At 46.3% G+C, this 129,776-nt stretch overlaps 6 protein-coding genes and 2 pseudogenes across 35 annotated transcripts; 2 read left to right on the top strand and 6 right to left on the bottom strand.

Moving 5' to 3' along the window:
* The first annotated feature begins 26,957 nt into the window (after positions 1 to 26,957).
* Positions 26,958 to 44,733, top strand: NPR2 (natriuretic peptide receptor 2). 4 transcript variants are annotated; one of them, XM_001168194.7, is made up of 22 exons: positions 26,958 to 28,442; positions 29,264 to 29,469; positions 35,016 to 35,129; positions 35,420 to 35,555; positions 35,787 to 35,881; positions 36,107 to 36,239; positions 36,468 to 36,552; positions 37,041 to 37,161; positions 37,324 to 37,398; positions 37,604 to 37,681; positions 37,901 to 38,005; positions 38,130 to 38,201; positions 40,513 to 40,672; positions 40,832 to 40,987; positions 41,067 to 41,235; positions 41,394 to 41,540; positions 42,025 to 42,148; positions 42,332 to 42,400; positions 43,511 to 43,685; positions 43,757 to 43,855; positions 44,158 to 44,249; positions 44,382 to 44,733. In XM_001168194.7, exons 1-22 carry the CDS (start codon positions 27,776 to 27,778, stop codon positions 44,445 to 44,447), a joined length of 3,144 nt encoding a protein of 1,047 aa, XP_001168194.3. In that variant the 5' UTR covers positions 26,958 to 27,775; the 3' UTR covers positions 44,448 to 44,733. The 4 variants fall into 4 exon arrangements, with proteins under 4 accessions (XP_001168194.3, XP_009454864.3, XP_009454866.3 ...); XM_009456589.5 differs by having other exon boundaries at positions 37,032 to 37,161; XM_009456591.4 differs by lacking the exon at positions 37,324 to 37,398 and having other exon boundaries at positions 27,147 to 28,442.
* SPAG8 (sperm associated antigen 8) lies at positions 43,047 to 47,277 on the bottom strand. 4 transcript variants are annotated; one of them, XM_001168220.7, is made up of 8 exons: positions 47,095 to 47,261; positions 46,185 to 46,992; positions 45,886 to 46,060; positions 45,639 to 45,684; positions 45,441 to 45,555; positions 45,249 to 45,311; positions 44,406 to 44,514; positions 43,085 to 43,308 (listed from the first exon to the last, which is right to left on the bottom strand). In XM_001168220.7, exons 1-8 carry the CDS (start codon positions 47,136 to 47,138, stop codon positions 43,175 to 43,177), a joined length of 1,494 nt encoding a protein of 497 aa, XP_001168220.5. In that variant the 5' UTR covers positions 47,139 to 47,261; the 3' UTR covers positions 43,085 to 43,174. The 4 variants fall into 4 exon arrangements, with proteins under 4 accessions (XP_054514002.1, XP_016816328.3, XP_001168220.5 ...); XM_054658027.2 differs by lacking the exon at positions 44,406 to 44,514 and having other exon boundaries at positions 43,047 to 43,308; XM_003312072.6 differs by lacking the exons at positions 43,085 to 43,308; positions 44,406 to 44,514 and adding an exon at positions 44,814 to 45,134 and having other exon boundaries at positions 47,095 to 47,277.
* Positions 47,278 to 47,950: 673 nt separating this feature from the next.
* Positions 47,951 to 50,420, bottom strand: HINT2 (histidine triad nucleotide binding protein 2). Of its 2 annotated transcripts, none has more exons than XM_001158309.6 (5): positions 49,889 to 50,420; positions 48,634 to 48,774; positions 48,435 to 48,539; positions 48,256 to 48,328; positions 47,951 to 48,136 (listed from the first exon to the last, which is right to left on the bottom strand). In XM_001158309.6, exons 1-5 carry the CDS (start codon positions 49,967 to 49,969, stop codon positions 48,045 to 48,047), a joined length of 492 nt encoding a protein of 163 aa, XP_001158309.1. In that variant the 5' UTR covers positions 49,970 to 50,420; the 3' UTR covers positions 47,951 to 48,044. The 2 variants fall into 2 exon arrangements, with proteins under 2 accessions (XP_001158309.1, XP_009454878.1); XM_009456603.3 differs by having other exon boundaries at positions 47,951 to 48,147; positions 49,889 to 50,109.
* A 3,010-nt stretch (positions 50,421 to 53,430) lies between these two features.
* Positions 53,431 to 64,238, bottom strand: FAM221B (family with sequence similarity 221 member B). Of its 4 annotated transcripts, XR_010148943.1 has the most exons (9): positions 63,463 to 64,238; positions 61,809 to 61,954; positions 60,551 to 61,178; positions 60,247 to 60,390; positions 56,451 to 56,641; positions 54,896 to 55,006; positions 54,198 to 54,395; positions 53,891 to 54,010; positions 53,431 to 53,507 (listed from the first exon to the last, which is right to left on the bottom strand). XR_010148943.1 is itself a non-coding variant. In XM_054658030.2 (8 exons), the coding sequence occupies exons 3-8, from the start codon at positions 61,176 to 61,178 to the stop codon at positions 53,470 to 53,472; spliced, it is 1,239 nt and encodes a 412-aa protein (XP_054514005.1). In that variant the 5' UTR covers positions 61,809 to 61,954; positions 63,463 to 64,238; the 3' UTR covers positions 53,431 to 53,469. The 4 variants fall into 4 exon arrangements, 3 of the variants coding, with proteins under 3 accessions (XP_054514005.1, XP_016816344.1, XP_063644690.1); XM_054658030.2 differs by lacking the exon at positions 56,451 to 56,641; XM_016960855.3 differs by lacking the exon at positions 56,451 to 56,641 and having other exon boundaries at positions 60,581 to 61,178; positions 63,463 to 64,131.
* Positions 60,829 to 91,286, top strand: TMEM8B (transmembrane protein 8B). Of its 20 annotated transcripts, none has more exons than XM_063788617.1 (15): positions 64,239 to 64,390; positions 64,876 to 64,954; positions 69,569 to 69,688; positions 70,049 to 70,256; positions 73,216 to 73,270; positions 76,172 to 76,305; positions 76,564 to 76,832; positions 77,430 to 77,755; positions 81,014 to 81,107; positions 81,297 to 81,420; positions 81,508 to 81,650; positions 81,856 to 82,034; positions 87,870 to 88,016; positions 88,184 to 88,300; positions 88,548 to 91,286. In XM_063788617.1, exons 8-15 carry the CDS (start codon positions 77,477 to 77,479, stop codon positions 88,881 to 88,883), a joined length of 1,419 nt encoding a protein of 472 aa, XP_063644687.1. In that variant the 5' UTR covers positions 64,239 to 64,390; positions 64,876 to 64,954; positions 69,569 to 69,688; positions 70,049 to 70,256; positions 73,216 to 73,270; positions 76,172 to 76,305; positions 76,564 to 76,832; positions 77,430 to 77,476; the 3' UTR covers positions 88,884 to 91,286. The 20 variants fall into 20 exon arrangements, with proteins under 20 accessions (XP_063644688.1, XP_063644681.1, XP_054513994.1 ...); XM_063788615.1 differs by having other exon boundaries at positions 64,254 to 64,318; positions 69,499 to 69,688; XM_063788614.1 differs by having other exon boundaries at positions 64,264 to 64,390; positions 69,499 to 69,688.
* A 2,769-nt stretch (positions 91,287 to 94,055) lies between these two features.
* Positions 94,056 to 95,032, bottom strand: LOC104001138 (olfactory receptor 13C7-like; annotated as a pseudogene).
* Positions 95,033 to 104,446: 9,414 nt separating this feature from the next.
* OR13J1 (olfactory receptor family 13 subfamily J member 1) lies at positions 104,447 to 106,300 on the bottom strand. Its single transcript, XM_054658034.2, has 2 exons — positions 106,279 to 106,300; positions 104,447 to 105,480 (listed from the first exon to the last, which is right to left on the bottom strand). Exons 1-2 carry the CDS (start codon positions 106,298 to 106,300, stop codon positions 104,531 to 104,533), a joined length of 972 nt encoding a protein of 323 aa, XP_054514009.2. The 3' UTR covers positions 104,447 to 104,530.
* A 3,668-nt stretch (positions 106,301 to 109,968) lies between these two features.
* Positions 109,969 to 121,079, bottom strand: LOC129135996 (NADH dehydrogenase [ubiquinone] 1 alpha subcomplex subunit 5-like; annotated as a pseudogene).
* Positions 121,080 to 129,776: the final 8,697 nt, after the last annotated feature.

Here is a 129,776-nt window from a genome sequence, read left to right as displayed (position 1 = left end):
CTCTGTCACCACCCCACCACTGCCCCCAAATTTCCTTATTACCCTTTGCATTTACTCCTCACTCATTGCAATCCACACTGATCTGGTTTCTATCACTGTAGATTTGTTTTGTAGAGTTTCATGTAAATGGAGTCACAGAGTATGTATTCTGCATTTGGCTTCTTTAACTCAGCACACTGTTTTTGATATTTATTCGTGTTTTTATGTATATTAATAGTTTGGCCAGGCACGATGGCTCACTCCTATAATCCCAGCACTTTGGGATGCCGAGGTGGGCAGATCATGGGAGGTCAGGAGTTTGAGGCCAGCCTGGCCAACATGGTGAAATCCTGTCTTGACTAAAAATACAAAAACTAGCCAGGCGTGGTGGTGCACACCAGTAGTCCCAGCTACTCAGGAGGCTGAGGCAGGAGGATCTCTTGAACTCAGGAGACAGATTGCAATGAGCCAAGATGGCGCCACTGCACTCCAGCCTGACAACAAAGCAAGACTCTGTCTCAAAAAAAAAAAAAAAAAAAGAAGTCCATTTTTATTGCTGAGCAATAATTCATTGTATGGACATACAGCAGTTTGTTTATTCATTCATCTGATGATGGATATTTGGGCTGTTTTCCACTTTTTTGCAAGCTGCTATGAACACTCACATTGAAGTCTTTGTGGACATATGTTTGCATTTTTTTAAGATAAATGCCTAGAAGTGAAATCTTAGATCCTGTTGTAAGTGAATGTTTTACTTGATAAATAAAAGACTGCCAGTTTGGTGCAGTGGCTCATGCCTGTAATCCCAGCACTTTGGGAGGCCAAAGCAGGCAGATTGCTTGAGTCCAGGAGTTTGAGACCAGCTTGGACAACATGGTGAAACCCCATCTCTACAAAAAATACAAAAATTAGTTGGGTGTGGTGGCCCAGGCCTGTAGTCCCAGCTACTCGGGAAGCTGAGGTGGTAGGATCATCTGAGTCTAGGAGGCGGAGGTTGCAGTGAGCCATGATCTTGCTTCTGCACTCCAGCCTGGGTAACAAAGCATGACCCTGTCTCAAAAAAAAAAAAAAAAAGTTACTGATTTATTCATAAAATAAGATAAATTTTTAAAAAAGAGAAGTGCCATACTGTTTTCCAAAGAGTCTGTACAATTTTCCACTTACCAGCATTATATGAGAGTTCCAGTTGCTTTGCATCCTTGTCAGCACTTAGTATTGTCAGTTTCTTCTTTCTTTTTTTTTTTTTTTTTTGTTTGAGACAGAGTCTCGCTCTGTTGCCCAGGCTGGAGTGCAGTGGCATGATCTCGGCTCACTGCAAACTCCACCTCCTGGGTTCACGCCATTCTCCTGCCTCAGCCTCCTGAGTAGCTGGGACTACAGGCGCCCGTCCCCATACCTGGCTAATTTTTTTATTTTTAGTAGAGACGGGGTTTCACCATGTTAGCCAGGATGATCTCGATCTGACCTCATGATCTGCCCACCTCGGCCTCCCAAAGTGCTGGGATTATAGGCATGAGCCACCGTGCCAGCCTTAGTATTGTCAGTTTCTTAAAAAAAAAAAAAATCACTCTAGTAGGTGTGTAGTGCTGCCTCATTGTGGTTTTAATTTGCATTTTCCTAATGTTTAATGACATTGAGCATCTTTTTATGTGCTTTCTTGTCACCAGTATCTCATATTTGGTGAAATCTATTCAAATTATTTGCCCATTTAAAAAACTGGAATGTTTGGCTTCTTGTTACTGAGTTTTAAGAGTTCTTTATATATTCTGGATACAAGTCCTTTGTGAGTATATGAATTAAAAATATTTTCCCCTAATTGGTGGCTTGCCTTTTTATTTTCTTTATAGTGTCTTTTGAGGAGCAGAAGTTTTAAATTTTGGTGAAGTCTAATGTTTTGCTTTTTTCTTGTATGGCTAGTGTATTTTGTATCCTGCATAAGAAATCTTCCCTTACACCAGGTCACAAAGATATTTTTCCTACATTTTCTCCTATATCTAAAAGTTTTATGATTTCAGCTTTTACATTTAGGTCTTTTATGTCTATGATCCATTTTGATCGCATGCTTAATTTTGTTCTCACTGCACAAAAGACACAGTAGGAAAGGAAGAATCTGGAATAAAGATGATTGCCTCTTTCAAAAGACAGGTTGTAGAATAGAAATATTAAACTTTTGTTCTGTGTATTATATTATCTTCATCTAATATTGATTAAGTAGTAACTGTTCAGTAGTAAAATATATATAGATTACCTACTCTGAGTCAGGCACTGGAGATACAGTAATGAAAACACTAGACAATGTCCTTGCTCCCTTGGAGTTTATATTTGAGTGGGTGAAATTGTGTTTTTATTATAATGAGCATCCATTGTATATACGGTAAAGTCAAGAAAAATGTTGTTGCCTCTCTGTGATTTCTCAAAACCTCAGTTGAAGGAAGCATTTTAGATTGTTGGTAATCTTCTTAATATTATTGTATGATAGAACATGAACCTCTTTCCAAAAAGAGTCACTGATCTGCAGAGAAAAGGGAATCTGGGGCTGCATACGGCCAACTATAATACAATGTGTCATGTGATCGAGCAGTACTGCATGCAGAATCATATCAAATGATCTCATGTTCCTGTTACTGTTGAGGTGTAATGACCAGGCTTAATGCTCTTTTCTTTGGTTTAAGCAAATTGGTTTTTTTTTTTTTTTTTTTTTTTTTGCCAAAAGAGTTCATTAATACTACATTTAGAGAACTCTTAGATCTCTTTTCTGATAGCCAGAGGACCAGATACCTTCTATAATTAGCCATTCATGTGTTCCTTAAAATGAGTCATACTATGTGTTAATGATACCACCATTCTTCAAGCCACTTCAAGTATCAAAAATAAGTTCCATTTACTATTAACATTTATAAACTAATACCAATATTAAATAGCCAAATAATAAATAGGGTTAAATCAGAGCAGGATGAGCTCTATGATCTAGTCTTGGATGATGAGTAGGATTTCAGTAGATACAAATAAAGAGGGCAGATTAATTTATATTGATGGATTTGAGGAAAAAGATTACATCAGCAAATACGTTATTCATGGCTTGATTCCTTTATCATCTATCCATAGCAGACATCATTAAATTCATCATGGCATTCTTTCTTGCTGAGCCTGGACATAGCCTGGTAAGACTAGAACTAGATAATAGGAAAAGAAATGTAGACATTAAGTGGACATTTGTTGTTGTTGTTGTTTTGCACTCTGTCACCCAGGCTGGAGTGCAGTGGCACGATCTCGGCTCACTGCAACCTCCGCCTCCCAGGTTCAAGCGATTCTTGTGCCTCAGCCTGAGTAGCTGGGATTACAGGCGCCCACCATGACACCCAGCTAAGTTTTTGTATTTTTAGTAGAGACAGGGTTTCGCTATGTTGACCAGACTGGTCTCCAACTCCTGATCTCAGGTGATCTGCCCGCCTCAGCCTCCCAAATTGCTGGGGTTATAGGCATGAGCCACTGTGCCTGGCCAGATTTTTTTTTTTTCTTTAAGACAAGGTCTGGCTCTGTCGCTCTGATGCAGTGGCTCACTGCATCCTCCCACCTCACCCTCCCAAGTAGCTGGGACCACAAGCATGTGCCACCACTCTTGGCTAATTTTTGTCTTTTTTGTAGAGATGAGGTTTCACCATGATGCCCAGGCTGGTCTTGAACTCCTGAGCTCAAGCGATCCGCCCACCTTGGCCTCCCAGAGTGCTGGGATTACAGATGTGAGCCACTGTGCCTGGCCGTGGACAGGTTATTTTGAAAGAGACATCAGTGAGACTTTATGGAGATGTCTGACCCTGGAGGTCAAGATGTGGGGCATTCCCTATGTGCAACAGGGAAGCCCTTGGCACAGAGACTATGAAGGGTTTCTGTTGCATGCATCTGAGGGGTGCAATAGGTATCACAACCACACTCAGAAAAAATAGTGCCAGGGGAAGACGGTGCAATTTATTCTGCCAGAGAGTACCACTCAGGCTATCTCCAGGCTGAGAGAGACCCTGGAGTTATACTAGCACAGAGCTGGACCATGGTTGCCAGCAGAGTAAGCAGCAAACAGGGGCAAAGGAACATTGGCCTGGAGATCTTAAGAAGCTAGAGGAGCACTTCCTCAAGGGTTGCAACTTTTTCCTGCTGCTATGAAGTCCCCTTCCCCTGATATATCCAGATCCATCTCAGGTAGATAAGCAGGAGAGGGGTTGCTATCTGAGAGACTGAGCAGTTTTTATTCAGGAGAGTCTGAGCAGTACCTAAAAAGACATTAAATGATCAGATAGGACTACGTTAAACTGGTTTGGGGGCTTAAGAGGGACAATGTAGGCAACTGTGAAGATGCACAAGACCTTCATGTGAGTAGAGGGTGCCCTCAGCTCACCCACCACTTTCGATAAACTGAGGCAGGACTGAATGTGGAATGAGGCAGGCCTGTTTACTGTGTCCAAGAGGGACTGATTGGGCCCATTTGAGATAAGTTAGGTAGCAAGCGGCCTAGCTGAGCAGGGGGCTAGGTGCACTCAGCTGCAGGGGCACTGCGTGCCCATGTGTACCTGCCTCAGCACCACCAGTGTCACAGCCCTGGCTGCACCCATTGCCAAGGAAGAAAGAACCATGTGGTTGAAACACATCTACTGTACCTGGCCCTGTCAGACTTGGGAGGACAGGTTCTCGTCTTGTTGTCCTTGATGCTGTTTCCATCAGCATCCACCTGTTATCTCTCCTCACCCTGAGGAGCTCAACCCACCCTGATTTTGTCATTCATTTTTTTTCTCATTCACTCATTCTTTTATTGAGTCTGTTATGCCATGTACTGTGCTAGGCACTGAGGACACAGTATTTTGTAGAGATAAGGGAATAAACACACATGAATACAATGAAGTTTGAGAAATATTAAGCTTCAGAAATATTACTGAGAAAATACAGAGTCTTATTGGAGTACACATATTTGGGGGAACATAGTTTGTAAAGGAAGTAGGAAGGTTTGTGCTGTGATCTAATAATGATTTTGAGGTAATCAAATGAAAAGTCGGAAGAAAGTTTCAGGCAGAAGGAACAACGTGCAAAGATGAGAGAAATTAAAGGAACAAAAGTTCAGTGTGTCTAGAGTGTAGAGGATGAGGAAGAGGGATGTGACGTGAGATGAGGCTGAAGAGAGGCAGGGACCTGACCATGGGGCACCTTGAAATTCAGGATCAGTTGTTTGTATTTCATCCTAAGCACAATGGGAAGCTATTCAAGAGTTTTACGCAGAGGATTGACTTTGCCAGCACTGCATTAAAAAAATTAACTTAAAAATTTTAATGTAGTTCAAATCTGCATGTCTGGTTCATTTCAGCTCCTTCACTGCCAAACCTGGGGGCAGGGACTGCTTCAGTTTCTCTGCCTAAGATTCTTACCAGTACTGCATTTTGAATGTTTTATAGTGTGGATTGGAGTGGATCAACACTAGATGCTGGGAGACAAGTTAAAGGATTGTTAATTAGTCCAGGTGAAGGATGATGGTGGTTTGAACTGCATAGGGTAGAGGTAGTAGGGAAGATAGATTTGGGGCATATTTTGGAGGTATGTCCAGCAAGGCTTAGATGTGGAGAGTAGTGAGGGAGATGGAGAATTCAAGAATAACTGAGGTTTTTGGCTGAGCACCTATGTGGATGATAGTGTCCTTTGCTGAGTAGGAGAACACTGGGTGGGAAGATATTTTGGAGGAAAATCATGTGTCTTGTTTGGATGTTGAGTTCAAAGTTCTTACAAGACCATCAAGTGAAGATATCCTGTGGGCAATTAGATATATGATTTGAAAGCTGATAGAAATGGACTGGTGATTCATTCTTGGCACATAGAAATTGGTTATTGGAGCAATGGGCATAGGTATTACCATGGAGAGAGAGAGAGAGAGAGTTGAGTGGAAAACGAAATCTAGAATAGATCCCTGAGAATCATCAATCAACCCAGGGGCAGGTAGAGAAGGAAGGGTCAGTAAAAGACTGAGAAAGAGCTGCCAGCTGGTTGGAAGAAACCTGGACAGTGTGGTGTCATGGAGGGTGTACCACTACAGTCAGCTGTAGGGGAGTGTTAAGAGTGTTTGGCTGCACTCCTGGAGATGCTTAGGTTACTTATAATAATTGAATGAGTGAGTAGGCTACAGAGGATCAGAGGAGCACACCTGGAGCTCCCAGCCTCCGCTAAGCATCTCCCTAATAAATAGAGCAGTCTTCTGCCTGTCAAATCTGAAGAAAACCTGAACTCCAGGAAGTAGCAGGGGTTCAGAGGAAAGAGCAGGTACTCACACAGGCGTATTATATCTTCAAGGTAAACTAACCTGGTGAGGTTTGGTAGGATCAGAGTGAATTTCAGTCTCTGGATCTGAAGCATTCCATTAATTTTGTTGCCCTTTTATCATTTCTAGAAGCTGAACTTAATTTTTTTCTCTGTCTTTGCCTCTATCTTTGCCCCTCTGATTCTCTAGCCCAGTTGATTCTCCTTGGTTCTTGATCTTGGTTTAGTTTGGCTAGCACTCCTTTTCTGAGGAGTAACTTCCATAACAAATATTTATAGTAACCCCTCTGCTTGGCTGGCAAGTCCCGGAACCTGTGTCCTTACACACTGTCCTAAAAAGCAGTCAGCCCGGAGCACAGCCAGCTTTATTGGCCTAGATATGATTAGATGCTTCCTTTACCCCTTCTGGAGGTGTTAGTGGTTCTGAGCCTTGGAAGTTCTGTTCTCCTTAACCATCTCCTTCTCTCCCGTTTTGCTTTTCTGAAACATATTTATTAGCTAGATGTCAAGGTTAGTAGTTCTACCCTTCAGTGAAGATTGATGAAAAATTAGCCCAAAATTGCTGTCTTCTAATTCCAAAAATCTATAATCTCTATGTTCTGTGAATTGGGTCTGAGGCTAGCTCTTAGCTTATTTCAGGACCTAAATTTAACATACCCTGGGTTTAAGTGGTGGGTTGTAATTTCCATGTAGGAGAAGCTTAAGGGGAGAAATCTGATTGGAAGAGAAGGGAGGCAGTTAGGTTTGCCTTAAAGCTGAGTACACAAGAGTAATCTGGCTGTAATCCAGCTGGCTGGAACTGACTGCCAGAAAAATTAAAAAACAAAGATGTGATTGATAAAAATGTGTACTTTGTTCATGTAAGTGAGTTTTAAAAATGTAGACTCTAAGACCTTTTTTCTCTATCTTCCGTTTGCCAATTATTGCATTTACATAGTTTCTTCCTTCCTTCCCCAAACAAGGTATAACACCATAAACCTGAGAATTTTAGACACATGCTTTGCTCACTTTTTTTCTATTTATGTATTATTTTTATTTGGTTTGCTTTTGGGGGAGGGGAGGCAGGAGTTGCCATTTGTGCCGACAACTCTTTCTCAAATATTCCAAGCAATCTTTTCCTTGGGGAGTTGTACTACACAATTCTATTAATTACTGTTGTGCAATATTGAGATACCTTACATATGTAGCAACAGTGACACATATGCCCACACCCAGTGAAACAAGGTCATTTTCTACTGTCAGTTATATGCATCAAGGTGACAGGTGATGGCATGGTTATGGATTAACTCACCAAGGAAATGAGTGTGGAAAGAAGAATGCAGAAATCTGAGGACTAGAGCCTGGAGATGGGGAGCTTCGAGCTCAGAGGAAGAAGAGGATCTTCATCACGGGGAGACATCAGCTGGATATTGAGATGGAAGGATGACTATGAGTATGAGCTATTATAGAAACCATGGTAAGAGTTTTAAGTAGATGACAGTAACATCAAATGTGACTGATGTGTAACTGGAGGAACTTACTGTCATATGCAAACTAACAACTCCACTGTATTCTTCATCCAGATCATTTGTAAAAATTTTATACTGGAGGCCGGGCGCGGTGGCTCACGGCTGTAATCCCAGCACTTTGGGAGGCCGAGGCGGGCGGATCATGAGGTCAGGGGATCGAGACCATCCTGGCTAACACGGTGAAACCCCATCTCCTAAAAATACAAAAAATTAGCCGGGCATGGTGGCGGGCGCCTGTAGTTCCAGCTACTCAGGAGGCTGAGGCAGGAGAATGGCGTGAACCTGGGAGGCGGAGCTTGCAGTGAGCCGAGATCGCACCACGGCACTCCAGCCTGGGCAACAGAGCGAGACTCTGTCTCAAAAAAAAAAAAAAGTTTTATACTAGACTATTCAACAAATATTTTTTGAGCTGCATACTAACTGTGGTGGGGTTGTATAAACGAGCTATAAAGTTGTGTTTTAAAGTAATATGTCTTCATAAACAAATATGCTGGTAATTTATACATAAAACTCTCAAACTTTACTGGTGTATTTGTTAAGTGGAGACTACAGACCTATTTCAGTGACATTTACAAAAAGTCCTTTGGTATTCTTTTATCCTTGTGGTACCTTAAAAAAAACCCATATATAGCTTCTTATTGCAAAAGTAATACATAATTATTGAAAAGTACAGCCAGGCATGGTGGCTCACACCTGTTATCCCAGCACTTTGGGAGGCTGAGTCGGGAGGATCACTTGAGCCCAGGAGTTCAAGACCAGCCTGGGCAATATAGTGAGACCTTGTCTCTACGAAAAATAAAAAACAAATAGCCAGGTGTGGTGGTGAATGCCTATAATCCCAGCTACTCAGGAGGCTGAGGCAGGAGGATTGCTTGAGCCCAGGAGGTTGAGCCTGCAGTGAGCTGAGATCGCACTACTCTGTCAGCCTGGGTGACAGAGTGAGACCCTGTCTTAAGTAAAAAGAAAGAAAAGAAAAGAAAAGAAATATATATGTATAAATTCTAACACATACTATTCCTAAAGAGACAGTCACTCTTAACATTTTGATTTATACTGTTCCAGGTTTCCTTTTTCTTTTTTTTTTTTGAGACGGAGGCTGCTTTGTCACCCAGGCTGGAATGCAGTGGTGCTATCTTGGCTCACTGCAACCTCTGCCTCCTGGATTCAAGCGATTCTCCTGCCACAGCCTCCCAAGTAGCTGTGACTACAGGCGCATGCCACTAGGCCTGGCTAATTTTTGTGTTTTTAGTAGAGATGGGGTTTCATCATGTTGGCCAGGCTGGTCTCGAACTCCTGACCTCAGATGATCCACCCACCTTGGCCTCCCAAAATGCTGGGATTACAGGCGTGAGCCACCGAGCCCAGCTCCAGGTTTCTTTTTAAAAATTATTTATTTATTTAATTTTTAAAATAAATAAAAGAGACGGGGTCTTGCTATGTTGCCCAGGCTGGTCTTGAACTCCTGAGCTCAAGCAATCCTCCTGCCTTGGACTCCCAGTGTTGGGGTTGCAGGTGTGAGCCACCACACCTGGCCCGTATTATTATTTCTGAAGATCTTTTTATATGTGAAAAAACAATCCATTGTTATTTCAGTTTTATAGCCACTTTAAAAAATGTGTATTGGTGCACAAACTTTATTCTCTGATGATAAATTTCATTAAAACAGTCAAAAATTATTATAAGTTGGTTGAATGAAGTGAATGGTTAATCTGGGTTATTCCGGTTTTGGTTGAATGTACATGGGACTCTGAAGGGGTCATACCCCAGTTCTACCACTGCTGGGTCCTCAGGCGACTCAGCCTCAGCACCTTGCTCCCCCATGGCAGCAAACGCCTCCCTCCCTGAGAGACTGACTGTGCTCAGCTCTGGTCAGGGCAGGCTGCACAGGCCTTTTGCTGGATGACCCGGTAGGCAGACTAAGTGTGTGCCTTTAGGGTCCCAGCAAAGCAGTGGTACTAAATAGATTTGGAGGAAAGGATGTTGCTGTGTTTTTAAAAACATGGAAGTACTTGGCCGGGCGCGGTGGCTCACGCCTGTAATCCCAGCACTTTGGGAGGCTGAGGCGGGTGGATCACGAGGTCAGGAGATAGAGACCATCCTGGCTAACAAGGTGAAACCCCGTCTCTACTAAAAATACAAAATAGCCGGGCGTGTTGGCGGGCGCCTGTAGTCCCAGCTACTGGGGAGGCTGAGGCAGGAGAGTGGCGTGAACCCGGGAGGCGGAGCTTGCAGTGAGCCGAGATTGTGCCACTGCACTCCATCCTGGGCGACAGAGCAAGACTCTGTCTCAAAAACAAAACAAAACAAAAAAAACATGGAAATAGTTACTATGGGGAAATTTGAATTTATTGATTTTATTTTTATTTCTTTTTTGGAGGAGGGGAGTACTATAATCTTTTCAGTGTTTTTGGTTTTTATACGGGTCAATTCCCCTCTTTGACTCATCCCAAATTTTGGTGGGGGGGGCTTCAGTCACATCCTTGTCTTTTTCAGTAGCCTTCTCCCCATAATTGTCTCGAGGATTGGGAAGCAGGAAATTTATAATACCCTTTTCTCTCTCTTTTCTCCAAATTCATTTTCTCTCCTGTGTTCCTTTGGGAAAAAAGGGAAATCAGTTCTGTCTCTTCACTCCTCTATATTACTCCATCTGGATGGACCCACACTGATAGCAGTGAACCTTGAACTTGGCAGTTTTGGAGCCAGGGTCTTTGCCCTCAGTGCAGTAAATTTTTTTTTTTTTGTTTAGCTGCCAGATTTAGGGTCCAAACAGGAAAAAAGAACTCACTCTAAGCATTTAAACCAGAGGGCATTTAATCCAGAGAATTAGCTGGCTGTGAATATGGTGGAAGAGCTGAGAAGCCTTTCAAGGGAAGGTGAGGCAATGCAGGGGAAGATTAGCAACCGAACCTTCTATTCTCCCTAGGCTGTGGGAAGGAGGGGAAGTGCAAGGGGCAGGGTAACTTAGAAGCCGGAACTTTGGGGGCCTGTTCTAGGGAAGCTGGGGCCAAAGAGTGCCTGTCCAGATGCTGGCCAAGGCTGGGAGAGAAGGGGAAGAGATAGTCTGGCTTCTCTCGTTCAGTTTTCTGCCAGTGCCTCCCTGACTGAGCTCAGCAGGAAGCCATCTGTGGAGGGAATGGGAAGGAGCGCCACCATTTACTACACACGCTTCCACATAAGCTTGCGTTTGTCTCTTCCTAGTTAGTACACTTCTTAAGGATACTGAACTAAGTTGAACAGTTTCTCTTTTTTGGTCATATACTACTGATCAGCCCTTCTTATTAGACTTTTCAATGAAGAGATGAAAAATTTGAAAACCTTTACACAGTGTAAAAACAAGCAAACTCTTTTAAAAAAATTTTTGCTTTACTCTTCCAGAATATGGTCCCAAACTGCTGATGGTGGGATGTAGTTCAATTTTGGATATGACGGACCCCTAATAATTACCATGATAATGGACATTTATATAATGCTTTACAATATACAAGGTGCTTTTACATTTATTGTTACTGCAAATAGGTCTTAATCTGGGGATCTTGGAGCCTGTTTATTTGACCTCTAACAGGTTAGCTTAAGGCCTAGATTTGAAAGAAAAAAACAGTAATGCTCTTTTCTTGTTTTCCTCTGAATCACAGATGATAGGCAAACTTCTTTGACCTTTTTGTTAGACAGTTTAGCTACCCTCAGTAGTGGGAGGTGTTCTTAGCTGTCACTGGTGGGAGAGGCTGGCATCAAATTACTCCTCTGTTTTTCTCTCTTGGTGACCTAGCAGGTGTTTAGGACAATGACGACTACTCATGTGGAACCTTTGCAGTCATATAGATCATGCCTGTTGTTTTTGGCCTATTCTCCTTCTCCTTCTTCTTCTTTTTTTTTTTTTTTTAGATGGAGTCTTGCTGTGTCATCCAGGCTGGGGCGCAGTGGTATGATCTCGGTTCACTGCAACCTTCACCTCCTGGGTTCAATCAATTCTCCTGCCCTCAGCCTCCCGAGTAGCTGGAATTACGGGCGTCTGCCACCATGCCTGGCTAATTTTTGTATTTTCAGTAGAGACAGGGTTTCATTATGTTGGCTAGGCTGGTCTTGAACTCCTAACCTCAGGTGATCTACCTCCCTCGGCCTCCCAAAGTGTTGGGATTACAGGCGTGAGCAACCGCATCTGGCCCCCTATTCTCATCTAAATAAATATTTTATTTCTTTATTTTCAAAGTGTCATCCTTGGCCCTCAAGGAAGAGTCTAAGTCAGCCCTACAGTTCATCTTGTCTAGTGTTTGATCAAGATTTGCTTTGTGGGCCAGGCGCGGTGGTTCACGCCTGTAATCCCAGCACTTTGGGAGGCCAAGGTGAGCAGATCATGAGGTCAGGAGATCGAGACCATCCTGGCTAACACGGTGAAACCCCGTCTCCACTAAAAATACAAAAAATTAGCCGGACGTGGTGGCAGGCGACTGTAGTCCCAGCTACTCAGGAGGCTGAGGCAGGAGAATCGCTTGAACCCGGGAGGTGGAGCTTCCAGTGAGCCGAGCTGGCACTACTGCACTCCAGCCTGGGTGACAGAGTGAGACTCTGTCTCAAAAAAATATATATATATATTTGCTTTGTGGAAAATCAAAATAATTGAATTTATTCTTGGGCCAGAGATACCCCAACCAATCTTAGCTTTGTTTTTATGACATTATACATGAAGTTATCTAAATCAGGTGTTTTTCTTTTTTTTTTTTTTTTGAGACAGAGTCTTGCTCTGTCACCCAGGCTGGAGTGCGGTGGCATGATCTTGGCTCACTGCAAGCTCCGCCTCCCGGGTTCACACCTTTCTCGTGCCTCAGCCTCCCGAGTAGCTGGGACTACAGGTGCCCGCCACCATGCCCGGCTAATTTTTTGTATTTTTAGTAGAGATGGGGTTTCACCATGTTAGCCAGGATGGTCTCGATCTCCTGACCTCGTGATCCACCCTCCTCAGCCTCCCAAAGTGCTGGGATTACAGGCGTGAGCCACTGTGCCAGGCCTAAATCATGTTTTGTGGGTTTTTTTTTTTTGTACTTGTTTCTTTCATTTATTTATTTATATATATATAGAGAGAGAGAGATAGGGTCTTGCTATGTTGACCAGGCTGGTTTCAAACTTTGGCCTCAAACGATCCTTCCATTTTGGCCTCCCAAAGTGCTAGGATTACAGGTGTGAGCCAACGCGCCCAGCCTGGTACTTGTTTCTTGTAAGATGTTCTAGTTCTAACTCTTCTTCTTCAGACCTACTGATCTTGGATTATACTTTTTGTAATACTTTATCTTTTGGTTCCAAATGACTGGTTTTCAGAAAAGCCCTCTTAGCTCTGATGTTACCGTTCTGCCCTTTGATGTTTTTAATCTCCTTGCTACAGCTATGAGGGATTCACCATGTGTGTTTATCTATTAAAAGAAATCCCATCTTTCCCTTTGAGGTCCCATTGCCATCCTTTAAAACATTCAAGATATCAAGCACCCCATATCAATGACATATTTTTATGCTTTCTTGTTTATGATTAAGATTCATTTTTAATTAAAAATTTTGAATAGGTCATACTTGCACACCTGTTACAAAATTAAAGATATACAAAATGGGCCAGGCGCGGTGGCTCATGCCTGTAATCCCAGCGCTTTGGGAAGCCGAGGTGGGCAGATCACCTGAGGTCGGGAGTTTGAGACCAGCCTGATCAACATGGAGAAACCCCGTCTCTACTAAAAATACAAAAAAATTGGCCGGGCGTGGTGGCGCATGCCTGTAATCCCAGCTACTTGGGAGGCTGAGGCAGGAGAATCACCTGAACCCGGGAGACAGAGGTTGCAGTGAGCCAAGATCATGCCATTGTTCTACAGCCTGGGCAACAAGAGCGAAATTCTGTGTCAAAAAAAGGTATACAAAATGATAGATAATGAAAAAACTGTCTCTTTCATCTTGCCCTTTAGATACCTTGTTCCCCTTCAGGGAGGTATTCGCTGTTAACAGTTTTCAGTCCAAAAGCTACGTTTTAAAGCATAATTAAATTTCTGGCCCCTTCTCTAAAGTCCCTCAATTATTAATCATATTAACTCTGTAGAAGGATGTATCACAACATTATACTGAAAAATAAGCTGAATATACAAAAGTGTTCAAGCAGTCAGAATACTTTGGAATATAATATGACATGTCAAACTGGTGTCTGACATGGATGGCTTCTGGGTGGATGCAAGTCCCTAAATGTCCAGCCTTCCTTTTGTGCATTGGCTTTGCCTGCCTACATACCCACTCCCTCCTCTCGAATGCACAAATAATGCACATTCGCCTTCCTGTTTGCTTTCTCTTAAGCCCAAGGCTTGTTAATCTGGGATCCTTTAGCTCCTAGATCCACGTGCACCTGAAATGATATGTAAAATGTTGTGGAATAATATGTATATGTGCTTTTTATATTTTAATGGGGAAAAGAGAGTATACATGGCGTTCATTTGATGTTCTATCTCCAGTCTATCTCTGTCTTCTTTATTCTGCCTGAACTTCCAAACTCCTGGTTCCTTCTGTCACTCAAAAGATGACTTTGCTTCCCCATTGAGGAATGCAGTTGAGCTCCTTATTTTGTATAACCTTCCCTTCATTTCAATATATTATAGAGGATGTTGAGTAAGGTTTTTTTCTATTGCCCTGGAATTGGTGACTAGGGTCCAAAGCTGGGACAAAGAGGACTAAATACTGCACGTTCTAGAGAGAGTTGCTAATAATTGGATCAGAGCTCCTCTCCAGGGCTTACAAAGAGGTAGCAGAAGTGGCCCTGCAACTTCCAGCCAACCCATACCTTACCACCCCACCTCCATTCCCAGGCTATATAAGATAAAAGATGACTGAAGGGAGGCTGTCATGAGCCTAGCAGGGAGTACTTTTCCCTCCTTTCCCCCCTTAAAGTAAGCAAGGGAGTATGAAAGAGATCTACATGAAAGAGAGATTGATTTCTCATTCCTTGGTTAAACTATCTGTTTAGACAGTGGATTTGTTCAGCTCTGCACCTGTCTGAGAAGAGGAAAGGCAATTAGAGAAAGGAGGAAGGGCAGAGTGAGGGGATAGTAGTGGAATAGTCTGCATTCATTCTGTTTGGCTTAGCAAGGGTATGTGAGTTTCTGTGATCAAAGGGACACTGAGGAAGATCGCCGGGCTTGAGCCATCATGCTGGTAACCCATCCAAAAGGCTGCCGCTGAACAGAAGTTAGGAGGGTTAAAGAGATGGCTTGGATCAGGATTCTCTGCATTAGGGCACAACTCAGTGGAGAAGCCCAGTAGGACCTTCTAAAGAACTCACGTAACTGTCTCATAAGAGAGCCAGCATCTTTTTTTTTAAGATGGGGTCTGTTGCCCAGGCTGGAGTATAGTGTTGTGATCATGGCTTATTGCAGCCTGAATCTCTTGGGCACAAGTGATCCTCCTGCCTCAGCCTTCTGAGTATCTGGGACTGCAGGTTATGTGCCACCACACTCGGCTAATTAAAAAAAAAATTTCTTAGAGACAGGGTCTCTCTACGTTGCCCAGGCTGGTCTCAAACTCCTGGGCTCAAGTGATCCTCCTGCCTCAGCCTTCCAATGCCTTGGGCTTACAGGCATGAGCCACCATGTGCAAGAAAGATAGCATTTTGACATCTGCCAAACAACAGGTTGGCATGGTCTGTCAGCAAACAGTGGTTTGTGATAACTACCTTGTTAAATAAAAAGAGAGTTGTTCTTTTCCTCCCTGCCCTCCTCCTAGTTCTCAACCACCAAGGAGCTAAAACCCTTCTAGAGAACCTTCCAGAGAACTAGAAGAGGAGGAGCAGAATCAATAGAAGGGATCATATTCTTCTCTCCACCGCAGGTTCCTTAAGCCATGGCTTAAGATGAGTTCTGCATTGGACCTGAGACTGGAGTTTTAAGCCATATTGGACTGAGTCTTTAAATAACCAAAAGGGAGCAGAGTGTTATGGACTCTGACCATGATGTTGTGAAGAGGTACAAAGGAGACATTTGTCATGGCACAGATGAAGACTGTGATGGGTGGCAGGTTATGTTTATACCTGACCAAGCTCAATGCTCAACAGATAAGTTAAATTTATCCATCACGAAATCTATCCCTGAATCCATTGTTCCACCTTTCCCTGCAGTCTCAGAGGAATTTCTTTTTCTTTTAAAGTGAATCCCTGGCTGGGCACGGTGGCTCACACCTGTGATCCCAGCACTTTGGGAGGATGAGGAGGGTGGATCACTTGAGCTCAGCAGTTCGAGATCAGCCTGGGCAACATGGTGAAACTCCATCTTTACCAAAAATACAAAACAAACAAACAAACAAACAAAAAACAACCAACCAGGCGTGGTGGTGTGCATCTGTGGTCCCAGCTATTTGGGAGGCTGAAGTGGGAGGATTGATTGAGTCTCAGGGGATGGAGGTTGCAGTGAGCCAAGATGGCGCCACTGCACTCCAGCCTGGGTGACAGAGTGAGACTCTGTCTCAAAATATGAACAAATAAATAAAAATAAAGTGAATCCCTTCATCCATACTCATATATCCATTGAGAAAACATTTATTTGAATTCTAAAATGTACTGCCAATGTAAGGTACAAAGATTAAGGACGATAAAATTCCTTCTCATGGAATACACAATCTAATGGGGCAGAAAGTACCTACTTTAAAACCAATGTATTAAATTAAATTGAAAAGTGGCCTGAGTAAGCCTCAAAAAAGACTAATTAGAACTCAAGGGAAGAGAAAACATTTCAGGCTGACAGAAAACCCATGGGCATAGAATAACATGACCCACTTAGAGGACTATAGATAGTTCTATATGTTTAGAAGGCATATGTGGCTGCAGAGGAGGCTGGAGAGGAAGATGGAGCCAGGACCACCTGGTGAGCTGAGATTCTTGTTCTCCATCCTGCAGGCTAGTGGCTCTGAACAGCAGTAGTACTTTTCCTGGAGGGGCATTTTGGCCGGTGGTGGGTGCGCAGGAGATAGTAGGGGCAGGGGGGAGGGGGTGGGGGGCAGGCAGGAGGGGGTGGAGGGGAAGGGGCATTTTCTTGGTTGCTATAGTGATGAGAGTGGGTGCTACTGGCATTGTAGTAGTTGGAGGCCGCAGATGTTAGACTCTGCAATGTGAGGACAGTTCCACATAATTAAGAATGTATTCCATGAGAGAAGGAATTTTACCTTGTTTTGGTTGTTAATCCTTGTACCTTGACACTGGCAATACCTTTTAGGTGTCAAATAAATGTCCTGAATTCGGCATGATTTAGATATCCTGAGTTCTGCACAGTCTTCAAATATTCCACCAAACAGTTGTGTAGGGTGTTATATATAAATATATATATAAATACATCTGTTCTGTTATTGCTTATCCTAACACTGGTGTTTAATCCAGTATCTTTCTTTATGGAGTGGCTTCAGATCTCTTAAATCATAATTTATTCATTCCCTGTAATTAGATGGAAGCATCTAATTACAATTAGCTGAGTGCCTCCTTTGGTGTTCTATCACAGTTATATCCAACCATTTACATATTGAAATACCTGTTTTTAAAATAAGTTATTGTCTTTTATTTCTCTCGTTTTATTTTATTTTTTTTTTGAGATAGAGTCTCACTCTGTTGCCCAGGCTGGAGTGCAGTGGTGTGATCTCAGCTCACTGCAACCTCCCCCTCCCGGGTTCCAGGGATTCTTGTGCCTCAGCCTCCAGAGTAGCTGAGATTACAGGCGCCTGCCACTATGCCCGGCTATTATTTCTCTTCTATATTACAGGTAGGAAATTTTATTGATGTTTTGAAATTATGTGTAGAGATAGGTTGTATTATCTATGCATTTTATTTTAAGTTAGTAAAGGTGCCGTTAGAAAATAATTATTAGAAGGAAGATTTAGGTTTGGTAGCATCAAGAGTCATTGTTTAGTCACTGATTTTCAAAGTGTTATTTTGAGCTGCAGAGCTCAAACATTTTTGGTCATGAGCTCCTTAAAATAAAACACTCACACAATTTTAAATTGAAATCTAACTTTATTATTACAAGGTTTTTTGTTTTTGTTTTTGTTTTTTGAGACGGAGTCTCGCTCTGTTGCCCAGGCTGGAGTGCAGTGGCACGACCTCGGCTCACTGCAATCTCCACCTCCTGGAATCAAATGATTCTCCTGCTCAGTCTCCCAAGTAGCTGGGATCACAGGCGCGTGCCATCACGCCTGGCTAATTTTTGCATTTTTAGTAGAGACGGGGTTTCTCCATGTTGGTCAGGCTGGTCTCAAACTCCTGACCTCAGGTGATCCACCCTCCTTGGCCTCCCAAAGTGCTGGAATTACAGGTGTGAGCCACCACGCCGGGCCAGATAAAGCAGACTTTTAACTATTTTATTGAATAAAGTACACCAACTATGAAATAAGTTACTTAATTTTTTTTTTTTTGAGACTGAGTTTTGCTCTTGTTGCCCAGGCTGGAGTGCAATGGTGTGATCTCGGCTCACTGCAACCTCCCCCTCCCGGGTTCAAGCGATTCTCGTGTCTCAGCCTCCCAAGTAGCTGGGATTACAGGCATGTGCCACCATTCCTGGCTAATTTTTGTATTATTAGTAGAGACGAGGTTTCTCCATGTTGGTCGGGCTGGTCTCTAACTCCCGACCTCAGGTAATCCACCCACCTCGGCCTCCCAAAGTGCTGGGATTACAGGCGTGAGCCACTGCGCCTGGCCCTTAATTTTTTTATTCATTTATTCATTTATTCAACGTAGCTGAAGTATTTTTCTGCTTGTAAAACTTTTCAGTTTAATTTTCTCATTTTATTTTTAATTGACAATAATTATACATACTTATGAAATACAATGTGATGTTTTGATACATGTATAGTGTGTAATTATCAAATTAAGACAATTAGTATCTCAAAAATTTATCATTTCTTTGTGGTAAGAACATTCAAAATCCTCTCTTCTAGCTATTTTGAAAAATACAATAATATTGTTAACCAAAGTCACCCTACTGTGCAAGGGAACACTGGAACTTACTCCTCCTGTCTATCTGTAACTTTGTTGGCCCACCTCACCCCATCTACCCCTCCTGCCTATGCTTCCCAACCTCTGGTAACAATTATTCTATTCTGTACTTCTAAGAGATCAGTTTTTTTTTTTTTTTTTTTTAGATTCCACATATGAGTGAGATCCTGTGGTATAATGTCCTCCAGGCTCATCTATGCTGCTGCAAATGACAGGAATTCATTCTTTTTTATGGCTGAATAGTATTCCACTGTGTAAATATACCACATTATCTTTATCATTCATCTGTTGATGGACACTTGGGTTGATTCCATATCTTGGCTACTGTGAATAGAGCTGCAATAAACATGGAAGTGCAGACATTTCTTCAACATACTGATTTCATTTCCTTTGCATAAATACCCACTAGTGGGATTACTGGATAATATGATAGTTCTATTTTTAATTTTTTGAGAAACCTCTATACTGTTTTTCATTATGGCGATACTAATTTACGTTCCCACTAGTATAAAAGTTCTCCTTTCTCCACATCCTCATGAGCGTTTGTTATTTTTTGTCTTTTTGATAATAGCCATTCCAACTGGGATGAGATGATATCTCATTGAGGTTTTGATTTGCATTTCCCTGATGATTAGTGATATTGAGCATTTTTTCATATACCTGTTGGCCATTTGTATGTCTTCTTTTGAGAAATGTCTATTTTGCCCATTTTAAAAATCATATTATTTGGGATTTTTTTTTGCTATTGAATTGTTGAGTTCCTTATATAGTCTAGGTATTAACCCCTTAGATGCATAGTTTGCAAATATTGTCTTCCATTCTGTAGCTTGCCTCTTCATTTTGTTGACTGTCTCCTTTGCTGTGAAGAAGCTTTTTAATATGATGCAATCCCGTTTGTCTATTTTTGCTTTGGTTGCCTGTGCCCAGTCCAATGTCATGAAGGGTTTTTCCTGAATTTTTTTCTAATGCTTTCATGGTTTTCAGTCCTTACATTTAAGTCTTTAATCCATTTTGAGTTGACTTTCGTAAGTGATGAGAGATAGGGGTGTTTATTTATTTATTTAGAGACAGAGTTTTGCTCTTGTCGCCCAGGCTGGAGTGCAATGGCACTATTTCGGCTCACTGCAACCTCCGCCTCTTGGGTTCAAGTGATTCTCCTCCTCCCTCAGCCTCTCAAGTAGCTGGGATTACAGGCGCCTGACACCACACCTGGGTAATTTTTGTATTTTTAGTAGAGATGGGGTTTCACCATATTGGCCAGGCTGGTCTCTTGGCCAAGCTGGTCTTGAACTCCTGATCTCGTGATCCACCCGCCTCGGCCTCCCAAAGTGCTGGGATTACAGGTGTGAGCCACCATGCCCTGCCCTATCTCTATATATTTTTAAAATAGAAGACAGGGTCTCACTATGTTGCCCAGGCTGAATTTGAACTCCCAGTCTCATCAGATCCTCCTGCCCTAGTCTTCCGAGTAGCTGAAACTACAGTCACACACCACCCCTCTCAGCTGAAAACACCCCATTTCTAATGCCAAGCTTTACTCTTCACAGAATATGGATATGGTGGGGAAAGACAGGAAGCCCCATTCCTTTAAGACACTTTGATTCACCTTCACAAGTTTCCCCAGACCAATACTTGATTTATATATCCTTTTTCTTGGTGCTCCAAAGGTTTTTACACCCTAAAATAATTCATCATAATAAAATTTGGCTTGGGGTAGGGACATGCCTTTCTGTTGTAAACTGGGAGGGTTGTTGTCAGCACAACTGTTGTGAGCACAGGTCATTCTCAGGCAGAACAGTTTTGGGACTGAGTACATAAGGAAGTTCAGGGTCTGGAGATGGATTCCCTTAAAGCCATCTGGGCAAACATAGTCCTTGGAAAGCCTTTTTGTGCTACTACTGTTTGAAGGCTGCTGCGCAGAGGTTCCCTGAAGGTGCCTCAGGGGTTCTGTTTGAGAATGAGGTGAATGCGAGGGGTTTCTGGGCCCACCCCCACTGTTTCATCTGGAGCAGCTGGGCTTTTTTTTTTTTTTTTTCTGTTTTACGTGTACATTTTCATTTGAAGGAATGGTTTTGCTGCTAAAAATAACAGTGTGAAAAACATAGCCTCCAAGGGGGACCATTTAAAGATTTTAAGCAGTGATGTGACATAATTAGGTTTTTGTTTCAAAAGGTCGCTTTGACACCTGAACACATCGTGGAGGCTGGACTGGAGGGAAGTGAGACTGGAGAGACCCAGAGAGAAGGCAGAGTAAGAACTGGCTACTCTGGGCTCCATCCCAGGGTCAGCATCCACTTTAGATGGAGCCAGGGTTCACGGCTTGCCAGTCTCCACCTAGCTGCTTCTCCCATTCATATTTCCTGCCTGGCCCATGACCACCTTTGCCTTTGCAACCCCTGCCTTTGACTGTTTTTCGTCTTGTATATCCAGTCGGCCACCAAATCCTGTTGTTTCTTCCCTCAGATTACCTCAGATTTGTTCCTCTCTCCATTACTATCCCATCATCCTAGATTAGACACTTCAGGCTTGGGTTTCTCCAGGAACCTCTTCACGGTTCTTCTTGCTTTCAGTCTGTCTGCCCACCAATCTTACATCGCCACTGCTTAGCTTCTCTTGGTTCTTCATGACATATTGCAGTACAGTTTTGTACATTTTTGTTTCAGATTTCTCCTCTTCTTCCCAGTCTTTGGCTTCTGTAGAAAATTCTAAGCAGAGCAGAAGATTAAAATAGTGACTAGTGCATTTCCAGTCTCTAGAAGCAGTGATAACCATGTTTCCTTTGCCTCTTTTTATGCCAGATATTTGTAGAGTTAGCAGGACTTAAAAGGCAAGGGGACACCTTTCCCTCTTGCCACTTGCCTCTTGCCACTTTTTCCTCAGTGAAAGATTTTGTGAAGAAGTGGAATTTCAAATTGAGTGGGTAAGATTATTTCAGGGAATATTATATTTGAGACTTCATGCTATCGGATGCTCCCAAGGGGTGGTAAATAACTACTGGGGTTGGTAATAATGATGAAGGGTGGTAATAGGAAAATAGGGAAACAATCTATGTACCTAGGAAGATTCTTGGGCCAAGTGTGAGAGGGCAGAGAAGAACTGGGGCCTTCCTGGGCACTCACAGAGGTGCTGGTCCAGGCCCGGATGGAGCAGACAGGTGAAATATGGTTCACCTGGAGCTTGAATCATCAAGGAAATAAATGTATGTGGTTGCTTCTCCTGACAATTCTTAAATTCCTCTCTTAGGAATCTTTGGCCATCTATGAAACAATTTCCATGGGAAAATGACTTGTTTGGACTGTATTTTCACAAAGCTGATATTTCTGGCCCTTAGAATATGATACCTGTTTGTTTAAAAAACATATATCTATTCAGGTAAGTTGGAAACTGAGATCTGATTTGAAAACATTTTGGGCTGGGCGCGGTGGCTCACGCCTGTAATCCCAGCACTTTGGGAGGCCGAGGTGGGCAGATCACGAGGTCAGGAGATCGAGACCATCCTGGCTAACATGGTGAAACCCCGTCTCTACTAAAAATACAAAAAAAAAATTAGCCGGGCGTGGTGGCGGGCGCCTGTAGTTCCAGCTACTCGGGAGGCTGAGGCAAGAGAATGGTATTAACCCAGGAGGCGGAGCTTGCAGTGAGCCGAGAATGAGCCACTGCACTGTAGCCTGGGCGACAGTGTAAGACTCTGTCAAAAAAAAAAAAAATTTTTTTTTAAAATAATAAATTAAAAAAAAATAAATAAAGAAAATATTTTGAACTTACAAAGATGTGTATGAATTCAAAGTAAAAACCCTTGACCCTTTAAACAATCACAGCAGCGCCCACCCCTGCCCCCTTTTTTTTTGAGACGGAGACTCACTCTTTCCCCCAGGCTGGAGTGCAGAGGTGCAGTCTCGGTTCACTGCAACCTCCACCTCCCAGATTCAAGCGATTCTCCTACCTCAGCCTCCTGAGTAGCTGGGATTACAGGTCCCTGCCACCACGCCCAGGTAATTTTTGTATTTTTAGTAGAGATGGGGTTTTGCCATGTTGGCCAGGCTGATCTTGAACTCCTTACCTCAGGAGATCTGCCTGCCTTGGCCTCCCAAAGTGCTGGGATTACAGGCATGAGTCACCATGCCTGGCCCACAGCAGCCCTTTGAGGCTGTTGAATATCTGTGAGAAGATGAACTGGATCTTAGATCTACAACCATACTGTGCACTGCTGCGTGGCTGGGAGGGAAGTAGGAGTTGGAGGGGAACTGGAGGTTTGACCTAATTTCAGGATTCTGTCTCTCCCTTATGGGGCTAAAATAAAGAATGCAGAATTTGAATAAAGTCTCTATTTGCTTTCTATATACTTTGCTACATTTCTTTTTCTACATTACTTTCTCCTTTTCTATTGAGATGTGTTGTGAAGTGTATCTTTCCTGCCTTATTTGATCTACCTTTCTTTGGCTGTTCTCTGCCCTCTGTTGGCAGGTTCTCTTGGACCTGTCCGTCTGTGTGCAGGGGACAATTGCATGGAGTCAAAGCCCATTTCTGCTAGTCAGGTCAGCAGAGAAGATATTTTGTTTTCTGGAATTCTGTAGGCCTGAGAGGCATGATCTGGTGTAGAACAAACCTGAGGATCCAGATTCAGCTGCACAAATAGGTTTGTTATAAAACGTTTAATGCTGTCAGTTTGGGGCATCAGAGCCTATCACGAAAATTAGCATGAGCCCGAATCCCATGGTGGTTGCAGAGCTCAACTAGGGTCTTGAGGCACCTTTGGCCTGAGTGTAACCAGGATTAGGATTTCTTTTGAAGAAGGGACAGGGCAGCTTGGAAACCATAGGAGATTCTAGCAGCTGGCCAATTTGATGCTCTGCAGTTTAGTTCTGGATCAGAAATAAGGTGTTTGGGGCCGGGCGTGGTGGCTTACGCCTGTAATCCCAGCACTTTGGGAATCTGAGGCAAGTGGATCACTTGAGGTCAGGAGTTCGAGACCAGCTGGCCAACATGGTGAAACGCTGTCCCTACTAAAAACAAAAATTAGCTGGGCATGGTGGCGGGCGCCTGTAATCCCAGCTACTTGGAAGGCTGAGGCAGGAGAATCACTTGAACCTGGGAGATGGAGGTTGCAGTGAGCCGAGATTGCGCCACTACATTCCAGCCTGAGTAACAGAGTGAGACTCTGTCTCAAAAAAAGAAAAAAAAAAAAAAAAAAAAAAAAAGAAAGAGGGTGTTGATTGACCCTATCCAGAAGAAATTATAGCTGGTGTCTGTTTGTGGATTAGAAGAAGGCCATGACAGTGCTACAAAGAGAAAGTTGGACCCTAGCTGGTTGCTGCTTAGGCCAGTAGAATCTAGATTTCCTAGGTTTTCTATGTATTGCAGCATGGTCACCAAATACAGCCAAAATATTATTGCCCATATCAATGACAGCAGTGATAGCTTGGATAGTGGGATATATACATAACCGAAGTTCTCATTTATTTAATATTTTCAGCTTCCCCTCAAACATGAAAAAATAAACACCAAAAGCCTTTCACTGTGTGTTAATAAAAAACCTCATTAGGGGATTTATCTTTTATCTCCCCACTCCTTCCCACTTCCCTTTTGTCTTTTAAATTTTATTTTTAGTTTTTACTTATGTTTTCTTTTCCTTTCTTTCTTTCTTTTTTCTTTTGAGATGGAGTCTTGCTCTGTCGCACAGTGGTGCGATCTCTGCTCACTGCAATGTCCGCCTCCCAGATTCAAGCGGTTTTCCTGCCCCAGCCTCCCAAGTAGCTGGGATTACAGGTGCCCACCACCACGCCCAGCTAATTTTTGTGTTTTTAGTAGAGACGAGATTTCACCTTGTTGGCCAGCCTAGTCTCGAACTCCTGACCTCAAACAATCCTCCTACCTTGGCCTCCTAATGTGCTGGGATTACAGGCGTGAGCCACTGCACCAGGCTCCTTCCACTTCCTTTTTTTTTTTTTTTGAGACAGGGTCTTGCTGTCACCCAGGCTGCCTCTATCCTCTGGGCTCAAGCGATCCCCCCACCTCAGCCCCCCAAGTAGCTGGGACCACAGGTTCGTGCCACCATATCTGATTGATTTGTTTGGTTTTTAATAGAGATTATAGGCATTACAGGCAAGAGCCACCGTGCCTGGCCCCTTCCTACTTTCTAGTTAACTGGCCAACTGGGAGGAAAAGGGAAAGGCAAGATGCTTGAATGTTTAATCCCTAACATAATGAAGAATTGTCCTTAATGTTCAGAATAATGACATATGATGCACTTGTACTTGCGTAGGAGTCTGGGTGACAGTGGTGGCTGATCCTCACTGAGGGCTGCAGGTGTTCCAGAGAGACTCGCCTGGGTTTGGTGGCTATTATATTGTAAGCACAGCTTTCTACAGTAAGTTCCACGAGTCAGCAAAATATCTATAAAGAGCCTCTCCTTGGAGACCATGAAACCTGCATTTTAATCTCTCTTTTGCAACTAAAAAGCCATGTGGGATTGGGGGAGAGGAGCGAGTAAGGACACTGCGACCTTCCTCTCTGGGATTTGGTTTTCAATTATCTTTAAATGAGAGGGCTAAACAATATATTTATATGATCCTCTTAGCCCTGCCATTCTGTAATTCTTTCAGGAATTTTGTCATTTTGGATTTGCTTGTCTCATAAACAATGTGTAGTTGCTTAAAAATCAACTATTCTATTTGGTTGACTTGGTCTAAAGTATTTCTCATGTTGTCTCGTCATTCTTTTGACTGTTCCTTTTTTTTTTTTTTTTTTTTTTTTGCCTTGGCCAGATAGGACAAAATTCCTTTTCACTGCAGTATTGGGAGCCTGGAACTAGAGTTACCAACCCCTCTGCGTTAAAGAAGGAGCTGTCCTGAGGCTTCCATCTCTACTGGGCTTGAGGCAAGAACATTGTTAGGGGCGGCCTGCTCTTGGCCTCTGTGCCCCAGGGATTGCAAATGCATGTTCCTCAAAGGTAAGGGCTGTATCATTCGGCTTTCTTTGTATTCACAGGTACAGCTTGTGCTAGGCAGCCCGTGTTCAATAAATATCGTGCCTAAGGATAAAGTGGCATTGTCCTTAATTTCCCCCACCAAACCACTAGGTGTCGCCTTCATCTCAGGGAAACCATGCCCGTCCTCGCCCTATACACTCCCACCCCACTCCAGGGCTCCAGGAGCGCTCTTAGCTTGTGATTTCTGGAGAAATAGCTTGAAGGGGGAGAGAAACCGTGGCTCTTAGCGCGGGCAGAGAATGGGCTTATGTGCATGTCCTTTATGACAGTTGGAGAAAAATCCCCAAGGTCCCATAGCAGTCCCTCTCAGCCACCATGAGATCATCCCTCACAAGCTGTTCTTGGGGTCAGATTGGCACTCCAGATATGAGGGCCCTAGGGAAAGCTTCCTAAGGGAAGCTAGGAGCAAGGTGGAACCCCAGGAGAGCGTGGATGGGCTTCCACTGCGGGGAGTGTCCCGCCGGTCCGTTACAGGCTTTCCCCAGGCGCCAGCCTGCGCTGTGCAGGAGACAAAAGAAAATCGAGGCCCTGACTGAGCAGATGGTGCTGAGGAAGCCGGGCGGGCTGCGGTGGGCTTCTGAGGACACGAGGAGGGCAGGGGGCATGGAGACAGCGGGGGGCCGAGAGTTGAGTCCCAAGCAAGAAGGAGCCTCGTGGACTTTCTAAGGACTGGTGGGAAGTGTAGAGCAGGGGCCCCTGGCTGCTGGAGGGGCCCGTCCAGGGAGCGGGCATGGTCCCCGGTGGAGTAAGCCGCACTGCCGTCGGGAGGGCGCTATGGTTTGCTAGGTGGGGGGGCTGGTGAGGATACCACACGTCTGGGGATCCTCGACTGCTTCCTGGAGACTGGAACCACTGAGGGACTCAGGGAGTTCAGAGGGGAGACCCAAGAAGAGCGGGCTGAGCGAGGGGGAGAAGACAAACCCTGGGGTCGCTGGCGTGTGTGAGATGGAAATGGAAGGAGGGGCGGCAGGGGGACCAGGGGCGTGGGGGAGACCAGGGTAGGCCCTGAGAGTGAGGGAGCGCCCCGGAACCCTGCTGGCCGGCGAGGCCTTGGTGCGGAGCCCCCAAGTGCTCACCGGGGTGGGTTTGGGACCTGGCGGTCCCGAGCGCCCGGGTGGGGGGTGGGGGAAGGCAGCCGGCGCCGGAGGGTGGGGCCGGGAGGGAGGAGGAGGGGCAGCGGGGGAGGGGCGGGGGCGGGCGGCCTGCCCGGGGGAGTCGCACTCGGCCGCCGGCGCAGCGAGCGGAGACGGGCCGGGCCGAGGCGACCTGACCCGGACGAGCGGCGCGCGCGGGGCCCAGGCGGGGGGCGGGAGGAAGCGCCGGGCAGCGCCGGCCGCCAGGGCCCAGGAGAAGCGGAGCAGAGAGGAGCGGGGACACGGGCGGGGCCGCCGTAGCTCCGGATGGGACCAGCGCCCGGGCCCGTTAGTCCAAGCAGGAGCTCCGGGAGAATCCTTCACAGGGAGATTTACCCCTGCCTTCCCCTGCCCTCCGGCCCAGGCCTCGCTTCGCTCCCCGCCTGCCCATGATCCCAGTCCTTCCGCGGCGCGGGCACCCTCCCACCTTACCCCCTTGGTCCTATGTGGCGCAGCGCCCTCCTGCCCTCCCGGCCCTTTCAGCTGTGAGGTTCCCCCAGGCCGTTTCTTTGTACCACCCGCCCCCCACCCCCACCCCATCCCAGTCCCAGATCCCCTTTTCCTTCTCAGCTTTAGATTCATCAGGCTTCTTCACCTCGCACTGTCCCCATCCTGGCCGCAGGCCCCCTCGGTCCCTCCCTCCCCCTGCCACCCCGCTCTCAGTCCTCAGTCCTTGCCCTAGGCTGGTAGCCCACTCCTTGCCCGTCCCCCGCCTTCCTCCCATCTCCCCCTCCTCTCCCCGGCCCCCAGCACCTTCTGCATCCCAGCCTACCTAGCCTACTCCTCCTCTTCCTGGCCCTCTTCCCCAGGCTCCAGGCTGGGGGGTGCTCGCCTCTCCCCTGTAGGCCAGAGCAGCCCCAAGTTCTGGGGGCGGTGGGGCTGCTGCTTTATCCCCATGGCGCTGCCATCACTCCTGCTGTTGGTGGCAGCCCTGGCAGGTGGGGTGCGTCCTCCCGGGGGGCGGAACCTGACGCTGGCGGTGGTGCTGCCAGAACACAACCTGAGCTATGCCTGGGCCTGGCCACGGGTGGGACCCGCTGTGGCACTAGCTGTGGAGGCTCTGGGCCGGGCACTGCCCGTGGACCTGCGGTTTGTCAGCTCCGAACTGGAAGGCGCCTGCTCTGAGTACCTGGCACCGCTGAGCGCTGTGGACCTCAAGCTGTACCATGACCCCGACCTGCTGTTAGGTCCCGGTTGCGTGTACCCTGCTGCCTCTGTGGCCCGCTTTGCCTCCCACTGGCGCCTTCCCCTGCTGACTGCGGGTGCTGTGGCCTCTGGTTTTTCGGCTAAGAATGACCATTATCGTACCCTGGTTCGCACTGGCCCCTCTGCTCCCAAGCTGGGTGAGTTTGTGGTGACACTACACGGGCACTTCAATTGGACTGCCCGTGCTGCCTTGCTGTACCTGGATGCTCGCACAGATGACCGGCCTCACTACTTCACCATCGAGGGCGTCTTTGAGGCCCTGCAGGGCAGCAACCTCAGTGTGCAGCACCAGGTGTATGCCCGAGAGCCAGGGGGCCCCGAGCAGGCCACCCACTTCATCCGGGCCAACGGGCGCAGTGAGTGTGGCCCGGGCTATTTTAGGGTCAGGGGAGGAGGGTCGCTGTGTCCCTAAAGCTCAGCACTGGGGAACTGTAGATGGAGATAGGCATTGAGCAGCTGTATGTGGTGGTTGGGATCAAGAAGCACACGTGGACAGAGCACCTGTGAGAGGGCCAAGGCTTCGTCATGGGAGCTTGTGAACACCCTAGGCAGATGCAAACAAGGAAGAAGAGAGCATGAGGGGTGAAGCCTTGTATCAAGGTGGAATGTGAAAATGAGGGGATATTAAGTTTCGGGAGCAATGTTTGTGCCCTAGAGTAGTGAATGTGATTGACAGCCACTCTGAAATGTGCCCTGTCTGTGATCAGAGCTACCACCCATACTGGGCGCCAAGACCCGTTGGTGGTGTAAAAATAATGAGGGCTCCTTGAACGGACTCAGGGCTCAGCAGATTTGGGAAAGACAGATAAAGCTCATACTGAGAAATCTGTGCTGTCTGTGCCTTTGAGCCCAGGGAAGGGCAGGGAAGAGTCAGGGAGCAGGCCGGTTGGGTGGGGAGTAGCAAGGGAGGCTCTGGGAAAGGGAGGGGCTTGAGAGTGACAGCTCCCTTCCTCTGGGGTCTGGACAGGCTCTGACTTCTGCCAGATGGTCCATATGGCCCCAGGGTACTTATGGTGGACTCCAAGGGGGGTGGGCTGGGGAGCATCTGCTTTGGGGTTGATAGGTTAGGGCACTCTCTTTCTTGCTGAAGAGGGACATCCCAGTGATTCAGAGAGGGGGCTGTGTGGGGGACCTGGATACCTTCTCAGGTGCTCCTCTGTCATGTACCTGCTCCCAGTTGTGTATATCTGCGGCCCTCTGGAGATGCTGCATGAGATCCTGCTTCAGGCCCAGAGGGAGAATCTGACCAATGGGGATTATGTCTTCTTTTACCTGGATGTCTTTGGGGAGAGTCTCCGTGCAGGCCCCACACGTGCTACAGGCCGGCCCTGGCAGGACAATCGCACCCGGGAACAGGCCCAGGCCCTCAGAGAGGCCTTTCAGGTATCATTTGAGCCAAATCTGAAGGAGGAGGGGGAAGAGGTGCTTCGCTGGAAATTCTCTCTCACAAGACCCTAAAGAAACCCTAGGAACCAGGCAGGAATTGTGAGCCACAGGAGTAAAATGAACAGAGGCATTCTGAGTCTAGTGTCACCCTTTCTTACTTCTCTACTTTTGTGACTCTTGGTGTGCTTGCTGCCAAGACTGACTTTGGCTGCCTCCAAAATCCTAAAACACTGACTTTCCTAAGTGCCAGTAGTAGGCTATATTGTGGGGGAGAAAAGTTCAGGAAAAGATCTGATCCTAGCCCTTGGGTGGGCTTCCACCCTTTATGGAGAGGTGAGGCATCGTTCTGGTACAGTCAGACAAAGTTTGAGGAAGGATATGATTATGTGTCCTGGAACAGACACTAAGAACTTTAGTGGCTCAGAGGAGGAAGAGTCAGTGTGGGCTGTGTTTAGGGAAGGCTTTTACACAGGAAGTGAGACCCTATTGTGACTTTAATGATAGATGTCATATTCATAGTCAGAGTGGGAGAGGAGATCCAAGCATCCTGAGCAAAGAGAAAAAGATAGGAATGGGCGTGTTTGAGAGACCAAGAAGATACTGACCCGACAAGAATGAGGGGTTCACTTAAAGGAGATACAGGAAATAAAGTTGCAAAGGTAGAATCAGATTAAGGAGAGCTCTAAGTCTTAAGGCACCAGGACTTGAATTTGGGGTCCTTGACTTTGTGTGTGTGTGTGTGTGTGTGTGTGTGTGTGTGTGTGTGTGTGTGTGGAGATAATTATACAGTAGTGACAGAATTCAGGATTAGAAGAGGGGGAGACCTGGGGCAGTGAGACCAACTGTAACAGATTAGAAGGGGGTGAGGTGATATGGCTTGAACTAGTGTGATGATAGCAGGAATGGAAAGAAACGCATTTCAGATTTCAGAAAATTTGTGGGGAATGTTGGCATGACTCTGTTCATTTCACTCCTGCTCAAAACTTTCAGTGACTTGTGTTCTAGAGAATAAAATCCTGACTCCTTATTGTGACATTTAAGACCTTCTGCAGTCTGTTCTCAAACCACTTTTTCAGTCTTACCTCCTGGTACCCTCATGCTGAGAACTGCAGCCTACCAGGCCTCTGAGTTCCCCCAACCCCAGGGCCTTCCTGCCCCTGTGCCTTTATGTTCTTTTTCCTTTTGTCTGGAATGCTCTTCCTTCCCTCATCCCAAATATCTGCCTCTCAAAATCATACCCATGAATCTTCCCGATTCCCCCGCCACTTTTTTACTAACCGTGCATATAAGTGTTTCCCGTGTATTTATCCATATCCCTCCTTTTTTCCAAGAAGGATTGGAGGTGGCTTATGGGATAACCTTAAAGTCCTTTAAACTCTGGGATTATTTGGTTCTAAGTAGCTGTGTATAAGGGCTGGACCTGGGTGGCCATTCTTCTCCAGTAAGGTTTTATGTGGCTGTGATTATATATTTGGTTGCGACTGACGAGTGTGTGTCTGACTGAGAATGACATAGCTGTTTGCATGCCTGAGAATGAGTCTGTGACTGTCACACTTGAATATGGGCAGTGGCAGGGCAGGTTTTGTTTATGCCATAATGTTTTCCTAAAACAATCTTCTCACCTTTGTCTGGGTAATGCTTCCATATTCTTTAAGACTCATACCAGTTATTTTCCTTTCTAGGAAATGATCCCAGAATCCCTAAGTGGGACTGAATTTCCTATTCTTTTGCTTAACTCCATCTACCATAGAACTAACCATATTATTCAGTCTGTGTTTGATTTATTTGAAGGCTGACTCATTTCATTAGTATTTACTGAGCACCTATCATGTCCAGTCACTGTGCTAGGTACTGGTATACAAGGGAGAGCATAACAGACTTTGTTCCTGCCTTTTTGGAGTTTACATTTGGTAGGATGGGCAGGCAATAAATAAGTAAGCAAATAAATACAAATGTAGGAACATATTGTGATGTGTTACTAAAACATAAAGAGGAAAGGAATAGAGTGTTATGAAAAGAGAAGAACAAGGGGATTGTACTTCAGCTGGTGTGGACTGCAGAAGATCTGTGACCCTCTCAGATGGGAGCACTCCATAACCTTCCTGGTTATATCCTTTTTCTTTTTGAGACAGCTCTGTTGCCCAAGTTGGAGTGCAGTGGTGTGATCACAGCTGCTCACTGCAGTCTTGACCTCCCAGGCTGAAGCAATCCTCCCACCTCAGCCTCCCGAGTTGCTGGGACTACAGGCATATGACACCATGCCCAGATAATTTTTTATTTTTTATAGAGATGGGGTCTTATCATGTTGCCCAGGCTGGTCTCGAACTCCTGGGCTCAAATGATCTTCTTGCCTTGGCCTCTCAAAGTGCTGGGATTACAGGCATGAGCCACTGCGCCTTGCTGGCTGTATTCTATTTGTGGAAGAAAAGCCTCACTTTCTTCTGTGAGCATTATTGCCCAGCCAAGGGTCCCCAGCATTAAGGGTAGCTAGAGGAGGGATCTAGTCATCCAATAATCAGTTATATCAATTAACTCTCAGTTCTCCCCCTCACTGTGGGCATTATTCAGACAGAGAAATAAAGAGGGAATCTTTGCTGCAACACAAGAGAAGGGAACTAGGCAGCCAGGAATATGCTGATGGGAAGGTCAAGGCTTTGGGTAGGTGGGGCTGAGGGGTGATAAGGTGCCCCGCCCCTCCCACCTTCCAATGGGGAAGCAGGGGAGAGTCTGAGGGATGTTGGGCAGTTAGCTACAGCCAAGCAAGGATGAAAGAGCACAGAGCCTTTCTCCCAGAGACACTGGCCCTCTGAGGTCCCAGACCAGGCCAGCCTGGAAAAGGTGGCAATAGAGGAAAGGAGGCCTTGACACAGATGCCCACAGCTTTTCCAGGAGGGTATCATGCTCAAGGAAAGGCCCTAGCTCATGCCGTATCGATACTGGCTACTAGGGAGAGAGCTCTGAAATCAAGTATGTTGATATGATTTTTCTCTCCCATTTAGCCACTAGCTGCTCCAGGGCAGGGATCATGCTCATCTTCATATTCCATACGTCTAGCATGTAGTAGGTGTTTAACACATATTTGCTGAATTGAATTAGGGGTGTGTTGGGGAGAGGGGGATAGGATGAGGAATTCACCTAGACAGGAGTAGAGCTGGCAAGTAATGTAAACTAGGTGATCAACCAGGATAGGGAAGAAAAGATTGAGTGGAACTAAATAAGCAATGACCAGGCTCTGAGGATCCAGAAGCCCAGGCTGGTCAATGGAGGACTACAGGGTTAGAAACCCAGGCAGAGATCACAACCTACATGACCAGCATGAGATTGGGTTACACACAGGGAGCACCAGCGGCAAGAATGGAAGAAAGCACTAAACCAAGGGCTTGGAGATCACTTGTCTCATTAGGCCACTGTTGACCACTCTCCAGTTGGCCAGGGCAAGTCTCAGTGGGCGGGTCCACAGATAGAGGCAGGTGCCTCCTGAGGGTGCACATTTCCTAGGTGTGCTCCTGGCACCCACCCACCACTGCACCCATTTGTGGCGGACTTTGCTTGTTTTTTCCACCTGGGGTCCACTGTGAAATGGGACACAATTATCCTCCTTCACTTTCTCTCAAACCCCTGAGCAAGCACAGAAACTGTTTGAGGTTGGGTTTTTTTTTTTTGGTTTGGTTTTTCATTTTTGTTTTTTGGTACTACAACTACAACTAGTAACCACAGCAAAAACAGTTCTAGCATAGCAGTTTAGGGGGACCATGGGGTCAAAACTATTTAAAAATAATACAAAGATCTTATCTGCTTTGTCACGCTTGTTCTTTTGTGATTGTGTAGGGAAGTTTTCCAGAGGTTACATGGCATGATGATGTCATCACTTGGACAGCTATGGAAGGTGTGCTTGTGTGTTCTTGCATTTTCAAAATGTATCAGTTTTAATTTCTAAGACGGTCAATATTGATAGATATAGTCCACATAAACAAACTTTATTTGGGGTCCTTAATAATTTTTAAGAGTGTAAAGCGATTGTGAGACCAAAAGTTTGATAACTGCTAGCCTAACAAACTAGCCAAACTTAGTGTTGAGAATTAGTGTTTAAAATGTGTTAAAAACCTATCATCAGCCTTTATTGAAATATAAATTGTGTTGAACCTGATCTTTTCTCGCCCTTTTCCTGACTTTTTACATTGCTTGTCAACAATATTCTACCTCTTTATTTTATTCTTGGAACAGGTGCTACTGAATGAACTATTTCAACCCTTTCCTCAGTTCCCTTCTCTTTTTAAAAAAATTTTACCTGAGACTGGGAGAATGTTAGAAGTGTGTAATCAGGCAGCTAAATGCTCTAGTAAGAATAATGATATCTTGAGGCAAGCTGCAGTCTAATATAATATAATGAATGCATATTAGAAATCGACTTTATTATTTCCTATCTGTAATGAATTGATACATAATAGGCCATATGTGATGTGTCTAGTGCAGCGTATCTCTATGGTCCACATGTACTTTCTATGACAAGAATAAACAAAACTGGGAGAAATGACCGGATTTTAAATTATCATTTCACAAAGTCATGTTTCATAAAATATATTGAACTGAAGTCTTTCCTTGAAGTTGTGATGCCAGTTTCCTGTTGGAGCAGAGGTTGGTCTCAGTGACTATGTGGCCTGAGGCAGGGCCTGAGACTGGGAGGTCCAGCAGCTCAGGAAGGGGAAATGTGTGAGACTAATGGGAGCCAAGCAGGCACTTTGGTGAGAGACAGAGATGCTGACTCATGGGCCAGTGAGATGTGTGCATGTCTGAGATCACATGTGTCATTTGCTTACCTGTGAAATGTGTGTGGGCATGTGACTGTGTGTTTGTCCCTGTGACACATCTATTACTCAGTAAGCAGGACAGTGCTGTTTGTGGTAGGTGTTCCACACATTAAATGGATGAGCACACAGCTTTTCACAGGTGGAATCACTGTCTCAAAGTATTTCCCTCAGTTGTCATAGGGCCTGAAATCTCTCTAATTCACTGGGTGGAGACACTGTGTTCAAGTGGCCGAAATGACAATGTTAGTATTTTACTAATGACATTAACAGTGATTAACATCTCAGAGAGGAGCTGTTAGTGGGTGTTGTCCTTGATCATAAGCAGATACCCAGAAAGCATGGGACAGAGGAGCCGTGTGAGCTGTGGTGGCCTGGCAGGAACCTGGATGCTGGAAGGGAGCTCTGGAAGATGTTGGGCTGGGCTTTGGGGATGGGGTTGACTATTATTTGCCAGTTTCCACCTTCCCAGAACCAGTCCTATCTACCTTTCAGGAGGAGTGCCACTCCCTCTTCCCAGATGTATGCAACACAACACACACACACACACACACACACACACACACACACACACACACGCAGAGAGAGAGCGGTTAGTAGCCCTTTCAAAGCCTTCAGACTCACCTGTGTATATTTTATATCATGTATATTTTACCAAGTTTCCCTGTCCTGCATCTTCTCTTCCCCTAATGCCTATCTTGAATCCTGTTCACTCTTCCCCATATGCTGCTGGTACAGACTGTATTGGTGATCACGTACCGAGAACCCCCAAATCCTGAGTATCAGGAATTCCAGAATCGTCTGCTGATAAGAGCCCGGGAAGACTTTGGTGTGGAGCTGGGCCCTTCCCTGGTAAGTAGATCTCTCCCTTCCTGAGAGTCAGGTCAAGCTTTGGGGAAGGGCTTCTCTCCCAAACTCAGCATCAAGTCTTGGCTGTGGAGCAAGCCCAACTTTGGGGGGTCTCCGCTTCTGTCCAGGATTTTTCCTTCTGCCCTAGGGAGTAGTTAGGAAGGGATGGCACTTTAGGAATAAGAGGGAAGAAAGCAAACCAGAAGAGAGAATAGGTAGAAGGGAGACCCCAGAGAGAGGGGAAGGGGCCTTGCAGGACATTTGGAGAGTACTGCTGAAGTTGCCACCCCCAGATGAACCTCATCGCTGGCTGCTTCTATGATGGGATCCTGCTATATGCTGAAGTCCTGAATGAGACAATACAGGAAGGAGGCACCCGGGAGGATGGACTTCGAATTGTGGAAAAGATGCAGGGACGAAGATATCACGGTAATGAATAGGGGTCAATGGGGATCTGAGGGCTGATGTCAGGAATAGAGTGGGCTGAAGAAGAAACAGATGTCAGGGTCACCACAGCTTTAGTGGGGGTTAGTGAATATGGCAGAGGTGCCCACACCTCAAGATCGGGGAAGGGTAGACTCTGAGGGAGCCGTAGGCATGAGTGAGTGGGAGAGGAGCCCAGGGTAGACCTCAAAGAAAGGACACTCTTTTCTGTCTTAGGTGTAACTGGGCTGGTTGTCATGGACAAGAACAATGACCGGGAGACTGACTTTGTCCTCTGGGCCATGGGAGACCTGGATTCTGGGGACTTTCAGGTGATGGAGGAGGAGGCAGGGAAGAGAGTGTGGCCCTGCAAAATCCAGCTTTCAAGGGTTCAGTGGGGGCAGAACCAAAACTACTAGATGAGGGACTTGTTTTCTCTGCTGGCACTGCATCCTGGCTGGGTGGTAGGCTGGGGAGAAAAGCAGCGAAACAGCTCGGGTCTGGGGAGGAGGCTGGTGGGAGCAGGCCTGTGGGCCCAGCTTTTTGCTTCCTTACAGCCTGCAGCCCACTACTCGGGAGCTGAGAAGCAGATTTGGTGGACGGGACGGCCTATTCCCTGGGTGAAGGGGGCTCCTCCCTCGGACAATCCCCCCTGTGCCTTTGACTTGGACGACCCATCCTGTGATAAAAGTGGGTGTGTGCAGGGACTGGGAGCAGCTTTCCTCCCTTTGCTTTCCATTCATGGCCTCCACCCTCACTGACCCTCCACTCTTAACTGTGCTTCTGCCTTTACGTCTGCATCCCTCCCTCCTCATTTCTTCCTACTCCCAAGGAGTCTGTCTATGCACCTATGCACCCCATTCTCCATTCTGCCAAGTCCGCACACAGTCTTCCTCAGGGTCTCTATTTCCCCTTCAGCTCCACTTTCAACCCTGGCAATTGTGGCTCTGGGCACAGGAATCACCTTCATCATGTTTGGTGTTTCCAGCTTCCTAATTTTCCGGTGAGTTCTGGGTTTCTTGCTGACCTACTCCCTGCCCCCATTGCCACACAACCTCTGGCTGAAGCCAGGTGGTCCCTATAACGTGGGATAGGGTAGTAGGTTTCTTAATTTGCTGGTTGTCTCTTAGACCCAACAGCGTCTTCCTCTCTAGCCTTTCTCTTTAGTTGTCGCTTAGCCTAGGTGTTTGTTCCACTTTTGGTCCTAGACTGGATATACTAACTAGTGTTTTTCAGTGGGGTTAAGATCAAAGGTGAATTTTCCATTGGTCTTCTTTTAGGAAAGAACTTTCACCCCCAATCTCTGTGTTTGTTAGTGAGCATAGGGCATGTGCCAGATATGCCGAGAATGCAGCCTTATCTTCCAGCCCTGTCTCTCAGGTGTAACAGTTGCAGCTTCAGGAGCTGCAGGGAAGCCCCTGCAACCCTGCTGTTGGCTTGGGGGTGGCAGGATTCGGCTTGCCAGTCAACTGAGGTGTGCAGTCCTTACAGAAAGCTGATGCTGGAGAAGGAGCTGGCTAGCATGTTGTGGCGTATTCGCTGGGAAGAACTGCAGTTTGGCAACTCAGAGCGTTATCACAAAGGTGCAGGCAGTCGCCTCACACTGTCGCTGGTGAGCCCTTGTCTCAGCTGTTCCTCTGCCTCCCTCTGAGTTCCTGTCCCTTCTTACCCTGGATCTCTCCCAGCACATTGGCTTGTAATGATAGCCCCTGCACTACCACCATCATCTAATGTTCCTTTCATCCTTCCGCCTCCATGTTGCCCTTGGCCCCAGCGGGGATCCAGTTACGGCTCGCTCATGACAGCCCATGGGAAATACCAGATCTTTGCCAACACCGGTCACTTCAAGGTGAACAGTCATTTGCTTGTTCTGGTCCCCACCATTTCATCCTGTCTCATCCCCATCTGCCACCTCTGCCCCTGAACCTCTGTCCCTCATACCCCCCTCTCTGTGCCCAGCTGAGCTCCTGGGTGCTTCCACTGCTCTCTAGCATTTCCTTGTACCCAGAACTTCTGATATTCACTTTCCTTTCCCCTTTCACTCCCACCATCAGGGAAATGTTGTCGCCATCAAACATGTGAATAAGAAGCGCATTGAGCTGACCCGGCAGGTTCTGTTTGAACTCAAACATGTATGTAACAGAGGATGGACTCAAACATGTATGTAATGGAGGAGTGGGGAAAACTATGAAATAGTAAAATTGGCTAGATGGGCAAGGGGTTGATTTATAAATGATTTTAAAATCGTAGATACAACTAAGAGAAAGGTCCTCTTATGTAGTGGTAAGTTTCTGTATCTAATTTTTAACTCTTTCAATTTTCTCATCCTTCCCATTGTTTTTTTCTGCCAGATGAGAGATGTTCAGTTCAACCATCTCACTCGCTTCATTGGCGCCTGCATAGACCCTCCCAACATTTGCATTGTCACTGAATATTGTCCTCGTGGGAGTTTACAGGTGAGGGATAGGTGTAGGAGATTATGGCAGGGGTGGGAAGGATAGACCCAAAGTTATACTGACTCTATGCCGGGTGATAGCTGGTGGGACCAGGACAGACAATCTATTCCATGTCACTTACCAGGATATTCTAGAAAATGACAGCATCAACTTGGACTGGATGTTTCGTTATTCACTCATTAATGACCTTGTTAAGGTGAGTCTTCCCCACTCCTTAGAAGTTCATCCACTTTAAATCACTTCCACTGTTCTTTGATTGTGGTTTTTCTCCTTCTAGTCCTCTGAAAGTCCTGTTCTCTCATCTCCCCTTATTCCCATGGTCTGGTAATAATGGGTAAACAAGGAGTCTGGGGCTTATAACTGGGACAGTGAGTTTTACCTGCCACAAGGAGTCCTGTGCCTGTAGAGAGTTTCTATCTTTCTGTCTTAAATATCTCAGGTCTCTTTCCATCATCTCTTTTACCTCTAAGAACTCATAAAATGAGTGGAGTCTCTGAACATATTTATCTCTTGTTTTTCCTCTCATTATTTTACTCTCCGAACATATTTATCTCCTGTTTTTCCTCTCATTATTTTACTCTCTGACCAATATTTGGCATGTCTGCCCTTTTGTTCAGAAAACTGAAATTTAAAAAAGGAACATTTACTAGTAGAACTAAGAGAAACCAAGGAAGATTGTACTAAAAACCTTTGGTACTCCTCTGTTATACTAGGTTTTCGCTATGTTCAAATGACTCAGGCCCATGGATTTGTGGAGCATAAAATAGAATCTTGCATGAGTTGGACAGGTTTTCTGAAATAAGTCTCATAGCCAATGAGCATCCCAGTGGATCACCCCACACTGTATTTGAAACTAGCTTTGGTTTTCTGCTGAATTCTCATGAAGTTATTTAAAGAGTATTTTTTTGTGTGTGAAAATATGCTATCAAATGAGAGATAAAAATATTAGTAAAGCCAATGTCATGCTCAACTAGAGGTGTGATGATAAATATAAGACACGACTCTTGAGAGAACAGTGATTTGGTGGAAAAGTGATTTACAACAAAGCCAGAAGCCTAATCCTGTGATTTTTGAAGGCATCCTTTGCACAGTTTCCACACAAGTAAATTCACAACTTCAGAGATTCCCAAAAGTTTTGTTGATACCAAAATAAATAAAAAGGAAGAGTTCATAGAGATTAGAGTTATGAATTAAGTCCAGGGCTAAACATTTAGACAGAAATGTTTTTTGTTAGCATATTGAACCTTGTATCCTCTTTCTGTCTCACCTGAACTGACTTGGGTGGCTCCTAGGGTTTCATTTTTGGGGAGCATCATTAAGACTTTTTTTTTTTTTTCTGAGACAGGGTCTTATTCTGTCACCCAGGCTACAGTGTAGTGGCTAGATCACTGCTCACTGCAGCTTCGACCTCCTGGGCTCAAGTGATTCTCCCATCTTAGCCTCCTGAGTAGCTGGGACCACAGCGTGTGCTGCAGTGCCTGGCTCATTTTTGTATTTTTGGTAGAGATGGGGTTTCGCCATGTTGCTGAGGCTGGTCTTGAACTGCTGGGCACAAGCAATCTGCCAGCCTTGGCCTCCCAAAGTGCTGGGATTACAGGCATGAGCCACTGAGCCCGGCCTTTAAGACTGTCTTTCAGCTCCTCGGAGGCAAAGGTTTTTCCCTCTCTGGACCCACAGAGCCAGCAGTTTTAGGCTTCTGCACTGGCTTAGCAGATTTTGTCCATTTTCCAGGTTTACAATGTTCTGCACTTTCTCTCTGATCCAGCATTCCCTCTAGTAGATCTTGTTCCTCCTCTACCCCGACCTGCCCACCTCCCTCTAGTAGATCTTGTTCCTCCTCTACCCCGACCTGCCCACCTCCCTCTAGTAGATCTTGTTCCTCCTCTACCCCGACCTGCCCACCTCCCTCTAGTAGATCTTGTTCCTCCTCTACCCCGACCTGCCCACCTCCCTCTAGTAGATCTTGTTCCTCCTCTACCCCGACCTGCCCACCTCCCTCTAGTAGATCTTGTTCCTCCTCTACCCTGACTTACCCACCTACGCCTGGTTATGCATTAAAGTTTACAACTGGTCTTCCTTGGTATATCCAGCTACTCTTGATACCTGGGTCTCAAGTCATGTCTTCCTAATTAGTAGCCAGGTATCTGAGGCCACCATGGGTGTTATATCATTTTGGTCTTCACCCAAGTTCTGTTCTCTTCACTAATCAAGAAGATTGACTGCCCTCTCCAGGGTAGTCATTTGTAGCTCCACTTATCCCTCTTTTTAAGCATTTTCCCTGTCCCTGGTGGCTGGGTGCCTGTGTCCTGCTTATGATACCAGGAACAGATGACTCTTCTGTTCTTCCTGCTTCCTTGGGTGGAAACTGCAAAGGATGCCTTCCAAAATCAGCTTATTATTTTTGTGGACCCAAGATCTGTAGACAGCTAGCCAGTGCCCATCTCATGGAGAGAGGGTATTCTAAGCCAGATATGATCCAATCCCATGACTTGATCTGTACCCTGCAGGGCATGGCCTTTCTCCACAACAGCATTATTTCATCGCATGGGAGTCTCAAGTCCTCCAACTGTGTGGTGGATAGTCGCTTTGTGCTCAAAATCACAGACTATGGCCTGGCCAGCTTCCGATCAACTGCTGAACCTGATGACAGCCATGCCCTCTATGCCAGTGAGGCCCACCCCCACAACCCACTTTTTATATTGTTCCTCTTTCCACCTAGGGATGGTGGGAGAGGGAGGTGGAGTGACAGTAATATAGGGATGAGCCCAGGTGGGCTTGGGGGTGCCCCATTTCGGGGGACCTGGCCAGCCAGTTTCCTCTTTTCAGAGAAGCTGTGGACTGCCCCAGAACTGCTCAGTGGGAACCCCTTGCCAACCACAGGCATGCAGAAGGCTGACGTCTATAGCTTTGGGATCATCCTGCAGGAGATAGCACTTCGCAGTGGTCCTTTCTACTTGGAGGGCCTGGACCTCAGCCCCAAAGGTAAGAGTCAATCCACTACCCACAGCCTCTTCTTCCTGGGGGAACTCTGTTCTTCATCCAAACCTTTGATCACCCTCAGAGATTGTCCAGAAGGTACGAAATGGTCAGCGGCCACATTTCCGGCCAAGCATTGACCGGACCCAACTGAATGAAGAGCTAGTTTTGCTGATGGAGCGATGTTGGGCTCAGGACCCAGCTGAGCGGCCAGACTTTGGACAGATTAAGGGCTTCATTCGGCGCTTTAACAAGTGAGAGGGCATTATGGGGCAGGGGCTTCCCAGGGATAGAAGACTTATTAGTCCTGGTGCATGAAGTGGGGCAGGTGGGACCAGAGGGTGGGTTGGATAGGAAGTCCTGGGAATCTTCAGAATCTTAGAGCAAGTGCCTTATCCTGGCCTCCCCCTAGGGAGGGTGGCACCAGCATATTGGACAACCTCCTGCTGCGCATGGAACAGTATGCCAATAACTTGGAGAAGCTGGTGGAGGAACGCACACAGGCCTATCTGGAGGAAAAACGCAAGGCTGAAGCTCTGCTCTACCAAATCCTACCCCAGTGAGACTTTGTCCCCCTTCCTGTATTTTCTTTTGGGATTCTGCTCTGTTGGGCTCTGCCTCATCAGGCACCTGAGAACTCGCCTCCCCACCCTCAGAACCCTGCCGGCCACAGGGAGCACCCCTGCTTATAGATTATTTGCTGTCATTCTGTCTCCACATCAGCTATGCTGCCTTCTTACTGGCTGCCCATCCCTTCTTCTTAAGACCCTGCTCTACCACGCCCTTGCTTCAGCAAGTGTATGTAAAACAGTCCCAACTTGAGAGAGCTCCCATGCACAGGGATTCCCCTCAAAACCCCCCACCACTTGTGTGCCTTACCTTGCATTAGACTGTAATGTCTTCCCAGCCACTTTCCTCCCTCCCACCTGAAAAGCCCAGCTTTCTTGTTACAGCTCATCTCTGCTGCAGCCACATACACTTTCCCTCTCTCTTCCACTCCTGCTCTCTTGGAGTTTGGCTCATATGGCACCCTTGCTTCCTAGTTCAGTGGCAGAGCAGTTAAAACGGGGAGAGACTGTACAGGCTGAGGCCTTTGACAGTGTTACCATCTACTTCAGTGACATTGTTGGCTTCACAGCATTGTCAGCAGAGAGCACCCCCATGCAGGTGAGAGCCATAGGTGAGAGGTGGCGGGTGGGGTTGGGTGGGTAGGGACCTGGGGAAGCCTCATTGATAATAGGAAAGATGAGTTTGTTCTAGAGTTCCCACATCTTTTGATGGCTTGTGGGTTAAGAATTCTTAGAAAATTGGGCACAAGTCTCAGGGCCTCTGCTTTTCTATCCCTTTTAGGTAGTGACACTTCTTAATGACCTGTATACCTGCTTTGATGCCATAATTGACAACTTTGATGTCTACAAGGTGAGAGCTGGGGCCGCTGTTCAATAGAAGACCCTTTAATAGAGACCCGCTTTGAAACTCAGTCTCCCTGAACCCCACACACCTTACCCACCCCATGATCAGTTTTCCCTCCAGGGTACTCAGCATCCTGGTGCTGGAGTGTACTTCGTAGACAGATGTAGCTCCAGCACTATAATTGTACACTCCAGTCGAATTTCTTGTGAATCCTTTGACTTCCCTAATCAGAACCATCATGAGATTTAGCTCCTATCTCCCTGGAGTATAAATACAGCCTATCCAACATTTCTCTCCAGTCCTCTCCAGACATGGAAGAATCATATAGGATGTGGGTCCAGACTGATTTAGTGGGGTGAGGGAAAATATATTTTAAAAAGTAAAACTTTTTGTTGAAGTTATTGAGTTGGATTTATTGTCCTTGGGAGTAAAAATCATCTGGATTTGAATATTGGCTTGTTGCTAACTGTGTGGCCTTAGGTAAGTCACAGAATCTCCCTGAGCCTCAGTTGTTTTATCTGTAAGATGGGAATAATAGATTCGTTGTATGGAAAGTACCTAACATTGTTTGGCATGTGGCAGACTACTATTTAGGGATAACTACTTTATCCCTAAATACTTAGTGTGTATTTCCTAAAAACTTCACTGTGTATTTCCTTAAAACAATGGCATTTATTCTCTTACATAGCTTTGGCACAATTACCAAAATCAAATGCCTGCTTTCCTCCTCTCTGACAGTTTGGGCTGTCTGGTCCATTTCACTGGGCCTGCTTTACCTCCTCACCAGCCTCTGTCCTCTTGAGTTACTGTTTTCTTGCTTCCCATTTCCTGATGGCAGAGCCTATTTGTCCATGTCCTGCTGCAGAGAGGGTGTTCATTCATTCCGCAAATGTTTACTGAGTATTCACCAGGTGCTGGGTGGAGAAAGAAGACTTAAAGATTCCCTAGACATCTCCTCTCCCCTAGACTCAGGACCATGGCACTTATTTTCTAGTCAATATTCTGGTCTCCAGGATGTCAGGATGATTAATGATGGTGTCCAGCTTGTCTCCCTCTACTTTTTCCCATCCCCATGGATATAAATAGAGGTGACCTTTTAATCCTCCTCTCAATCAGGTGGAGACGATTGGGGATGCTTACATGGTGGTATCTGGCCTCCCAGGCCGAAATGGTCAACGCCATGCACCAGAAATTGCTCGTATGGCCCTAGCATTACTAGATGCAGTTTCTTCCTTCCGCATCCGCCACCGACCCCATGACCAGCTGAGGCTACGCATAGGGGTCCATACTGGTAAGGCTGACTCTCACTCCAGCCCTAGTCTCCACCTTTCCCAGACTCTCCCAACCTGTTTCTTCTCATAGGGCCAGTCTGCGCTGGGGTTGTTGGTCTGAAGATGCCCCGTTATTGTCTTTTTGGAGACACAGTGAACACTGCTTCTCGAATGGAGTCTAATGGTCAAGGTAAGACATTAGCCCTCAACCCCACTGTTGGCCTCAATTTATCTTGCGCTTTTCTTCTTTTCATAATTCCTCCAATTTCTTAATCTGAGAGACTACAGTTCCTTAGTGTCGCATCCTCGGGCATATTTTGGTTCTAATAGATATGCATTGGGAGGTTGGGCATATTTTGGTCCTAATAGATATGCATTGGGAGCTTCCCAGGGATGGTTGGTCGGGCACGATGCTATACAGTATCACCAATTATTTGATTGCCTTTTCTTTGATTCCTCATTCCACCATCCTCCCCATTCCACCCACCCCAGCGCTGAAGATCCATGTCTCCTCTACCACCAAGGATGCCCTAGATGAGCTAGGATGCTTCCAGCTAGAGCTTCGGGGGGATGTGGAAATGAAGGTGATGGCAGGCCATGGGGAGGGGGGCATGGAAAGGGAGGGTGAAAGTGATTATGGGAATCATAGGGAAAGAGAGGGAGACAAAGGGACTAACATCAAAGCATCTGAATCATGTCCACTCTCCCACTTCCAGGGAAAAGGAAAGATGCGAACATACTGGCTCTTAGGAGAGCGGAAAGGACCTCCTGGACTCCTGTAAACCCCCATTCTTTCCAAGTCAGACAGTCTTCTGCTGCTGGTACCTGGGTGGGCAATGGCCACCATGTCTGCACACACCAGAAATGGACATTTTCATATGCAATGGAAAACAGCCACAAAAAAACCTACCTTATATGGAAGTTGTAGCCCTCTGCAGCTCAGCCCTGTACATATACCTGTCCCTCTCTGGCTTGGTCCCCTTCCTCCCTACTTTCTGTAAATATCTGTATCTAAACCAGAATATTTTGGTCAAATATAAAACAATAATAAAAAAAGTTCTGATGTCATAGTGTGGGATAGGGGCAATCCCAAGGAAAGGTTATGGGGTATGCACACAGTGACTCACAGAATCACTAAATTAGCAGTCTTGGGATGAGAGAGAACCCTTTATGTAAAGCCTCTTCAAGTACAGTGAGAATTAACTTCCTCCCGACCTCTCTAGTGCAGACAGAAATAGATTCCATATTCCATACCCCACTTCCCTCCTCACCCCTCAGAAAGGAGTCATTCTCCCCCCTCCACCACCCAGCCTTCCTCCGGGACAGGGAAGGGAAGATATTTCTCCCAATTGGTAGGGGTAATTCTCAGGTTCATAGGGCAAAAGTTGCCCCAGAGACAAGGGTACTGGTGTTGAGAAGCTGCAGTTCTTCCGGAATGGTGTGTCCAATGTCCTGATGTTACTGACACCCTGGAGGAGTGCCAGGATGAGGATGGATCCCGCTCTCCCCAAGCCAGAACAAAACAACTCTGCCCTACCTTTCCCACCCCGCTCTGCCCCCAACACCTAGTCACCCTCACACACCGGCAGCTGTGGTGCCCTCTGTATCCAGAAGGTCTCAGGTTGCTCCTGGCGGTAGTCGTGAGGCTGTGAGGGAGGGTACTGAGTAACTCCTGGCCTTCAGCCCTCTCTCTCAACCTCTGGGCTTGGTACTTGGCCACAGCCTGTCAGAGCCCAGCTGGTGCAAGTGGCGGGGGATGGGGGGTGGGTTCTCACCTTTGTTGGGGCAGGAGTCCCTGCTTGTGCCAGCTCCATTCGGTAGTCATGGTGTGTCACAGACTCAACCTCGAAGAGCTTCCTTGTGGGTTCCTGTTCTGCCTGCACCTCTTTACTATGTAGCCCGAGGGGTGTCAAGGCCATTCTCACCCAATTTTTCTCCTCCCCATCCCTCTTCCCCTTTACCCAATCCCTTACCAGATCTGATGCTGCAGGAGCATCTCCAGCATGGCTTCACGCTTCCCTGTGAGAGAGTGGGGGGTGGGCAAGGCGGGGTCTGGTTAAGAAGGAGGCCCAGAAGAAACTAACTTGAGAAAAGGAAGAAGAACCTTGGGGTTCCGCCCTTATATCCATTGGAGAATCCACAGCCCCACCAGAAATTCCTTCCTCTTCTTCCCTCTGACTAATGGGCTCGTTCTGGCCTACTCTCTCTCACATTTCACACCTCGAAGTGGCCAATAGACGTTTCCTGGTGGCTGGTACGAGTCTTTCTGGGTGGTGCTGGAGGGCATGGGTGACTTTAGTTGCATAGTCAGCAGTCCCCGGTGTCCGTGTCGGAAGAAAAAACTCTCAGAGCCATCCTGCATGCTTGGGACTTGATCCAGGTGGTTGGTGGCTCTCTGTGGATCCCAAGTTGAAAGACTATAATATCCCTTCTGGTACCCACCCTCATGTAAACTACTGCCTCCCCTAAGAAACTGAGGGCAGCCTTCAAGAAAAGGGAGCAGGCCAAAACTTTAATACCTCTTCCTCCCAGTTGTAGAGGAGGCACTGGCCCCGCGGCAAAGTTTCATAGCAAACCATAAGCTTCCCTTTAATGTCTGGGGGTTTCCATAGTCCTCGGGCACCCGGTTCTAAGACTTGCAAAAATTCCCAAGGTGGTTGTTTCTGGGGCTCCCAGGGGCAGTGCTGACTCCAGGAGGTATAGTTAGGGACCCGATCCGCCACCAGGTTTCTGACCCCTGGAGGAACACAGGGGCTGAGCTCAGAGTCAGGGCCAGTGTCTGGACCAGGCCCAGAGGCAGGACCAGGATGAGAGCCAGAGCCATGACCAGGACCAGAGCCAGGACCAGGACCAGAGCCAGAGCCAGGGACAGAGCCACAGCCAGGACCAGAGCCAGAGCCAGAGCCATGGCCAGCACCTGAGCTGGAGCCAAGAACAGGCCCAGAGCTAGAGCCTGGAACAGGGCCAGGATTAGAACTATGGTCAGTTGTAGTGCAAGGGTCCTGAGCAATACAGGAAACATAGACGGGCTCAAAGCCAAGACTCCCATGGGCTATATTGTGGGTAAAGCCAGGTCCCGCACAGGGCTCCCCAAGAAGGCTGGGGTCAGAGGACGGCTCCATGAACTCAGAACAGGGCCCTGGGGTCTTTGTAGATAATGCAGCTGCTTTGGCAGTGGTGAAAGCTGCAGTAGCTGCAGCAGCTGATGCAGCCGCTGCAGCTGCTGCGGTTGCAGCTGCCAGGGCCGACCTAGGACTGTCATCTGAAGAAGGAAACGGTTCCGAAGTGGGCCCCAGTCCTTCGGAGCTGGGCTGTATGTCTAAAGATCTGAAAGAAAGCAAACACAACATGGCTGTCAAAAGCGCAGCAGAGGAAGTCAGCTGACCTTCCTCGTCCCCTTATGCCTGCAGCCAGAGCTGCGGCTCTCACCGCGACCGCGACCGCGATCCCTCCGTAGACTCGTTGGTCTCCATCTTCAGACTCCAGCTACTGGGTTGCCATAGAGACAGCAAACAACTCCTGGAGCCTGCGCAGAAGTACAGCCGGGCGGACTTGCAGGTGGCGGTGGAGGCAAGTCCTCTGCGGGGCGGAAGTCTTCAGCCTAGTGCTGTTAGGGAGGTCCGCTTTCCGGTCCCGGCGGCATTCCGCCTCAGACGGGGTTTTAGGGTTCCGCTGGCTTAAGACCTCGCCCTCCACGTCCAAACAGTCTTTGCGTGCGGTTTTCTAAGATGATGCTTTATGGGGATATGTTGGAAACAGGCACAGGGTTGTGGCATTAGATTACAGCCTACTTGGTGTTTGCTGAGAGGCAAGTAGCTTCCCCTTAGTTTGCTTAGTTCATTCTCAAAAGTGGGTGGGGTCTTTAACAAATGTTAAGGATGAAAATAAACAAACTAGCTTGAGCAAAATGGTGAGACATAGAATAGTGAAAAGGCAGCCGCTTTTGTTTGGGTGTGATTACTCCTCCTCTAATAAAAGACCCTCATATTGACCACCCTGCTCCTAAGCCCCCTTAGAACCTGGTTTGACCTCTGAAGAAGGGCCAGGATTGGCTTTCAGTTTCTTCCTACTCATTTAGGCTCATTCCTACTGTTACTTTTCTATAAGCTTGACCTAGGGTGGACCACTTGTCTAGAAGACTTACATATCTGCAGGCAACATTTAACCACAGGTTGGGCCTCCTCAGTGTCTTTCACTCAGACCAGTCAAGGGGCATCATAGCCCTGAATCAGTTTTCTTTCCCCTTTGTGGTATAAAATTTTATATTAAAGACAGGAGAGCATAATTAAGGGAGAACAGTTTTATTAGCATCACAGGGTCCATTTTTCCCTTTCCATCCAAGTATCCAGAGTCTGGTGTCCTTTAGTCAGTTGGCAGGTTCAACCTGGAGGCCACTGGAGCTGCCGGCCCCCAAGTACATGAATGTGCAGATGATACACAGATTGTGCACCCAGCTTCCCATCATTGATCACTGAAATTGAGCTTGGGGTTAGGGAGTCAGGATCATGGCAGAGGTCGAAGAATGAAGATCATATTGAGAAGTAGGAATGAGAATTCATAGGTGAGGGACCAGGGCCAAAATTCACTCACCAAGTCGGTATCCATCTCCCAGGCCCTCAGCCTTTGCTGTCTGCTTGGCCACAAGGAGTAGGTGTCCTAGAAGCTATAGAGAGAGCGGAGGGACATAGGTGGCTTCATTCATAGGGAGCAAGACCTCTAGCTGGGTCCAGGGGCTCCTCCCAGCCAAACCCTGGCCCTGTTCTTCCCACCTGCTGGTCTTCTTCTTCAGCCTGGCTAATCCGAGGAATGGGCTTCTTAGGAATGACCAGGAAGTGCACAGGAGCCTGAGGGGCCACATCACGGAACACAAGACACTGGGGGCAGTGACAGGCCAGAGGCCACGTTACTTCAACAGGTTGGATGGTATCTACAACATTCCTAAGGGGATAGGTCCTAAGAGCACCCCACCTGCTGGTCCTCATAGAGAATGTCAGCTGGGAGGCTCTTGTCCAGGATCCGGGAGAAGATGGTTGGGGCTGCTCCCCCAGGAGTTGCCTGCTGGGCCTTGGCCACTTCATTCCCATCAGTCACACCTGCAGCTCCTCGGACCTGAAGGTGGATCGACCATATTCAAAGGAGGGAGCTGGCAGAAGCTGGGCTCTGATAGTTGTTAATTTCGTCCTTCTAATAACCTAGTCATCGTTCCCACCCAGGAGGAAAGTTCCTGAATTTCAGAGCACCAGCAGCAAAGGGTAGGGCCAGAAGGTGCTGGACCTGGTTAGATAACAGGCAGTATTATTATCAGGATTCAGCAGTGCAATTGATTCCTGCTCATGTGTCCATGAAATATAGCACTGTTTAGGGAAAGGATCTAGAATGAGAGACTGGGGATTTTGGTCTCAGTTCCTACCTTACCATACCGCTGAATTACCTCGGATAAATTCCTTCTCTCAGCTTCTAATATAAAATAAAGGGATGGCTTTAATAATCTCTTGCGATGGCTTGAATCTCTTTCCACTCTCACCTTATTAGTACATTTCCACTTATTTCCGTTACTTGTTTTCTGATCTTTAAGCCTTGTTGCCTGTTTTATTTAAGTTTTAATGCAATCGCCCTGTTTGACACTAGTTGACCCCTCATCTGGGTGTCACATGTGACTCTGTGAATTTTAACTCTTGTCCCTTGAATGAGTGGAGGTAAGAGTTCAGCTAAGTGACCTCTGCTCCCCTAGCCCCAGGGAACTTCGGGTAAGGGATTCAGAGAAGGCTGATGTCATTGCATCACGTTGGGGGAGAATGGGACGGAATGAATTCTCTGACCTCCGAGCCGCTTCTGGCAAGTGCAGAAGAGAGGTTAACACTAGTGCTCATTAGGAGGCCAGAAGCCTGAGGAGGGCAGAGCACTGGCTCCAAGAAGAGAAAGCTCATTTCCTGCAGGGGGCATCGGGCCAGCTGGGCTGCAGGCAGTGGAAAGAAGGCGGCAGCCGCTGCAGTGACCCTGTCCCGACCTCGGCGCCCCGGCCTGCGCAGGGCGGGAATCAGCACTAGCTCGTTCTCCGGAGCCACCAGTTCGACCTCACCACACAGCCCCGGAGCTTGTGCCTCGGAGGGGCAGAGGCCACAGGCAGGACCTCTGCGCGGCTCTGCGCGCCTTCGGGACCCCCTGGCCCCGGATGGCTTCGGAGCCCGCAGGACCCCCTACTCGCTCCCGCGCCACTTCTCACCTGCCCCCCGCGCACCCCCGTGGCCGCCACGGCTCTGCGCGCCGCGCGCAACCCAGCAGCCAGCACCACGGCTGCCGCCATCTTCCCTGAGCCGCGGGAACCTCTCACCCGGGTCAGCACTCGGCTCCGCGGCCGGCCGTGGGTGGGGACTCCGGTCGCGGGGAAGCGGGGTAGTGGCGGCCGGGCGAGCCCTGCTACCCCATTGGAGCGCGCCTCTGGGCACGATTCACCCCATTGCCTCTGCAGCTACTTTGGAGGCGGGCTCTTTTCATCTCATTGGCTGCTTCTACCAACGCGAGGACAATTTTCCATTCCATTGGCTTCGTCTTCTAGTCCGTGTGAACGTTCTTTTCCCATTGGATCCCCTTACTAGTTTCTCTGTGAGAGAAACTTCCACTCCATTGGAAGGATTAATGGAGCCTGGAGGTGGGATTTTCTCCTAGTTGAATCTGATACACAACTCTGGCTTCTAGGTTGCGGCTCCCGAGTGGGTGGTTCTTTTCGTTCTTGGTTCGTTCTCTTCAGGTCTGGTTCCTATTGGTGCGCGGGGAGAAGGGGGCGGGGCTCCGTCACCTGCTGCAGAAAGGGCTGTTTTAGACCCTCTCACCGCTTTGGCCAGGAGGAGGGCGGGGCTCTGAGGGCATCCGGCGCTTATTGGCTCCAAGAACCACCCGGGGTGGGGCTAAAGGTGAACGGGGATGAGGTGTGTTTTTTTGTTTTTGTTTGTTTGTTTTAACTGGCGGGGCTGATGCGCAGCATTTTCTCCACAAGGGCAGTTTCAGTCCCTTGAGCATTTTGGAGATTTTAATGTACTTATCTAAGGGAAATTCTTCCTTAATTCTATGTTCTTGTTAACGCATTCACTCCATCGGTTAAAAAGTCTGTGGTTTTTGCTTTTTTTTTTTTTTTTTGAGCAGGCGGAGATAAGAGTGTCCTATATTTGCCGCACAAGAATTATAATAAGCAAAGGAGTATGTATTCATTGTTCTTTTCTAATCGGAAAAGGTGTGTGATACAGTTAGCTCGGTGCCTGGTGTTTTCTTTTTTTTTCTTTGTTTTTTTTTTTTGTTTGAGACGGAGTCTCGCTCTGTCGCCCAGGCTGGAGTGCAGTGGCGCGATCTCGGCTTACTGCAAGCTCCGCCTCCCGGGTTCACGCCATTCTCCTGCCTCAGCCTCCCGAGTAGCTGGGACTACAGGCACCCGTCACCACGCCCGGCTAATTTTTTGTATTTTTATTAGAGACGGGGTTTCACCGTGTTAGCCAGGATGGTCTCGATCTCCTGACCTCGTGATCCTCCTGCCTCGGCCTCCCAAGGTGCTGGGATTACAGGTATGAGGCACCCGGTGCCTGGCATTTTCAATAAGTCAGGTTTGCACTGCTGGAATATATATTTTTGACATAAGAAACGTGGGGTCACAAAATACTAATATTCTCAGACGCTAGGTAAGTTTTAGTCTGATATCACATAGGACAAGTTACCACTGTTTCTTTGGTTTTTCTTTTTTTCTTTCTTTTTTTTTTTTTAAACACATGACCTGATACATATAGGTGGTCAGTAATTGTTGAATGAATAACATTTGGTGTTTCCTGTCTTTTTTTCATAATATGTAATATGTATTGCATATGATACTAACCCATGTGTAATCAATTTTTCATATTTTTACAGTCTATGTAAATATAGTTTGTATTGGCTGCTTATTATTTCCTTCAATGAGTTTATCATAGTAATCCTAACTCTATTGTTGACTATTAGTTGAATTAGTTTTAGGTGAATGGTTATCATGGGGCATATAACCACTGTTGGGGAACTTTGCTTCTAGAGATATAACAATCTCTTTTGTACAGCTATATTATTGTTAGAAAATCCTTTCTCCTCTAAAGGGCAGACATTTGATTCTGTGATTTTCCCCAGGGATCCTAGCAGTCCAGATTGCATTCCTTCCCTTGGAGGAACAGATGGCCCCCCTAATTGTGAGGAAATGTAGAATGGCCTCTTCTCTGGGCCCCAGAGGTTGCAGTTCTCTGTGGTGCCTCTGGGACACTGGGAGACCCTAGAGTTGCCCTGGAGAAGGGCGAGAGATAAGTGGATCTGGGATCTAGGAAGAGGAAGGAAGCCAGTCTGGAGGATAGGTGGATACAAAGCACTTTGAAATTAGTTATTTCTTTGGTTCTCATAGAAAGTAGGCAACACAGAGGTTATTCCTGTTTTACAGGTCCAGAAACTCAGCCTAAAGAGGGACAGTGACTTGCCTGGGTTCACAGAGCCCATTAGTGCTGGAATCTCCTACTCCCATAAGAACCTATGGACTCCCTTGTCACTTCCCACATTCACTGATTTTGATCCTTGGCCCACAGTTTTCTCTACTTCAAGCACTTATCACCTTCACTTGCCCTCATCTGAAAGATGTTATGCTCTGCAGCCTCTGAACACTGTCTCTTGTACTCCAACCCCTGCCCCTACGTCTGCTACTGTACCTCATTAGAGACTTCTCTTCCTTTGACTGCTCCCTTTTTCAATCTGTCATTTGCCTCCTGGCATCACTTTCTTTCCCTATTGGTGCTGTATGCTCCCTTCACATCCTCATGCCTTCTTTTGCCTAGTTTTCCTGATCTTCCTCCCTGACACCCTCACATCATCAACCCATTAAATATTTGGATTCTCTGCTTCTCTAACTAGGTTCTCACTTCCAACTGTGCCCGAATCCTGAACTACCCACTGATGAGGTTTTTCTCCAGTTCCCTACATTAGCCTTCCCAAACCTTCCCCTTTCTCTTCTTGTCTCCTGCTCCCTACTCTTATCCCTCTTCCCCTGGACCCCAGCCATTGGCCTTATCTCCTACTTCACAGGGCATATAGAAGCCATCAGAGGGGAACTTCCACAGGTTCTTGTTCCCTGAAACTCTAGGAAGGCTCCATCCTCTTCCTTCGTCTTGGTCATAGGAAGTGGTGTTTCTCCTGTCCAGAGCAAATCCCTTCACCTCTGCTTTGACCTCATCCCTTTCCATCTCTGGGATCTTGTCTCACCAGGCATCTCTTCTCTCTCTTCTGGGTCCTTCAAGGTCCTTTAGTCTACTGGCCTCTTCCCCTTTTCCTTCCTACAAAAGTACTTCCTTGACTCCACAACTCCCTCTGGATATTGTCTGACTTTACTTTTGTACTTTTCATCCAAGCTTCTTTAAGAGACTGCTTGAAACTCACTGCTGTTTGACTCCTGCCTCCACTGCACCAGTGTGAAACTGCACTCTCCGATGTTCCCAAAGATCTTCTAATTGCAAAACCCAATGGACACTTTTCAGTCTTTATCTTATTGGTGCCCCAACTGCATCTAACATCACTTCCCACTCTATCCTTCTTGAAACTTCCTCCCTTCTTGACTTCCTTGAAGCCACTTTCCTTCAACAGGCAGCTTGAATGTGGGTGTGATGGAGGCAGATGACCAGATCCAGGCTTTCTCCTGTGTCTAATAGGTGTCAACTCTAAGTTATTAGGCAGTCTCTCCCTGCGCTGGGATCTACCTGCCCCATATAGAGCCAAGTCAGGTTCCAATGACTCCTCTTTTATTGCTGATCTGGGCCAGACTCACAAAGGCCTGTGCCAGTTGCTGACAGTGTCTGTCCCTGGAGGAAGAAAGAGCAGAGGTGAAAGGGTCAGGTATGGGGGTCAGAAGGGAGGCCAGGCTGGAGACCGTGTGAGCCAGGGAGCCCCGGGGGACTAGGGTGGGAGCTGGGAAGGCCAGAGGGCCCCTGTATCTGCAGGGCCTGGAAGTCAGAGTTGCTGAGGATGGCTTCTCAGAGCACAGCCATCTCTGCAAAAGGTACATAGTCTGCTCCTGGGGGTGAAAACCAGTGCAGATGTGGGATGCAGGTAGGTGGGTGGTGGGGAGGTGGGCTGAGGGAGCGCGCTAGTCCTGGAAGGGATGGTTGAGGATGGGAGTGCCTTCCTGCCTGGCCTTCTGACTACAGACCCTGGAATGGCCCCCTGTCCCAGGCTTCTGCCTCACCGCGAGGCCTTCCTCCTCGTTGCCGGGTCTTCTGGGTGTCAAAGAAAGTCTCGTGTTCCTCCCAGCGCCGGTCACAGGCCGCACAGAGGAAATTAGACTCAAAACAGCCGCAACAACAGCCTGGGGCAAAAGTGCAGCCAAGAAGAGTTTAGGAAATGGTGGTATCCCCAGGAGCTGACCACATTCTCATCTCTTCCTCAGTGACTGCATGCCCAAGGCTCTCATACCCGCTCTCCATCATTATCCCCAGACTGCATCCTATCCCCACCTACCCTGCTCCCAATACACCTCTTGCCCTAGAAGTTACCATGATGCCTGCAGGGATGGGGCCCAGTGGCTGCATGTTCTTCGTGGCTGTGTTTGCAGCGACATTGGGCCCTCCAGGCCTTGGGGTCAAAGGTGGCCCGTCTCTTGAGCCAGAACTCACCCACCTCCTCTGGGCGTGATGGGATAAAGCAGAACATGAAGCAGCGGCACTGGCTTACCTTGCAGGGCACCGATATGTCTGTGGGATTGGGGATGGATGGTAGGGTTAATCTGATAGGACCTTGCCTTCTCATGCCAACCCCATCCTCCATCCCCACCACCCCCTATGCACGCAGACATGCTTTTTTTTTTTTTTGAGATGGAGTTTTGCTCTGTCGCCCAGGCTGGAGTGCAGTGGCATGATCTCAGTTCACTGCAACTTCCGCCTCCCGGCTTCAAGTGACTCTCCTGCCTCAGCCTCCTGAGTAGCTGGGACTACAGGTGCATGCCACCATGCCCGGCTAAATTTTTTGTATTTATTTATTTATTTATTTTTTAGTAGAGACGGTGTTTCACTGTGTTAGCCAGGATGGTCTCGATCTCCTGACCTTTGATCCACCCGCCTCCGCCTCCCAAAGTGCTGGGATTACAGGGGTGAGCCACCGCGCCCAGCCACATGCTCTCTCTCATACTTCCCAAGACATGACAGAGTACAGTTATTCCTCCACACTCGAGAGGGGCTGGTCAGTTCTCCCCTACCTGAGATGATCCGGTGCTCTCTCAACAAGTGTCCACAAAAGCATCTGGACTCATCCCCAATCCGGAAACAGTCCCATAGGTAATGGGGGCAGCGCCAGCCAATGTAGAGACCTAGGTATGCAGGATTAAAAAGGAAAAGTGAGAAGTAAAAAAACTCTAAGCTCCCCCGAAGTGTTCTTACCTATCCCTTGATGGAGGTGAGGGGGTGGGGGGAACTTACCTCTCCCCACCCCCAGGTATCTTTATCTCCACCTGGAAGTCCTCACCTCTACCCCTTAGATTTTCTTTTTCCTCAGGGTTTTCTCATTACCCCACAAGTGTCTTCAGTTCTCTTCCTACCCAGGATCCACTCCATCTTTGTCAGCCTGCCAGAGATGACTCAAGAGAGTGGTTTCTGAGCAGGAAGATTATAGATGAAATTTTGTTTGAGGATGAACATGAATCTCACTGAGTTCTCTGTGACCACGGGGATTCTCATCTCCTCTCCTCATCCCACTAAAGCCCAACTTTGCTTTGTTTTCTTGAAGTGTCTAAGGTGAGGGAAAGGGAAGATGATTGGCCAGATGTACAGACAATGGGATTGGCTCCTAAGGAGCATATTTATTGAAGGTCCTGAAGAGGAGGAGGAGGTTGGATAGCTCTGGTGCTGGAAGGCAGGAGGAGGGCTTCCTCTCACGTCTCCAGGTTGGTACCTTAATACCTCCCTCTGTGTTCCTGGTGCTATTGTACCAATGCTCTCTGTGTACCTAAGAAGGGCTGCCAAAGGTTCTTCAAGGGTCAGGAGAAAGGGGTAGGTAGCAGTCATGAGTGGTGAAGACCAAAAATTATACATTTTGAGGCTAAGCAAGGAGGCGTGGAAAGGAAAGTGAGGCTAAGAAGTGTCCCTGAGAGTAGGCACCAGCGAGAGGTCACAACCCTCGAGAGCTGGTGTTCAGCAGTGAGGTCTGAATCCCTGGCTTCGTGACTAGTCTTGAGGTGAGGGTGGTGCTGTGCAACTGAGGGAGGATAACCAGATGGCACCTCCAATTCAGATTTTCTCATTCTCCATGAGAACTGAGAGTACCCCAACTTCTAGCCAAGAATCCTGTATGAGGCCCCATGCAGTGGGACCGCCAGGTGTAGGATTCTTAGTCCCAATTAAAGGCTCAACTGAAATGTCACCTCCACCAAAAAGGTGTCCCTGACTTCCCCTGTCTGTCTGGGCCCCTCCTATTGCCATCCATAGCTCCTTGTGCTACTCCTGTCGCAGTACACTGCATTATAATAGATCATTCCCTTGTATTCCTATTAGTCCATGAGTTCTTCAAGGGAGCTGTCTTTTCACCCGTATCTCTCATCCTAGCACAAGGCCTGGCACAAAATGGTTGCTGAGAGAACGTAGATTGCCTGATTAAACAATTGAGCTCATTCCTTCAAGAGGAAGAGAGAGCCAGTATTCAGGCATAACCCTGAGGTTCCATAACATGAATAAGGAGAGTGGCATCATCTGGTCTTTGACTGTGGTCAGGGCCACAATTCACAATTCCGTGCCTCAGATTAAGTTTTCTTGTCTTACCCATAGTCTGTCAGGATCTAAAGCCTGTCTAGATGTGGCTTTTGGCTTTGCTTCTTCGGTCTTGATGCTGATTGCCTGTAGTGCCAGTGCCCCCTTACACCAGGGAGGCTTTGTTGAGAGAGCAAGGTATAGGCAGTCACAATGCAGGTGGGCGGGAGCCAGGATTCCACTAGAGGAGTTCTGAATTCTGTCTGGAGTAGCAGGATACATTAAAAAAGCAGGAGGTGAGGCCCAAAGATCAAGGCCTGCTCGGAGGGCCGGGGGGCAGTCAAGTCCAAGCACTAGTGTAGAAATCAGTGCCCAGCATTCAGATGAAGAAGACTGGAGTTTGAACAGGGAGACTGGCAACTATACTTCAGATTCTGTTACAAGTGTTAGTGCTCTTAAAGTGGGACAATTGGAAGGTGGCTGTGGATTCCAGTGGGACCCTCTACTCTCTGTCCTGATTCCAAACTCCCTTCCTGTTGTGGGTGGACAAGGCCTGGCGGGGGAGGAGACATTATTTGGGATGCCATTTTGATTCTGTCTAACACAGTCCAGTTCCACAATCACATAATCACATTTGCATGATGACATCTCTTTATGCATAGTATGTCTCCATAAAACACATGGCTGTCTTTACAGGAACAATGTCTCCAGCCTAGCCCTCTCTCCTGAGCTTCAGACCCATATAGCCAGCTGTCTACTAGACTCTTGGGCCAGCATGTTTCATAAGCACTTCAAATGTCTTATGCCCAATTATTCCCTCCAAACCTGGCTCTCATCCTTTGTCCTCTGTTCATCCAACACATGCCTACCAAGCATCTACCCTTTTCTAGGCATTCAGTTAATGGCACCATTATCCTACCACTTACTTATGCCAAAAACTTAGGTGGCACTCCAGGCATTTCCCTCTCTCTTATCCTATACATCCACTGTTCCAATGGTCAGTTTCACTTTGTTAGCTTTTCTTTTCTTTTCCTTTCTTTTCTTGTTTCTTTTCTTTCTTTTTTGACAGAGTCTCGCTCTGTTGCCTAGGCTGGAGTGCAGTGGTGCAACCTCGGCTCACTGCAACCTCCGCCTCCTGGGTTCAAGCAATTCTCCTGCCTCAGCCTCCCAAGTAGCTGGGATTACAGGTGTCCGCCACCACACCCGGCTAATTTTTTGTATTTTTAATAGAGACGGGGTTTCACCATGTTGTCCAGGCTGGTCTCGAGCTCCTAGCCTCAGGTGATCCACCCCTTGGCCTCCCAAAGTGCTGGGATTACAGGTGGTAGCCGCTGCGCTCGGCCTGTTAGCATTTCTTGAACCTGTCCACTTCTCTCCACCTAAGCCCATCTACTTCTTTCCTGGTTATGACCAGTGCCTCACAATGTATTCACTTGCCTTTCCATACCTCCTCTCTTAGCCTCACAACTCCAGTCTTGTCTTTCTCCGGTCTACCCTATTGCCAGAGTGATCTTGCAGAAACAGAAATTTGTTCATGTTATTGTCCTACTTAAAACCTTCTAGTGACTCTCAGTTGCCCTCAGGATATAATTCTAGCTTTTAACTTGGCACAGAAATTCCTGCACAATTCTGCCCTTCTAGAGCAGAGCGGGCTCTTCTCCCCACCACTCTATGCATCAGGCATAGTGCATTGCTATAGATTCCTGCTGTGCCTTGCCCTGTCATGTCTCATCTTACAGCACTCTTTACTTGGCCACCTCTTCTTACTCATCTTACAGATATCAGCTGAGAAGTCATTCCTTCCAAGGCTTACTATTCCTCAAGCACTCCAGATAAGATGCCCCTTTTTTTTCTGCTCATGCAGCAGTCTAGGATAACCTTGATTATAGCAATTATTAGAGTGAATTATAATTGTCCTTGTACTTATTGGTATCTCTCATTAGAGTGCCAAGTATTTTGTCTTTGAATCCCCATCAGCATTACCACTTCCATAGCTAGCTCAATGCCTGGCACATAGTTGGTGCTCAATAAATGTTTGTCGAATGAATAAAAACAAAGGTTACACTTGATATTTCTGTACACATCACATATACTGTTATGGACTACCCAGGACTCAACATCCCCACTATTAGGAGGGGACCTCAAATATAATTGTTCGGGGTTGAATGACACGAATTTCTTTATAAAATTTCCTGTTTAAACAGGAAGATGAAGAAGTTCAATTTGAAGAAGAAAAAGAAATACAGTGGCCTTGAGGAGTAGGGAGTAGACAGGAGGTTCTGAGTAGGGGAATAAGAGGACTGAACACATCCTGCATTTTTTTTTTTTTGAGACATTCTGTCACCCAGGCTGGAATACACTGGCACAATCACGGCTCACTGCAGCCTTGACCTCCTGGGCTCAAGTAATCTGCCCACCTCAGCCTACTAAGTAGCTGGGGCCACAGGTGTGCACCACTATGTCTGGATTATTTTATTTTATTTTTGTAGAGATAGGGTCTCACTGTCTTGTCCTCACTGTCTAACTCCTGGGCAATTAAGTGATCCTCCTGCCTCAGCCTCCCAAAGTTTTGGGATTACAGATGTGAGCCACCTTGCCAGCCAGAATTTGCAAGAAAATAAGAGTAACCGAATATGTTAACATAAGCAAACAAAGTTGGTGGTGGGGCGGGAGGGCAAGGGTGGGGAGGTGGAGGGTCCCTGCATGGGAAAGGGGAAAGTAAATTTCATGGAGGAGGGATAAGCATTTAGAATTACCTGCTTGTCTTTATGTTTTAGGCCTGTCATCGTAGCTCTATTACCATCATAAAGGGAAAGGAAGTATGAAGGACCAAAATAAATGTCATAACATCTATTGAATTCAGTCTAGAAAGACCAGAATCCTTATAGCAGGTCAGGGTGGCCCTCTTACTGAAGGCAATCCCTATAGACATGAATTTCCATAACACAGGTAGGCATGCTCATGCATAGGATGGCATGTTTTTGCAAGTTCATCTGTACGCAGCATGCCACTAACAGGACTGTCAAGAGTACTAATCACAGGCTGAGGCTTGGAATCAGCAGGGCCTGTGGACACAGGTCTCCCCTTTGGTAACAGAACTCAAAGCTTTTGGGTACCCAGCATGGGCCTGGCATGCAGGGGTGACAGCCTTTTAATGGAGTTCCACCAAAGGGACTAAGGTCTTTGTCATGTCAGAACAGCAAGTCTCCTGGGGACTGTCCAGGGTCCTGGGCCATCTCTGCTTTAGGGTCTGTAGGCTCTCTGGGCCCTATATCTGGGGTGGGCCATGACCCTTCTGTTTTTTTTTGTTTTTTGTTTTTTGGTTTTTTTTTTTTTTTGAGACGGAGTCTCGCTCTGTCGCCCAGGCTGGAGTGCAGTGGCGCGATCTCGGCTCACTGCAAGCTCCACCTCCCGGGTTCATGCCATTCTCCTGCCTCAGCCTCCCGAGTAGCTGGGACTACAGGCACCTGCCACCACGCCCGGCTAATTTTTTGTATTTTCAGTAGAGACGGGGTTTCATCGTGTTACCCAGGACAGTCTCGATCTCCTGACCTCGTGATCCGCCCACCTCGGCCTCCCAAAGTGCTGGGATTACAGGCGTGAGCCACCGCACCCAGCTGACCCTTCTGTTTTTAATAATTTTAGTTCGGCTACCTGTCTCTACCTGGGCTTTATATGAATCTCCCCACTTTTTGTCTGCATCCACCCTTGTATTCCTTGGCCCACTTGCCTGCTCCTTTTCCAGGCAGGTGGTATAGCCATTTCCAAAAGGGGAAGCTATCTGCTGAATGTTCAGGTTCCCAGATCTTTTGGATTAGAGGATGCCCATGGGCCTGTCACAGGCCTCTGGAAGGCCACATGGGCTCACCTGTCTGGATGGCATTCAGGGCTGCATCCTTCTCCCACTGGAAAAGATTGTTCACCTGAGCACCAAACTCCTCTCTATGCATTGCCTTAGCCACTTCCACCAGCTCTGTCTGCCTAGCAGGGAACACTGGGCGGGCTGTGTTACCTAGGATGGGAGAGGATGAGTAACCAGGGGGAAGTGAGAAGGCCCTAAAACTAAGAGAAGGGGCCATGTCCAAGAGTAACCCAGTCTCCTCCTCCTGGGGCAAGTCAAGGACAGTGAATAGTAGTGAGAACAGGACAGGGGAGAGGACAGGTACAATTACAGCTAACTCCTTTCTTCTTCTTCTTCTTGCCTAGTTGGTGTCCAGGTTGGGCTGTGTGAGCAGTGCTGTCACTGGCATCTACTCCCTTTTCAACCTCTCCTGCTTCTTCCTCCTGCTTTTCGGTTGTGTCCACTTGGACCTGGGCTGAAGGGCCTGAAAGACAGTGTTCTGGAAGGCTCTCAGATTCAGAGAGATGGGTAGACCTCCTTGTCCATGGGACCTCATTGGAAGAAGACTCAGAGGAGAGGTCTTCCTTCAGAGTATCAGAAGAAGACAGACAGACATAGTCTCGTGATTGGGGAGGAAGAGTAAGGTGTTTCTCTGGCACCACTGAGATGGGACTATCCAATGAAGCCTCATAGGTAGGGGTCTCTGAAGGAGTCTCAGAGATGGAAGGCTCCTGATGGGTTTCAGGGGAATGGGCCTCTAAGGGGATCTGGGAAGGGGATGGCACCAAAGGGGATTCAGAGGTATGGGGCTCTAACGGGGTCTCAGAGGTGGAAGGCTCCAAGAAGCTTTCAGAGATATGGTTCTCCTGTAAGTCCTCAGCAGAGGGGTCTTTTGAAGGGGGGTGCTTCTCTGCATCCATGGTGGTATGAGGCTCTTCTATGATCTCATCTGCTTCCATCTAGTGGTAGAACAGGGTATAGGCTTCATTAGGTTGGAAATAGAGGGCCGGCAAGTCAGGGCAGAGCCCAGGGTTCGCAGTGCATTATGGAATTTGGATAAGGATATCAGTGCAGCTGAGATATAAGAGGGAAACAACATGAACTCTGGGTCCTAGAGTGTGATGCCAAAAGGTTCACCCATGTGTCCAGACCTCATATGGCATGCTGCTGTGGCTTGTTAGGGAGCTGGAACTTAAAGATTGAAAGACTGAAGTAGTTCGAATCCCATCAGTAGATGGTAGCAGAGAACCATGTCCCAGGAGGGAGTCTGAACAACACCACTTGGGCAGTCCAAGAGCAGGGTCCTTGGCATATCTTAAAACCCTGGAGGTCAGACCATGGAGTTCTAGAGACTGGCAATACCAAGCCAAAGTTGGGGTTGGCTCCTGAGAGTGCAGGGGAATGCTGTCACATAAGGCAAGACACTGCACGCAGCCTGGTTTTGTCTAGGCACCACACACATCCTCCTCCCTTAATGATGTCATTCATGTTCAAAGCTTTAACTACTTCCAGTTGTGTACCAATGACTCCTAAATTCACATTTCCAGCTCAGACCTTTTTCAACCTCTGTACTTCACACTCATACCCACCTGCCTGCTGGCCTTCTCTTCTCTTCTCTTTTTGTGATGGAGTCTCGCTCTGTTGCCCAGACTGGAGTGCAGTGGCGCAATCTCGGTTCACTGCAACCTCCGCCTCCCGGGTTCAAGTGATTCTCCTGCCTCAGCCTCCCGAGTAGCTGGAATTACAGGCGTGTGCCACCATGCCCGGCTAAGTTTTGTATTTTTAGTAGAGACGGGGTTTCACCATGTTGGTCAGGCTGGTCTTGAACTCCTGACCTCAGGTGATCTGCCCCGCTTGGCCTCCCAAAGTGCTGAGATTACAGGAGTGAGCCACCGTGCTTGGCCCCTGCTGGTCATTTCTAACTGAGTGTTTCCACAGACAGCAAAACTGAACTTTGGGAATTATCCTAGTCTTCTCCTTTTCCCTTAGACTCCATCTTCAAATAGGCACCAATAACTCTATTTCCTATCTTCTAAATATTCCCCAAATGCATTCTCTCCTCTCCCTTCCAATTTTATTCAAGTTCTCATCATCTTCAGCCTTTGTGTAATAACTTTGCCCCTCTACTTCCATCCACAGCATTTTAATCCATTCACCCATTCTTTCATGGATTTATGTAACTTATACTTTTACAATGAGCCTAATCTGATGCTTTTACTGACCCGCTGTGCTAAGCTCTAGATTGAGTTGAGTCTAGGAGAGAGACCGATTAACCAACAATGGCAATACAAAGAAATTGATGTTGTTCTGGGGTGAGTCTAGGATACGGTGGGGAGGGGGATATACCTAATTTATCCTGCAAGGATGTAGTCCTCCTTCCTGACCCAATCAGGATCTTTCTAAAGTGCAAGCCCAACACTGGCACTTTGTGGCTTAAAAACATTCCATGACTCAGTCTAAAGTATTAAGTCCAAATTTCTTGGCCCTGGCATTCAAGGCCTGTCATCATTTTCAACACAGCCTGAGGATTCCTGCCTTAACTTTCCGTGCTCCCTACTTTACCCCCATGTTCCAGAGACGCTAGATATATCACTCCTTAAATGCATCAGAGCCTTTTTGAAGGGGATGTTTGGGAAGGGAATTAGGGGCAGAGGTAGGATTACAGGGAGGAAGATGACCAGAGTCAGCTAGAGAGAAAAGGGGCCTAAGGGTGGAGAACCAGAAGATGGGAGGTGAGGAAGGGGAAAGAGAAGGGGAGGAGGAAATTGGGTGGAGGAGGAGAGTAAGGATGAAAAGTACAGAATGTGGGCCAGGCATGGTGGCTCATGCCAGTAATCCCAGAATTTGGGAGGCCAAGGCGGGTGGATCACTTGACAGGAGTTCGAGACCAGCCTGGCCAACATGGTGAAACCCAGTCTCTACTAAAAATACAAAAATTAGCTGGGCATGGTGGCAGGCGCCTGTAGTCCCAGCTACTGGGGAGGCTGAAGCAAGCAAATCACTTGAACCCGGGAGGCGGAGGTTGCAGTGAGCCCAGATCGCACCACTGCACTCCAGCCTGGGGGACAGAGCGAGACTCTGTCTCAAACAACAACAACAACAACAACAACAACAACAACAACTACTACTACTACTACTACTACTACTACTACTACTACAACAGAATGTGAAGGGACTGAGGGGTGGGAGAAAGACAGATGTCTTTGGGGGAAGAGGGCAAGGGCCGTTGGAGAAACTACCTACCTCTGGGCTTTGGCTTGGTTGTTACAAGTCCTTAGGTCAAGACCTTGACTTAGGATGGCAGGGGGAGGTGTTGATCCTCAGGGAGGAAAGGCTCTTGGTTGTGGATGTGCCTCAGCTGCAGGTGTTGAGTGTTGAAATGCCTTGCCTGAAAGTCTGCTATCTGGGAAGGGGACTTGGATATCTGCAGAACTTCGCAAAGGAGCTCTGGCATGACCTGGGGAAGTGGGTAGGGACAAGGGGTCTAGGGCCAATGAGGGAGGGTCTTGACTGAAGCCTCCGGAACCCGGGCCAGGAGAGTAGGCGCCGGTCACCAGGGCAACCGGAACGCCTAGTAGTCTCCGTGGCAACGGCGGTCTGGTCACCTCCCCGGTGGGTAAGGTCTCCTGAGGGGCTTGCATTGGGCCTCGAGGGGGCGAGCCCAGAGGGTTTACTTCTGAAAAGTGGGGTGTGTGTTGCGGGATCTCTGTGAGCGAGTGTTTGGGTAGGATCTGCGGAGATCTGTGCGTACGTCCGGGGGAGTCTGGGATTGTGAGGATAGGGTTCCTTTGAGACATCTGTGGGGCGGTCGTTGGGGGCTGTGAGGATCTGAGGGGACCTCGGGCTCTGTGCTTGGGGTGAGAAAGGCAGGGTCTCGGGTAGCTGAGGCGGGGGCGGAGTCTGTGTGTCCTCGAAGCCCAGCAGGACTAAGTTGGGGACCAATAGAGTAGGGCGGGGGCGGGCTTTACTGACAGGGACCAATCGAGACGGCCGGGGGGCGGGGCGTCACGCCGACGTCAAGTCGAGGCCGCCGCCGCGGGGCCTGGTTATCGCCGGTTCAGCGCAGCCCGGAGTCGCCCAGGCCTGAACTCCTACCCAGGTCCCCGGCCCCCGCCCCGGGCCCGCGAGGACACCGGAGGCCACCCCCCGGGGGTGGGGAGCGGAGCCGCGGGTCAGCTCTGCGAGCGCCCCGCGCTGGCCTGTCCGGCCCCGCCCCCGCCCCGGGCCATGGCCCAGCCCTTGTCCCGGCCCCTCGTCCTATCCCAATCCCCGCCTTGGCCCCCAGCCCCGCCCTCGCCCCGCTTCCCACATCGGCCCCAGCCCCTGCCTGGGTCCCCATCCAGGACCCCCTTCCAGTCTCTGCCCCTGGCCTGGCCCCCATCCCGGCCTCGGCCCTCGTTCCACCCCCTGTCACAAATCCCAGCCCAGGCCCTGTCCCAGCCCCATTCCCAGTGTTTGCTTAAGGCCCTGGCTCAACCCCGTCCCTTGCTGCAGTCCCCATCACAGCCCCTCCTTCCATCCCACTCCCTGCCCTTGTTCAAGCCCCAGTGTCCAGCCCAGCCCAAACCATTATCTCAGCCTTTGCCCTCATCTCTGTGTTTACCCAAGTCTCTCCCTCTAGTCCCCCCTATCTCTCATACTCTGCCCCTCTCCCAGCCTAGACTCAAGTCTGGGTTTCAGCTGCCGCCAGCCCTATTGCTGCTGTTGCTGTTCTCTGTCCTTGGCCCAGGGGCTGGTGAGTGCAGAAGCAGGGAAGATTGAGGCAGGAATGGGGTTCCGGCAGGGAGGGGTGGGCTGGAGAGATTCAGGAGAGGTGGGACCTGGGGAACTAGATCATTGGGGAGCAAGTGGGAGAAATAGAGAGTAGAGAGGTCTTACACAACAGGGATTGGCAGGGTCAAAAGAGTGGTAATTAATTGGGTTTGAGGCTCAGCAGGTGGCTTACAGTTTCTAGGACAGAGACTCCAAGATTTTTTCTGGTGTCTGTCCTGACCCCACTTTGACTCTTGCCTTTCCAGGGAAATGTTGTGGGCTTTGCTCCTGCTCACAAAGTTTGATGGGGGAGAGACAGTCCCACACCAGAAGCCCCTAGTGCAGTGTGGGAATATATAGCCCAAACCTTTGAGATATTGGGCATGCATTCAAACGGCATGAAGAAGAGTTTTAAAGATAATATGTAGCAAATAGATGAATATGGATTAGTTGCCATTATAATGAGTTTTCCTCTTGTAATGATTCTTGTTCCAAAGAAGATTGATTTGCCTAGGAATAATTCCTGATACTTTTAGAGCAGGGCTGAAACTCGGAGGCTATTTTACAGATGGGGAAACTGAGGCTCAGGGAGGGAGCAATTTGTCCAAGGTCAGAGAGCTTGTGAATGGCAGTGTGCTGGGGCTAGAAAAAAGGTTTCCTAATTCCTATTTCATACTAGTGTGTTTTTTTTTTTTATCCACTGCAATGTATACTTAATAGAAAAATAGACCCAAGTAGGGAAAGGCTCAAAGCATAACCTCCCTTCTCCCCGGTCTGCCCACAAGGGGGCTTTATCCACAAACTGTTCCTTATTTGCCAGGCGTCAGCCAAGGGCCACCCTCCGGTGGGGAAGTGACTTGGACAGAAGAGAGAGAGGTCCAATTTTTTAATGGTTGGAATGTGGGAGGAGGAGGGGGTGTCCTGGTCTAGGGGATGTGCCATGAAGATGGCTCCATCATGAAGTGACTGTAGTCTTCATGGCCCAAGTCTGTAGCCACCTCTGGTGGGTGTCACTCTAGATAGGATGGAGATGTGCCTGATGGAGTCTTTGGAAATAACAGCCAACAGAGCAGCTGGGGGGTGGAGAATGGGTATCAGTGAGCTCTGGGGGCCTGGTTCAGTGTACAAACTTAAGGAGACGAATGCACGTGAAAGGTCACAACCCCTGCAGAGATGTCTGGTCACTTATGTGTCTATGTGTGTAACTGAGGGATTGTGGGGAGGCTGGCAGCATGTGTACATGCTTGTGTGTTAAGTGTAGACACGTGCATGTGTGTGGGGTGCATGTGAGCCAGTGTATCTTCTGAGCGCCTGTGTTATGGTATGAAGGGGAGGGGACATGTTGTGGCCCATGTACATTCCTCTTCAGCTCTGCCTCCTCCTCATATGGACAGATCACTGAAGCTGTGAATGGGGCTGGAGACCCTTTCTCAGCAGTTCCAAGGGTGAGGGCAATGTTGCATGCCTCCCATAACGAATATAAGTTATCCATCCATCCCCAGCCAGTGCCTTTGAAGGAAGGAGCTGTGGAGGCACTCTGTGTTGATTACTGCTGCTGGCAAATTGGACACTGGGCAGAGGCAGTAGCCAGTCAGCTTTTCAGTTTTGGTAAGGGGAAGTTTATGCTGTTGGGCCAAGTTCCTAGCTTCCATCCTCTGCCATCATGGCTTCTTCATGTGCCCATTGAGCAAGCATTGGGCTGGTGAGGGGAGCAGGGTGACCGACAGCCACAGAGCATATACAGCTGAAAGTTGTGGATAAAAACACTGTTGCCCAGAAGCAGGTTCAGGTGCTTTGGGGAGAATTGTAATGAAGTTGGAAAAGAGTACCAATACGCCCAAATGGAGGCAGGGCTGCCTTTAGTGCTGTTAATAGTGAATGCCTTGGCAATTTTGGACCAAAGTACAGGGTGCTCTGTGACCTAATGGTGGTGATGGGTTTTGTCTGAGGAGAGGCTGGCAGTGTCATAGGACCATCATGGCACAGGGCTGCACAGTGCTTATTGGTTGCTTCGGTTTCATTTCAGGAATGGAAGTTATCTCTTGGGTCTAGTGGTCCCACTCCTGATCCTTGGATCTTTTCCTTGGGCTTAGTTGAGGACTCACACGTGCCTTGCTATTCAAAAAAAAATGGGCTTTTATTCTACCTAGTGCTATTACTAGCAGGGCCAGCCTCAGCCTATGTGTGTAGGTGTAGGGGTGTGTGTGTGTGTGTGTGTGTGTGTGTGTGTGTGTGTATATGTATGCGTATGTGTGTATGGGGTGGGTGATGGTCGGAATTACCCTAGCTTCATCATAGAAATATTGGGGAACCTGGAATAAGTTCATCTGAACTCGGTAAGGGCCTTACTCATGCTTCTTCTGGACACAGCTCTGGTAGGCCCTGTTCAAACCGCAAACCAAAGTTTGGAGTGAATGGGGCTGTGGACCCTTTCTCAAGCATCTGCCCTCAGAACTTCTTCCAAGTTCCTCCTAGCATTCCCAGCTGCTGCTCACTCCTTTATCTCACTGGCCTATTCTGTGACCTCTGTAGCCCCTGGCCACTGTGGGGATGGCTTAGCTAGTTCCCCAGTTCTCCAGGCCATACTGTGGTCCTTTGAATTACAAGGATCTTTGTGCTTGTCTGTCCGTGTTTCCCAAAGGTCATTAAACTGCTTTTCACCACTAGCCCTCATCTGAGGGTCTGCACCGAGGGACTGACCAACTTTTCTCCTAACGGTAGCAATGGTTGATCAGATGACCCATCCCTGGTACCAGCTTTGAGGAGGATCAGCCCTTCCCTAACCCCAGCAGAAGGTGCACTAGAGTTCTGATTTCTTCTAACAATAGTATCCAGGCTGTTCACCTCTTAGCCTTCTGCCTCCTACTTAGCACAGCTAGGGTTCCTAGGAAACCTGTCTCCCCCATCAGTCGGTCCCATTTCCCTTTATCCCTCTCGGCTGCATCTCTATCACTCTCTGAATGCTGCACTGGTAGCCTCTCTGGGTTCCTAGGCAGTGCTCAGCTTGCAAGGTGACAGGTTTTCCTTCCTGACAGTTGAGACTGATCATGTGGTCTGAACTGGACAGACTAGTCCTTGAGTGTAACTGTGGCCTCCAATGGCCCCCACCTATGTAGGGCAGCTCTCTGGGGTGACTCCTGGGGTTGCTCTGGTTCAGTGTTCGTCCTTCAGCAGCCTCCCCTTCCCTTTCTTTGTTATTTCAAAAACACCTCATTTTTGGAGTTAATCTCTCCCATCTCCAGAGAGGGAGATGATTGGACTAGGTTAGCCCTGAGGGTATTTCCTGCTTGGCTGAAAATGCCCCTCCAGAGTAGTCTTTATCCCAGCCCCGGGTCTGTCCTGAAGCTGCTGAGTTCCCCACCTTCTCACCTGTCCTGGAGGTGTCATCTTGGGCTTCTTTTCTGGCTGGTCCGAAGTCTCCAGAGCAGTCAGATTCCCTAGAGGTTTACTTTGAGAGACCTTGCCTGCCATTTGGGACCCTCTTCCCCTGTCCGCTACTGGTTGCCTCCACTGTGACAGCTATTCTAGTCCCTTGCCTGGCTAGCTGCTGACACAACTTCTGCTCACCTTGGCTCTGCTCCTGACAATCATGATCAGGTATCTTGGCATTTTAATGAGGGATGACCACTTCCTCCCCACCTCCCAACTCGGCCTGCTCTGAATATTCCCAAGGGGCTTGAAATCCACTGGGTCACTAACTCACTGCCTCACTGGGCTTCCCTTTGGGGGAACATTCCCCCGGCCCCCACCTACTAGCTGTGCATTCTGACCTGGGAGGCCTGATGACTCTCCTTTCCTGGGGACTCTCATGGTGGCCTGCCAGCTCCTGTCCTTGCTTTTGCCACCCAAGCAGGCCCCTGGCAGCCGTACCACACTTTCCCCTCCCCTCTCCTGCCCTGAGCCAGTATACAGGCAGCGCTTGTGAGGCTGCTGAGGGTTTTTACTGCTCCTAACCACAGGGGAACAGAAAGGGGAAGAAAATCAACAAGGAAGTTACACAGTTCCATGCTGACTCCCAAGCCCCACAGGTGGAGTTTCAGCCTGCTCAGTGGCTTAAGACGCCATGCCAAAATACACACACACACACACACACACACACACACACCTTCCACACATCTGTTTTTTTTAGGTTTGGTAAGTGGAGAAAATGGCTCCTAAGTGAGGAGGCAGCTGTGAAGTCAAAGGGTCTTAGTTTTGGATTTAGAGAGAGCTAGGTTTGCATCCTCAGTTTGGTCTAGGTTTGAGCCTCAGTTTCCTTATCTGTAAAAGGAGGGTTTTTTTGTTTTTGTTTTTGTTTTTTTTAAAATAAGATTAACGTAAGGATTAAACCAGATGATTCTAGGTTTCAGATCTGCAGCCTGAAACCCAGTTCCTGGCTCAGAGGAGAGCATTTGTGGATGCTCTTGGTGCTATTGGTGAGGATGCTATTGGTGTGGATGCTATTGGTGAGGAAGACTGGCATGCCTGTTGCTTAATGGAAATGCCCTCTGTCCTGCCCCGCTCCTTTCTCTCTCTCCTGCTTCCCAGGAGGCCTTTTCCTGACTGATTACTCCACCTGCTCACCCCGCAAGCTGAGTCCTTTCCGCTCCTTTGCCAGCACCGAGCTCTTCCACTTCCATGTTCCTGAGGACACATTCCTGGCTGTTTGGAACCTCATCATCTTCAAGGAGCAAGGGGGAACTTTTGGGGACCACTGCCCAGACCAAAGTGTGACTGTGTGAGTGTCTGAGTTAATTTCCCAACCCCACTTCCAATCCCTGACCACTTTCCAGACTAAAGTGTGACTTTAACTGACCTCCCGACCCTGACCCCAACCCGTGTCCAGATTGAAGTGTGACTGAGTGAGGGCCATGACCTCTGTCACATGACCACTTCCGGACTACTGTATGACTGTGCAAGTGCTTGAGCTGATCTCTCACCCATGGCCCCTGACCTGGAACCACTTTGTTGAATGTGTCAGTATAGGGAATCTATTTGTTTTATCGGTGAAGAGTGACAGTTCTTTTCTTTCTTTCTTTCATTTCCTGCCTCCCACCCCATTGTCTGCTTTCCTCCTCTCCTAATTCTGGTCCCCCAGGTATTTCCGGTCCGGGGCACCCCCTGTCATCAATCCCCTGCATACACACTTCCCAGGGGACACAGCTGTGCCTGGGGTTTTCTCACTGACCCTCAGCTGGACACTGCCCAACCGCACCTCAGGCATCTTTAACGTCAGCAGCCCCTTACCTGGGGACTGGTTCTTGGCTGCCCACCTTCCCCAGGCCCACGGCCACATCTCTGTCAAGGTGGGTTGATGTTGCCCAGGCTTGGGGGTCCAGAACTGCCCTTCCATCTCTGCTGAATTCCCCCCACAGGCTCTCTGGCACACCAGCCTTGTGTCAGGGTGGGCAGCAGCACAAGGGTGGCTGGGGCGGGGCATGGCTAAAGGCCAGCAGGTCACCCAGTGGGTCAGAGGCCATGATCTGGAGGAGGCAACTTGGCAGCCCCAGGAGGACATGCTGGGTCCAGGTAAGCTGAAGGGAAAGTTGAGAATCTGGAGTCAGAGGCTCTGGCACAGGGGAGTAGTGCCGCCTCCTAGTGGAAGGCACAAATGTTAATCAAGGTGAACAGAAGCCAGCTATGGGCTGGTCCAATCTGCTGCACACACCCAGGACTGGTTTTATTTTACATCTTGATTGACAATAGCCCTGAAGACTCTCTTAGGCCACGGCCCAGTATTTAGTCCATCTGGGAGAATGCATTCCTCTTGCATCATAATTTCAGACAGCTTCCTACACCTTTCAGAAGACCACAAGAGAAGCTCTTTCCTGCTAAAAGGAGGCTTTGGGCAGCTAGTGTCCATCCTGGCCTTTGCCTCACTTTTCTCCAAATATCAGCCACCCCAAGCACTTATTTCACAGAGGTTGTTAAAGACTGAAGGGCAGGTTCAAAGGTCAGATGTCTCTCTGGTTTGGAGTGGAAGGAAATGCTGCAATGTTTTCCTGCCACTCTCATGGATTAGGCCAGACAGGTCTCCTACTCCTGTTCACTGGAGGAGAAGCAGGGGGTGTGCTGAGCTGGCTGTTGTCAGAGTGGGATGGCCACGTGCATGGGGCCTGTGGTGAGGGTGAAGAAACGAGCAAGAACAGAGCGAGGATTTAAAGAAGAGGACTCTTAGCACTCAGAAATGGGGTGAATAGTGCCTTTGAATGAGCTGAGACTCACATAAGGACAAGGGTGCTGGCACTGCTATTGTCAGAGATGGGAAGTAGGGCTGAGGTAGTGTCTCTAGGCCTCAGTGACAGGGCTGTTTTTCCTGAGAGTGATGTGGATGTGCAAGAGAACTCCCCATCAAGGCCTGTGAGCCTGCTGAAGGACAGCATGTTGGGAGCTAGCTTGGAAAGGGCCCTAGGTTCTAGGTAGGCCTTGACTCTCATCAGAACTGAGGGTTCTTCTGTTAGAAGGAATGTCTTCGTAGGTCTTTGGCAAAATCCCAACAGGGATGTTCCTTATCCCAACTCTGATCCTTGACCCACTTTGTAAGAACTGACAGGGAAAATCCTCCTGAAGCCTGGCTCTAGTTATCCAAAAACCTTTCTAGGTGAGCAGGAACCTAGGGCCTAGGCCTGGGCTGGGACTGTGGGAGCTGAGGCCCAGTTAGAAGTGGTCAGGATTGCTTATGGCTACCAGATTGGGACAATGGGGAATAGAGATAGTAGTTCAGAGAAAAGCTGCTCAGACCCTAAAGGGTGATTCAAGTGCCCAGACCAAGGGGGAGCTGGGCAGTGAGGAAATAACTAGGTCTGACATGTGCATTTGCATCTAGACATGGGAAGCGGGGCCTGGGGAACTTGGTACCAAACTGGAACCCTGGTCAGAGCTTCCCCAGGTGTGTGGTGAGGCTAGACAGAAGAGGACCATCCCACCGTGCCCACGAGTGGCAGTGGGTCTGGACGCTGTGAGAGATGTAGTGCTTCCATCAGCCCTGTTTGAGAGGTTGATGGGGCAAGGATCTTGGGTCTGGTCCTTCTAAGAATTAGATTAACTTCTATAGTCTTATATGGTCCTCAAAGGGTTCTTCAGCTCTCCAGATCCTGGTTAATTTCCAGGATTCCAGCCTGTGGGTTAATTGTCTAGAGCATTCCTCCATCTTCTCAACTTGTTTCCTTCCCCTACTATGGCATGCTTCCTGTAAGGCTTGAACACAGGAATTTATGTGGGTTTAGGGTTATCCTTTGGTGGGAACTGAAGAGTCCCAGCGATAAGAAGGCAATGTGTTTCTAGGGTCCTTCTCAGCTTTGGGGATGAGCTCAGATCTCCCTTTAGCCTTAGTCCTTTAGTACCTGCTTTGTGCCAGGCCTTGGGTTGTGTGCTGGGGACACAGAGAGAAATAAGATGCATGTTCGATATAAGAAATGTTTTAGGAGGATAAAGGGGAGATGGCTAACTCAGCTTGCTAGCGTGGTGGAGGTGGTATTGGAAACTGTTAAGCGGTGAGGTCTGAGGTTGAGAAGACAGGGAAGGGCATTCCAGGTGGTGGGAGTAGCATGGCCCAAAGTTTAGAAGGAACTGAAGTGGCTCAGTGTGGGCTGGTGTTGGGGTGGTGAGGAAGGTAGAGGGTTGAGCAGAGGCCAGATCACGAAGGGCCTTGACATTTGAACTGTATCCTGAGCGTGATAGGGAGCCCTGAAAGGTTGTAAAAAAGAAGTGACTTACCTGGTCCAGGCCACCCTCGTGAACTCTAGTCCCACACTTCTGCCAGACCCTGTGTCTGTGTTATTTACTACGTATTCCTAGCCTCCAGTGCAGAGTCTGGCACATGATGCCTTTTCACGTCCTTTCCTTGTCCCTTTCTTCCTACCAGCCACTCTGTCTTGTCCCCGGCCTCCATCTCCTTGCCTTTCCTGTTTTGGATCGTGTGTTCATTCTAAGGTGCCCAGTTGCCAGTCTGCTCTGAGGGGCTGGCCTTTGGGTTGTGGATACCATTTGGCACCCAAATGGCTCATGAGGGGAAAGTACTCCCAAATGTCTAGAGTGCAGGTTCTAATCCTTCCTCTTCCTGTGTCTAAGATTTGAAAAAGTAGGTAAAATAATGAAAGCAACTACGAGGAAAGTGAAGAAGTCGACTGTACAGGAGAAAGGATTCTGTTGAATCCACCGACTAGGACCACACGTGACTCAATATCTCAGCTGAGGTGGTTAGAATCTGCTAATAGTGCAGCTGCTTTTCCTCCTCCTAAATTAGTTTATTTATTTTTTGAATAGGCAATCCGTGCACCTGGTACAACATTCAAAAGGTACAAAAGATATACAGTGGAAAGTAAGTTTTCCTCTTCCGTTCTTCCAGTCTCCAATTCCCCGCCCCAGAGTTAACTAGTAACTAGCTGTTAACTAGTTCCCTATATTACTCTTTTCTTTTTGAAACACCTTCCCTTCTTGGCCTCTGTGACTTTACAGAACTGTCCTGGTTTTCCCACTGCCCACTCCTCTGTCTCCTTTCCTGGCCTCTCCTCTGCTTGATCTCCGGGTTGTAGTGGCCCAATGCTTGGTCCTCGAACAATTCCTTTTTCACTTTTCTATTCTCTTGCTTGGTGTTCCAGCACAATAATTTAAAATACCATCTATATGTTAATGCTTCCACAAGTATTCAGCCAGTTCTAATTTCTTTGAATCTCAGACTATATCCCACTGCTTACTTGACATCTCCAACTGGATGTCTAAGAAATGTCTCATACAGTATTTAGTAAAATCAAATCAAAGTGAAGCTAAAAGTATAAAACTCTTTAATTTCCATTTCACTGCTCCCAGTCCATGCTTCTTCTTTCTCTAGTCATTGTGATCTTCCTCAGGAAATTGCACTGTCATCCACCCATTGCTCAAGCCCCAAATTAAATGCCCCAAATTCTTGATTTTTCTTGTCTCCTTATTCCTCACAACCAATCTGTAAAGAAAAAGTCTTGTTGACGCTACTTCTGAGGCATGCCCTGAATGCATCTACAGCTCTTCATTTCCACTTCTAGCACAGCTTCTCTGCTTTCTCCAGGGCTACCACAGTAGCCTCATAAGTGGTCTTCCTGCTTTCACCCTTGCCCCCTGAAATCTGTCCAGCACTCATTTGCTTCTACACTGATTGGTGCTTTCTGCCTCTGGGCATGGGCTCAGCTGTGCACTTGCTATTCCCGCAGAGAAGGCTAAGTGTCTTTGGGCATCTTCAGTCTGCAAGCCCCACCCAGAGCCTGGCACTGGCCAGCCCGCTCAGGCCTTTCTGAAGAAACCCAGCCCATACATACGAGGACATTCTAGGAATATATCTACCATGCCTTAGACTCCAGGATCTTTCAGCCTGTAGCCCATCCACATCTCACTTTTGCCTCTCCTAGTTTCTTGAGCTTCCTTGCCTGTGTCCTGGGCCTCCCCGACTGCTGATGTTCTTCTGGCCTCTTGGCTCAGCTGGGACTCTCACCTGGCATCTGCCCTGGCAGCTCTTGAGGACCTGACTTCCGGTGCTCTTTTTCTGGTCCCATCACTGGGTGACGGTTCCCTGCATCTTCCCTGGTCTCCACTGACTAAACAATCCCTCTGCATGAAGAGGGGGGACTGGCTGTGCACGTTACACAGTTGAAGGAAGGAGCACGTCTTAACCAAACAGGTCATGTCCACTGATCTTTCATTGAATCAAACGCAAGTAAAACTCCAAAACGTGGAGCAAAGTGTTCCTTCCCTGGACTGTCTAGCAAGGAAATGGGCCACCACTGGAGCATGAGCCCCCACCCTTGGGACTCATTCACTACAAGATTATTGTGGTGGTGATTCTTGCCATAGGAGGTGGGGTCAGTGCAGTGACTTATGAGAGTCTTTTGGTTCTTAGGGTTTGACACCAAACCTGAGCATCTAGGTTGGTTCAGGAGCTCTCTGAAGGGACCCCCTTTTTGACACCCATTCTTTAACAGCTATTTTAGCACCTAGTGTATGCCAGATGGTGTGCTAGACACTGGGGATGCAAAAGGCACAGACCTTCCAGCCTTTTGGAGCTTTGCTGGAAGTCAGTGCCTTGGCTGGCTTGTTCTGAGCCATGGAACTCAGTGGGATGTCAGGGCCTGGAACTTTTGTCCCAGAACAGAGTTTGAAGGTATGTCCTAATTAGGAGCCCCCACCTCCCCTTAACTGTGAGGTCTGTAGGGCTCATATAGCTGCACGTGCTGCAGAAGAGGAACTGCGACAAATGGGACTGAGCTTACTGGAGAGTGATGAGGCTCTGCGAGCCATGGGGTGTCAACAGAGAAGGAGCTGGGGATTTTCTCCAGAAGAGAAGCTGGGGGAGACGTGGTTGATCTCCTTTAGCAGCAGAAGAAACACAGTCAGGCTGAGGGACCAGACGGATCAGTGGGTCCCTTGAAGGCAGAGTTGGGGCAGGGGCATCAAAGATGACAGGATTTGGCTTTAGCAAGGTCAGCGCTTCCCCCAGGTGGGATGATCCATTTACTGATTGATTAATTCAGCAAACATTCATCTGTGAGGTATGCACTCTATGTGAGGCCCTGTGTCTGGAGGAACAAACATCAAATAGGACAGGGTTCCTGTTCTCAAGCTGCTTATAGTCTGGAGGTTGCCTGGGAAGTAATGAGTGGCCCTGCACTCATTACCTGTGTAGGGCCGCTCATTACCTGGGTGTAATAAGTGTGAAAGCAGAGGCTGGACAAGCACGTGGGAGCGGGGCAGGGTGAGGACTAAAGGAAATTAAAGGTTGAGATTGGTGGCGGGGAGAGTGAGGGGGCTGGATTGGAGGCCTTGAAAGAGCTTTCCACCCCACCCCACTTTGCCTAAAAGAGCCAGTGTTCTAAGTTCCTGAGCCTGCTCAGGGAATGGGCTGGTTGGAGATCACAGTGCTGCTGGGCTGGCCCAGAATGCTCAGGGGGAGGGGTTAGATTGGGAGAAGGGGCAAGCCAGGCCTGATTGTCAGGAGGGCCTGGGTTTGAATCCCAAAACCTCAGCCAGTGCTGAGGATCCCAGCAGACCTTGCAGACTGAGGTGGGACAGAGATGACCAGAAATGACTGCTCAGGCAGGAAGGACCTGGAATTCAGAGAGAACTGGGTTAGAGGCCTGGGAGTGGTAGCCAGGGTGGGGGTTTCTCCCCAGCCCGCCCAGCAGGTTCTGTTTGCCTTGGTTTAGTCACACCCCTGCTGTCTCTCCCTCTCCTGCCACCCCTGCTTTTGTCCCAGGGTCTCCAGGATGAGTGTCAGTACCTCCTTCAGCCGCAGCTGATTGTCCGGCGTTTGCTGGACGTCGCTGTGCTGGTTCCTGGCCGGCCCTCAGAGCAAACCCTCTCCCCACACAATCGCTCAGCCCTGTACAAGTAAGTCAAAGACTCCCCACACCTGGTCCTTTCCCTCTTCTGTGGCCTCATACAGGCTGCAGGGTTCTCTCTTGGCTTCTCCACCTACCTGCCTGGTCCCTGGGTGGGATCCCTGCGTCCCTCCCTCCCAGCACAGAGCAGGAGACCTGAACAGGCCTCCTTCCCACCCTATGCCCCCTCCTTCCTAGTGCTTCCCTTGCCCTGTGTTCCTCTCGCCTCTGTTTGTGCCTTCTTACCCCCAACCTCTCCTCTGCCCAGGGTCTTTGTGCCCAGCTTCACTTACAGGGTTTCAGCACAGCTGGTGTGTGTGGGGGGCCGTGGGGTATCTGCCTGCCCCCTGTCACTGCGTCTGCGTCCCAAAGCCCCACCCCTGCACAACTCAAGCTCTGTGGCCTGTGGAGGTGCCTCAGGATGCCAGCTGGAGCTGGCACTGCCCCCCTGGGGGCACTGGGTCTACGTGCGTGTGGAAACGTCATCCCGGGGCCCTGGTAGGACCATCCGCTTCCAGCTGTGTGTGCGGTTGCAAGGTCAGAACCCCTGCATTTGCCCCAGTCTGTGTAGACATCTGTGGTTGGGAAGTGACTTGGGTGGCTGTGTTCAGTGGCCCTCTGCCATATCCCTACAACCTCCCCTCCCCATCCCAAGCTCCTTCATGCTCCCTGAAGCCATCACACTTGGAGCTCCAAGTTATTGGAAGGCCTTTAGATAATTTTTTTTTTTTGCATCTGACTTGAGACAACTAAAGGACCTCATTACTTTCTTTGATTTAATCTCTCAGTTTCCTGGGGTAGGCAGGGACATCCAGGACCTCTGGGACACTGTCCTTGCCAAAGCCCTTGCAAGTCAGTGAGACAGCCTCTCATACTTAGTATCTGTTTCAATAGTGTCTTCAATGCCTTTAGGGAGGGATAGATGACCTCAGTTCCCTCCAGTGTGGTATTGCATTAGCTGTCACCATTAGGAAACCCCTATGACCCTGGATGCCCCACACTCCCAAGGGACATCGCACTAGTTCTCATCCTTCCCCACTCTTTGCGAAATCCTGTCTAGCTCAGATCTGTTTATGAGTAAGTTCAGGACTGTAAAGGCTGCAGGCCCAAGCTCAGGTTTCCTCTGCCCCACAGAGTGCCCACAGCCCGGCCTGCTCCGAGCCCTGGTCCCTGGAGCTGCCATGAACATGCCCCAGTCCCTGGGCAACCAGCCACTGCCCCCAGAGCCGCCATCCCTTGGAACCCCTGCGGAGGGGCCTGGGACCACGTCCCCACCCGAGCACTGCTGGCCAGTGCGCCCGACTCTGCGCAACGAGCTGGACACCTTCTCTGTCCACTTCTACATCTTCTTTGGCCCAAGTGTGGCCCTTCCCCCTGAGCGCCCAGCCGTGTTCGCCATGAGGCTGTTGCCAGTGCTGGACAGTGGAGGCGTCCTCAGCCTGGAGCTTCAGCTCAATGCGGTACTCTTTATGGAGAGTGGGGAGGTTGCTCTGCCAGGGAGCTTGAAGGGGAAGGTGTCAGGGGTGTTGGGGTGTTTACCTCCTCCAGGAAGCCTGTCCAGGTTGCTCCCACCCATCCTGACAATTAGGGACCATGGCTCAGCCCAATTCTGGTCAACAAACATGTCCTGAGTATTCACTCTGCTACAGATGGGCGGGTCAACCAGGTCAACTCAGTGTCTAGGGTTTCCCAGTTTTGTAGGCTCACTTCCTGCTCATTACTGGCCTTTCACTATGGTAGTTGTTAACCTTTTCTTGCAAATCTCCTTTGATGGGGAGTTTACCACCTCTTGAGGCCACACAGTTCATGTTTGGATAGCGCTGATTGCCAAAGGCATTCCTGACATCCCATCAAAATCTGTCTCCATGAATTTTTTACCCACTCATCTTTGATTCAGTGGGTAAAAGCCATATCCAGAAGCCATTTCCAGTAAATCTATCTCTGTCCTGTTCTTTTTTAAAGCAACAGACTTAATTTTTTTTAGAGCAGTTTTAGGTTGAGCAGAAAGCACAAAGTTCTCATATACCCACTCTCTCACGTTTTCCCCTATTATTAATATCTTACATTAGTATGATATATTTATTACATCCCAGTCCTATTTTTACAGCCCTTCAGATGTTACCTGCAACTACCCAAAAGCTGAAGAACCTCAGTGTCTTAGGGGTCTTGGTATTTGGATCTCTCCCCTTCCTTCACTATCTCACCTGGTCATACTTCTAGTGGTCACTGTGTCTCTGAAATAAGTGATCTGAGGTGGTCGGACCGGGGTACCAGGTAACAAGACTTGCATTTGTGCTGCCTGAGATTGAGTTGCCTTTTTCAGCAGCTGCATTACACTGTGGGATCACCCAGGGCTTGTGGTGAACTGAGATCCCTGGGTCTTTTCCCTTTACTTCCTTTGTATTTTCTTCAAACCAGTTGTATACATTTACTTTTTTATTATAAGAGTAATAGGATCACATAAAAACTTTGGAAAATAGGGGAAAATATCTCCCTAATGCAACTGTTTAACCCTTTTTTTTTTGAGACGGAGTCTCACTCTGTTGCCCAGGCTGGAGTGTAGGAGTGTGATCTCGGCTCACTGCAACCTCCACTTCGCAGGTTCAAGCGATTCTTGTGCCTCAGCCTCCAGAGTAGCTGGGATTACAGGAGTGCACCACCACACCCAGCTAATTTTTTGTATTTTTAGTAGAGACTGGGTTTCACCATGTTGCCCAGGCTGGTCTCAAACTCCTGGACTCAACTGATCCGCCTGCCTCGGCCGCCCAACATGTTGGGTTTACAAGTGTGAGCCACTGTGCCTGGCCCACAGCTGTTTTTGGTTTATGTCCTCCCGTGTCTTTTCCACATTAATTACTTTGTTTATCTAGTTGTAATCAAGGGGCATATACATTTTGGTGCCAATTCGCATCTTGTATTTTTGCAGTGAATTTTTGAACCTGAATGGAAGAATTTATGTCCCTCCTTGAGGTATTGCCTAATACTGGTTTGGAACTCGGGCCTTCTCCACTTTGTGTAATTCACACACTTGCAAAGCCAACTTTTTGTACTTCTTAGTCATTACTGTCAGCGTTAAGACTGAGATGAGGGCGGAGCCCTATGTTGGCCCATTAGAGAATATCTTCAGCTTAGCTCTTCCCTGAGCCTGGGATCCTTTTAACTCTACTATCCTCCAGCCCTGAGAGCAGGGACCACTTTCCCATCAGCCAACCTGAGGCCTGGTCTGTGGCTTCATGTGGTCTTTTATGGGACATGGCTTAGAACTTTCTAGTCGTCCTGTTAGAGCCATTTATTCAACCTGAAGATATTTCTTATTTACATAATCAAATTCTCTCTTTGTTCTAGCTAAGACTGTATGTATTTTGTGTTTGCTTATTGCCATGCCTCTGGGCAATGACAGTGAGATCTTGATTCGACCTTGAAACCGTAGACCCTGAATTAGAGGACAGCCTTACGCATACTTGTTCTTTCTTCCTCAGTACCCTGAGAATAGAAGCCTAGCCCTCCTGCAGCCCCTCACCCTTTCCCTCTCTGCATTCCCATCCATTCACTTTAATGAGCATCTGTTTACATTCCATCCATCTGCATTCTATGACGCGTGCTAAGCACCTCAGCCTGTTCTGTTTATTCTGAAAGGTATTTCCGCCAAATATTTTGAGTTTTTTTTCTCCCCTTGGATCAAGAACTGGACATTTGGATCAGAGAACTGCATATACTTTTTTCTTTGGCTCCCTCCTAGAAAGACTTTCACTGAGTAATACTTTGGCATATTGCCCCGGGCTTGCATTGAAGGAAGTTATATAAGGAAGTTGTATGAAACTCACTCTTGTGGCTGAGGACAGGATGCATGACAACACACAGTGCCGCTTTGATGAGAATTTATCTCAGAACTTCCCCTTTGGATGCTGTGATTCTCCAGAGACTCTGATTAGCTTTTATATTATGTAGTTGCAAATCTGGTAACTCATGATACTTCCTTTGCTTTGGTTGCTTGGAAGTCAGTATCAAATATATGGCCTACCTTAGGGACAGACTTTATTTTCCTGTCCTGATTTTTAAGTTTCCCTCAGGCATTTATTATATTCTATTTTATGTAAGCTGCCTCAAATCCTTCTTGAATGAGGTGAGCTTATGGCATCCTGTTGCCTTTATTCTTGTAGACAACCCCTTACATTTACTCTTGCAGATATCTGGTTTCTTTTAATCCTAGCCAGGTTGCTACATTTAATCTCTTGGGCATTCTGTTACCACTGTTCAGTACCTAGGATCATTTCACCTGAGTTGGAGTGAGTGTCTTCATGCTCCACCTGTCTTGGGGTCCAGGTGAAGATGATGGGAAACCTTACAATTGCCTTTGTCCACAATTAGTTTCTATAACTGGCAACAGCCCTCCTTCTCCTTAATGAGCTAGATAGGACTGAAAAAGAGGGTGTTCTCTCTTGCTTGGACAGAATTGAAACACTTCTGCCCAAAGAACAGATTCAAAATTGGGCCTTGCCGTCTCATCAGTCCTTGAAAGATTTCTGCTGTGGAGGATCTGTTGTTTTTCAGTTTTTCTGTTCTGAGAATGGAGGTGAGAGAGCAGCTTTGGCGTGGAGAGCGCCGGGAGGAATGGGCTGTCCTTGGAAGGTGTGGGTTAACAGGGGTGGGAGTCTGAGGGTGGCGGTGGGTGGAGCTGGAGGATGTGGCGGCCTCACTTCCATACCTGCCCTCCCCAGAGCTCCGTGCGCCAGGAAAACGTGACGGTGTTTGGATGCTTGACTCACGAGGTGCCCTTGAGCCTGGGGGATGCAGCAGTGACCTGTTCCAAAGGTGAGGTGAGGAATGGGGGAGGAGAGGAAGCTGCAGTGTGGGGGTGGTGGTGGCGGGCAGAGGTGAAGGTGGGGAGGGATGGAATGGAGGAATGATAGGCTAGGGTTCCGGGAAGTGGGAGCAGGTGGGTGAGGGTTCTTGGGTTCTGACCCCTCCTCCCTCTCACTGACTCCTTCCTTCTCCCTTCAGAGTCCCTGGCCGGCTTCCTCCTCTCTGTCAGTGCCACCACCAGGGTTGCCAGGCTGCGAATCCCATTCCCGCAGACGGGGACCTGGTTCCTGGCCCTCCGCTCCCTGTGCGGGGTGGGGCCTCGGTGAGCGGTGCGGGGCGGGGCCGGGGCTGGGACCGGGACTTGGCGGGGGTGGCCCGGGGCCCCAGGTGACTGCGAGTTTGTGCGCAGGTTCGTGCGGTGCCGCAACGCGACGGCCGAGGTGCGGATGCGCACCTTCCTGTCCCCATGCGTGGACGACTGCGGGCCCTACGGCCAGTGCAAGCTGCTGCGCACACACAATTATCTGTACGCAGCCTGCGAGTGCAAGGCCGGTGAGCGGGCTGGCGAGGGAGCGGGCTGCGGTGGACTGGAGGTGGACCTGCTGGGCCTGTGGGCAGGCGGCGGGAGTAGGGGAGTGCGCAGCCTGAATTGGGGACGGGTTTGGCAGAGCCGGGGTGAGACCACCCTCCACAAGCTGTGGCGTAGGCCCATAGCTGCCGTCTGTTCTCTTCCATTCTGTGCCTTCCCCACCCGCAGGGTGGAGAGGCTGGGGCTGCACCGACAGTGCAGATGCGCTCACCTATGGATTCCAGCTGCTGTCCACACTCCTGCTCTGCCTGAGCAACCTCATGTTTCTGCCACCTGTGGTCCTGGCCATTCGGAGTCGATATGTGCTGGAAGCGGCAGTCTACACCTTCACCATGTTCTTCTCCACGGTATGCGGTGGTGTCTGCATCTTATCACTGGGTGCTTGTGCATGTTGGTGGGTCACAGTCTGTATTTCCACCACGTTCTCCGAGGGTTTGGGAATGTCTGTGCCTTCACTGTGTCTTCTACAGACAGAGACAGCAGTGCTTCCCAAACTGTCATGCATAGATAATGGTCATTTTTGTAAGGCACATTGGAGTAAATGAACAAAACTGTTTGCAACTTAATAAAGTAAGTTTGGGCCTCCAGCTGTTCCACACTCTGTCCACCCTGAGGGCTGAGGGGACCTTTACTCAAATCATGGGCCAAGAAACTGGCCTAAAGTATGGATTTGTGTCTGCACAGTCACCATGTTCTCTGTATGGGGGCAGGAAATCTATGCTTTCCCCCACACCTCTGCACACAGTGTCTTCATCTTCACCACATTCTTCCATGATATGAGAGCTAGCTAGCTACTCTGAGCTCCCCTTCTCCGTCGCACTGGGGACCTGCACATCGTTAGCACGTTCGTTCCTGTGGTCTGAAATGGCGTTCCCATTCAGTCACCATGCCACCTTGATTTCTCATGGGAACTTTGGAAAGATAGAGGGGATCTCTCTATTGGGGACAATCTATAGGACAATCTGACTCTCAGAGTCCTGAGAAGCTTTACAGACTCAACTATGTCCTGAGGCATTGTCGGAAGTGGCAGTGTCATATCACATCCCAGCTCAAAGGAGTGCATTTTGATGAAGATTAATATAGTTTAAAACCCCTCCATTCCCATTGCAGAATCGCCACAATCTCTTTCCTGTGTTTTCCTCACTCCTCCATAATCAGAAAAGTTCATTATAAGCAAGCGTCCAGAAACTATAAGGAAAGGTAGAGAAGTGAGCCTGCTAATGTTACTTAACCCCCAAGTAGACTTTTTACCCCTGAAGTGTCACATCTGGGAATCTTTTCAACTCATCTCTAGGCTCTTGGCACCATGTGACATGCATGTGAGCACTGCAAAAACTCTTAGATGGTTTCAGACTGCTCAGGCCTTGTCAGCAAGGATATCACAGAAAGCAAGACAGGCCTTCCTGGCATCCTGCATTACTAGGTCAGACATATGTCTAAATTAGAAAAATCATACTTCTCATCTGGGAGAAAGCAGGGGCAAATGTGCTGAAACTGAGGGGCCTGGGTCCTCCTGGAGATTCATCCAGAGATGAGGAAGAAGAGACTGCAACCATGCTGCAGAGAGAGATCTTGGCCCTTTAAGCTGGGTGAGAAGCATATACCCCAGTTTTGCTTGATTGGCCCCTTTTTAGGCCTGCCCCCACAGTGCCTCATTCTATTTTTATGTTAGACACTGTTTCTCTTTCGTATTGCCAGATGCCCTTTCTACTGTGGCTCACCAAATCCTCCAGCAACAGCTGTTCTACCAGCCCACTCTCGGCTACATGCAGATCGAATGTGATTCATAATTAGTAAGAATACCTAAGTGTGTCAGGAGCCTGAAGCACGTAGGGAGAGCATATTCACTCTCTGGACTTGACACAAGTATCCTGATTGGCTCCAGAATGTTCAGTGCTAGATGACTCTTCCTTATCTGGATACAGTGGCTGTCAGCCTGAAAAGACCTTCCCTGTAGCAGGAGTACTAGGAGAGCCTCAAGTGCCTGGCACCACATAAAAAGCTCCCGCTTTCTTTCTTTTTTTTTTTCTTTTTTATTTTTTTGAGACAGAGTCTCGCTGTGTTGCCCAGGCTGGAGTGCAGTGGCGCGATCTTAGCTCACTGCAACCTCCGCCTCCCAGGTTCAAGCGATTCTCCTGCCTCAGCCTCCTGAGTAGCTGGGACTACAGGCGCATGCCACCACACCTAGCTAATTTTTGTATTTTTAGTAGAGACAGGATTTCACCATGTTGGCCAAGTTGGTCTCGATCTCCTGACCTCGTGAACCACCCGCCTTGGCCTCCCAAAGTGCTGGGATTACTGGTGTGAGCCACTGCGCCGGGCCAAAATCTCACATTTTCTTAAATAAGGCAATAAGGAAAAGCTACTGGCTTTGAGGTGTTGCCTAAAGTCCTGCTCTCACTCCTGTTCTTTTCCACATGGGCCAGAACATAAAGCTATGTTTTCTGTTTTCCCTGCAGGTTCTCTGTGGTCCCTCCTTGCCATTCTTAGACTTATTTCATTCTGCAGCAGCGTCCATTTAAGGACCCATTGGTCAAATTGCAGTTGTCAGTACTAGGACAGGAGATGACAGTCCTCTTCCTTGTCTTCAAATAATCCAGGACAGTCTACACTTGGGAGTAGTAATCCATTCTTATCTGGAACATAGGAGCAGACAGTAGGTTTATAATTCAGGAGTTTACAGATGTAAAATGTGTTTTGAAAAAACAAAAACAGGCCACAAACTTAGCATTTGATTTTTGTATATAGGCAAACAATTCAGATAATGATTACAACAAAATGACATACACTGAATATGTGCTGTTTCAGACACTGCTAATTTAATCCTCACAATAGTACTGTAATAGTTGATACATGCTTTTATTCTTGTCATCCTTTTTTTGTAGATAAGGGAAAGTTAAATATTTTGCCTGAGGTAGAAGGTGAGTATCTACCTTAGAATCTGGGTGAGCCTGACTCCAAATCCCTCACATGTAACAGATGAGCTGTATTGCTCCCTTTGCACCAGGGCAGTGAGCATGCATTGATATGCTTTTAACCCAACTTCAGTTTCTCTTAAGTCCTGGAGTATGTAGAAAAAGGCATGGCCCCAGTTTAGTAGTTCTCACCAAATTCTTAAAAGATAAGAGCCGATCAAGAGATCTGAAAATACAACTAAGCCAAATATAAGAAACCATCAGGACAAAGATATCAAACATTTTAATTGTGCAACTTGAACCCGTACTGTTCAAACTGTGTATCCATCACAGTGCTCCTTGAATCCTTGTAATTAGATCTCAGAAGACCCAGACAGAGCTGGCATTCTGGGGCTGTGCAGGTGTCCTTGCTGATTGCTGGCATCCTGGCTACAAGCCCACCTTCTCATTACGCCTTATATCCCTCAGACCATCCCAGGTCATTCTCACTGTCTCTTGGCAAAATCCCGTAACTGTTTCCAAAAGAAAATGAAAGCAGAAAACAGGAAATAAGGGAGTAACAGCAAGTTCCATTATATTCCAATCTGGGCATGGATTAACTACGTTTGCGTTTATAGTCCACATTCTGCAGTGCCTGGATAGCCCATTTTGGAGCATTAGATGCACTGTTACAAAAATGTAAAATTCCACAGAAAAAAAAACTTGCAGGATAATTTCCCTACATTGCTTCATAAACAATGGCCAAAGCTGAGAAAGTTATCAACTTAGATTAGAATTATATTACTAGAAGTCAGTTTGTAGTCTAATTTTTTGTTCTTAAATTCCCTGATTTTTCTATGTCACTTCTACTTCTTTTTATTGCTGTTGACAAAAGGAATGCCAATCTAAAAATTAGTCCACAGTTTTTAGTGGACTAATTCCCTCACACTACAATTTTAATTTAACTCTACCCCTGTGGATTTTTCACAACCTTAAACAATCTCTTTGACCTTTTAGTATACCTGGAAAATAATTAGTTGTAAAATATTAGTGAAATGATTTCTTCAAATCCTCTCCACTCTAGAGATAATATCTCCATTTTTCTTTATTCTTCTTTTAGTGCAAATTCCTAGGAGAAAGTCAGCCCTCAATTATTCCCCTAGATGTGTCTTCAATGTTTAGTGATTCAGCTTTGCCTTTTTTCTGCTGATATATATCTTCCTTTGTCTGAAATATAGTACAAATCTCTCTCCCAGAAACTTCTGGGTATTTCTTTCTATATACTTGAAAGTGAAGCATATGGAGCCAGTGCTTGGTTAAGGCTGGATGTAAAATTAGTTCTTTAAAATAAAATCCAAGTCATAAAACAGTATTGGGTAATTTAGTGGCCTATAGTACTTATGTCTGGTCTTGGAGGCAGAGAATAATCAATTTCCTATAGCTAAAATAGAAAAAGACCAATATATTGATTTGTTTAGGAACTAAATTAACTCCCAATGAATCAGCACATATAAATAGTTGAAAAATAAACCAGTCTCTTAGATGTATTCAAACATTAATTACTTAACCATTTTTATTTATTTATTTATTTTTGAGGGTCTCGTTCTGTCACCCAGGGCGGAGTGCAGTGGCGTGATCACAGCTCAGTGCAGTCTTGACCTGGGCTCAAGCAATCCTCCCACCTCAGCCCCTTCTGCCCCCCACCCCCGCCAATTCCCTGTTCCCCACCAAGTAGCTGGGACTATAGGCACACGCTACCGCGCCCAGCTAATTTTTGTGTGTTTTGTAGAGATGGGGGTTTCACCATGTCGCCCAGGCTGGTCTTTAACTCCTGGGCTCAAGTGATCTGCCCACCTCATCCTCCCAAAGTGCTGGGATTAACAGGCGTGAGCCACTGCACCCAACCTAAAAAAATTCATTCTAATGTTGATATGGACCTACATGAAAAGTCTGAAAATTTCCCATTAAGAACTCACTTTTTCAATTTAACAGTATATTAAGAGGGAACCATGTCCCCAAAATAACAAGCCCTTTCGAAAGCCTGGAACACCCACTTAAAACATGTTCATCCTTAGGCAGTCTCTTTTTGCAGGAGCAAAATTCTTTACCTCCGAAGTGAAGGAAAAGAAAGAAGATAGATACGCAAGCTTGAGTCTTGCAGCTTAAAATTTAAAGGAATCAAACCCAAAGTTTCCTGATGCCAATTTATATCCCAGGTTTTCGTCTTCATTTTGTTTTCTTTTTCTAAGATCCTAGCTTCTTCCTTTCCAAATTTGTCTGTTGAAGTTGTAATTTTTGCAATTTAAATGATTGGATGACATCTTCAGTAGGGTCAAAGGAAACATTAGCGATTTCTTTTTCATCTTTTGTCTCTAGAGACTGACTTTGGAGTATGTTTTCCAGATTTTTTGGTGGCATCTCTGCCACTAAAGAGTTATCCCTAGAAAACTTTTTTCACAAATAAGGGAACACAGGATGCTGGAAGCCATGGCATTGTCCAGAGAGACAATCTGGACATGGGTTGCAACTACAGACAAGGGAGCTAATGGCAGACTTTGCTTGGTTCCTTAATTAGGATGTCCAGTTGAGTCTGATCCGATTCCACTTCTGTTCCCTGCATCCCCTTTGAACCTCCTCAGTAGTCCACTCTTCACTATGTTCTCCAGAGTGTAGGATGGGTGGACACTGTCCCCTCTCCATGTTCTTCCCCATGGTGTGAAGTGCCATGCCTCTCTCCATGGCCTTAGGGACTGCCTTTTTTCTTACCTGCCACACACTCCCCGCATTTGTTGGGAAGGGATGAAGAGGGTCACTTGGTGGAAGCCCTGAGAGTGAAGCCCAGTTCAGAGTCTGAGCTAGCAGGGGAAACTGGGACATAGCGGGGAGATTTGGTTTCTGGGTAGCTTAGAGCTTGGGCCAGGGATGGGGATTATAGGTGGGATCCATGGTGAGCATGAGGAGACAGGGACAGGATTGGCCTCAGCTTGAGGATATCAGAACCCCCTGGCAGGGCACTCTCCACAGCACCTTCCAGAAGCAGGAAGATTAGGAAGCTCAGGACCAGGGTCAGGGCTGCCAGATACATATTAGTTATGTAGCAGACTGGACCTCCTTACCACATTCTTCTCAGGATTTGGGGAGTCAGGCATTTCCCAGATCTTCTCATCTGTGACCTTTCACCTCTGCTGCACTGACAGCAGCACACCACCCCTGGGCCCACCCCCTCCGGTTTTGTAGATCTGGACCTCTGTCTCAAGTTCTCTCAATGCCTGTCATTTCTTCCTTCAGTTCTATCATGCCTGTGACCAGCCAGGCATCGTGGTTTTCTGCATCATGGACTACGATGTGCTGCAGTTCTGTGATTTCCTGGGCTCCTTAATGTCCGTGTGGGTCACTGTCATTGCCATGGCTCGTTTACAGCCCGTGGTCAAGCAGGTCAGTCCAGAGTGGGCCCTGGGGAACAACCATGGCCAAGTCTCCTTGAAATCCACTCCTGACCTCTCCCTGGGGGCATTTCCAAGTGCCTCTCATGATTCTGACCCAGGCCCTGGAGTGCTGTCTGTCACCTGGCCCTAGCCTAGCCCTTGAGTCTCTTTCTCTAGGTGCTGTATTTGCTGGGAGCTATGCTGCTGTCCATGGCTCTGCAGCTTGACCGACATGGACTCTGGAACCTGCTTGGACCCAGTCTCTTCGCCCTGGGGATCTTGGCCACAGCCTGGGTAAGGGTGGGGAGGGATGTGGGGGGAGGGTCCCAGCAGGACTTGGGTGCTGGGCCCCAGGTATCTGGTCCCCAGTTTAAGGTGGGCTTGGCTCTGTCGTCATCACCTGCTGCTGGCAGTGTCCGCTCCAGTCTTGGCAGGTGTCTTTAGGTCACAACCAGGACACAGAGGAAACCTGAGAGTGACCAGCTCTGGCTTGGGTTCCAGGGCTTGGCATTCCTGAGCCCCACTTCTCTGTCTCCCCCAGACAGTACGCAGCGTCCGCCGCCGGCACTGCTACCCACCCACGTGGCGCCGCTGGCTTTTCTACTTGTGCCCTGGCAGCCTTATTGCAGGCAGTGCCGTCCTGCTTTATGCTTTTGTGGAGACCCGGGACAACTACTTCTACATTCACAGCATTTGGCATATGCTCATTGCGGGCAGTGTGGGCTTCCTGCTGCCCCCTCGTGCCAAGACTGACCACAGGGTCCCGTCTGGAGCCCGGGCCCGGGGCTGTGGTTACCAGCTATGCATCAACGAGCAGGAGGAGCTGGGCCTCGTGGGCCCAGGAGGGGCCACTGTCAGCAGCATCTGTGTCAGCTGAGAGGGACTTTGGGCCTGGGCCTGAGGGGATATGAATGCTTCCTAGAGTTCTTTCTGGGGGTGTGGAGCCCTCTTAGAAGGAGACAGGCTGTATTTCTTGAGGACATGGAGTCTTTCTCAAGGACACAAAACTCTTCCAGGGACCTGGAGCCCTTCCCAGGACATGGAGAACTTCCTGAGGGCCTGGAGTCCCCCTGCATCATGGAGTCCTTCTTAAGGACTGGAGCCTATGCAGGCATAGAGTCCCTCAGGACCAAGGAGTCCCTCCTGCAGGTGTGGAGCCTTTCCTGGGATGCAGAGCCTTCCCAAGACATGGATTCCTTCCCAGGGAGACAAAGCCCTGTCAGGAGCACAGCATCTTTCCAGAGGAGGTGGAGTCTATCTTGGGGAAACCAAATTTCCAGATTTTCCCAGAGGCTCAGCAACTCTGGCCTCAGGCTTCCTTCCCAGAGGCAGCGTCTGGGCTGTGCTGTGCTGCGGAGGAGGGATTGCAGGATGGATGGAGCTGGGACTGGGGCTGTCTGGGTGGCTGGTGTCCTCGTTTGATACAGGTGGAGTCTGTGTGTCTCCAGTGATTGATTGGTTCAGAATGGTTCTGTGCTGCCTTTTTTCCCCCTGGGGTCAGGGGTGTGGGGAAGTGGGGAAAGAGGGCCCCTCAGGGAATCAGCAGGGCTGATGGGAGCTACTGCCGGAGGCTTTTGTCACACCCTGTACACAGTCTGATCCCGCTCATCTGGGCCCTGCATTCATTTCTAAACAGTTTCTAATGCCTATTCCCCAATTCCTATTGAGCCCGGTTTGCAGTAGCTGAGGGGTGTGTGTGTGTGTGTGTGTGTGTGTATGTATGTATGTATACGTACGCTGAGATGATTTAAATCAGTGAGACAGACTTTCCTTATGATGCCCACACCCAACACAGAAGGAAGCCGAGGTCCCAGGAAATTGGAATAGCAGGTACACGTCTCAGGTGTGCAAGAAATATCACAAGAATGTAACTTCTGTTTTGAGCCCCCATTTTTCCTGAGTGCCAGAAAAGATCATTTGTCCATTTGGGATTCCTTCTCTTTCCATGAGGGTCATAGCTGAGTTCTGAGGGTCTCACATAATGCCAAGAAGTTGGGAGAGCATTCTCACTGATCACCAGTGTCCATACTTCATCCATCCCCAGGATTTCCATCATTCCATCTGGTCCCCAGTTAGAGGTCCAGACAGTTCATCTGGGATGCAGAGAGATTTCTTGTTCCCATTTGCATTACTCTCTCAGTCCTAAGGTTCTCTCTGCCACTTCTGGGCCATATGTGGAGACCCGTGAAGTTGTCTAAGGCCTTGGCTATGCAGACACACCTTGAAGCTGTTTCTGCTCTGGGTTTTGACGGACAAGGCATGAGTTGCTGCATCTTTTAAAACTGCAAATCTATCTTGGCCTGGGGTGTGGGGCTCAGGGACTCTTCCTTTTGGGACCCTCTGTGTCAGTATTCTCACTACATCCTCTCCTCCTCTCTCTTCTTTCCCCCTTTTGTTAATATTGGAGGTGAGGAAGCCTTACTTAATGTTTTCTCCTGAATCTTTTTTTTTTGAGACGGAGTTTTGCTCTTGTTGCCCAGGCTGGAATGCAATGGTGCGATCTCAGCTCACTGCAACCTCTGCCTCCCGGGTTCAAGTGATTCTCCTGTCTCAGCCTCCCGAGTAGCTGGGATTAGAGGTGTGCACCACCAAGCCCAGCTAATTTTTGTATTTTTAGTAGAGATGGGGTTTCTCCATGTTGGTCAGGCTGCTCTCAAACTCCCGGCCTCAGGTGATCCACCCGCCTCGGCCTCCCAAAGTGCTGGGATTACAGTTGTGAGTCACCGCGCCTGGCCTCTCCTGAATCTTTTATCTATGCCTTAAGCCTTTTCTGTTCCCTTCAGGACCTAGGCTTTTGAAACCCAAAAGCCAGGAAAACATGCCTTTGTTATCTGCTTTCTGCAATCACGTCTCTTCCATGGGGCACTGAGCAGAGAATGGTGTGGCCAAGTGAGTAGTGAGAAGCAGTGAGGAGGTGTGAGCTAGGTGTCTGTTCCCATTTTAGAAAATACTGTTCCTACATCAGAAATACCACATTAAGATGTATAGAGCCAGGTCACTGGGATGCTTGAACCCAAATAGCTGGGATTCTGGACAGAGTCAGCAGAGTACAGAAGGCTCTGAAGTGGGAGACGGAGCTGGGGTGCATCCCACCCAGTGAGGAGGGGTCATAAGGGGCGTCTGGGAAGAGGGACATTTGAACTAGGATTAGCTGAGTTGCCATGATGCTAAGATAATGGGAGAGTGTTCTTTGTGGTCACCAGTGTCCACATGGCATCCCTTCCCTGAGATTTTCATCATTCCATGTGGTCTTCAGTCAGTAAAGCTCTTAGAACACTTGTATAGTGCCTAGTCTGGTATGTGATGTGGTCCAATATATGTTAGCTTAAGGTCACCACGTGTTTGGACATGGAGAGGGAACAGCAAGGGGGAATGCAGAGGCAGGAAAGACTGATATTTACTCCGGGCACTGAATAGTTCAGTGTGCCTGGGCCAGTGCATGTGCGCATGCTTTTGTGTGTGGAGTGGGGTGGTGGAGGTAAGCAGCCAATGATATGATTAGATAGATAAGTGGAGGTTGGGTCTTTATTCTATGGGAAATGAGGAGCCATTGGAGAGATTAAGCAGGAGAGGAACATCAGATTGGGGTTTTGATGGCTGGGGCAGAGGATGGACTTTGGGAGACCTTGGAGGACAAAGTGCAGTGACCACAGCTATTGGAACATTTGAAAGAGAAATGGTGAAGCCTTCTTAAAGCAATGTCGGTGGAAAGGAGGGGACCAATTTAAGAGCTGTTAGGAGTGAACTCTTTAGGACTTGGTGACTGATTGGGTGTGTGGGGTGGTGAGGTATGAGAGAGCCTAGGATGATGGTGATATTCTGATTTGGGGATGGTGGTGCCATTCCCTGAGATGGTGACACCACTTTGGGTGGGGGGAAGATGAGCTCCACTTTGGACAGTTTGAGGTGCATGTGGGATTCCCAGAGGGAAGGGGGCCAGCAATATGACAGTGCTGGACGTAGCCGCTGAACCAGGCCTGTCTCCAGGCTCCCAAAATGGGAATCCTTGGTTGTCTCCTGACTTGTCTCAGTGGGGGAGATCCCAAGATTCAAACAGCCCTTCCTTGCCTTGAATACAGGGCTGTGGCTGGCAGATATTGCTGTACCCTTGCATGTATCTGTACATACGACTGGACTGAGACCCCTGAGCACTTGCAGCTGCCTGGGGCATGTTCAGCAGCACAGAGCTCAATCCCCACAGGGTGATGTTCTGAAGGCTTCTGAGTGACAATTCAGTCCCGCAAACCTTCCATAGGGAACATGCTGTGGGAGCTACAGAGATGAGCCAGACCCGACTGAATCCTGTCCTGAAGGAGCTCACACGGTGGTGAAGTGTCATGAATGCAAGTTAGATGGGACAAGTGTGAAGTGGAAGATCCTGACAAAGTGCTGTAGGATGTAAAGAGAGCGATCTCAAAGTGCAATGGGAAAGGATGCATGAGAGAGATGGTGTCTAACCTAGCTTTGAAAACTAGTCCCAGCTATTATCAGAGAACAGCACAATACATACAAGGGTGCAAAGACATGGGGGTGCGGCAGTACAGATAATGTAGCGAGGGGACAGCCATGTGAAGGGCATAGTGGAAAATCAGGCTGAAGAAGCAGGTGGGGGCAGATTCTGGAGGGCCTTGAGGACTCAACTGAAGAATTTGGACTTAATGGTAATGGGAGCTGTCAAAAGTCCTTGATCAGAAGAGTGATGAATCAATCCAGGTTTGACCAAAGTAACAGAACCACTATGAGTGATAAAAAGATTAGACCTTTACAGTCATGGGAGCAGTTGGAGAAATCTGTGCAAAACTGTTACTTCTGCATTTGGTGTTGGGCCTGAAGCTGTTACAGCTCAGCTGGGCCAGCAGTTAGGAAAGAAGGCTGAGTGTGAAGTGAGGGGCAGTAAGGGCACACTAGAATCCAGAAGGACAAACTGGAACCTGTGCCTGGCTCTTATGCCTTCAATCTCAGTGACTGGTGACCTGCAGGAGAAGCTGTCACCTTTGCCATGGAGCTTGCACTTGGCCCAGCACTCAGCACAGTGGAAGGAGGTGACCTGATGGGGACTGGACAGGCTGTGCTAATGGGGAGCCAGCAGATGAGCAACATGTGGGTGCCCTCACTGTGTCTGGTGCTGTTCCATTTTTTTTCTTTCTTTCTTTCTTTTTTTTTTTTTTGAGACGGAGTCTCACTCTGTTGCCCAGGCTGGAGTGCAGTGGCGCCATCTCAGCTCACTGCAGCCTCCACCTCCCAAGTTCAAGCGATCCTCCCTAGTAGCTGGGATTACAGGTGCACCACCACACCTGGCTAATTTTTTGTGTTTTTAGTAGAGGCAGGGTTTCATCACATTTCCCGGGCTGGTCTCGAACTCCTGGCCTCAGGTGATCCTCCCACCTCGGTCTCCCAAAGTGCTGGGATTACAGGTATGAGCCACCACACCTGGCCCACTTTTGCCTTCCAAATCACATGCAAACTTCTCTGTGGCCAACCCTAACCCACACCCTGTAACCTAGTTTGGTTGACTCAGTATAAAGCTACCACATGTGAGCTAACCAGAGCTTTCTTGGGACGATTAACTTGGCAGCAGCCCGTGAAGGATAGATGGTCAGGATAAAGAAAGCCAAATCTCCAATAGCCCTTGGGTTGACACTGTCAGCTGGTGTGGTAGTCATTAGGCCATTCACAAATCTCTCTGTCCCTCTCATTTGCCATCCAGACACACGATAGTGTGCTTTTCCCCCTTAACAATAGGTGTGGTCCTGTGCCTTCCTGTTGCCGTTGTGTTGGCCACTGAAATGTAGGTGGAGGCAACACAGCCACTTCTGAGTAGAAGCTTTAAGAGTCAGTGTAGGCTTTGTTACTTTCCCTTTTCTTTTTGTCATGGTGACCAGCAGTGTTCCCAATGGTAGCTGTTTTGTCATCCTGAGTCCCAGAGGGGTGAAGACCATGATGCGGAGCAGAAGCCCCACCAGCCTCTGGTGGACCTGCATCAGGAGCAAGAAACAAACCTTAATGGCTTTAAGCCTCTGAAGGTTTGAGGTCATGACCACAGCACAACCTAGCCTATGCCGGCTGACAGGGGCAGAGGGCAGCAGTAGCAGTGGGATGCTTTCCTGGAGAGCAAACCTCCTCTCAGCAGAGTTAGGACGGCAGCTTTCACCTCTGCATTCCTCAGGCTGTAAATGATGGGGTTCAGTGAGGGCGTCACAACCCCGTAGAACAATGCGACAGTCTTATCCACGTTGGGGTCCTTGGCCTTGGGTTTGAAGTACATGAAGGAGATTGTCCCATAAAAAACCACCACCACTGTGAGGTGGGCTGAGCAGGTGGAGAAGGCTTTGCACCGGCCTGCAGCAGAGGGTACCCTAAGGATGGCAGACAGGATGAAAAGGTAAGACAGGCAGATGAGCAAGAGGGGGGCCAGTGTCAGGATGGCTGTGGCCACCATTAATGCCAGCACATTGAGGGAGATGTCCCCACAGGCCAGTTTTAGCACTGCCAAGATCTCATAGAAGTAGTTGATGACGTGGCCACAGAAGGGGAGGTGCCAGACAAGGATGGACTGTAGCAGTGAGTTGGCAAAGCCTGTCCCCCAGCTCAGCGCTGCCATCTGCATGCAGGTCTGCCCACTCATGAGCTCTGGGTACCTAAGCGGCTGGCAGATAGCCACATAACGGTCATATGCCATCACAGCCAGCAGCAGGCACTCCGTTGATCCCAGCGCCAGGGTCAGGTACATCTGCAGGGCACAGCCAGGGAAGGAGATGGTCCTCTGGGCTTCCAGGAAATTGTCTAGCATGAGAGGCACAAAGGAGGAGGTGCCGCAGATGTCCATGAGGGAGAGGTTGCTGAGAAGTACATGGGGTTGTGCCGGCGAGGGTGCAGCACGTTCAGCCCTATGAGGAGGGCGTTCCCCAACACATTCACGGAGTAGATGCCCAGGCAGAACACAAACAGGACCACCTCCAGGTTACAGTGCTCGTGTAGCCCCATCAGGACGTATTCCGTCACAGCTGTCTGGTTTGCCCCCTTCATCTCATTCTCTCTCCTTTTCCATCTGGACCACCCAGCTTTTTGGAAAAAGCTCCAACTGGCCTGAGAGCCCGGTGACCTGATGTCTGAGCTGCAGCAGGTCAGCCTCCCTCTCTGGAATTTAGTTTCACCATCTGTATAATGAGGGAGTTGGACTTCAGATCTGCAATCTGGCCTTCTCAGCGCTGCAGTTCCGTGGACGTCACTGAGGGGAGGATGGGGCACATTCTAGTCCCCCAGGCTCCTCTCTGCTCTCCCCAGGATGGGGTCAGAGGAGACAGCAGAGAAAGATTCATGTTTAAAATGATCGTTTGGAATCCAAAGTGTTTTTGGTCATTAACAGGAAGCATCTTTTCTACATTACGGCTTCATGTGACCAAATTATGGCCATAGTATTTCAGATTTATTCATCCACTAAGTATTTATTAAGTACCTATTCTGTGCTAGGTATCAGGTGCTGGGGCTATAGCAGTAAGGAAAGTAAGTGGACAAAAGGATTCCACACCTGTCACGGGCGCTGCCCCACTCCCTGAGTCAGGTGAGATGAGCTCCGGAAGGCAGGTGGGTAATGGATGATGCTCACCTAGTGTTCCTTGGGCCATGAAGATCAAATATTTCAGCCCCATAGGATGTGTAAGCTTGATTTCTGGCCATCTCTCCTTAAGGAATCATGGACCATTCATTATTTTGTTTAAAAGGACACATAAGAACATACATGTCTCAATAGAGTTACTGGTCACAGGACTGAACTGTGGTCATGAAAGCCAAGCAACTTACTTTCTGGCCTCCATATTGCTTTGTAGGAGAAATGATACTGACAATGATGTCACACGAGGAGGGAAGCCAGGCACGAATCTGGTGGAGGTGCGGTCAGTTGTGACCAGCTTTGCAAAGGGAGCAGTGGGCGAGGCTGTGGTCTCCCAAGTGACCTCCATCGCCATGCAGAGCTGCTCTCACTTCTCCTCGGGAAAGGCCAGCATCAGGTATTCCTAGGAGGAAGCCCAGGTGTGGCCAGAGAACAGTAGTCTTGTTAGAACTGGAAAAATGTCTTATGGCCAGGTGGCCCCTGGTCTGAAGGAAAAATAGGAGCTGAGTGTGAACTTTTGTCACTCAGAAGATATAATCCACCTCTACCCTCCTGCCCTTCGCTCCTGGGTTGGTTGTGAGGACAGTGCTTTGTGACAGCAATGGAGCCCTGTCTGTCCTTCTGGGCTAGATTTCTTCTTTCTCTTATTCCTCCTGTTTCGTTGTATCCACGATTTGTCGAGTTGCAGGGCTCACCCTTTCCTGAAGAAACCATCTCTTTTCCCAGCTCCGCACCTTTGTCCGAGATGGAGGCGTGTCCTCCCGCCCATCCCCAGCGGGGGGTGTTCTGCCCATTCTCCAGAGCCCAGCACTGCTCCATCTCTTTTCCTCCCTCTCCTTCCCCTTGCTGTTACCTGCTGCCTTCTTGTGCTCCCACTGCCCTTGGCCATCCCTCTGTGTCATTGTGCGCTGTGGTGCACCTGTCTTCTCTACTACACCTTAAGAGCAGGACTCTGCCTCCTTCCTACCAGCACCTCATGCAGCAAGTGCTGCCAATGGCAGGCACCCAGCAGATAGCGAATGCACGACTCCAAAACCCAGCTTTGCCTCCTGGCTGTAGTTCAGACTAGCTGTGTGACACTGACCAAGACACTTGACCTCTCTCAGACTCAGCTTCCTCCTTGAAGACTGGGATGCTATGTAGCTCAGAGGAAACATACACCTGAAGGTGCTGCCCCGGGGGTTGCAATGACCCGTTACTGAGGCTGGATGGAGGATGGCATCCATCATCAGCTACAGGTGCCTGCTCTATCTACAGGTGCCTGCTCCATCTATACTAGCCACCTCCTGGACAAGGGCTCCAGTGTCCTCCATGACACCAGCTTTCTCCAGAGCCTGTGCAGGATTTCCTTCCTCTACCCTGAATCAGGGTGATTCTTAAAAGACAGTTTCAGGAACATATAGGGGCACTTGGGTAATCTTGGTCAGTAACTGACCTTTAACTATCATCCATGTGAACATCTACAGTTAGGGATTTTCTTGGTGAGGTTTGGCAAAAAGTAAAGAATTCCCCAAGTGTGAAGCCTCATTCATTCACTTATTCAACAAATAGTTATTGAGCACCTACTATGTGTTAGGCCCTGGGCCAGGTGCTGGGAATACAGCAGAGACAGACCTGGCTCCTGCCCTCATGGAGTTTGCAGTCATTCATTCACTCACTCGGTGACTTTGGACACCTGCCCCTCTTCTCTCCAGGCTTTAGATCTCTGAGATTCTCTCTGAGTCTGGGATGTAAAGACAAAGTAAAACCTGAAATCTGGAAAGCAGAACTATAAGAGCTTTGTTTCTGATGGGGGTGTTGCTGCAGACAGAACTATGTCCAACTCAAATTCTGACACTGGACACAGGCGTGGGGGTTTCAAGCAGGCCAAGGGTGGGAAACCACCTGACTGCATTTTTCTTCATCACTCACACCTCTAACAGTAAGACCAAGTGGGCCTGGCGGAGGCATTTGAGGGCTTTTGTGTGTGCAGGCTCTGGCCCGTCCTCCTGCCTTGCCTCCACCGCATCCCTCATGCACACCTGCTGCAGCCTCACCAGACCACTCCCTGTCTTTTGGACAAAGCCTGTGTGCTCCAGTCCCATCCCTCTTCTTGGGCAGTTTCTTCAGGCTGGAGTGCCTTTCTTTTCTACTCATCCTTCAAGGCTCAGTTCACACACCACTGTCTCGTGCAGCCTTCTCTCAGATGGCTTCATAAAACTGACCACCCGGACAACAAGATGGTCACACAGCTATTAGTGGAGGTTCAGTTCATTCTGCCTTCATTATAGTTCCTTTTTCTTGTATATCTCTCTCTGACTAGACTATGAGCTATTGCAGTGAAAGGGCTGTGTCCTTCATCACTGTCACCCTCCAGTGACCCGCAGCCAGGAGGTGTCAGTGATTGCCATTTGAGTTGAACTATTTATTGACATCCAGTGTTGTTCTGCCAAAAATCCTGATCCTAGGCACGGTGGTTTGCACCTGTGGTCACAGCTACTCAGAAGGCTGAGGTGGGAGGAGTACTTGAGCCCAGGAGTTCGAGGTTACAGTGAACTATGATTGTGCCACTGCACTCCAGCCTGGGCAACAGAGTGAGGCCCTTTCTCTAAAAAAGCAAACGAAGAACGCTGAACCCAAGGTCTTGCCTCAAAATCAATTCCCCCTTCCCCCTCCAACACATACACCGCAACAGAATGATACAGCTATTGTGATTGCTAGGAGAAGGGCTTTGGGCGGTGCCAGTCTCCTGTTTGCAGTAACACCTGCTCTTTCTGAAGAGCTACATCAGTAACATGGTGGGTTTTCCTCACAACTTAAAAGTCTGATCGTAACACATTCATGGAAACTAGAACCAGCACACAAAACCATTGGCTTGTGGCCCTAAAGAAATAACTCTGTGTCCAGAAAATGCCATGTTACCAGGTTGCCTACAGCTTTGCCTGTTACATGGGCACAGGCTGGGACATCAGATAGAAGCTGGTTCCCATGGTGGCTGGGTTGGGATGGGCTAAGTTATGTTGCAGTAACGTACAACCTCATCATTTTAGTGGCTAGCATGACGAAGTTTTATTTCTCATGCTACATGTCTACTGTGGCTTTCCCGGTGGCTCAGGGTTCTCAGAGCCCCTGGCAGATGGAGGCTCCACCCTGTGGGACGTCACCAGTTGTTATGGCTGGGGAAGGACACACTGGAGGCTCTTGCTGCTCTGAGCCACAGGAGACATTTGTCATATCTGCACACAGCCCACTGGCCCTGCGGCATCCTACCACCTGCCCAGAAGGAGGAGAACCAGAATTACTGCTGAGCAGCTCCTCTGCATGTGGGTGCAATGGCGTCTTATGACTCTCAGAAAGCTACTCTAGTGGCCATCTACCAGTGTCACGCAGTGTCACGCTCGGTCATGGCCTGGAAGATCAGAGTCACAGAGGGATAGGACCTGGAGTGTCTCTGAAAATAGCTGCCTGGTTTCACTCCCTGGTTTTACGCCTCTTGAGAAGCAGAGTGATGCCTAGAATGAGCCCTGGACTGGGAGGGCAGGTCCCAGGTTTGAATCGGGGCCTTTGTTCCTTTTCTGCTGTATGACTTTGGTCAGATTTCTCCTTCTGAGAAGTGGAGCCAATTAAGCGATCTCCGGTATGCTGTAATCTCTGAAACATTTCCTCATATGTTTCTAGCAACTTCCAACCTGAGGTCTGATAGACCCAGGGTTACTTTGCAAGCTAACTGACATATCAGTCTCATTGTCTGGTAAATCTAATTTTAACCACTTAATACTTATTTTAGGCTTCACAAATTATTTTAAAAGAAAAGATAGGGGCATAACAAGAAGAAAGCTTCAGTTACAATTTCCCCGAAATGCCTGGATCTGGGATTCCTGCTTCACCGCTTCCTGGCTGTGTGGCAGAGAAGATGAGGATGGCCCTGGAGTCAGACGGGACTAGGGTCCAAGCCCCAGCTTTTCCACTTGTTAACAGTGTTCTCAGCCTCAGCTTCCTTACCTATACCATGGAGACGGCAGTATTTCCTTGTGGGCTTGTTTTAAGGATCCAGTGACAGGAAGCATGCGAAGCTCTTAGAACAGAGCCTGGCACTGGTAAATAGTCAGTGAGCAGTAGATGATATTATTACCATCCTGTCCCTATCCCTGTCCCCCAGCAAATATTTTGGCTTTTAAATGTTTTAAATGATTTCTTGAGAATAAGCAATGGGTCAGATGAAATCTCCTTACCTCTCACCTACTGGCCATGGCCTAAATGTCTGTAGGAAGCTGGAGCCAGGTGAGGGGAGCTGTGGTTTGGGAAGTGCCAAGTTCATTACGAGCAAGTGCACGGTGCTGGGATGGGCTAGGTTCCCCGCACATCGCCCTGCCACTGCCTCCCAGGACCTGCCTCTTGCTCCCCTGCCACATAGACAGTCTGCTTGCCCCCTGCTTTCAGGGACCTCATGGTCCCTGCCCAATTTAAAGTTCAAACTCTGCAACTGCACAAAGTTGCAGGCTTGGCAGCTGTGGGACCTGGGCTTCAGAGACTCCAGGTTCCTCGGCCTGCCCCAGGAGGGCCCTGCTGAGGTGAAGTGGGCATAGGAGAGAGAGTGGACAGAGAATCTGAAGACTGGGTCACGTTGCAGTTCTGCCCCTTGGATGCCATAGGCTCCAGGCCCATAAGCCCGGCTTCACTAGGCCTGGGTGTCTGGGTTGTGAAATGGGGTGTCTCCTTCCAGGATTGCCATAAGGACCTGGATTCATCAAAGCTTAAAGTAAATTGCTTTGTAAGGTGGGAGACACCGAGTACAGGCGAGGGACTTTATTAGGTCAGGGATTTAATCAGGCATCTGTTTTTACAGATTTCTTTATTCCTGTTCCCTCCCCTCCCCTTCCTGTCCTTTCACAATAAAGAATAACAACTTGACACAGCTTAGAGACTAAAAATCATCCTTCAATAAAGCAGCAGAAGTTGCAAAGTTTCCTATGATGCTATAATTTGTCTTCTGGAATTTTTTTTAATCAAGAACATAGGTCAAAGTAAAAAATGGAAAAGTTGCTACTGTTTATTTTCTATCTGCTCATAGCATATTGTCCTCTTGCTGCCCCACGGATACCCTGAACTCAGCAGGTCGAAGACAAACTCACCATCTCCCCACTTCCCCCATCTACTGTGCTCATCCTCCCCATGCAGTGTCTCAGTCTACCCCAAATAAACCAGAAACTCAGGACCTGCCCACGGTCCTCACCTCTCCCTCCTCCACCTCAATAATCCCAAAATCTCTTCCAAATATTATTTTACATATATATACAGTTGACCCTTGAATAACATGGATTTGAACTACATGAGTTCACTTATACTTGTATTTTTCAAAAAATATATTGGGAATTTTTTTTTGAGATTTGCTACAATTTGAAAAAACTTGCAGATGAACTGCCACCCCTGAGACAGCAAGACTAGTCCCTCCTCTTCCTCCTCCTCCTACTCAACATGATGTTGACAATGATGAAGATTTTATGATGATCCGTTTAATAGATAGGAAATCTATGTCTCTTCCTTATGATTTTCTTAATAACATTCTCTTTTCTCTAGCTTTATTGTAAGAATACAGTATATAAAACATATAACATACAAATTATGTGTTAATTGACTTTATGTTATTGATAAGGCTTCCAGTCAACAGTTATACATGGATTTTTTTTTTACAGTGAGGAGAGTTGGCACCCCTCACCCCCGTGTTGTTCAGGGGTTAACTGTAATCCCAAATATTATATCTCTAGCTCCCAAATGTTATTTTGCATCTATATCTATCTCCCCAATATTTCTTGGGGCCACCCTCTCCTTTACTGCCCAGCCAGCTCAGGCCTCACTGAGGGCCTGGGTGACTACAGCAGCTTCCTCCCTTCCCTGCCCTCAGGAGGAAGCCTTTCTCATCTGTCGTCTACTGCGGGCAAGGTGGTCTTCCACATACCATTATTTTTTAAGTTCAAAGTCATGGTCATCATAGAAATATTGGATAATATTGAAAATAATAATTTAAAAAACAGTACTTATCTGTAACCCTGTCACCCAAAGGAAACAACTGTTATTAATATTTGGTCATCGTTTTCCAGTATTTCCTAGATACCGACTTATTCATAGATCTGTAAGAAAAATACTTAAAAAGTTAAAATTGAGATCATACTAAAATACAATGTTATGTGTTCTGCTTTTTTTTTTTTCTAGTTACATTACGAGTATTGCCCATTATCATATACCCTTCAAAAAATAAGATTCCTGGCCAGGCATGGTGGCTCATGCCTGTAATCCCAGCACTTTGGGAGACCGAGTTGGGAGGATTGGTTGAGCCCAGGAGTTCAAGACCAGCCTGGGCAACATAGCGAGACCTCGTCTCTATTAAAAATAAATTAGCTGGACGTGGTGGCACATGCATGTAGTCCCAGCTCCTCAGACGGCTGAGGTGGGAGAATTGCTTGGGCCCAGGAAGTTGAGGCTGCAGTGAGCCAAGATTGTACCACTACATTCCAGCCTGGGTAACAGAGTGAGACCCTGTCTTGAAAAAAAAAAAAACAGATTCTTAACGGCTGCATCACATACTATCATTGGACTCCACCGGGATTTGTTTAAATATTCTTCTATGGTTGAACATTAAGATTATTACAGTTTTTTTGTTACTACAAATAATGCTGTTATTAATATCCTTATGTCCAAATCTTTGTGCCCTTTATTATTTACTTAGACTGGATTCCTAGAAGTAGAGGTGTTGGGTCAAGGGGTCTGGAAGTTTTGAAGGCCCTTGATTCATATTTCCAACTTACTTTCTAGGAAGTTCATATTAAATTATCCCCATTTCCACCAGCAGTGTATGACACTGCCTACTTCACCGCATGGTACCTAACAGTGGACATTGTGTTAAACAAGAGAGAGAATGGTATCTAATCAGTGACCTTGCTAAAAGTCAATCTGATTGTAAACCCCCAGAGCCCACAGAATAAAACCCAAACTCCTGTGATGTATCCATGGCCCAGCAGAATGGCATGGCCACTGGCATGGCTACTGGCAGCCTTCTCTCAGGCGTGGTCAGAGAGGCTTGGGTATCTCTCACTCCTCCAGCCATGCTTCTCTGTGCCTCTGTTCTGGCCAGCAGAGGAAGCAGGGAGAAAGCCCTGGGAGGGGAATTCAGGCCTCATGCAGGGGCTGTGCTTACCTGTAGCCGGGGGCAGGAAAGGTGGACTGCTGCTTGCAGGGCAAGCCCAGTGCTCCCATCGTACAGATGGTACCATGGAGGCCAGGGCAAGGCAGGGAATGGAAATGCTCCGTGAATCTAAGTCAGTGTCCACTGCCTGTGCACTGAGTTATCAGAAAGAAAAGCTGGAAGAGGCTGAGCACCAGGCAGGGGCAACTATGGCAGGGTCCCAGGGCATGAGGTGAGGATGGGTAAAACAAGCTTCCTCAAGCCAGGTGAGGCCTGGATCCCAGGAAAGGGGGCACTGGAAGCTGCTGCTGCTGCTGTTGCTGCTGGGCGGGGTGAGGTGGGAGGAATGGGGAGGCTTCAGGCTTTGGGCTGGATGATTGGTGTCCCAGGGCCTGACAGGTCTGGGAATCTTGGACTTTGGGCCTTGTGATGGTTAATACTGAGTGTCAACTTCATTGGATCGTGGGATACAAAGTATGAATCCTGGGTGTGTTCTGTGTGGGTGTTGCCAAAAGAGATTCACATTTGAGTCAGTGGGCTGGGGAAGGCAGATCCACCCTAATCTGGTGGGCATGATCTAATCAGTTTCCAGTGAATATAAAGCAGGCAGAAAAACGTGAAAAGGAGAGACGGGCCTAGCCTCCGAGCCTACATCTTTCTCCCATGCTGGATGTTTCCGTCCCTTGAACAATGGACTCCAAGTTCTTCAGTCTGGGTGGGGACTCGGACTGGTTCTCCTTGCTCCTCAGCTTGCAGACGGCCTATTGTGGAACCTTGTGATCGTGTAAGTTAATACTTAATAAACTCCTCTATCCTATTAGTTCTGTCCCTCTAAGAGAACCCTGACTAATACAGGCCTCATTGCTGTCTCTACTGTCACCTACCAGGGAAGCTGGGCCATTCTCGTCATCTGTGGACTCCGTCTCAGCTCTGCTCAGTTTTGGGAAGAACTCTAGGCTCTGCCATTGTCACCCCTACATTGGCATGTTAATATCTCTATTTAAGAAACTTGTGCAGGGCCTAGAGTTGGGCAAGGCTGGACCTTGAGAGAGAGTAGAATCTGACACTCCCTGTTCTTGGAGTAATGCTGAAAACACAGAGGGGCACAGCAAGAGGAGCAAGGTGGGGTGGCTTCCTGGTGGAGGTGGCATTTGAGCTGGGCCTGAAGGGTCAGGCAGTCAGTCCTTTTACATATGGAGAAGTGTGCTGGGGATAGGGGAGGGGGTGCTGCCTCGTGGGGAGAAACAAGGAGAGCACAGAGCTGGGTGGTGCAGGGCATGTGGGGGCCACAACTGGCTGGTGTGTGTGGCTGTGAGGAGGGAGATGGGGTGGGAGGGGAGGAAGGCTGGGGAGCCAGTCAGGCAGGGCCAGCTTGTGAGGGCCTCAAATGCCCCATTGAAAAGCTCCCACTTTGTTCTGAGAACAGTGGGGAGCCACCTAGGGATTTCAGTGAGAAGAGTGATGCAATCACATGTGCATTTCAAAAAGATGCCCCATGAAGGAGAGATTGGAGGGAGGAACAGGACTGAAGTCTTGGGACCAGCCAGGAGGCTGGTGTGAAGGCCAGGGTGATGCTGAGAGCAGAGGGTGATTTGGGGGCTGTTCTGTGGCAGGATCAGCGGGACTTGGTGCTGCCTTGCTGGGATGAAGATACCAGACCTGTAGCCCTAGCCCTGCCATGTCTTCACTGGCATTGGCATACGATGGCCTCAGCTACTAACCTGAGACCTGCGTCTGTACAGAGCCCCGCCCTCCCTCACCTGGAGGCCCGACTCCTGCCCCACACCTTCCTGGCGGCCTCCTTCACCTCCTTGTTCCTCAGGCTGTAGATGGTGGGGTTCAGCATGGTCGTGACCATGGCATAGAGGACTGTGAAGACCTCATCAGAGATGTGGGCTTCCTTACTCTTGGGCTTCAAGTATATGAAGATGATGGTGCCGTAGAAAAGCAGCACTACAGCCAGGTGTGCCAAGCAGGTGGAGAAGGCTTTGCAGCACCTGGCGGCCGAGGGCACCCTCAGGATGGTGGCCAGGATGAGCAAGTAGGACAGGCAGATGAATGCCAGGGGTACAGGCAGCAGCAGGATGGAGCCCGCCAGCAGGAAGGCTTCGTTGACCGACGTGTTGCCGCATGCCAGCTTCAGCACTGCCAGGATCTTGCAGGTGAAGTGACTGACCACGTGGTGGCCACAGAAGGGCAGCCTCATGGAGATGACCATCTCAGTCACCGACTTGAGGAGGCAGAGGACCCAGGCAGCTCCCATCAGCAGCACGCAGTGCCGGTGGCTCATGAGCACGCGGTACCTGAGTGGCTGGCAGATGGCCAGGTAGCGGTCATAGGCTGTGATGGCCAGTAGCAGGCACTCCGTGGAGCCCGTGGACAGGCTCAGACACATCTGGATGGCACAGACAGCAAAGGAGATGGTCTTCCGGGATGACAGGAGGTGGACCAGCATCAGAGGCACAAAGGTGGGCGTGTAGCAGATGTCCAGGGTAGAGAGGTTGCCCAGGAAGAAGTACACGGGCGTGTGCAGGTGGATATCTAGCACGCTCACCGCCATGACGGCTGTGTTCCCCAGGAGGGTCACCAGGTACATGGCTGAGCACAGAGGAAAGAGCAGATGCTCCAGGGCTGGGTAGCCAGAAAATCCTTTCAGAAAGAACTCGGACACCTCTGTTCTGTTGAGCGGCTCCGTGCTGCAGAGTTCTGAAGAGATGGTCCACAGCTGGGATGGAAGGAGAGAGGGTACAGGGCGCGGGGAAGCTCACAGAGCCCTTTCTGGGACGAGGTGGACTGTCAGGATCTTTTCCAGCACTGCCACACTCACTGTCTGTGACGTCGGGCAATCCCTTTATCCTCTCTAGGCCTCAGTTTATCCATGTGAAAAATGAGGATTGATTTAGATCAGCATTCCCTGAGAGAATGTTAATGAGAACATTAGTAAGCAATCTGAAAAATCAATTTGAGACAACATTGGATTAATAAAAAATAAAGCTCTTTACTGCAGGACTTCTCAGAGCGTTTATGCTAATGTGATCTATGACTCCTGCAAAGCAATGTAGAACATCTGTACCCCAAACTTATTTGATCATGGATCACCTTTTACAGAAAACCCATTAACCTACTGCAGATAAGTGTTCTATGAGCATAGTCTGGGAAACAGTAGGCTAGATCAACAGTTCTCAAACTTTAACATGCACCAGAATCACCTGGAAAGTTTGTTAAAACAGATTGTTGGGCCCCAAACCCAGTTTCTGACTCGGTGGGTCTGGGCGATGCTTCTGCTGCTGATGTAGGTACCACACTTTGAGGAACTATTGGGCTAGGTGGTCTCTGAGCAGGTGGAGATTCTCCTGGCTTTAAGGAAGCCTCTGAGCCATCGCATTTGCTATTCCTTCTGTCTGGAATGTCCTCGGCCTGCAGTGGTCTGACCTGTCTCTTCAGGCCTACTCTAGTATCCATGAACAAAGCATACACCGTGCTGTGTGTTGGAGGGCTGCTGACCTTGAAGCCTATCGCTGGGCATGTTCCCCTGTCCCCTGCCCAGGGCCTGTTTCATTAGCTACCCTGTGTGGATTGGACCTTCACAATCTGCCTTCCTGTGGGTTTCCCAGCTAAAATCTGATGGAGCTTTTGGCCCAGCTCCAAACCCCTATGTTCTGTGGGCCAGAGCGAGGGCTGCTTTGACTTCATGAACTCCTAGGGTATTAGCATGGAACATGACCAGAGGCCAACTTGTTGGATCTCCCATTGTATAGATGGGGATGCTGAGGTCACACAACAGGTCTCTGGTGAGGTGAAGCTAGAATCCAGCCCTCCCAACAGTGTGACCCCTATACCATGCTCAGAGCAGGTGTATGCTTCTATTAGGTTTCAAACAATGCTTGTTCTTTTACCATTCTAGATGGATATCAGTGCCCCAGGTGCGGCCACAATCCTCTCACCAGCAAAAGAGCATGAGTCACCTCTCCTTAGTGTTCCAGGGTATCTGGCACGGTGTCATTAATCCCATGGGACACGATGCCAAATCCTGGGCCTGGGCGGAGCACAGTTCCTCTCAGTGCCTTCCTTGCAGGAGACCATTTCCGTCTTTTATTCCACCCTCACTTACTCATCCCAGAACCTAGAAGTAACTGAGGACCTGCTACATGTCAGGTGGTGCCAGATGTGAGGGAGCACTGATGACAGGTGTGCTCCCAGGCTGCTGAGTGCAAACCCTTCCTAGGCAGAGAGGACCCCCAAGTCTTCCATACCCAGCCTCACTGTCCCCCTACTCTTCCGTACCCAGCCTCACCCACCCCTCCCACTCTCCCATACCCATCCTTGTCCTCCTCCACCCTCCCATACCCAGCCTCCCCCTCCCCCAACTCTTCCATACCCAGCCTCCCCCTCCCCTGACTCTTCCATACCCAGCCTCACCCACCCTTCCCACTGTCCCATACCCAGACTCACCCTCCCCCCACTCTCCCATACCCAGCCTCCCCCTCCCCTGACTCTTCCATACCCAGCCTCACCCACCCTTCCCACTCTCCCATACCCAGACTCACCCTCCCCCCACTCTCCCATACCCAGCCTCACCCTCCCCTCACTCTTCCATACCCAGCCTCACCCACCCTTCCCACTCTCCCACTTTTCCAAAAGTAACTATTGTTATTAGTTTTGTGTATATCTATCCAGATACTTTTCTGGCCATTTGCATATGTATATCTATACATGGAAATAGGTCTTGTGACTTTTTAGTATGCTTTTTTGTTGCAGCTTTATTGAAGGATGGTTGATGTACAACTATATTTAAATCATATAATTTGATTAGTTTTAATGTATACAGTCATGAAACCATGACCACAATCAAGATAATGAACTTATCTAATATACCCACAATTTTTCTCATGCCCCTTGGTAATCCATTCCTTTCTTCCCCAACCAGGCAGCCACTGATTTGCTCTCTGTAACTGTAGATTACTTTCATTTTCTAGCATTTTACATAAAGGAAATTATGCAGAACGTACTCTTTTTAAAATCTGGCTTCTTTCACTCAGCGTGATTATTTTGAGAGTCATCCATGTTGTGTGAATCAATGGTTAGTTCTTTTTAAAAATAGCATCTTTATTGAGCTATAATTCAAACACCATGCAGCCGCCCATTTAAATTCACCCATTTAAAATGTACAATTCAAATACGAAACTATTGCATTGTATACTTTAAATGGGTGAGTTTAAAGTGTACAATGGGTGAATTTAAAGTGTACAATGCAATAGTTTTGAGTATCACCACAGTTGATTTTAGAACATGTTTATCACTTCCAAAGGAAGCCCATACCCTTTAACAGTCACTCCCCTTTTCCCCTCAACCTCCTCCAGTCTTAGGAAACCATTAATCTGCTTTTTGTCTCTTTTGAGCTGCCTATTCTGGACATTTTACATAAATGAAATTATAAAATATGTTTCCCTTTGTGACTGGTTTCTCTTACTTAGCTTAATGTTTTCAAGGTTCATCTATATTGTAGCATGTATCAGGACTTACTTTCTTTTTATTGCTAATTAATATTCAATTGTATGGATATACCACATTTTATGTGCCCATTCATCAGTTGATAGACATTTGGGTTGATTCCACTTTTTGACTGTTATGAATAGTGCTGCTATGAACATTTGTATACAAGTTTTTGTGTGGATGTATATTTTCATTTTTCTTGGATATTTTCTTAGGAGTGGAGTTTCTAGGTCATATAAAAACTCTATGTGTATATTTTTGGGGAACTGCCATTTTCCAAAATGGAAAGTATCATTTTACTTTCCCATTTTACATTTCCCCAATATATGAGGGTTTCAATTTCTCCACATCCTCACCAACAATTGTTATTATCTGCTTTTTAAATTATAGCCATCTTGGTTGGGTGTGGTGGCTCACGCCTGTAATCCCAGCACTTTGGGAGGCTGAGGTGGGCAGATCACTTGAGACCAGGAGTTCAAGACCAGCCCAGGCAACATGGTGAAACCTCGTCTCTACAAAAAATACAAAAATTAGCCGGGCATGGTGGCATGTGCCTGTAGTCTCCGCTACTTGGGAGACTGAGGCAGGAGAATAGCTTGAGCCCAGAAGGTTGAGGGCTGCTGTGAGCTGTGTTCATACCACCCTACTCCAGCCTGGGTGACAGAGTGAGACCCTGTCTCAAAAAAAAATTTTATATTTATATATAACCATCATAGTAAGAGTGAAGTGGTATCTAATTGTGATTTTGATTTGCATTTCTCTAATGGCTAATGACATTGAACATATTTTCAAGTGCTCATTGGGTATTTGTATATCTTCTTTGGAGAAAAAAATAGGCTCTTTAGCCTATTTTAATTTTAATTTTTTTTCTTTGAGATGGGGTTTCGCTCTGATACCCAGGCTGGGGTGCAGTAGTGTGACCTGGGCTCACTGCAACTTCTGCCTTTTGGGCTCAAGTGATCCTCCCACCTCAGCCTCCCGAGTAGCTGGGATCACAAGCACACACCATCATACCCAGGTAATTTTTGTGTATTTTTGGTAGAGATGGGGTTTCACCATGTTGGCCAGGCTGGTCTCAAACTTCTGATCTCAAATGATCCAACTGCCTCGGCCTCCCAAAGTGCTAGGATTACAGGTGTGAGCCACTGCACCTGGCCTAATTATATATTTAAATTTTACTTTACATACGTAAGATCACAGCCAAGGAGGTTAACTATAATTTCAAATTTTATTACCAGCCACTTGTGCTATTTTATCACATTTGAAAATATTCACTCTTACTATATTTACTTTAAACAGTGATCTATAAATTTGTTTAGACAATAATAATTAAGGACCTTTTCTTCTTCAGAATGATAAAACAATTAATGATGTATTGAAGATACTACTAAAGAAACTTTACTTTTGGATTATGGCCTCTGCATTGAAGATTGTAGGATTTTTTAAAATTAATTTTCAAATCTTTCCATGGCCTCTCTGTTCTAAGAAATATCATCTTTGTAATAATTTGTGTGAATACTTTACAAATCAAAAATTGATTCACAATACTGTACTACCATAATCACTAATTTTAACAGTCTCTTAAACATTTTCTATATTACTTTTCTTGATTATAAAATGTCAATAATATGGGCATGCTCTTAATATAACAGAATATTTAATTATATTATTTTTCCCATCAACCCACCAGTCATTTATTAATTACATTGGCCATTTCCATTGATTGGCAGGAGGCTCTTCCATGAACATCTCCTATCATTTCCACTGTATCATTTTTCTTGCCAGACTTAGTTCATTTTCAGCCTGAAGAATCACCTCTTTTATTTGAACACCTTGAAGTTGGTCTTCTAATTTTTTAACATCTGGTTCTGCTTTAACCATAGCCAATTTCTCATCTGCAATCTGTTCTGTATACTTTCTATATGCTGCTTTTTAAGGGGTTTGCTTAAGAACATCAAGGATCTTTGTGTACAATATTCTTAGCCTCTTACATTTTAGCAGACTGATTTTAGTTGCTTGTCTTGTGTGGACTCTTGCATACAGCCAATCCCATGAGGCCAGTGGTCTTCTTCAGCACACCTGCCATGACAGCGCCAATGAGCCAGTCGGATCTTCTTTAATTTCTTTGAACAATATTTTGTAATTTTTAGAGTATACATTTTTTCCAAGAATATAATTATATACATATTGTTTTATATGATTTCTTTGAAAAACAGGAGAAGAAATAAGAAATATGCACTTAAAACTGCCTTTTATAATTATATAATTACCTTTATCAGTGCTCTTTGTTCTATCATGTGGATTTGAATTTCCGTCTGTATTTGCTTGCTTTCAGCCTAGAGGATTTCTTTTAGTATTTCTTGTAAAGTGGGTCTGCTAGCAATGAATTCTCTTAGTTTTTGTTTATGTAGGTATGTCTTTATTTTGCCTTGGTTTTTGAAAATTAGTTTTTCTGTTTTTAATATTTTTGGTTGGCAGGCTTTTCTTTCAGCATTTTGAATATGTCAGCCTGCTGCCTTTTGGCTTCCACTGTTTCCGATAGGAAATCAGCTGCTAATCTTATTATCATTCCGTTGTATGTGATGAGTTATTTGTCTCTCACTGCTGTCAATGTTTTCTCTTTGTCTTTCAAGCACTTTTACTATTATATGTCTGGGGTGGATTTCTTTGAGTTTGTTGAGCTTCTTGGATGTGTAATGTTTTTCAACAAATTTGGGAAGTTTTCTATCATTATGTCTTCTAATACTTTTTCTGTTCATTTCTTTCTCTCCTCTCCTGGTAATCCTATCTCACTCATATGTTAGTACACTTAAGGGTGTTTCACATTTCCCTGAGGCTATGTTCATTTTTCTTTATCCCTTTTTCTTTCTGTTCTTCAGATTCTATAATCTCTATCGATCTATCTTCAAGTCTGATGATTCTTTTGCCAGTTCAAATCTACTGTTGAACACCTCTAAGTGAATTTTTCATTTTGGTTATTGTATATTTAATTTTGGAATTTCCATTCAAAATAGTTTCTTTTCATTAATATCTCTATTTGATGAGAAATTGTCATCATAGCTTCCTTTACTCCCCCACCCCTCACCAGAGGTAGAATTGCTGAATCATATGGTAATTTTGTTTTTAACTTATTTGAGAAACTACCATACTGTTTTCCATTTTATATTTCCACCAACAGTGCACAAGGGTTCCAATTGCTTCATAGTCTCACCAACACTTGTTATTTTCTGTTTTTTTTTAAATAGCAGCCATTCTAATGGGTGAGATGGACTATCTTATTGTAGTTTTGATTTGTATTACCTTAATGATTTAGTGGTAAACATTTGTTCATGTGCCTATTGTCCATTTGTATAGATTTTTGGAGAAATGTCTATTTAAGTTATTTGCCCTTTTATTAATAGCACTGTGGTTTTTTTGTTTTGGGTTTTAGGAGTTCTCTCTATATTATGGATGTTAATCCCTCATCAGATACATAATTTATAAATATTTTCTCCCATTCTGTGGGTTGCCTTCTTACTCTGTTGACATAGTCTTGTGATGCACAAAATTTTAATATTTTCATGAAGTCTAATTTGTTGATTGTTTTCTTTTTTTTGCCTCTGCCTTTGGAGTCATATCCAAGAAATTATTGCCAAATTCAAATTCATGAAGCTTTTGCCCTGTGATTTCTTCTAAAAGTTTGATAGTTTTTGGTAGGTCTTTGGTCCATTTTGAATTTTTGTTTTGGTATTTGGCACTACGTAAGAGTCTCTTTTGCATGTGGACATCTAATTTTCCCAGCACGATTTATTGAAAAAAACTGTCCCTTCCTAAATAGATAGTTTGCTCTTGACGAAAATCACTTGATATGAGGGTTTATTTCTGGGCTTTTCATTCTGTTCCATTGGTCTGTGTGTCTGTCTTTATGCCAGTACCATACTGTTTTGATTACTGTAGCTTTGTAGTAAGTTTTGAAATCAGGAAGTGTGAGTCCTTCAGCTTTGTTATTATTCAAAGTTGTTTTGACTACTCAAGGTCCCTTGAGATTCCATATGAATCTTAGGATGATGTTTCTATTTCTGCAAAAACATCATTGGGATTTTGATAGGGATTGCACCAAATATGTAGATCCTTTAATTCTTTAAGCATGAATTCCTTTAATTCTTTGAATATAGTTACAGTGGATGCTTGAAATCTTCATTGGCTAAATATGACTTGAGGCCTTTTGCAGGCAGTTTCTCTTGCCTGTGTTCCCCCTTCATGTATGCATACTTTCTTGTTTCTTTGCATGATTCATAATTTTTTGTTGAAACTGTATATTTTTGGTAATATATGGTAGCCACTCTAGATACCGATCTTCCACCCGTCTTTGTAGCTTGCTTTTGTTATTTTTTACTTCTTTATTCCTGACTTGGCTAGACTATTTAATTTAGTCTATTATTCCACAGCATGAAGCCTCTGTCTTTCCTCAGAGGCTGTATGTAGCCTTGGATATGTGCACATTCACACCCTGGGATAACAGTGGTTTTAGCAGAGCCATTTGACTGTTGCTTTTCCTGATCTATTTGTAAAAGTATCTACTTCTGCTGGTATCACAGCCAGTGTTAGGCTCCACAAATTGTCATCTGATTGCTTTATTGTTTTTGATCATGTAATGGGGAATACATTGTGCCACAGTCTGATCCAATTAAATTTGGGCAGGAGTATTTTTGAGGCCAGTCTTTGAGGTTTGTTTTGACCCCAGGAGGATTTTCCTTAGCTGTCTTTTTCCACGGTATTCTGCTGTTATTGGGTGAAGGGTTTTATAAATATCAATTAAGTTGGATGAAAGTATTGTCCAAGTCTCCTATATTCTTACTAATTTTCTGTCTACTTATTTTTCAACTACTGAGACAGGGATGTTGAAATCTTTGGCTGCAATTACAGATTTGTCTATTCCTCCTTTCAGTTCTATCAGGTCTTGCTTTATGTATTTTGAGGCTCTGTCATTAGATATATAAGCTTTTAGGACTGTTATGTTATCTTGATGAACTGACATCTTTGTCATTTTCAAATGACCCTTTTTATCCCTGTTAATGTTTTTGCTATAATATCTACTTTGTCTGCTATTAATATAGAATTGGAGCTTTAATTTTTTTTTTTTTTTTTTTGAGATGGAGCCTTGCTATGTCGCCAGGCTGGAGTGCAGTGGTGTGATCTCGGCTCACTGCAAGCTCTGCCTCCTGGGTTCACGCCATTCTCCCGCCTCAGCCTCCTGAGTAGCTGGGATTACAGGCACGTGCCACCAGGCCCAGCTAATTTTTGTATTTTTGGTAAAGACGGGGTTTCACCATGTTGGCCAGGATGGTCTCAATCTCCTGACCTCGTGATCTGCCTGCCTCGGCCTCCCAAAGTGCTGGGATTACAGGCGTGAGCCACTGTGCCTGGCCGGATCTTTAAAAATTTAATCAGACAATCTCTGCCCTTTAATTTAGATGCTTAGACCAATTGCATTAAAAATGACCAGGGACATAGTTGGATTTAAATATTTCATCTGGCTGTTTGTTTTCTATTGTTCCATCTGTTATTTGTTCCTCTTTTAATCTACCTTTAATTAATGTAATACCACCTCACCTATAGTATATAAATGTCGCAACAATGCCCTTTCACTTCCCCTCATCTGGGTTTTGAGCTATTGTTGTTATATATTGTAATTCCACATCTGTTAAAATTCTGTAATACCTTATTACTTTTGCTTCCAGTAGTCAACTATGCCATATATTCCTTCCTTTAAAAAAATTATTAGCTTCCTATTGGCCACATCCAAGCTATATTTTAAAAGCTTTAAAAATTAGAGTAAAAATATTTTATATTTATTCACATATTCACCATTCCTAGGGCTCTTTATTGCCTGGTATAGATAGGTATTTTCTTCTGATAACATTTTTCTTCCACCTGAAGGACTTCTTTTAACATTCTTATAGATCTGGACTGTTGGTAATAAAGTCTTTCAAATTTTGTATGTCTGAAAATATTTTTATTTAACTTCGGTATTGAGAGGTATTTTGCTTAGTATAGAATTCTGACAGTTTAATTTTCCTTTTACCATTTTGAAGATATTGCGCTACTGTCTTCTGGCTTGCATTGTTTCTGACAATGACTGCTGTCATTCTTGTTTGTTCCTCTGTATATAACGTGTCTTTTTCTATGATTGCTTTTAAGATGTTCTCTTTACCACTGATTAAAGCAATCGTATTATAATATGCCTTGGTGTAGCCGTCTTCATGTTCTTCTGCTTGGGCTTTGTTGAGATTCTTGGATCTATGATTTTGTAGCTGTCTTCTTGTTCTTCTGCTTGGGCTTTGTTGAGGTTTTTGGATCTATGATTTTGTAGGTTTTTTTAAGTGTAGAAAAATTTTGATCATTTTTTTTCTGTCCATTGCTTCTTTTCCTGAGATTCTAGTTGTACCTATATTAGGCTACTTGAAGTCCCAAAGCTCACTGATACTTTATTTATTTATATTTTTGTCTATTTTATTTTGGTTAATGTATATTGCTATGGTATCAAGTTTACTAATATTTTCTGCTGTAGGTTCTAGTCTGCTATTAATTCCATCTAATATATTTGAAATTTGTTTTAAATTTTGAAATAATTTTAGATTGGCAGAAGAGTTCTAAAGATAGGATGTAGATTTCCTGAATAACTTTCAACCAACTTCTCCTAATGTGAACATCTTATATAGCCATGAAATGTTCATCAAAACTCAGAAATTAGCAGTGACACAACTAAACATAATTGGCACTATTAATTAAACTACAGGCTTTATTCAAATTTTCCCAGTTTTCCCACAAATATCCTTTTTCTGTTCCTGGATCCAATCCAGGATATCATGTTGCATTCATCCATTTGATTTTTTTTAATCTCAAAAATTGTATTTTTTTATTTTTAAAAGTTTTATTTGGGTCTTTAAAAATCTTCTGTGTCTTTCTTTAATATGTGAGGCTTGCTTTTAACAATATACCATGTCTTGTGTATATATATGTAAATGTGTATATACACATATATACATATGTGTATACATATATACACATATGTATATGCACATATATACATATATGTATACATATATACACACACATATACACACACATATATACATATATACACACACACACACACACACACATATATATATACATAGAGAGAGAGAGAGAGATTGAGAGAGAGAGAATGGAGTTTCGCTCTTGGTGCCCAGGCTGGAGTGCAGTGGCGTGATCTCGACTCACTGCAACCTCCGGATCCCAGGTTCAAGCGATTCTCCTCAGCCTCCCAAGTAACTGGAACTACAGGCATGCACCACCGCACCCAGCTAATTTTTGTATTTTTAGTAGAGACGGGGTTTCACCATGCTGGTCAGGCTGGTCTCAAACTCCTGACCTCAGGTGATCCACCTGCCTCAGCCTCCCAAAGTGCTGGGATTACAGGTGTGGGTCACCGCGCCCGACCGTAGATATTTTTATATAATTGTTTCTTTGTAAGTTATATGTAATATTCTATTGTGTGAATATATGATAGCTTATTTGAGTATTTCCTGTTGTTAGACATTTAGGTTGTATCTCATGTTTTCTTTGGCCATGCAAACAATGCTGCAAATCATATCATTTTACATGACTCTTTGGCACATGTACAGATACTTCTCTAGGATAGATATTTTGACAGGAAGTTATTGGATTGAAGGTATGTTTATTTAAATTGTTGAAAGATGCCCTAAATTGCCCTCAAAAATGTTGTCTTAATTTAAGTCTCCACCAAGAATATAACAGTACCCATTTCTCCATATCCTGACTGATACTGGGTGTTATCAGTCTTTTATTTTTTATTTTTAAGTTAAAATTAAATTAAATTAAACTTTTAAAGAGATGGAATTTTGCTTTGTTGCCCAGGCTGTAGCGCAGTGGTGCAATCATAGCTCACTGTAACCTTGAACTCTTGGGCGCGAGTGATCCGCTTGTCTCAGCTTCCCGAGTAAGCAGGACTACAGGAGCATGCCAGCGCACCCTGATGATTATTTTAATTTTTTTTTAGAGACGGAGTCTTGTTATTTGCCTAGGCTGGTCTTGAATGCCTGATCTCAAGTGATCCTCTCCCCTCAGCCTCCCAAAGTTCAGGGATTACAGGCTTGAGCCACCTCACCTGGCCTCAGTCTTTTAAATTTTGTATTACAATGGGTGAAAAAGGATATCTTGCTGTTTTATTTTACATTTCCCTGATCACTAAAAATGTTAAGAATAATTCTATTTGTCATTTTTTGCCATTAAAATTTTTTTCTGTTGATTATCTCTTCATATTTTATGCTCATTTTTCTAATTTTGAAAATAATGATTTCTAGAAGTTCTTTATATAGTCTCTATAGTATTTCTTTGTGTATTATATATGTGGCAAACATTTTATGTCAGTTGCCTTTTTTATTTGTGTATGATATCTTTTGTTATATAGAAGTTTAATTATTTGGGGTAGCAAATTTCTTTTTCATTGTCTCTTGTGTAATATCCCCAAGGTTTTAAGTACATTCGCCTTTCTGTATTTTCTTCTAATGATTTAAAAGTTTTACTTTTCAATTTAACTTTTATTTTATCTGGAATTTACTTATTGAGTGAGTGGGGTAGGATAAGTAAACTTATTTACTTGCCACAATAAAATTTATTATGGAGGTCATTCTTTTCTCATTGATTTAAAAAATGCCACCTTTCTCATATACGAATTTCTCACAAATTTATTAGTCTCTTTCTGGACCCAGTGTTATGTTCTAAAGAAATTTTATTGTCTTTCTGTCCTCATGTCACACTGTTTTAATTACTATGGCTTTATAGTGATTTGTAGCTTTATGTTGATATCTGCTAGGCGAAATCCTCTCTTACCAGCCTTTTTCAATCATTTTTTGGCTATTCTTGCACATTTTCTTTTCCAGATAAATTTTGCAATCAGCTTGTCACATTTCACAAAAATTCTCCTGGGATTTTGCTTGTAATTTATTGGCTAATTTGGGATGGAATTGACATCCCTACAAAATCAAGTTTTCTCATCCAAGAACATTGTTTTTTGTCTTTCCATCAATTCGGGTCTTTACTTTGTCATAACCATATGGCTCCTCTCCTTTTAATATGTTAATAAAGTGATTTATATTAATGTGTTTTTTTTCCTAATGTTGAATTATCTTTGTCTTTCTGGGATAAACCCTTCTTCTTCCTTATGTTTTTTATTCTTGTCATGCATGGATGCTGGATTGATTTCAGGTGAGCTGATCTGCTCCAGCTCCTGGGCTCCCCCTGGTGGCCATCAGGCCCTTCTCTGTGACCTTTGGGGATGGGGTTTGGAATAGCTGTGAAATCCTGGACTCCAGGGCTCAGGCAGCAGGATCACAGATCTAGGAATCTGGTAGACATAAAATCTGCGTACCCGAGTTATGTAACCATCTGTTTTGCCTCCTTGGGTTCTGTTAGTTTCTCTTTGCTAGGAGACCCTGAGGAAAGAGACCATATCTGTGTTAAAAGAATCTACCCTCTCAGAATCCAACAGTCCATTCACTGACCTGTCCCTTTCTCTAAGCTTTATAATTACCTTTATGTCATTTTCAATGAAGGGAAACCCTCAAATATAGTTTCACTTTTACGAATCTGGATGGCTTTTCATATCAGTAAACTTATAAATCAGAAATTATGTCCCAAATTTGGTCCAGAAAGTAAAATCTTGCATCTCTGGTATTTTGACAGGGATTGCATTTAATATGTAAGTCGCTTTGGTAGTATGGTCATTTTCACAATATTCTTTCCATCCACGAGCATGAGTTTTTTTTCTATTTTTTGCGTGTCCTCTTCAATTTATTTCATCAATAGTTTAATAGTTTTCCTTGCAGAGATCTTTCATCTTCTTGGCTAAATTTATTCCTAGGTATTTTAGAAAATAAATTCTTAACAGTACTGAAAAGCAAGAAAAAGTGCTATCAGCCAACAAGAAATGTTCAGGAATTCCTGAAAAATGGTAAGCAGATGAGGTTGAGTTGTTGGAAGAAACCACAGCCAAACAAAGTAAGGAAGGGATTACTGCAATAAGGGGAGTGGTTCTGGAGGCGTTCTTAGTTCAGAGGCAACAGTTACAAGGAAAAGAAGGAGGGACCTGAGGCAACCATCTCGATGACTGGTTAGGGGCTCTAATTGGCAGCAAGTGGGCAGGTTGAAGCAGTGAGCATCAGAGATATTGGCCCTTAAGCGGAGTCAGTCATTGCCAATGCTTGAACTTGAAACTCAGAGAAATCTCTGAAGGAATGAGGAGCACAGACAATATCCTCCCATTATAATTTCTGGAGATAGTCAATGAAAACCACATCCACAGACAGGCCAATATGGAATCTTAAATAAAAAGATAAGCCTGACAATAAGAATAAGCACACGCTGAAGGAAAACTAACATCATAAAAGTGAGAAACCAAACCCAACAAAGAGAAACTAACATTGAAGAAAACCATGAATAAAGTAAATGAGACTTTGAAAGAAGTGTGATTTATACCATTGGAAGGACAAGAAAGGATTTTTCATCCATGGAACAATAACAAGTTTATATGAAAACAAAAACCAATTAGAGATTCTGTTGATTGTTGAAATAAAGACACAAACAAAAAACCTCAGTGAATTAGTTCCTCTAATGATAATATGCCCCTCAAATGTGTTCATTTATATATGTATATATTCATATATATATATATATATATATATGACAAATGTGTTCATTTGAGGAGCAGATTATCAAGCCAGAAGGTCAAGTTGAAGAATACTCCCAAATGTGATATAAAAGGGCAAATATATGGAAAGAAATATTAGATAATGTGAAAGATATATTCATCATTTCCAATCCAGATAATAGAAATTCCAGGTGGATAGAATGGAAAGAATAGAGCCTGGCCCTTGAGTTCTTTATTGTGGGAGATTTGTCTATCACTGCAGCAATATTGTACTGTCTTGATTACAAGAGCTTTAGAATAATTCTTGTTATCTGGTAAAGCAAGTATGCCTGCTTTGGTATTCTCTTTACATGAACGCTTTGATGATTTCATACAAATTTTAAAATTAGCTTGACAAATTCTAAAAAAACTTTTCAGAAATTTGATTGGAATTTCTTTGAATCTATAAAGCAATTTTGAGATAGCTTATATCTTTATTATATTGAGTCTTCCAGTCTATAAACATGGTATATTGCTCCATTTACTTTCATTTTCTTTAAATGTATATCATTAAATTAAAAAAATTTTCTCATTAAAGGTTCTACACATTTGTTATTTTTGGAAGTGCTGTTTTATATATTTTAATGTTATTGTAAATGGGATCAGTTTTAGAAATAACATTTTCAGTGTTTATTGTTGTTATATTGGAATGCAATTAATTTTTGTTATTTTTGTTTACTGATTTTAAGGCCTGGAATATTGCTCCACTATCACATTAATTGTAGTAATTTATCTATAGTTTATTTTGGATATTCTTGTAGACAAACATCATCTGCAAATAATGAGAGTTTTGTTTCTTCTTTTTCAATCCTTATTCCTTTTTATATATTTTATTATGCCTCTGTGCTGGCTAAGATCTTTGAGAATAATGTTGAAAAGAAGTAGTAAAAGCAGCCATCTTTGTCTTGCTTTTATTTTTTTTTTTGTGACGGAGTCTCTGTCACCCAGGCTGGAGTGCAATGGTGTGATCTCGGCTCAATGCAACCTCTGCCTCCCGTGTTCAAGTGATTCTTCTGCCTCAGCCTCCTGAGTAGCTGGGACTGCAGGCACGTGCCATCATACATGGCTAATTTTTGTATTTTTAGTAGAGCCGGGTTTCACCATGTTGGCCAGGGTGGTCTCAAACTCTTGACCTCAGGTGATCCACCTGCCTCAGCCTCCCAAAGTGCTGGGATTACAGGTTTGTCTTGCTCTTGATCTTTAATGCTTTCAAGTATCTTTTATTTATTTATTTATTTATTTATTTGACACAGGGTCTTGCTCTTTCACCCAGGCTGGAGTACAGTGGCATGATCATGGTTCATTGTAGCTTTGATTTCCCGGGCTCAAGTGATCCTCCTGTCTCAGCTTCCTGAGTAGCAGCAGGGACTACAGATACACACTATCAAGCCCCAATAATTTAAAAAAAAAAATGTTTTTGGTAGAGACAGGGTCTCATCATGTTGTTCAGGCTGGTCTTGAACTCCTGGGCTCAAGGGATTCTTCCATCTTAGCCTCCCAAAATGCTGGGATTACAGGCATGAGCCAGCATGCCCAGCTGCAAATATCAATATTAAGAATGATGTTTGATTTTAGATATTCTTTATTGGATTAAGAAAGTTTCTTTCTATTCCTAATTTGCTAAGCATTTTTTACAAATGTAATTTAATTGTTAAGTTAAAATTTATTTTTAATAGTCTGTTCATTTTTGCGGCACAATATTCAAAAGGCAGAAAAGGATATGTAGACAAACTCTCCCTTCCACTCATGTCACCTCATAACCTAGTTCTCTGCTCTGGACACTGTAACGAGGGTCATCTCACACACACACACACACACACACACACACACAGACACACACACTCCCCCTTTATTTTTCACCCAAATGAAGACATAATATATTACTGTTCTTCATTTGGTTTTTTTTCTCTAAGAGTTTTAAAATCAAAAATGAATGTTAAATTTTGTCCAATAGTCTTCACATCTATTGGGATGATAATATAATCTTTCTTCTTTATTGTTTTAATATGATGAATTATGTCAATTGATTTTCTAATGGTAAATCACCCTTGTATTACCGGAAGAAATCTGGCTTTGTCATGATTTATAAGGTTTTCCATACATGCCTGGATTTAATTTGTTAATATGTTTTCAGGATTTACATATATATTCATAAAGGATGTTGTGTCATAATTTTCCTTTTCTATAGGGTCTGGTCAGGTTTTGGTTTCAAGGTTATGCTAGCTTATAATATTTTTCTATACTGGGATAGTTTGTGCAAGTTGGACCTATTTGCAACTAGTCTTCACCTTGTGGGAGGATTTTAACTACTGACAATTTTTTAAATGGTTATAAGTTTTCTATCATATCACAAATCAGTTTAGGCAAATTACGTATTTTTAGGACTTTTTCTACTTCATCTAGGTTTTCAAGTTAATTTGTTATATTTTCTTTTTTTTTTTTTGGGAACAGCTTTATTAGATATACCATACAATTCAGCCATTTTAAGTGTACAATTCAGGGCTGGTCGCAGTGGGTCACACCTGTAATTCCAGCACTTTGGAAGGCTGAGGTGGGCAGATCACCTGAGATCAGGAGTTCGAGACCAGCCTGGCCAACATGGTGAAACCCTGTCTCTATGAAAAACACAAAAATTAGCCAGGCATGGTGGTCTGTAATCCCAGCTCAGGAGGCTGAGGGGGGAAAATCACATGAATCGGGCAGGCGGAGGTTGCAGTGAGTCAAGATTGCACCATTGCACTCCAACCTGGGCAACAGAGTGAGACCCTGTCTCAAAAACAAACAAACAAACAAATAAATAAAGAGTATAATTCATAGGTTTTTAGCATATTCACAGAGTCGAACTGCCATCACCACAAGCAATTTTAGAACATTTTCATCACCTCAAAAAGAAATCTGGTACCCTGTAGCTATCCTCCTGTGCCCCCATCCTCCAATCCCTAAGCAACCACTAACCTATTTTCTGATCCTACAAATTTGCCTATTCTTCACCTTTCATATAAATGTAATCATATAATATATGATTTTTTGTAACTGATTTTCTACTTAGCATGCTGTTTTTAAGGTTCATCTATGTTCTAGCATGTATCAATACTTCATTCCTTTTATGGCTGAATAATGTTTCATTGTCCGGCTATACTACATTTTATTTATCTATTTATCAGTTAATAGATATTTGGGTTGTCTCCACCTTTTAGCAATTACAAATAGTGCTGCTATAAATATTTGTGTACAAGTCTTTGTGTGAACATAGATTTTCATTTTCATTTCTCTTGGTGTATATCTAGGAGTGGAATTGTTGGGCCATGTGGTAACTCTATGTTTAACCTTTTGAGGAACTGCCAGGCTGTTTTCCAAAGCAGCTGCACAATTTGACATTCCCACCAGGAGAGTATGAGGTTTCTGACTTGTCCACATCCTTGTGAATACTTACTATTACCTGACTTTATGATTTTAGTCATCCTAATGGGTGTGAAGTGGTATCTCATTGTGGTTTTGATTTGCATTCAGATGCTTAATGACGTTGAACATCTTATCATGTGCTTATTGGTCATTTTTATATCTTCTTTGAAGAAATGTCTATTCAAGTTCTTTGCCTATTTTTAAGTTGGGTTGTTTGTCTTCTTATTAATGAGTTGTAAGAGTTATATATTCTACATATAAGTCCCTTATCAGATATATTATTTGCAAATATTTTCTTCCATTCTTTGGATTCTCTTCTCACTTTTTTTTTTTTTTTTTTTTTTGAGACAGAGTCTCACTCTGTTGCCCAGGCTGGAGTGCAGTGGCACAATCTTGGCTGACTGCAATCTCCACCTCCCGGGTTCAAGCGATTCTTGTGCCTCAGCCTCCCAAGTAGCTGGGATTACAGGCACATGCCACCTCGCCTGGCTAATTTTTGTATTTTTAGTAGAGATGGGATTTCACCATGTTGCCCAGGCTGGTCTTGAATTCCTGACCTTCAGCCTCCCAGAATATCCCTTCCTGGGATTACAGACGTGAGCCACCATGCCCGGCCTCTTCTCATTTCTTAATGGTGTATTTGGAGCACAAAACTTTATTTTATTTTTATTTTTATTTATTCATTTATTTATTTTTTGAGACAGAGTCTCGCTCTTTCGCCCAGGCCGGAGTGCAGTGGCACTATCTCGGCTCACTGCAAGCTCCGCCTCCCGGGTTCATGCCATTCCCCTGCCTCAGCCTCCCGAGTAGCTGGGACTACAGGCCCACGCCACCGCGCCCGGCTAATTTTTTGTATTTTTAGTAGAGATGGGGTTTCACCGTGTTAGCCAGGATGGTCTCGACCTCCTGACCTCGTGATCTGCCTGCCTTGGCCTCCCAAAGTGCTGGGATTACAGGCGTGAGCCACAGCACCCGGCCAAAACTTTATTTTTAATGAAGTCCAATTTATCTAGTTTTTCTTTTATTGCTTGTGTATTTGCTATCATATTTAAGATTCCATTGCCAAAGTCAAGAGCATAAAGATTTATGCTAATGTTTTATTCCCAGAATTTTATAGTTTTAGCTATTACACTTAGATCTTCGATCTATTTTTGTATTTGGCGTATGGTAAGTGTCCAACTTTATTCTTTGCATTTGGATATCCAGGTGTCCAAGCACCATTTGTTGAAAACACTATTCTTTTTCCATTAAATGTTCTTGGTATCTGCTTCTAATTTTTTGCAGAGTTTGTGAAACATTCATATTAATGCTTTAAATGTTTGGTAAAATTCACCAGTGAAGCTATGTAGGCCTGTGCTTTTCTTTGTAGGGTAGTTTTTAAAATTACTAATCTAATCTCTTTATAGGTCTATTTAGATTTTTAATTTATTCTTGAGTCAGTTTTGGTAATTTCTGCCTTCCTAGAAAGTTGTCCATTTCATCTAAGTTATCTATTTTTTTGGCACACATTTGTTATAGTGTTTTTTATAATTTTTTTTTATATCTGTAAGATTGGTAGTGATGTCTCTCATTTCTGGTTCTAGTAATTTGAGTCTTTTCTCTTTTTTTTCTTGGTTAATCTAGCTAAAGATTTGAAATTTAGTTGACTTTTTAAAATATCCAACTTGGCGGGGCACGGTGACTCACGCCTGTAACCCCAGCACTTTGGGAGGCTGAGGTCAGGAGTTCGAGACCAGCCTGGCCAATATGGCAAAACCCCGTCTCTACTAATAATACAAAAATTAGCTGGGCATGGTCATGTAGGCCTATAGTCCCAGCTCCTCAGGAGGCTGAGGTGGGAGGATTACTTGAGCCTGGGAGGTGGAGGTTACAGTAAACCGAGATTGTGCCACTGTGCTCCAGCCTGGGTGACAGAGTGAGACCCTGTCTCAAAAAAAAAAAAAAGAAAGAAAGAAAGAAAAGAAAAAAAATCCAACTTGTGGTTTTGTTAATTTTCTCTAGTTTTTCTATTCTCTATTTCATTAGTTTCTACTCCAATGTTTGTTATTTCCTTACTTCCTCTTGCTATATCTTTTCATTTGTTTTAAAATATATGAAGTATCTGTGATATCCTTTTAAAAAATTTTTATTTATGCTTTCACCGTTTTTGTTTCTTTCCTTTCCTTCTTTATTTTATTTTATTTATTTTCTTCCTTTTGAGACAGGGTTTTGCTCTCTCACCCAGGCTGTAGTGCAGTGGCATGATCACAGTTCACTGCAAACTCAAACTCCTGGGCTTAAATGATCCTCCTGCCCCCGCCTCCCTAGTAGTTGAGACAGCAGGCAGGTGCCACCATGCCTGGCTAATTAAAAAAATTTTTTTTTTAATTTTTTGTGAAGATGGGGTTTCACTGTGTTGCCTAGGCTGGTCTTGAACTATTGGGCTCAGGTGATTCTCCCACCTCTATCTCCCAAGATGCTGGTATTATCAGTGTGAGCCACTGTACCTGGTTTCTTTTTGTTTCTTAATAAATACTTCCCAAACTTTCTTAATTCTATTAGGCTTTTCAAAGAATCAATTTTTGGTTCTGTTAACTGCCCTTATTTTAATTATTTCCTTTCTTTTATTTTCCTGTATTTATTCTGTTGGTCTTTTTTCAATTTTTAAACTCATTAAATCCTAGACTTTCTTTTTTCCTAATATAAATGGTCATTTAATTTAATTTTAATTTTATGAGCTTTGACATATAGTATTTTGTTTCTGTCAGGTTCCAAGTAATTTCTAATTTCCATTATTACTTCTTTTAATTATTTCAGAAGTATTTTTCTTAATTTCTCAATGAATAATATTTTTGTGTAAACCTTTTAATTTTTAAAATGGATTTTAGCTGAATTTCTAATGTAATTTCCTTGTGGTCAGAGAATGTGGTTTGTATGATATCCATCCTTAAAAAGTTTTTTCTTTTTGTTATTGGTTACAGCAGCAACAGGAAAAAACATTTTTATTCTTGCTTTACGACTTGCTCTCTGGTCATTTTTCATAAACATATTCTGTGTGCTTGAAAATCGTATGTCTTGTTTGTTGAGAGTAATGTTCCTGTATATGTTCATTTTATCAAACTTTATAATTAATTTGTTTAAATCTAAATATCTGCTGACTTTTTGGCTCTGAATTACTTAAAGATATGTGCTGGAATTTTTTTATTCATTGTGAATTTGTCAAATTCTCCTGATAGTTCTAGAAGTGTTTGCTTTACATATTTTGAGACTATGTTTTAGGTGCATATGAGACTAGAATTGGTATATCTTCCTGGTGGAAATTATCTTTTATATTTACATACAGACTCTCTTTATCTCATTTGGCCTTAAAATTTACTTGGTTTATTATTAATATAATTATACTAGTTTTCTTTTCATTAGTATTTGCCTTATATTTCTTTTTTCTTTTTCTTTCTTTCTTTTCTTTTCTTTTTTCTTCCTTTTGAGACAGAGTCTTGCTCTGTCATCCAGACTGGAGTACAGTGGCAGGAAGATGGCTCACTGCAGCCTTGACCGCCTGGGTTCAAGCAACCTTCCCACCTCAGCCTCCTGAGTAGCTGGGACTCTGAATGGCATATGCCATTATGCCTGGCTAATTAAAAAAATTTTTTTTGTAGAGACAGGGTCTTGGCATGTTGCCCAGGCTGGTCTCAAACTGCTGGTCTCAAACTCCTGGCCTCAAGTGATCTTCCTATCTCAGATTCCCAAAGTGCTGGGATTACAGGCACGAGCCACTGCACTCAGCCTACATTATATATCTTTTGTATCCTTTTGCTTTCCACTTTTCTTTAACTAGTCTTGTGTTTCAGACTTTTCTAGTACATAGCACATAGGCTTAAAATTTTTTTTTTTGGCCAGGTGCAGTGGCTCACGCCTGTAATCCCAGCACCTTGGGAGGTTGAGGCAGGCAGATCGCTTGAGCCCAGGAGTTCGAGACCAGCCTGGACAACATGGCGAAACCCTATCTACACACACACACACACACACACACAGACACATCCAGGCATGGTGGCACACACCTGCAGTCCCAGCTATTTGGGGGACTGAGGTGGGAGGATTGCTTGAGCCTGGGAGGTCAAGGCTGCAGTGAGCTGTGATTGTGCCCCTGCACTTAGCCTGGGTGACACAGCAAGACCCTGTCTCAAGAAAAAAAAAATTTTTTAATATGGGTATAAAGAGAGAGAGAAGTGAGGCCCAAGGAGGGTCATGTCAAGCTTCTAGAAACCGGGAGACTCATGACATTGGGTACTGAGACAAAACATCAACCTCAAAACATCCTACTCCACCTCTCCCTGACTCTAATTCCTCTCTCTTCTCTGGGGACCTCATTCTGTGAGTCCTGACCCTCTCCTCTGGTGACTCTACTGAGAATATAAAGCTCAATCTTCTTGCACCTTTAAAGTAAAAATCTTCTTTGGCATAATTCTCTCCTTCAGCTGCTGCCTCATCTCTCTCTTCGCCTGCACTGGCAAGTTCCTCAAAAAGTTACTCCTGCCTGTTTTACCACACAGTTGTCCAATCCAGATACATAGGAATTATGCTTGGCTCCTGCTTCCCCTCAGTTCTCCTCATCAAATGACTCAGAAAGTCTTTTTAATTCCCTCTCAAAAATAGATATGGATTTGAAATCTGTTCCACCTGCTGCTGTCTCTGCCACTGCTGTGACATGGGTACCCATCATCTCTTGCCCGGACCTCTGAACCTCCTCCTGGGAATGGATTTCTGATCTTTTCACAAGCTGACAGTGATCCTCTTCTCCTCTTGGAGTCCTCCCACCCTTACCTGTTCCCCAACCAAAGCTTTCTGGGATTTGCTGAGGTTTGGGAACTCCAAGTCCTTCAATTTGAGTTACATGGGACACCCACACACTCTCCAACTCCCATAGCTCCAGCTCCTGAGATTAGGCCAGAGAAGTGACTCATTTTCACTGGGTACTGTCCCCAGAAATGCTCTGCCACCATGGCACTTTAGGGTCTGATGCTGGAGGCTGGCATGCTGAGCTCTGGGGACAGCCTCCCAGAAGCCCAATTAGTCTGGGTTAACTGAAACTTGCTATTGGCAGTCTCCATAATCAGACAGGTTTCCTGCTGGGAGGCAATCCCTTGGGTGTCCCTGACTGTCCCAGGTGTTTTTCCTACCCTTAAGGAGGCATGGAATTGGATTATGTGACTCAGTATCCCAAGACGTTCCTTGTTCTTGACTCCATAGAAATAATGATATTGCTGGCCATGTGCGGTGGCTCATGCCTTTAATACTAGCACTTTGGGAGGCCAAGGTGGGTGATTCACCTGAGTCAGGAGACCGAGACCAGCCGGGCCAACCATAGTGAAACCCCATCTCTACTAAAAATACAAAAAAAGTCAGCCAGGTGTGGTGGCAGGTGCCTGTAATCCCAGCTACTTGGGAGGCTGAGGCACGAAAATCACTTGAACCCGGGAGGCAGAGGTTGCAGTGAGCCAAGATCGCGCCACTGCACTCCAGCCTGGAGGACAGAGTGAGACTCCATCTAAAAAAAAAAAAAAAAGAAATAATAATATTGCCCTAATGTGGGATGGAGAACAGACCTCAGAGTCCTCAACCAGAGGAAAGAAAGGGGAGTGTTACTTTTCCTCTACTTTTGGGTTTCTCAGCAGATGCACTACTGATGTTTTGGGCAGGACAAGTCTTCCTCCGATGGGACCATCACACTCATTGAAGGATATTTGTCATGCTTGGATCCTGCACACTAAATACTTACACAGTCATCCTGATAACGCCAAATACCCCCACATATTTCCAAATATTCTCTAGGAAGGTAGTTATGCCCCAAGCCTAATCCAAATGCACCTAATGGACATGCACAAGCAAGAAAGTCACTGAGATTACAGTGTGCTGAAATCATCTGATGATTTTTAGGCTTGTTTTGTCCACAGGACCTAGACCTTCCGCTCTCTGAGATCAGTGACTACGTTTGATTCATGTAGGTGTGAGGTGTGCCACTGTTCAGTAGAAATACAACGCAAGCAACAGAACTTAAAATTTTCTAGTAGCCACACTAGAAAAGTAAAATGAAACAGGTGAAATGAATTTCAATAACATTTTATTTCACTCACTATATAAAAAATACGATTATTTTAACATGTAGACAAGATTTAAAAGTTACTGATGACATATTTTACATTCTTTTGTGTACTAAGTCTTCGAAACCTGGAGTGTGTATTATACTTACAGAAATCTGAACTCAGACTAGCCACATTTCAAGTGCCCAGTAGCCATGTGGCTAGTAGGTACCATATTGCACAGCACTAGAAAGCTCTATTCACTTACTTTCTCCCACAGCTATTGCCTACTTTTTTCTCCCAACATTTTTTGTGTGTTTTCTTCTATTTCAAACATATAGAAACGTTGAAACATAGAGAGAAGTTCAAACATATTTCAAACACACAGAAAGGTCGAAATAATTGTACAGTTGAATAGCCATATACTTAACACTAGTCTCTATAATTAACTACTTGCTACAGTTATCAGATATCAATTTGTCTATCCAACCATCTCTCCATAACATTTTTTGATTATTGTCTACTTTTTAGAAGTGTTTCTTTTTATGTGTGTGTAGGACAGGTTGAAAACCCACTCAGGAAATTATTATCTCTTTGAACATTGTTCTACAAAAGCTTAATCAGGAGCTTTTTCAAATTTCAGGGCAAAAGAACTTGAAAGCTTCTCTCCTTTTCCTCTTTATTATCCTCTTATGCCTGTGTCCTGATTTTCCTCTCCTGTGGATTCTCGGAGACATGACTTCTCTTTCCCATCAGAGAGCAAGCTTTCTGAGTGAAGCATCATGCTCGGTTACATCTCTCAGCCTAGCACAGTATTGTTCTGGGTTAGAGGTAGGCTTTGGGGTCAGACAGGTCTGCACTTGATTCTGGCTCTGTCATTTACTGCTGCGTGACCCAGAATGGGTGCTTTATTTATTTATTTGTTATTTTTGGAGACAGAGTCTCACTGTATCCTCCAGGCTGGAGTGCAGTGTCACGATCTCGGCTCACTGCAACCTCTGCTCCCAGGTTCAAGCGATTCTCCTGCCTCAGCCTCCCGAGTAGTTGGGATTACACACCCAGCTATTTTTTGTATTTTTAGTAGATATGGGGTTTCACCATGTTGGTCAGGCTGGTCTCGAATTCCTGATCTTAGGTGATCCACCCACCTTGGCCTCCCAAAGTGCTGGGATTACAGGGGTGAGCCACCGTGCCGGGCAACAGTGAGAGCTTTAACTCTCTAAGCCTCCTATGTAAATGTGAGGACAATAGGTTTGTTGTGAGATTTAAATGAGATACATTTTTAAGTGTAATTATTCTAGCAATTACTAAAATAGTTG

The sequence above is a fragment of the Pan troglodytes genome, chromosome 11 (assembly GCF_028858775.2).
Source record: "Pan troglodytes isolate AG18354 chromosome 11, NHGRI_mPanTro3-v2.0_pri, whole genome shotgun sequence".
Lineage (NCBI taxonomy): Eukaryota > Metazoa > Chordata > Mammalia > Primates > Hominidae > Pan > Pan troglodytes.
The sequence above is the reverse complement of the archived record's forward strand: the minus strand, read 5'-3'. Positions and strand labels throughout refer to the sequence as shown.

Bases quoted from the DNA above. Each gene is read 5' to 3' on its own strand.
- NPR2 (XM_009456589.5), top strand. From the start codon at position 27,776: ATGGCGCTGCCATCACTCCTGCTGTTGGTGGCAGCCCTGGCAGGTGGG. The intron at 37,162-37,323 runs GTGAGCCCTTGT...CCTTGGCCCCAG, and splicing joins GTCGCCTCACACTGTCGCTG to CGGGGATCCAGTTACGGCTC. The intron at 43,686-43,756 runs GTAAGGCTGACT...TTCTTCTCATAG, and splicing joins ACGCATAGGGGTCCATACTG to GGCCAGTCTGCGCTGGGGTT.
- SPAG8 (XM_001168220.7), bottom strand. From the start codon at position 47,138: ATGGAGACCAACGAGTCTACGGAGGGATCGCGGTCGCGGTCGCG. The intron at 45,556-45,638 runs GTAAGGGATTGG...CGGGCTACATAG, and splicing joins CTCCTGCAGCATCAGATCTG to TAAAGAGGTGCAGGCAGAAC. The intron at 45,312-45,440 runs GTGAGAACCCAC...CCTCCCTCACAG, and splicing joins GGACTCCTGCCCCAACAAAG to CCTCACGACTACCGCCAGGA.
- HINT2 (XM_001158309.6), bottom strand. From the start codon at position 49,969: ATGGCGGCAGCCGTGGTGCTGGCTGCTGGGTTGCGCGCGGCGCGCAGA. The intron at 48,540-48,633 runs GTGGGGTGCTCT...CACTGCCCCCAG, and splicing joins TTCTCTATGAGGACCAGCAG to TGTCTTGTGTTCCGTGATGT. The intron at 48,137-48,255 runs GTGAGTGAATTT...GCTCAATTTCAG, and splicing joins GGGAGATGGATACCGACTTG to TGATCAATGATGGGAAGCTG.
- FAM221B (XM_054658030.2), bottom strand. From the start codon at position 61,178: ATGGAAGCAGATGAGATCATAGAAGAGCCTCATACCACCATGGATGCA. The intron at 54,396-54,895 runs GTAGGGGAGAAC...CCAATCCCACAG, and splicing joins AGAGCACCGGATCATCTCAG to ACATATCGGTGCCCTGCAAG. The intron at 53,508-53,890 runs GTGAGGCAGAAG...TTCTTCCTCCAG, and splicing joins ACGAGGAGGAAGGCCTCGCG to GGACAGACACTGTCAGCAAC.
- TMEM8B (XM_016960843.4), top strand. From the start codon at position 64,447: ATGGCCCAGCCCTTGTCCCGGCCCCTCGTCCTATCCCAATCCCCGCCT. The intron at 64,955-69,498 runs GTGAGTGCAGAA...CCTGCTTCCCAG, and splicing joins TGTCCTTGGCCCAGGGGCTG to GAGGCCTTTTCCTGACTGAT. The intron at 88,301-88,551 runs GTAAGGGTGGGG...TCCCCCAGACAG, and splicing joins GGATCTTGGCCACAGCCTGG to TACGCAGCGTCCGCCGCCGG.
- OR13J1 (XM_054658034.2), bottom strand. From the start codon at position 106,300: ATGCCCAGCGATAGGCTTCAAG. The intron at 105,481-106,278 runs GTCAGCAGCCCT...CCATCTCTTCAG, and splicing joins GCCCAGCGATAGGCTTCAAG to AACTCTGCAGCACGGAGCCG.